The sequence below is a fragment of the Megalobrama amblycephala genome, linkage group LG17, assembly GCF_018812025.1.
Source record: "Megalobrama amblycephala isolate DHTTF-2021 linkage group LG17, ASM1881202v1, whole genome shotgun sequence".
In the NCBI taxonomy this organism is placed as follows: Eukaryota; Metazoa; Chordata; class Actinopteri; order Cypriniformes; family Xenocyprididae; genus Megalobrama; species Megalobrama amblycephala.
Window position 1 is genome coordinate 27,088,802 of NC_063060.1, and position 121,200 is coordinate 27,210,001.

The window sequence follows — 121,200 nt, forward strand, 5'->3', positions numbered from 1 at the left end:
TTTAGCAGATAAGCAGCCTTGATCACTTTTTGTGAAAACTGCCTTTTCAATGTTTGGACTTAAAATCTGATTAGAAAAGACTTGCTTTAAACCATTAAATAACTTAAAGCCTTAAACAGTCTGTAGTTTACAGGCTCACAGCTAGTTATCAGGTAAGATATCATAAACCCTCAGTCCCGCCTTATGTTCTGACATTCCAGAAATACATTTTCACACTCTTTTCCTGCATATTGCTGACCAGAGAACAGCTAATAACATTTGACATTTGAAACATGTAGCAAATAAATGCTTAGAAAATGCTTAGAAGATTTAGTGTCATAGAGCAGAGTTTCCCAACCCTGCTCTTGGAGGCACACCAACAGTACACATTTTGGATGTCTACGTAAAATCTGACCCATTCATTTTAGGCTGTGTCTGAAATTGCCCCCTATATACCCTTAAATAGGACACTATTTGACACAATGCACCACAATAACAAGTGTACAACCGAAGTATACTCAATGGCTAGAGAATGCTCAAAATGCACTGTGTGAGAGTCACACAACAAATTAATTCCGGCGTCTGACCGGAAGATGGCGCCCGCAGCTGAATCATCCATCCATTTTCCCAACCACTGGTCCAATGTGGCTACAGCGTGATATCATACAGGTATAAATTTGATTATTAAATTGTTTAGTTAGGGTTTATACATAGTTTCCATGACAGAGTTTAAGATAAATTTTGAATCATCTTACTTACTGGGGCTGCCAGTTTGCTAAGTTTCAAATGATTATTAAACAGCAAGCACAAACTATGCAAAAGCAGCAGCCCTTCATTCACTTGTTTTCATTTACTCTCTCAAGTGAACTATATTAGTAGACCAATGTAGGAAATAGTGAATGAGGGTATAGGGGGCTATTTTGGCTATTTTGAGTTCTCCTCTAATGAGTTGAATCAGATGTGTTTGATTAGGAAGAGTTAGAAAATGTGTAGTGTTGGTGTGCCTCCAGGAACAGGGTTGGGAAACACTAGCTGTGTCCAAAACCGCTCCCTATCCACTATATATTTTTTACATTTTTAAAAGATTCAGCTAGGAGAACATCTAGCAACTAATTAAGTTAATTGATATCAGGTCTGTAACATGATTAGCTATAAAAGGGATGTCTTAGAGAGGCAAAGTCTCTCAGAAGTAAAGATGGGCAGAGGCTCTCCAATCTGTGAAAGAGTGCGTAAAAAGATTGTGGAATACTTTAAAAACAATGTTCCTCAACGTCAAAGTGCAAAGGTTTTGCAAATCTCATCATCTACAGTGTTTAACATTATCAAAAGATTCAGAGAAACTGGAGAAATCTCTGTGCATAAGGGACAAGGCCGAAGACCTTTACTAGATGCCCGTGGTCTTCAGGTCCTCAGACGACACTTCATCACTCATCGGCATGATTGTGACATTAACATTACTAAATGGGCACAGGAATACTTCCAGAAACCACTTTTGGTGAGCACAATCCGCCGTGCCATCTGCAGATGACAACTAAAGCTCCATCATGCAAAAAGGAAGCCATACGTGAACATGGTCCAGAAGCGCCGTCGTGTCCTGTGGGCCAAGGCATATTTAAAATGGGCTGTTTCAAAGTGGAAAAGTGTTCTATGGTCAGACGAGTCCAAATTTGACATTCTTGTTGGAAATCACGGACGCTGTGTCCTCCGGGCAGCATTTCTGATGGTATGGGGGTACATAAGTGCATACGGTATGGGCAGCTTGCATGTTTTGGAAGGCACTATGAATGCTGAAAGGTATATAAAGGTTTTAGAGCGACATATGCTCCCCACCAGACTCTATTTCAGGGAAGGCCTTGTGTATTTCAGCAGGACAATGCAAAACCACATACTGCAGCTATTACAACAGCATGGCTTCGTCGTAGAAGAGTCCGGGTGCTGAATTGGCCTGCCTGCAGTCCAGATCTTTCACCCATAGAGAAAAATATGTCAAAGATGACCACAAACTCTTCAGCAGCTGGAAACCCAGGCAAGAATGGGACCAAATTCCAACACCAAATCTCCAGAAACTCATAACCTCGATGCCCAGACGTCTTCAAACTGTTTTGAAAAGAAAATTAGATGCTACACCATAGTAAACATGCTGCCGTCCCAACAATTTTGAGACCTGTAGCAGGCATCAAATTTGAAATGAGCTCATTTTGTACATAAAATTGTAAAATTTCTCATTTTAAACATTTGTTATGTTATCAATGTTCTATTGTGAATAAAATATTGGCTCATGTGATTTGAAAGTCTTTTAGTTTTCATTTTATTCACATTAAAAAAAAAAAAACTCCCAACATTTCCAGAATTCAGGTTGTAATAAATTAACTGTTTTTTACCATATTTACAGTTTTTTTTTTTTTTTTACTGTTAAAATCACGATAATTTTTTTTTTACAGTGATTAAAATTGTAGCTTTTGACTACGCTGTGTTTCTTCAGGAAAATAAATATTTTTTCCTAACTACATATATTTTTACTTTTATTCTACACAACAAATGCAAAAAAGAAATCACTTGTGTGGCCTATATAAAAACATATACTAGCCAAAAATACATAGTGGTGCAAATTAAATCTTTGAAGTGATCAGGAGCGATCTAGGAGGAGAAAATAAAAGGTGTGTTGGCACCTTTAAGTAGCAACAATCCAGATTAAAAAATAAATAAAAAAATCCTATGTAAAAATAGAAACTAAGAATGTATGATCCCTTGACACTCAGGAATGTTCATGGATAGATTCTAATGATCCGTCAGTTTCATCCTGCAAATATCAAATGCAATTATTGTCTAAGCGTTTTAATAACAGTGTTATTTTCAGAGCACTGATACAAGATTAAGAACTTAATGTTATCAGAAGCTGTGGATTTGCAGCTTAATGAGGATTCTTGCCCCTTAAATCAATGGCAGATGGTGTGAGCAAGGTGCATTTGAAATGCTTAGAAGTGCTTGATAACTTAGAAGAATCTCAGCTAGGGCGGCACATTATTCTGGTGCTTTGTATGTGAGAATAAGGTGCACAATGCAAAGGGCAGCAATCATACTCCTTTCATCATCAAGTCCCAGTGATATCATCTCAGAAGCCTGAGAGACTTATCACAGAGCCATAAAGTTTCATAAAGCCACAATAAATGATCTCCTTCTTATTTCAGCACCCCTTATTTCCATAAACCATGCTTTTGCTTTCCCCTCTTGCCTTCCTCCCCTGCTATAATGGCAGAAAGGGAGCAGAACATATTCAGAGTTCTGTTTTCATTCAGTGTTATTAGAAATTCAATTCTGTACAAATGACTTTGGAATATCACAGCCGTCGCTTTAGCTGTTCAGTGTGACCCATTTTCGTGCTGCTACTCATGCTCTGGGTGTCGTACCTGCGGATTCAGCTCAATGGTTACAATGGTTTTATTTAAAATGATCCCTGTAATGCTCTTTCCCACTCTCAAGTCCACTCAGTATGGCTCAGTGTCCACTCAGTGGCGAGAATAGTGAATTCACAGTTGCACTGTGGATAAAAACAGTGTTATTTTAGTATTATTTATATACTAATATATTTTCTATTAATTTTGAATTAGTTTTTATTTTCAGTTATCATTTTAATGTTAGTTTGTTTAGTCATTTTATGTGCTTTTGTCTTCTTTTTTGTTTTTGTTTACATTTTTAATTTAACTTTATTTTTTAATCAGTTTTAGTCATTTTAGCACTTAAACATATTTTATTTCAGCTTTATTTCAGTTACAAAAATAGGTTTTAGTTTACAACATCACTGAACACAACATATCTTAAAGAAAATCAACAGAAGCACTATGTGTAAGGACAATAAATAGTAGCTCATTAGCATGGCTTCAAATGATTGAAAAACATTTGTCAATAAATAAAGGCTGATAAAAAAAATATGTATTTGCATTTATGCATCTGTGTATTCAAGACACACTTTATCATAGGTAAAAGTAGCCTATTAATATATTATATTGTATACGTATATGCATTTGCCTTCCTTAATTTGTTTGTGTACAGTATATCTCATAAATAATACTTCACATCAATGATACATTAGCAGTTTAGAAAAACAATCTAATTGTTCATTCTTCACCTAAACATCTTATGAAGTTTTTGACTATGCCACAGTCTATGGTTTGCTCACTGGGCTTCAAAACAATATGTATTGTAAAAAAAAAAAAAAAAGTGCTACATGAATAAAATTAACTTGACTTCACATGTACAGTGGGTACGGAAAATATTCAGACCCCCTTTAATTTTTCACTCTTTGTTATATTGCAGCCATTTGCTAAAATCATTTAAGTTCATTTTCTTTCCTCATTAATGTACACACAGCACCCCATATTGAAAGAAAAACACAGAATTGTTTAAAAAAGAAAAACTGAAATATCACATGGTCCTAAGTATTCAGAGCCTCAGTATTTAGTAGAAGCACCCTTTTGATCTGATACAGCCATGAGTCTTTTTGGGAAAGATGCAACAAGTTTTTCACACCTGGATTTGGGGATCCTCTGCCATTCCTCCTTGCAGATCCTCTCCAGTTCTGTCAGGTTGGGTGGTAAACGTTGGTGGACAGCCATTTTTAGGTCTCTCCAGAGATGCTCAATTGGGTTTAAGTCAGGGCTCTGGCTGGGCCATTCAAGAACAGTCACGGAGTTGTTGTGAAGCCACTCCTTTGTTATTTTAGCTGTGTGCTTAGGGTCATTGTCTTGTTGGAAGGTAAACCTTCGGCCCTGTCTGAGGTCCTGAGCACTCTAGAGAAGGTTTTCGTCCAGGATATCCCTGTACTTGGCCGCATTCATCTTTCCCTCGATTGCAACTAGTCGTCCTGTCCCTGCAGCTGAAAAACACCCCCACAGCATGATGCTGCCACCACCATGCTTCACTGTTGGGACTGTATTGGACAGGTGATGAGCAGTGCCTGGTTTTCTCCACACATACTGCTTAGAATTAAGGCCAAAAAGTTCTATCTTGGTCTCATCAGACCAGAGAATCTTATTTCTCACCATCTTGGCAAACTCCATGCGGGCTTTCATGTGTCTTGCACTGAGGAGAGGCTTCCGTCGGGCCACTCTGCCATAAAGGGCTGCAGTGATGGTTGACTTTGTACAACTTTCTCCCATCTCCCAACTGCATCTCTGGAGCTCAGCCACAGTGATCTTTGGGTTCTTCTTTACCTCTCTCACCAAGGCTCTTCTCCCCCGATAGCTCAGTTTGGCCGGAGGGCCAGCTCTAGCTAGGAAGGGTTCTGGTCATCCCAAACGTCTTCCATTTAAGGATTATGGAGGCCACTGTGCTCTTAGGAACCTTAAGTGCAGCAGAATTTTTTTTGTAACCTTGGCCAGATCTATGCCTTGCCACAATTCTGTCTCTGAGCTCCTTAGGCAGTTCCTTTGACCTCATGATTCTCATTTGCTTTGACATGCACTGTGAGCAATAAGGTCTTATATAGACAGGTGTGTGGCTTTCCTAATCAAGTCCAATCAGTATAATCAAACACAGCTGGACTCAAATGAAGGTGTAGAACCATCTCAAGGATGATCAGAAGAAATGGACAGCACCTGAGTTAAATATATGAGTGTCACAGCAAAGGGTCTAAATACTTAGGACCATGTGATATTTCAGTTCTTCTTTTTTAATAAATCTGCAAAAATGTCAACAATTCTGTGTTTTTCTGTCAATATAGGGAGCTGTGTGTACATTAATGAGGAAAAAAAAATGAACTTAAATGATTTTAGCAAATGGCTGCAATATAACAAAGAGTGAAAAATTTAAGGGGGTCTGAATACTTTCCGTACCCACTGTATGTTAATTTGAAAGCGTGATTTGATTTCAGTGAGCAGTGCATTCAATGTGTGTTTTTTCATGATTCCTTTCAACACCTTGAATTTCAAACATGTGTTAAGCATTTGGAAAGTGCTAAACAGGTCCAGGTAACAGTAGCAATCTAAATCTTAAGCGTGAAATTGATGTGTGTGCTCTCCTGTCTTCACAAACAAGGCTTATTAGTGGTGACGTGCTAAATCTGCTGTCACTCCCCTTTTTAATTTCCTGCCTCACTGCACATCCCACAACAGCAGAAACGGACCCTAATATGCCTATACTGTTCACAAAGTGGCATCAATAGCTGCTTCCGTAAGAAATACAGGAGAGTTGAGAAAATGAGAGACTTCAAAACGGCTTGTTGAAGACTCAATTTCCTGCTTTGGCGGTAATAAGAACTGGGGTTTTATAACTTCTTCTTGCATTTGCATGAATAGTTCTCCAATTAGGGCTCTGCTTTGTCTTAGTTTCCAACATATAAAGTCCCTCAGAATCCCACAGCTATACAGTAAAGAATAAGGCTGAAAATGAGGAGAAACTTCACCTCCACTTCATATCTAACAGGCAGTCTTTCACTTTGCACCTACAGTGACACTGTCAATCAAAGCAGAAGTTACAAAAGTCATTAGGATCACTCCCTACTATGCTGAAAAGGGCAGCCAAACAGCATGTTCAAAGCTTATTATCTCTGACCTATATCACCCTAACACCTTAGTACATACTAGTAAAAAGCACCTCAGCCAAAAATATTTCACATGAACAAATCTCAGCTGGTCTGCTAAAAACCAGTGTGGTATTAAGAGATAATTACTCACCAGTTTTACTGGCCATAAAATGGCTTCACTTGTTTATCAACAGGAACAATAATGCCATACAATCGGTGCTACTCAGGGACAATTGTTTTGGAGTGCGGAATGGAAGCCAACAGTATGCGGTATAAAAATAGTAAGTGGTGGTCCATTGTAAGATCACGATGAAACAATGCCTTCAATAAAAATGCATCAGACAATATGTCCTCCATTGTTCTATGGTGTTTCAGAGCAGAGCAGTTGTGCAGCTGGCATTTACTCCACAGGCAGCTGACCTTTGACCCTGGTTTCATTACTCATGTACGCGCCCTCGACCTTGCTCTATGTCCAGGCTCTTTAAAGGACATGCTTCAAAGAGTTTGTCTTATACATACACTTTGATAATCCAAACTCACAAAGGATGAGTACAGTTTGAAAGAGATTCGAGCATGTTGACTGGATTGTCACTTGCCCTAAAGGCAGCTCAAGCTCCAGGTTTCCACCCTTGACTACTGAACTAATGAAAGTTTGTTATATAGTTCAGAGATTAAAAATAAAAGGTAGGTTTGGCGTGATGGAGGGATTCTCATAGAATCGTGATTGAGAATACTTTTTTTGAAAATTCACTGTAGGCAAAGCCTCACCTATGTTAGCCAGCTAAATAACATTATCTATGCTAAATTAATGTAAAATTGATGTACAAAAAATCAATAAACGTGAAATTTTCAGTAGGAGCACAGCTCTAGCCTGAAATGGGAAGTGACACTTCAGTCAAACTGGCTCGAAAGTCCTTCACACTGGACCTGATGTTTCATGATTTTTGTTGGTTTTCTGAGGGAAGGCTAACAGAAATAGAGATTGAGATCTATTAAAAAAGTTCAAGATGGTGAAGGACTAGAGTAGTAACAAAAACAACACTTCAGTTCCTTGTGGATTTTCAGCCAACACCCTGAAGAGTACTGAAAAATGCATGAGGGATAAAAATATATCACACATTGTTCCATCTATGAAAAATTTAGTGGGAGAAAAACAAACATATTATTCCAAGCATAATATACAACTAATAAAAGATTGTTAAGTCCTCTGAACCGACTAGGGATTTAACATGTGTTTTCTTTGCTGATAAAACCAGATTGACTGATGCATTATGGAGGAGCAACATGTGACAGTGGGGGCAATCTCTGCACAAGATCTGTCTTTACAACAAAAAACAAAACCGCTTATCTGACAGGGAGGCAGCTGGGATTTAGACTAACTAGACAGGTGCTGTATGCTTATAGGCTCTGAATACTTAACATGCACATAATAATGAACTGTCATGAAGATATTATCACAGAGATAATTGGTATATATAATATTTACCCAGAAAAAAGAAAGACTGTTGTGTTTACATGGTTATAAATGCAAAACCTTTGGTATATTTAATTATTTTAAATTAAATTAGATCTGATTTTAATATGCAAGTTTGCTATCCAACCTTTAGTTGAACTATGCTATATTTGTATACAGTATGTTATGGGCTTTGAGGTTTGCAAATGAATTTGGTCATGAGAATGCTTAACAATAAGAGTAATAAAATACAGCTGCGAGCAGCAATTATCGGGGTTCAAGTGTTTCAAGGCCTTTAAGTACATGTGTAAAAAGGTATAATGTTTTAATTAGCAAGCCTGTAACTATCTCGATCATAAGTGGAAAAGACCATTTACAGCAAATATAGGCAATTTACCATAGGAAATATGTCATTTTTAAAGCTTTTTAACAGTTATCGAGGTTGAGCCAAAAAACTAGGACTAGTTCGCCAAAGTTGGTTTTTGAAATAATCCAAAGGATTCCAACGATATAAGGCACTTGAGCCTAGGCCTCAACGGTTCAGGAGTTATGAGCCATTTCATATTTTTGACCGCTGTAGAGCCTCTGTCAGGCTGATCGGGGCGAGCCTTGGTGACATTGTAGACGGTGTGAGTACTACCAGCCCTCAAAGTTTCAAGTCTCTACGACTTACGATTTGGTCTGCTTGACCACTTTTAGTGGAGAATGCTGATCCTTGGAAAATGTAACAATTACGATTGGGTTTCAGCGCTATGCATTTGAACCCCTAAAAAAAGTTTAGCGCATTAACATTCTGTTCACTGATATCTGTATCAATATTATATTCTGTTGCCCCAAATAAACTGATGAAACCTAAAGTCCTGGTTTGATATCAACATTCATTCTCTCAGACAGAAGAATAGAGCAGTGAGATAAGCTGTGTGTTTCCTTTGAAGTTTGGGTTATGAGTCTGAACAAGTCTGCAATTTATAAAACAACTTTGAGATGGGTTAAGGCTTTTAAAGAAACTATTGTAAGTACAGTCATTTTCAGTGTAAAATTTCAGTGTTGTCTTGCTCAACTCAAAATGTCTACATAGAAGAACACTTTGGTATGGGGAACACATATTCACCAGTAACTATGACTTTTGCCTCAATAAACTCTTAATTTACTGCTTATTAATAGTGTGTAAGGTAATTGTAGCATTTAAGTTTATGCATGGGGTAGGATTTAGGGATGTAGAATATGGTGCATAACCTGATATTGTTGAGTTCAACATGTTCCTGGGTCAACATTTTTGTTGATCCTGGAACAACATTCAAATCAACCAATCAGATTTGAGGGACAAGTTTACAGATTATGTCAAGTTTAGGCTTAAAATCATGAATTGGTGCTTCTACATCAGTGTTATTCATCTATCATTTCCCTCAGATTTTTGGGATAATTTATGGGTAGGGTTAGGTTTAGGGGTAGGAATAGGGTTAAGACTAAATTTTCAGACTAGAATGTTGTTCCAGGATCAACAAAATATGTTGACCCAGGAACGCATCTAACTCAGCGATATCAAGACGTGCAGAATATGGTCATGCACAATAAGGCATTAATATGTGATTTATAATTACTAATAAACAGCCAATATGCAAGCTCATAAGCAACTAGTTAAAAGTGAGAATTGTTCCCCATACTTGTTAGTGTTACCATTTGTGTTTTCATTTCCTGTGGTTTCCTGTTAGCCTTTGTTTCCATAGCTGCCTTGTTTGTTTCCATGACAACTCATTACTTACACCTGCTCCTTGTTTTCCTCTTGTTAGCCTGTGTATACCCATGTGTTTCAGTCTTTTTGGTCGGTCGTTGTCTTTACATCCTTATTGTAAAGCTGTCACGTTTCTTGTTTCCCCAGCGGATTATTATTGTCTCCCTGTTTGAATTTATTGTTTCCCAGTTTGTATTATTGTTCTCTGCCTTCCCATTTGAATTATCTTTGTTTTATTTAATAAAGGCTGCTTGCACATAGATCCTCGCTTCTCCTCTCCCCTGCACTCCGTGACAAAAGCACTCGCACTGTTGCTACAGTTACCTCCTCAAGCTTACACGATTCTGTTCGCAAGTGCTTATTTTGCACCAGTTAAAAACAACACTCTTGTGATCTGACTTTTGTGGTTATATTGAAGATACTGTTGAAACACATGTAAGTATAAACATCAGCATTATTTTTTTTTTCTAAAATTGTTAATATTTCTAACATAATTTCCTTTAAGTATCCTAATGTTCTGTAAATCACAATAATTACAGTAACTATAATTGTTATTCAACCTCATGCTTGAGACTTATTAGGACCTCAGAGATACAGGACATAACACAGGCTAATGTAATGATGGAAATATGAACATAACAAGCCATGGTGATTAGTTAACATACAGTCTAAAAAATGCTGGGCTGTCTCAACCCAAAGTTTGGTCAAATATGGACAAACCCAACCATGTTTGTCCATTTTTTGACCCAAATTTTGGTTGAAACAACCCAGCATTTTTTGTGTGATTTTCATATTCTTTTTTTTTCTTTTTTTATTACACACCCATTATATTTAGTCTTATGAAGAATCTGAAAAGGTGCAGGGCCAAAAACATAAAAACAAAAATACATTAATAAATAAATAAATAATTGAGGATTTACAGCAGCATCAACCATATTTGTTCTCATTTCAGCATGGCACACTGTGAGGAGGCAATCCACTGTACACAAACAGCTTCAAGCAACATAACCTTTATGCCCCCAATAAAACAAACCAACAGCCATTCAGCCTGCCAGCAGGAAGTAAATGCTTGAATTTGTAGGCTGATGATGGTACTACAGCTGATGCCCATGGAGGCCTGTGCTGAACTGTTTAGAGATTTGTTATGGCATGTATGGATCAATGTGAGTTTTTTCATTAAACACAGAAAACATCAACATTTTCAATAGGTTTCTTGTAAGCAGTGCTTGAAGTGGAAAAAAATGCCGGTATTCTCTTGTGCACCTGCTAGCATATGCAAATTAACATCATAAAAGAAAACTTCCAATAGGGTAGACGTGATTTGTTGAGATGCGAGGTAATTCACGTAGTGCCCCCTGGGTAGTGTGATGTCATTACTAGTGATGGGGAAAACTAAGCTTTTTGAAACTACGAATTAATTGAACCAATTTCTCTGCAAAATGATTCACTTGATTCGAAACACCACACGCTGGTGATACCTGCTGGTCAAAACTGTGGAAATGCAATGAAAACTCAGCCCAAACATGTGTAAAAACACCTTTACAAACCAGCTGCAAATATTTTCTTGAAGGGTTAACGTATTAAATCAGAGATCTCCAGACTCGGTCCTGGAGGATGGCTGTCCTGCAGAGTTTAGCTCCAACCAGCTCCAACACACCTGCTTGAAAGTTTCTTGTATGCCTAGTTGAGACCTTGATTAGCTGGTTTAGGTGTGTTTAATTGGGGTTGGAGCTAAACTTTGCAGGACAGAGTCTGAAGACCTCTGCATTAAATGGAATCTACAAATCATCAAATACCTTTAAATATGCTCTTTTATTAATTTGTCAGGCTTGTTTTGTGTGTGTTGTATGGAGGGCGTGGCTAGTCAGGTCAATAAGAGACAATTAACTGTGCTCTTCTTTTTTTTATACAAATGTTCCCTGCATTAACATAATTTGTTATAACATATACATTGCAAAGCCAATAAAATAATCCATAATGTACACTCCATTTAATGGTACTTAAAGGGTTAGTTCACCCAAAAGTGAAAATTCTGTCATTAATTACTCACCCTCATGTTGTTCCAAACCCGTAAGATTTTTTCATCTTCAAAACACAAATGAAGATCTTGTTTGATGAAATCTGAGCTTTCTGTCCCTCCATAGTCAGCTACACAACTACCACTTTGATGCCTCAAAAGGTTCATAAAGAGATCGTAAAACTGATCCATATAAATTGAGCAGTTTAGTCCAAATTTTCTGAAGAGACACAGTCACTTTATATGGTGAACAGTTTGAATTGAGGCTTTTATTCACATATAAACATTCATCAACTCACATCAGTTATGGTAAACAGAAGCTCAAGCATGTTTGCTTGATGTGCAACAACCAATGAGGTTCATTCTCGTGTGTTACAGATCACGTTTGAGCTTAGGCAATGGGGTTTGTTCTTGCAGGTTCGGTTGAGCTTCTGTTTATGTTCGCTGATCAATGTTTATATGTAAATAAAAGCCTAAATTAAATCTGTTCATCATATAAAGCGATCGAGTCTCTTCAGAAAATTTGGACTAAACCACTCAATTCATATGGATTCATCTTATGGTCTCTTTATGAACTTGTTGAATCGTCAAAGACAAAGTGTCAGTTGCGTAGTTATCTATTGAGAAAGCTCTCAGATTTCATCAAAAAGATCTTAATTTGTGTTCCGAAGATGAGCGAAAGTCTTACGGGTTTGGAACGGCATGAGGGTGAGTAATTAATGACAGAATTTTCAAGTTTTGGGTGAACTAACCCTTTAATACATTCATATTAAGAGGAACATTTAGATGAACTTAAGCTTCATAACCGTAGCTTTGGTTGACATTAACTTCCCATTGTTTTCTTAATGCATGTCTTGTTTAATGCATATTTCAAACCCCTGCAAAAAAAAAAAAAACCCTGTTGATATCTAATCAAGCATTCATAAAATATGCCAAAGTGACAAAGTAGCATGCTATTGTGCATGATGAAAATCACCATGACTTCATTCTAAATGAACTAATTAAGGCATTAATACTGATAACAAGGCCTTCCCTAATCTGACAGCTGCTTACTGGACTCCTCCTGCAGGTAGACATATCATTAAGATTCACTACACAGCCATTCAGCAGACTGATCTCTCACTGCTCATTCTCACTCTACGAAATATCGCCTAGACCTCTGCTGCCTCACGGTTTGAGATCCATCAGAGCGTATGGAGTATTGATACATTCGCATCATAAAATGAGGTCAATTGGCTAAATCTTGCATGTAGAGTGGGTCAAATCCTGCTGTCCTTCATTTTATCCCACATATCTTCACATATCCATGAGCACTTCAAAAGAAATTCCATCCCCTAGTCTTACTCTATAAATACACAGTGTGCCACCAGTGGGGCTTCACGCTTGGTTAGTCCTGCCATCTGTCAGGAAGGAGCAGGCAGTGCAGAGCGCAGGCCAGGCAGACCACGAGGAGCAGTAGGGCCAAGTCACTGGAGAGCTGCATGGCTTGGCCTTGTCCCTCAACCCTGCTTTTGGGTATAAGGACAGAGATGCTGTGTTTAGACCATCACTGATAACTGGACTTGGTTGTTAGCCTGTGAGGTCTTTGGTCCCTTAAAACCAGCCTGCTATTAATGTGGGGGACAGATGAGAGTGGTGTAATAATGGGCTGCCAAGGAATACTGGGATAATGGGTCCACCATGGGCCATGGTATTTATGTAACTATGTAGGGCAGTTTCACTTTCCTTTACTTTGAAACTTTGAGATACTGCAGGTGGATTGCCAGATAAAATAATGCAAATGAGATCTCATTAATGTCTCAGCTGTTTCCGCTAGTCAGCAATGAGATCAGAAGGATCATTCACCCAAAAATGAAAATTCTGTTAATTAACCACTCACTCTTATTTCGTTCCAAAGACTTTCGTTCATCTTCGGAACACCTCCATAGACAGCTACACAGCTACCACTTTGAGTTCAAAAAGTTCATAAAGAAATCGTAAAACTAATAAATATGAATTGAGTTGTTTAGTCCAAATAATCTGAAGAGATACGATTGCTTTATATGATGAACAGATTTAATTCATGCTTTTATTCACTTATAAACATTGATAGCGAACATAAAAAGAAGCTCAACCGAACCTGCTTGACGCACAAGAACAAACCTCTTGTGGAAGCTCAAACGTGCTGCGTAACACAAAAATGAACCTCACTGGTTCTTGAACGTCAAGCAAACATGCTTGAGCTTCCATTTACTCAATTCATATGGATTAGTTTTACGATCTCTTTATGAACTTTTTGAAGTGTCAGAGTGGTAGTTGCATAGCTGTCTATGGAGGGACAGAAAGGTCTCAGATTTCATCAAAAAGATCTTCACTTGTATTACGGAGATGAACAAAAGTCTTACGGGTTTGGAACAACATGAGGGTAAGTAATTAATGACAGAATTTTTGGGTGAACAATCCCTTTAAAAGGAGTAGCTTTTGCTTAAAGGAATAGTTATTTGCACACTCTAATGTTGAGGAATGTCTGGGTCCAGACAAGAACCAACACATTTTATATAGAACATTTCTATAGAAGACATTTTTTGTTCTACATAAGTCATAGGTTTGAAATGACTTAAGGGTCAGTAAATGGCTCACTTTTGGGTCTCCAACTTTATAAAACTGTGCACCCATTTTTGTTTTCTTTATTTTACAAAAGCATTTTGTAATGTTTTATTGCTATTGTGAATGTATACAAATAAAAAGTTTTGAATGATGTCTTACTCTTATCTGTATGACCAAAAATGACAGAGTATTTTACTGCAAGTTCATTCCGCTGTTATCAGGAAACAATGTGCCGGTGCCTCCGCAGACCAGAATAGTGTGTTATTGTGCTCTACACAAGATGTATATTGGCAAAAAATATATGCAACAGCCAAGCAGTATGAAGAAATGTAATTGTAACTATTTCCAGAGCAGTACATCCAATGAACTCTTATTCTGCGTGATGGGACAGGCAGTATACAGAAGACAGGATGAGTTGAAAAGGGGCAATTCAGGGCCACCCATGTATGCAAAACAAAAATTAAAGCATAATCTCATTTTTTAACCATGAACAAAATATATGAAAAATCTAGTTTAATTTTTCCATTTGTTAAAGGTGCCATAGAACGTTCTTTCACAAGATGTAATATAAGTCTAAGGTATCCCCTGAATGTGTCTGTGAAGTTTCAGCTCAAATTACCCCATAGATTTTTTTTTTAATTGATTTTTTTAACTGCCTATTTTGGGGCATCATTAACTATGCACCGATTCAGGCTGCGGCCCCTTTAAATCTCTCGCTCCCTGCCCCCCGAGCTCTCGACTATAAGTGCAGTTATACAGTGCATAAACAAAGTTCACACAGCTAATATAACCCTCAAATGGATCTTTACAAGATGTTCGTCATGCATACTGCATGCATGGAACGGATCGTGCGAGTATAGTATTTATTTGGATGTTTACATTTGATTCTGAATGAGTTTGATGGTGCTCCGTGGCTAACGGCTAATGCTACACTGTTGGAGAGATTTATAAAGAATGAAGTTGTGTTTATGAATTATACAGTCTGCAAGTGTTTAATAATGAAAACAGCGACGGCTCTTGTCTCAGCGAATATAGTAATAAATGATGGTAACTTTAACCACATTTAACAGTACATTAGCAACATGCTAAAGAAACATTTAGAAAGACAATTTACAAATATCACTAAAAATATCATGTAATCATGGATCATGTCACTTATTATCGCTCCATCTGCCATTTTTCGCTATTGTCCTTGCTTGCTTACCTAGTCTGATGATTCAGCTGTGCACAGATCCAGACGTTAATACTGGCTGCCCTTGTGTAATGCCTTGAACATGAGCTGGCATATGCAAATATTGGGGGGCGTACATATTAATGATCCCGACTGTTGCGTAACAGTCGGTGTTATGTTGAGATTCACCTGTTTTCCGTAGGTCTTTTAAACAAATTAGATTTACGTAAGGAGGAGGAAGCAATGGAGTTTGAAACTCAATGTATGTCTTTTCCATGTACTGAACTCTTGTTATTCAACTATGCCAAGGTAAATTCAATTTTTGATTCTAGGGCACCTTTAAACAAGATGAAAAAAAAAAAAAAATCGAACGGTTTCTCATTTCTCTTTTTCTTTTTAAGTAGAATTACCAGAAGGTACACAGACCACCTTCTGTTGGTAAATTTAGAAGATAGTCAAACTGTAACAGTTTGTGTGATTAGTAGACAATTTATGTCTTTGATTTAAATTGCTTGCTTCACTTATGTCATTAGATTTACGCCATTATATTTTCATGATATATATATATACGTATATATATATATATATATATATATATATATATATATATATATATACATACATGAATTTTGTTAAAGTTAAGGAGGAGCAAGTTCAGATAATCAACCACACTTACCTCGGTCCCACAACAGTTTTAAAGCATTCCTACTCCACCCCATCTCCTCACTCCTAACTATTCCTATCCCAGCTTGGGTGGGGGGTTGGCACTCTGGGTTTGGGCCAATTCCGAACTCTATGCCCTCCCCTTGGACAGCACGCCAAACATGCATAACCTTATAATCTATAATAATATGATTATATGTAATTGTGAACTCGTGAATCAATGTTTTATGTTGCATTTCTTTATAAAGAAACACACCAGTTGGCTGGTAACTATATTTTATTTACCCACAAAGCCGCCTGGAATTTGGAATCGGCATGTTTCTGCCAGAAAGTCTGCAATCAAAAGTAAAAATAAATAACATTAACTCCATCATGTCAAGGCTGAATTATCTGAGCTACTGTATGCATTCTGCATTCATGTATACTCATACATTAAGTCTTATTTGTTTCTCTTAAAGAATTTTCAGAGAAATATCTGAGACAAAGTTGATACTTCCATGAAGCATAAAATAAATAAATAAATATTACAGGGAATAAAAAAGCTGATTGAAATCAAATGTTTAAATTTTAACAGACACTAAATACCAAATGAAACATTTATCACATATTCAATTTAGAAAGAATTTCTCCATGAACAGCCCAACATCTCAACGACTGACTCCACCCCAAATTAACTCTGTTCGTAAATATGCAAATGTCACGGCTTATTTTGGTCTCGCCTGCTTAATTACTTCTCCTGTGAATATTGAGTAAGATCATAGCCACGGCAAATTTACTGATAACTCAGGCATTAGGAGCAGGCAGAGCAAGAGTGGCCTAAAACAGCTTAATGAAGTGCTCTTGCCAAAGGGCCCCATCGCACTCTGTTTATCTCCCCCCGACCTCATCGCTCACACTTCTGTTATCAGGAGTGTTTACACTGGCGCTCAGCTCACAGGCTGATTAATTAACCACCGCCTCTGCCCCGCCATACAAGTCACATTGGGAAGAGTTTCACAGTGTGAAAGTGCAGTCCAACTCCTCCCTCCCTTTAAATAGCAAATTGATGGATGCAGTCTGTCCTTTTGCTGACTCCATTTCTTAAGTCACCAGCACTTTTTTTCCATGCTATAATGCAAGACAATCTTTCCTGATGACATCTAAATTGCAAGCATGGTTGAATAAACAGTGCCACATGTCAGCGTTACCCTTGCCCGCATGAAAGAGGAACGTCACTTTTGCAGATCATTCCCATCAATATTCTACTGTTTTTCTATCTTTTATATAGAGTTATCAGAACATTTTTAGCATAACGTTTCTTTTTTATCAGATTTGCTATGAATAATGTGTAGCATTTGCTATATTTTGAGCCCATCCGCTGCTGAATGGCAAGGTGTTATATAAGCCAGTAAAATCTATTTTTTGACACACTGACATAATGAGTGATTTATATACACTACCGTTCAAAAGTTTGGGCTCAGTAAGATTTTCTTTTTTTTTAGAAAAGAAATTAATACTTTTAATTAGCAAGGATGTATTAAATAGATCAAATGTGGCATTTATATAAAGACATTTATAATGTTACAAAAAAGCCCCTCAATTTCAAATAAATGATGTTTGTTTTAACTTTCTATTCATCAAAGAATTCTGAAAAAAAACAGGTTTTGATTTTAAGCAGCACAACAGTTTTCAACATTGATTATTTGCCATGCAAATAATCAATGGTGCAACAATGAGCACCAAATCAGCATATTACATTGATTCCTGAAGGATGACTGTGGAAATTTTTTTTTGCATTTTGCATAACAGGAGTAAATTACATTTTAAAATATATTAAAATAGAAAACTGTCATTTTAGATTGCAATAATAGTGCATAATATTACTGCTTTTACTGTACTTTTAAAAAGAAATGCAGCATTGGTGAGCATAGGAGACTTCTATCAAAAACATTTTAAAAAATCTTTTAAGAAGATCAAAAACCCAAAACTTTGAACAGCAATGTGTAAATGTACAAAATCAGACCCTTCTCCTCGAAATTTGATCGCAAGTGGTCACATGAGACATAACTGAGATGTAGGCTATATTACTTTCAGCTGATCATTGTCATCGAATAACCCGAAATGGATTCCATGTGCAAACAGTATGACACAGTCAAACGTTGGGTCAAAATTTAACTGTTTAAAAAAAAACAAAAAAAAAAACATCATATTCTGGTTTGGTATGTTTTGAAGCATGGCAGCTGCATTGAGCTGGTTTAAGCTGGTTCCTTAGTTGGTCATGAGCTAATTTAAGATGGTCAAGTGATGGTCCTAAGCTGGTCCTAAGCAACTAGCTCCAGCTTATAACGCAGCCTGGTCTCATGGAAAGAAATTTTTGCAAGTCGCAAAATACGTACCAATACGTACATATCACTGCAGTTTCCAACAGAAATGTTGAGGCAGTAAAACAGCAAGCACTTTAAATCATTTTCATACACAGCTATGATTACAGGGTCAGATTATGGATTAATAAAGACATCACATCTCCTTGATTAATATTATGTTATGATCTCAAAAAGCTTCTACCAAAGTGCACGATTTGAAAACAAATACATTTTGGACTTTGCATCGCTTAACCAGCTCCATATGTTTCACTTTTCAGATATAACAAGTTTGCTCAGTAGCTCAGCTGATAGGCTATGGAGTTGTACTTAGAATGCAGAAGGCTTGGGTATGAAAGACGAGTCATGGTAAAAGAGCTCAAAGATGGGAGATCAAAAACAAGCTAAAATGGCATGATTACAAATGCTTTTTATGTCACATTTGCTTTTGTAAACACTATCAGGTAGGTTTAGGTGTAGTGTTTGGTACTGTACGTTATTTTTAAATGTCATGGAGAATTAGTGCCACTCACTGGACATTTCAAATCAGAACTGAGGCAATACGTATAAAACCAATGTAATAAAAACCATATTCACGCTCATCTGTTTCGGAAAAAAACTGAACACTCAGTGGACATTTCACATTGAAACTGTCACGAAACGTACATGGCGCTACATGTTTTCGTTTTGCAAAAATGTTCCCACAGGTACGTTTTTCTAATGAGTCTGGGCTGTTTTTTTCAACAGGGTTCCCTACTATGTGGTACAAATGCGAAAAACAGTACGCCAACAGAGTAATATGTCCGAATTCATAGTATTCGAAAAACAGTAGGTGAAAAGTACCTGTATAACCTACAACCTCTGGTGAGATTCTGAAGTGCGCATTCGATGGACACTTAACTATCCCATGAGGCCGCAGGAGAGGATTTGTGAATGGCAGTAAAGTGACACAACTGACGCTGGTAGGTAACATGACAGAGATAACATGGCAGATGTAGTATGTCTGAATTTCATTCATACCCATATTCATACCATACAGAACTTTTTTAACGGTCACAAAGTATATTCAAGTATGTAAATTGGATGCAGAGAAAGACTTTTGCAAGGCATAATTGCATTAATTTTGGGTATCAAGGTAACGAGGGGGGAAAAACAGCTTCAAATGGACATTTGAGGGCAAAACTGCAGCAAAAATTAAATGAAAGATGTTTGGATTGTATGCTGGATTCAAGTCCACTTCTGTGCAACTGACATGTAGCCTACCTTCATATTTCCCACCTCTGACTCGCTCGACTAGTGTCTTTATCATATTAAATGATAACTGTTATACAATGAAGAAGATGTTTCTCCTTTGTAGAAAATATAGAAACAGGAACATGAGTCTCCACAGCAGAATGTTCTTTAAGTCCCACAATCATATATATGCTAATAATGGTGTAATATTAGTGGTACATTTATGCCTTAACATTACATTGTAGGCTCAAGGGGAAGGCTAAGTTGAAAGCATAAACTCCCGATGAATCATCTGTGCAAATGCACACGTTCCAGAATAAAGTCTTGAAAGCAAAAGGTCACCTAAATGTCACCTTATCCAATGTTTTTGACTTCTGCTCAACAAAAAAAGAAAAATCTACAATGCATTAAGATGCTTCAGAATATATTTGGCAAGGCTCACTGTCGTTTGGTGTTGCTTTCAGACTAGTTTGTGATTTTGATATTTTATCTGTATAAAAGCGTTGAATACCAAACACGTCTCACTAACAGCTATTTCCAAAAGCTTTTACATTCAAGTGCACTTTCAGGGCAAGTAAAGTGATATCTGATGTCATGTTCCTCCAGCCAGACTTTTTAATGGAATCATTCCTGTGGAGAAAGACTGCATACAGACTAGCACCTAAGAGCACTAAAATCTAAATAGTATAATCCACTTGTAATGTCCCCTGACATATCCATACATCTCAAGTTCAGAAAAAGTCATATTGAAAGACTTTTAATACTTTTACTTGACCAACCAGAGGTGATACAGGCTACTATGATTTTCATATCAGGTTTTGTTATCATTTGCTCACCCTCATGTCGTTTCAAACCTGTATAACTTTCTTTTTTCTGTGGAACAAAACAAGAAGATATTTTGAAAAACACTGGAGAGCGAAAAAATGTTTTATCTGAAATTGCTCAAAACCTTAATATAATAACATGCAGTATTTCCTTCATTTTTATCGTCCTTTATTTTTATAATTTGTCCACAACAAACTTACCATGGCAAGCAGGGTAGTCCTAATTATCAAAAAGTCCTGAAGCCCAAGACTGCCATCTGGTGGTAGTGATTGATACTGCACAATCTTGCTTTAACACAGCCTTGTATTATGCAATGTGGGGAAATCAATCAGGCCTATTTCTGTTACCACCCATAATCCTGCTGGGTACCTCATTAAGCATCTCCTGGGTGGAAGCACATAATAGAGACATCCTAATTCAACACAGAAGCACCATTGGCTCGTTTTATCATTACACATCACCTTCCACCGCTGCCTCTGAGTGCTTATACACCCCCATCCCTCCCGCCACACTTTCATCTCAATATATCTGACCACCCTACCTGGAACAGAGAGAGAAAATAAAAAAGGAACAGGGGGGGGGCAGCAAGAAGAACCAAAAGGGGGGTGGGGTTTGGACCAAGGAAAAGAAAAAAGAGGGAAACAGATAGATGGAGACAGACATGGCAAATCTTAAGACTGAAGTCTTGTCCTTGGAAGATCATCTTTGATGGCTATCCCCACGGAGGTGTTGGCAGAGGATGAGAAATCACCAGTGAGTTTTTCCTCATGCCTTATTCTTTTGGAAACATTCAGCCTGCTGGCTTCAGGAAACAAGATTGTGGGACTCAAGTTGGTTTGGACCTGCAAAAGCCATTCGTAAGCCTCTGCTGGCATTGAGCTTGTCATCTGTTCATTAGCATCTGACTGAATGCAATACGTAGCCTGTAGTGTTGGGTGATATTTTGAATACTATACTCATATTTGCTATCTATCTATCTATCTATCTATCTATCTATCTATCTATCTATCTATCTATCTATTATTTTTTTCAACTAAACAGCAATTATTGACATGTACATTCTCAATGTTTAATGCAGTAATCCAACTTTAAAGGAACACTCCACTTTTTTTTTGCAAATAGGCTCATTTTCCAACTCCCCTAGAGTTAAACAGTTGAGTTTTACCATTTTCGAATCTATTCAGCCGATCTCCGGGTTTGGCGGTACCACTTTTAGCATAGCTTAGCATAGTTCATTGAATCTGATTAGACCGTTAGCATCTCGCTCAAAAATGGCCAAAGAGTTTCAATATTTTTCTTATTTAAAACTTGACTCTTCTGTAGTTATATCGTGTACTACTGACGGAAAATGAAAAGTTGCGATTTTCTAGGCCAATATGGCTAACTATACTCTCATTCTGGTGTAATAATCAAGAAACTTTGCTGCCGTACCATGGGTGCAGCAGGCGCAATGATATTACGCACCGTAAAATGCATAATATCATTGCACCTGCTGCACCCATGGTATGGCAGCAAAGTTCCTTGATTATTACGCTGGAATGAGAGTATAGTTCCTAGCCATACTGACCTAGAAAATTGCAACTTTTCATTTTCCGTCGGCCTTAGTACACGATGTAACTACATAAGAGTCAAGTTTTAAATAGGAAAAATATTTCCTATATTTCCGCTTTGGTCATTTTTGAGCGAGATGCTAATGGTCTAATCAGATTCAATGGACTATGCTAAGCTATGCTAAAAGTGGTACCACCAGACCCGGAGATCGGCTGAATGGATTCGAAAACGGTAAAACTCAACTGTTTAACTCTAGAGGAGTTGGAAAATTAGCCTATTTTCAAAAAAATGGAGTGTTTCTTTAATGCCAATTTACTAAAGATTTTGAATCTACTTTTCAACCATGTCTGTCTGGTTAAAACGAAGGTCCCTGATTGATTGATTGATTGATTGATTGATTGATTGATTGATTGATTGATTGATTGATTGATTGATTGATTGATTGATTGATTGATTGATTGATTGATTGGATGGACGGACGGACAGATAGATATAGATATTTGACTTTTTGTGAAGCTCATTGCATTTTATCATTTGTTGACCGATGACCCCATTGCTGGTGGTTATGTTATTGTGTTCAAGAGTGTTATTTTCATGAGTGTGATAGAATGCTCTCAAAAGCTGGAACAGAAAAGCTCCAATCATCCCACGCTGATTTAGGGTCACCCGAGACTGCGCCTTTAGAAGAAATGGCTTGTAAGGGAGGAGGCCTGTAATTTTGCTTATTTGACAGCATAGTTGAAAGGGGATTACTAAGAATCCATCAGCATGTCACACAACTGGTATACTCTATGTCATCTCTTAACATGCATCTCCTCCCTATCATATCATTGAGGACAAGAAGTATGGAATATTAGTTATCTGCACCTTATATCACAGCAATGATTCATTTTATGTGTTTTTTTTTTTTTGTTTAGGAGTGTTAAGAGAAGACATCTTTGTAATCCAAGGTCATTTACATAACCGCAAATGTTTAATACGAATTGCATTAGTCCTTGTCTCTCTCAGGATCAGGAGCATTATAAGTCTCTTAAGAGCAAGATTTGCCAGGGGTCATACTGTTCTGTTTGTCATATGTACAATAAAATCAGATGAAAACTATGCCAATTTTCCACAGCAGTTCTGCAACAATTCAAATAACATGGGTCAATGGCTCCCTCTTCTGGCAGAAGTACAAAGTGCATAAACCTTAACGTGTTTATGGTACTAGATTAAAGGGTATCATGCCTAAAGAAAAAATAGGAGCCTGTAATAATCTTGTAGTAGTAAGGAAAAATGGATAAGGGCATATACTATCGGTGAGGAGACTTAAAAATGCATTCAATACTGAATATCACATAAAAAAAAATAAAAATAAAAATAAAAAGTGTACGTGTATATGTATATAGAATTTAACATACTGTTTTGTACTGACCTGCTTGACACCTCCTTCTGTGCCTGGATTTCATGACTGTCTGTGGCCCTCTGCTTTTGTATAAGTAAGAAAAAAATATGTTTTTATATAATTTCCCTTTAACTTGATGTTTAACACTGTGCCTTAATATACCTCATTTAAACATCATGTTTTGATTGCAGATGGAGGAAATGACTCGCGAAACTTGTACACGCTGATATAATCTGCTTCGGCAATTTTCACACCATGGTGCCTTAATAAGATTTGGTCTGTTTTCATAAGATTTCAGGACTCAACATCACATTTAGAGAAAAAAGTATATGTCCCATTTTCACATATGATGAGGAGACAATTTTGTAATAAGATTAAATAGGCTACTACAACTAAATAAGCTACAGCATGTACTATAGCCTAATAGTAGTAACAATGTAACTGATATAGGCTACTAAACAATCACTAATACCAGTATATCATGTCTGGTTGTGAAATTTGTACCCCATTCGACAAAGCATGTCCACACACTCCTTTACATATAGGCTATTTGCATATTTTTAAAGTTGCACGTGTCCTTAGAGATACACTCAGTTGTTTTTTGCTATTTAAAAAAGTAAAGTTTTAGGCTACATATAGGCCTAAAGAAATTAAAAGAACACACACACACACATACACAGATGAATTCAGGTTGATTGGGACACTTTTTGCCATTGAGATGACTTGGAAAAAGTGTCCCAATCAACCTGAATTCACCTATGTGTGTGTGCGTGTTCTTGTATGAGGACACAAATAATATATAATGACATGGGTATTACAACGTAAACTTCCTGTGTCCTCGTAAACCAAATGGCTTAAAAAACATACTAAACGATGTTCTTTTGAAATTCAAAAAATGTAGACAGTTTCCTGTGATGGGTAGGTTTAGGGGTAGGGTTAGTGTACGGGGATAGAATATAGAGTTTGTACAGTATAAAAACCATTACGTCTATGGAGAGTCCCCATAAACTACACATACAAGTATGTGTGCGTGTTTGGTGTGTGTACATATATATATATATATATATATACACATATATATACGCGCACACACATTTTGTAAACATATTGCGTAGTTGTGCTTGGAGTCAGTTGTTTTATTTGTGATAATGCAATGAAACATTTTTTTGCCAGGCTCTCATAAAAAGAAATTATAAACATGCAAAAACAAGAGAGAACCAATGAAATATTAATAACTGATTATGTTGTCAATGTTTTTTTTTTGTTTTTTTTTGCATAGTAAAATAAAACGTATAGCTGTAGTTTGCCTAAGTTTGTCAGTTAAGTTTGTCAGATAAATAGATTAACCAAGTTTAGTGTTTTGTTCTTCTCTCATATTTAAAAATATATTTAAAAATCTTTTATAAATCTACAACAGAATGAGAAAAAAAGTTTGTAGAATATTTTCAAATGAAAGCACATCTAATGTTAGTGAACTACTACTCTGTCACTGTCACTTAATGTACATAAACATGTAAAATTTGTGGGGCCATTTTTGTGTCTTTTCAGTTCACTCATTTAGCCCTGAGGGACTCTAAGAAAAGAGCTCCTCAAGTTGAATCCTTTTGATTTCCCTGCATGTTGAGAGTTGGCCCGTTACCCATCAGCCCGCGGCCAGTCAGGGGGTCCGGTGCCATTTCGCCATTGTTCAGTGGCCAACCGCAGTGTCCATCCCTAGCTTTTTTGCCCGCTAGTCTTCGCTTTGGCTGACTATATTTAGTCGATTATGAATATGCAATAGTGCTGAGAGTAATGTGGCCAGACACGCCACTGTCCGGCCCAATAATGTCAAAGTCATTAGCAGCAGGAAACAGGATCCACATGCGGGGGGATAGGGCCTTCAAAAAAATGTGGCCTGTCCACTCCGCTGCCTGTCTCATATGGATGTAGAACAATGACCAGAGCCAGCGATATGCACTGCTAACTGACCTACATATAAAACATCCACCACATTCACACACGCGCATTGCCGTCTGAGAGAATCATGGGAGAAATGCTACAGATCTGTTGGGATGGATGCAGAATCATGCTCAAGGTCTTGTGGTCCTTCCCTGAGATTATGAATCTATATAACTGTCAACATATAACGCCATAATACAATTAAAATCTCATTTACCCTTTATCATCATGAGAGCCTTTCAGTATGCAGCATGATTTTAAGTGCGTTAGCATGGCAACCGCAAAATATTACAAGTTAGACAAATGAATGGACAGGACAGAAATGTCTCATTAATGCTCAATTATATGCTGAAACTGGACAATAAAAACAGTATGCCACGTTCTAATTAAAGAGATAGTTAACTAAAAATTAAACATTGTGTTAGCATTTACTCACCCTCATGTTATTCCAAAATTGTGCGACTTTCTTTCTTGCATGTGACACACGTAGATATTTCTGCATAATGTCCAAGCTGCTCTTTTCCATTTAATGAATTCAAATGGTTAACATCGCTGTCAACTGATTTTCAGTGTAGCCTATGTGTTATATTTTAGTCTGTTCCTCACACAAAGTTAGGCTATGCAGTGTATCTATCACTGATATACTATTATAGTTTTTGTTAATATTTTGAATTCAGAACATGCCCCTGTATGAGTTGTCCGCTAATTTTTATGTCATATGATATAGTTAAGCAATATCACACGAGTGCTGTTTTTGTGCCGAATAGCACGAGTGCAAATGTGATAGCCTATTGATTTTAAACAACAGTTCAATAAATCAGAAGTTAATATTGTGTTATATTTTAGACATATTGTCTGCTTTTGCTCAATTTTGCCAATGAAAACGTTACCTATAAAGGCCAGAGCAGAACGGTTATGGGTCTCCAAGCAACACACAGCGGTTTCGCTTCGTTTCTGAATGAATCCGTGTTTTCAGCGAATCAATCAGGTGAATCAATGATTCAATAGCCCATTGATAAAGAGCGCCATATTTACTTTATTCCTGAATGAATCAGCTGTTTGAACGAATAGAATGAATGACTCAATGACTCACTCATTAAGACATTTACCGCCACCTACTGGCAGTTTTAGATTCTTTTTTAGACTATCACTTCATTAGGAAAAAAAAACAGACTTCCATATTAATATAATAATCATTAAATTAAAAAAAAAGTTATAGTTTTCCCAAAAATGAAAATTCCATCATTTACTCACCCTCATGCTGAATCAAATAAAATATTTCTTTCTAAAGCTACTTTTTGTAATGTCTTTGATGATCTTCTGAGGGTAATTTCTCAGCCAAATTTGAAGTGCGATTAAATTGCGATTAATTAGATTAATTAATCGCCACACCGTGTAATTAATAAGATTAAAAAATGTAATCGATTGACAGCCCTAATGTATATATATATATATATATATATATATATATATATTTTCATTTTCAATTTAACTTAATTTTAGTTTTTTGTAGTTTTAGTAGCAGTTTTTAGTTGTTTTTATTATTATTATTATTATTTTAATGTTTATATGTTTGTGTTTAGATTTTAGATTTAGTTTTTTTAGTTTCAGTTATTTTAGTACCTAAACTTAAACCAAATAAAAAATGAGAAATGTTGCCTTGACAACTTTTTTATATTTCATTTTATTTCAGTTAATGTTTATTTATTTATTTTTTTAAAAGAGTTTTTTATGGTTTTTGTTTTAGTTAACGATAATAACCCTGATTGTATGACTTCATAAAACTTCCTAAAACAATATAGTGTGGAGTTCAAATGTTCAAATCAACCTCTATTATTATCATATGTAAAGAGCAGTTTGGACAATATGCTAAATAAAGAAGAAAAGTCAAACAGGTTTGGAGCCACACAAGAATGAGTAATGATGAGACTATTTTCAATTTTGCATGATATTAACTTCATAAAACTAAAAGATGAGACTCTGTCTATCTTTATATCAATAGTGTCATCATCAAAGTGAGAGCACACGTTTAGGTCAGATTCTGCTGCTGTGAAGGAGATGCTCCTCATAATCACTCTTTGTGTCTGTAAGAAAAGGGCAGCAGATGATATGAGGGTCAGGTGTCAACCCTTGTCCACCTCGGATGATTCCTACAGGAAATGACTGTATGAGACTGTGTTCCTCCTGCCTGCCACACCCCATCCCATCACCCAACTGGGCTTCATCTGCAGGAGTGGTAATCCAACAATATGCAGAGGTCCTAACAAATGATCTTCCAAAATTTCTATGGATGATTAGTCTTTGTGGTCTGTGATTAACTCATATTCAATGTAGCCTCTGGCTAAACCTTCTGCACAACGTTCACCCAAATAAAAGTTCCATCAGCAGCAGGTTCCTGGAGCAAAATGGTTCTTGGTTTTCCCATTACGTTTCTCAAATATTAAAAAAAAATGTTTAAATGCACTGATAACAGTATAGACAGCATCACAATAGAGTTTGATTTAATATATTATATCATATATTCACTACAGTTCAAAGGTTTTTAAACATTTTTGAAAGAAGTGTCTTATGTTACCAAGGCTGCATTATTTGGGGAAAAGTGCGTAAAAAACAGCAATAGTGTGGAATATTATTATTAAGTATTTTTACTTGTGGCTCTTGAGAGTGGAATGTATGTGAGCATGTTGTTGCATATGTGTGTATTGATGTGTGCTTGTGACCCCACTGATGGGAGAGTGAGGGTGAGATGTTGATCATGCCTGACAGGGTGTGATCATTACCGGGCCAGGCCAGCGAGGTCTCAGCCCTGCCACTGTAATGAGATCAGCGGGAGTCATGGCCGCTGCCACGCTGCATGACCCCGCTCATGCGACAGCAGTGCGCTGAGATGGCTAATTTAACGCTGGTCATCCATGCACCCACCACCCCACACTGAGCTACAGCTTGTGTAGTGTGACCTCAAGCATGTGGAAAGTACATTCATGGGAAACTGACTTTTGAGTGGCTGGAGTCTAACAAGAATAAGAAACACTTTAAAGGGATAGTTCACCCAAAAATGAAAATGTGATGTTTATCTGCTTACCCCCAGCGCATCCAAGATGTAGGTGACTTTGTTTCTTCAGTAGAACACAAATGATGATTTTTAACTCCAACCATTGCCGTCTGTCAGTCAAAACAGAACAGTATTCATATCATTTTTTACCTCTAAAACACCACTATGTCCAACTGCGTTCAGCATTCGCTTAGTGAGGTCTGATTGCGCTCTGACAACGGCAGTAATGTCTAGCGCTTATACTTCAATGAGAGCGAGACATCACTGCCGCTGTCAGAGCGCGATCAGACCTTACTAACGAGTGCTGAACGCGGTTGGACATAGTGGTGTTTTAGAGGTAAAAAAATGATATAAATACTGTTGGGTTTCTCACACAAACCGATCGTTTCGTGTCTTAGGACATCAATGTGTCGTCATGAGCCGCAGGGTTTAATTTGGATTTGTCTATGCAAGTTTTATTTACTCTTATAGTAGAAGTTCCCATCCACTCGCATTATTTGACTGACAGACGGCAACGGTTGTAGTTAAAAATCATCATTTGTGTTCTACTGAAGAAACAAAGTCACCTACATCTTGGATGCGCTGGGGGTAAGCAGATAAACATCAAATTTTCATTTTTGGGTGAACTATCCCTTTAATGGAATTCCTGCAAGTCTCCTGCATCTCTTATGGTCCTTCTCCCGCCTCCTCTACCTGCTACCTCCTCTACCGGTGTGTCTGAGGACCAAGGCAGTCATCATTCGGCCTTGGTCTTCAGTCCTAGCGGCTACTTCTCAGTCCTCCAGGACCCTGGCTGCACCTCAGCCGCTCATCACCGCAGCTCCGCCTTGGCCTCCAGGACCAACAGTGATTATATTTATGCTTCAAAATTCATGATTCAAGATTATCATGATGAACAAAATGTGTAAGATTCATAAACTATGAGAACCAACTTCCGGGTTGGGCAACAAAAATACCTCATCACTGAAGCACTCTAAACTCACGGCATTGGTTGAGCCAATGTTGTTGTTGGGCTGCTGTGTTTATACTGAAATGTGAGAACAAAAATGCATCAACCATTAAATTTCACAAATCACAACATATTTGAAATATTAAAAATTAACTTAAATTTGTACATACAATTAAAACTTTCTAGGACCTATGATGTTTAAAAAAAAATCTTCTCAAATCCAGTAGAAAACTTAAATTGAAAATAATCAGGCATTCACTGCTCCTACAATTCAGTTTTTGTTGGGGGGGAAAGACGTGGACTCAGTATAATTTAAAGTTGGCTGGAAGCTGCTCAATATTTTACTGGCACCAAAGCTTATGTGTGCAGAGCTTAGATAATTCAGCAGGTTTCACAAAGAAAGCCTTTGCGAGTGTCAGGAAGGGGATTTCTCATCCCTCCTGTGAGTGGCTGATATGCAGAGCCTGTGCGTCTGGACCAGACGGCCTATCTCTGGGATTTGTCCTGTCCTTTCAAACCTGAGAAGATCAGCCGTGAGATGGAATGCCAAATGACACAGCGGCGACCGGGGAGGCTCCTACAGCGCCAAACAGATAAAGAGAATTAATCGGAACTGGTCACAGATGTTCCTATTGCCCTTTTTAATTTCCCAATGCACAGCGCTGGATTCACAGTGGCATTGAGCTCCTGGCATATGGATCAAGAAAAACAAAAATAGCTTGCAATATCAATGGTCAAAGTCTAATATATATATAGTATTTGTTATAGGGATTTTTGTATTGTATATTTTAAAAATCATGGTGTTCTATTAATTATAATGTCAAAATAATCTGTATTTTAATCAGCATCAATGTAAACGTCCTCTGTCTGGAGATCTAGATATTCTGCAACTTTCAGCAACTATATTTTTCCTGTGGAAGCTAAATATGACTTGACATTACAGAGGACAATTTCACATTTCATTTCTGTTAGCGTTCACATCTTTCTCTCATGTGTTGACAAGTGGAAGATGTGGATGAGCGGGATTGAGGATGTTTAGGGTGAAAGACGTGTGGGGTTGTTTGCGGTTTGGAGGTGGGAGACTGGGTCAGTATGGGCCTGTGGAGGTGGGAGACATGTTAAAACCCTTGTGCCCCTCACACTCCGCAGCCCCCCCTCATTGAAGGCAGTGAGAAATGGCTGCCAGAATATGTATATATTTATATATAACAAACTGCCAGTACTCCTGAGGCCAAGTAGCCCAAAGCTGTTCTGAGTCCAGAGGCACGAGACCCTGACAGACCTGTGAAGTCGAGGTCTGACCTTGGCCCATTTTCACTCTCGGCACGAGGGAATGACGGAACTCATGGAGCAGGAACACGATGACATTCAGGAATTGAGTTGCAGAGATTCAGCCCTAGACAATCTAGAAATAAATGTATATTTGTTTAAACTTGGGTCTAGGCGATGGAGTCACAGAGTCACAAATCAGTCAAATAAAGATGTTGATTATTTAACAATCTGCTTATGTGTCTCCACAGCACAAAGTGGTTTGGCAATAATATTAATTGTTATCAATCAGAATAAATTATAATTTTAGTAATCTAATTTAATTCATAATTTTTGGGGAATAATAAAACAAAAACTGGTGATTGAGATCCTTTTTAAAAAATCTTTTAAATTATAATTTTTTACTTAAAAATGGTTGTTTTTTCTTAATTCTTGAAATATTTCAGCCTGTGTTTACCTTTTTTCATTCATCTTCGGAACACAAATTACTGCTTTATATGATGAACAGATTGAATTTAGGCTTTTATTCACATATAAACTCTGATCAGAGAACATAAACAGAAGCTCGACCAAACCTGCTTGACGTGTTGTGTACCACACGAGAATGAACCTCATTGGTTCTCGCATGGCAAACAAACATGCTTGAGCTTCTGTTTACCAACTGATGTGTGAGTTGATGAATGTTTATATGTGAATAAAAGCCTAAATTCAATCTGTTCACCATAAAGCGATCGTGTCTTTTCAGAAAATTTGGACTAAACCACTCAATTTATTATTTTACGATCTCTTTATGAACTTTTGAAGTGTCAAAGTGTCAGTTGCGTAGCTGTCTATAGAGGGACAGAAAGCTCTCAGATTTCATCAGAAAGATCTTCATTTATTTTCTGAAAATGATGAACGTCTTACGGGTTTGGAACGACATGAGGGTGAGTAATTAATCACAGATTTTTAATTTTTGGAATAGCTATCCATTTAAGCAGCACAACTTTCTAAAATTGATAATAGTAAGAATTTTTTTTTTTTTTTTTTTGAGCAGCAAAATCAATATATTAGAATGATTTCTGAAGGATGATGTGACACTGATGCTGAAAATTCACAGGAATTAATTACATTTTAAAATATATTCAAATATAAAAAAAATTTGAAATTGTAATAATTTCACATTTTGATCAAATAAATGCAGCCTTTGTGAGCATGAGACTTTTTTTTTCAAAAATGTAAAAAAAAATCTTAACCAAAAATTGAATGGTAGTGTATATTTACAGACAAAATACATCGGCATTTACTTAAAACACTGCAGTATTTTATTGTAAGCAAAACACATGCAACAAAGTAAAATGGGATAATTTGTTAAGGGCTAAATTTAAAATCTCAGGCTATGAATTGATGCGATATTGGACAAGAAGTGTGCAAAATCTAATTCGTGGATTGAGTCGACTAATGCCAATTGTGCCCTTTATACAGTAGACGCGATACACTGTGTATCCACATTTCCTTTACTGTACTAAAATGGTCCCTAAACATGAACTGGAGAACAAGAAAAGCCTTAAACCCTGTAAAACCTTTATAAAAATAATAACAAAACAGAGAATCTCACAAAATACATACTGATGTGTATCAATACCGTTCAGTGAGCAATACAACATTTATTGATGATAATCATGTCAATTTTGAGACAAAGTTTGTGGGAATTGTGGCGGAAACCCAAACACAATAGTCTGGACTTCAATGCTTCATATGGTACATAATCGTGAAGTCTAATAATGCATTTATAGCAGGTGCGGTCAAGTCTATTTCACAAAATATATATACATTTTCACAATGGCAACCATCAGCAAACTAGAGTTTATGTTCTTTTGTGTCATAAAAGTATGTCATTCAAATAATAGATGACGTATGTTTGTATTTTCATACGGATTAGCATGATTATCTTCAAACTATTACAAAAAAAAAAAAAAATGGTGTTTCAGAAATTCTTGATATTGAGAGCTAAACAAAAGCTAAAAACAAGAAACATCAAAAAAAAAAAAAAAAAGAATAATCAAAGCCATTATTGAAGGCAAAGGCAATGAAATATCGGTCACATATTTCTGTTTCTTATACATACATAAGCTACTTTCAGTTTTTACATTTTTGGTTTTGATAGTGAACAGCGATGAACATTCCCAAACATTTCCCCCCAAAATCCATTAAAAAGGTGGAGCATCTTCCTTTTTGGCAATGTTTTTGGTAGAACACGTGTTAGAGAGCACAAATCAACGGGGGGTAATATGGTATTAGAAACTGGTGTCATATTAGCGATACATACACAACAGAGCAGAGATGATCGACTGGTTTCTCCTTAGGTCAGGGTTTGGAACTTGTTCAGAAGCCACTGAACTGATTTCTGGGTTCGGGGGCAAACAGACTGAACGGTTGTATGGCACTTTACCTGCATCAACACAGCTAAGAGTGACTGTCGAAATGTCCAAATCTTATTAACTTAATGACTTCCCCATTTAAATGGATTCTGATTCAATGTACTGCAAAACAAACTTCATTACCCGGAGCCCTGACAGACAGGGATATATTTTCAACAAAAAATTAGTTAACTATTGGATTTTTCAAGATAATTTTTTTCAATTAGGCAGAAGCGCTACATCGGTCATGATTTCACAATGGAAACAGTGGCTTCAGCAATTCAAATTGACCAAAAGAAATTAGAAGACATGAGCAATCTGGTAGCGCTTGTATGTTGCATATCTGAATTTCTGACTTGCAAATGCTATAGAAAACTGAGAAAAGCTCATTATGTTTAAACAGCTATGAGCATGATATTTCATATTCTTTTACATTGTTTACACAATGGATTTTGGTTACCAGCAACACTCGGCTGTAATGTTAAATGTACATTGCTTGTTTCTGAAACTGTACACTCACAGTTGGCTCTCACACTCATATTCTTATGGCGTGGCCTTTTGATGAAACCCTTAAGGTTTTTGCTAGTCAACAGAACATAATAAGGAATAATCAGTTTAAATAGGGAACATACTAAAACTAATACAACTAATTCAAAACAATAAAGAGCATTAGTGCTTGTTTTTCCGTGATTTGGGGTAGTAAAAGACACCGGTTTGTATAAACCAAACAAATATATTGCTCTTTATGTCAAATTCCTTCACTTAAGGGAGAAAGGGAATAAGGGAGCGTTTGAAAGCAATCTGAAGTGAAAGCGGGGAGGAAATGTCATTATAGACCATAATGACTTGATGCTTCCGCCATTTCCGGAATCAGTTATATTTTCATCGACTCGCAGACGGTGTCCTCAAAAACAAACAGAGTGAGGAAATGACTCCAAATGAAATCTACGACAACAGAGTTGTTTGGACTGCTCTCAACGATAAAAGTAAGCATTTACCTTTATCTAATGGATGGCTTTTGATGGTTTTATGGGGAAAACATGATAATCAGCTTTCAAATGGTCAATGGAGTGACCTCCACACATCCTATTTCACGTTTTATACAAAGATGTACAAGAAAAAATCAGTTTTTATAGGGCAAAAATTGAAAAGGAAATACCTTAATATAGGTGAATTGATATTGGAGGGTCTTTTTAAAAATAAAAAAGGAAAAACAACAAACAAACAAAAAGAAATAGTCAATATATCACTATGAACGAACAAAAGAGGGAATAATTATTGATCGTACCGACAAGGAGAGCTTCCTCTCAACACTATATCAAGTGGAATCTGTTATTTTTTTTTAGAAAACAAAGACTGTTGTTTTCTCATTTTTCTTTCTTTTTTTTTTTTTTCTTTTTGCTGAGAGGTAGAATGAAGCATTTAAATTGAAACACAATGACTGGTTGTTCCATCATTAACAATAGCCTCATAAGACTGAAACAGTCACAGGTAAGTTAGTCGCCCTGTGCCACCTAAAAGACACTGTGAAAACTGTACAAACACATTTTTTTTTTTTTAAATTTTCAAATTCATAATTGTTTTCTAAAATCTTGTAAAGTATCCCAAATGTTCCACGGTGGTATGGCATGATTGTGTATGACCATGTGGGACGTTAATCCAAATCTGCGGAGGGTGGATCGCTGGATCTTTAGCGAGAGCAGTCTGAAGATCCCAAGCGCTTTGAGGATGGATGGTGCTGATCAGTTGGAGGTGTCAGAATGGACGCTCCCGGGTCCTTCCGTGGGCGAGGTCACTGAGGAGGGTGTCGGGGCGTCTTGCCAGCCGCCGTTCGCCTTTCATGAGGAGAAAGCAAAAGACAAAACTATGAAGTGTATATTTGAAAACACAACGCTCATCCGAATGAAAAGACAAATGCGACCGGCTCCAAACCCTATAGTGAAATGGAAATGAGAGCGACTATAATGAATTCCCTCACTATAAACACACTTTTGCAGGAAGTGAGTCACAAAGTGAGGCAGTAAAAAGGAACGACATTATGCTGAATATTACGAGACATAGCGAGTCATTTCCAGAACATGATTTTCAAAAGACAGATGATGGAGGAATCAATTATTGCAAATTATCACATTGGCTAAAGGAATGAAAGTATAATGGGCACCTAAAATGGAGGCCATTTCATGTCCGGGAGACAGGTTGCCTAAAGAGCATTTGGGGCATTAATAGCAATTTCCATGCCATCAGAAAAAGGACTAGAAATGGGCTTTGGCAGCCTCTTATTTTCCCAGCCTGTTATTTTAGATAGAGGCAGTCTGTAATCAAAAAAGAAAGAGCAGAGCGAGGAGAGAAAAAAACTTTTCAAATCTTCAGCTTTGGTGACACCCCATGTCTATTTCAAAGGCGTAATTACAGCGCATGGGCGAGAGGAAAGCTCCCCCACATAAATGCTTTATGTCTCAGGCCGTCATTATTCACAACCGAAAAAAGGCGAATAACTTATCTGGGTGGAGAAGGAAAAATATCATGTTATTTAAGACAGTGAATTCTGTCTTAAATAAGATTGAGACACTTTTTCTGGCTACATTATCACAGAGTTATGATGCAAATGTTCTGGCTGCTGCTTTCTACTCTTTTTTTTTTTATTTATGGTTACAGGTGTTCATGTATAAAATATCGTTGATTTAATTATTGATACGAACATGAAATCAATTAAGTTGAGATTTATAAATCTGGAATAGTAATGACAGCAATAAACGTCACTGAAAAGCATCAATGTAATAAAAATGTTCATTTAATATGGGACAACATATTGAGAAATCAAATTTTCTTTGATCTTTTGACAGACATTGGTCATTGTACTATAAAAATATTTTTGCCTTGCCTTCCTTGTGATCCTATAACATTAAGAAAGCTTGGATGAACTTTATTTTTAACAAAATTCCAGTCAGATTGCGTCAGTAAGACTCATTTTACTGCAGATTTGTTTTTAAACAAGATACAGTTCAACCCAGGCTTTTCAGAGTGACTAAAAGATGATGCAGTGCCAACTACATTGGATCTGACAGTAATGTCACAACACATAAGAGAGTAACAGTGTTTTTACCATGTATCATTATTGCTTCTTCTGATACAGATCATTTGATGGTACATTCATTCATAATTCCGTTTACGCAAAACACACTTTGTCAATTATAACTGAGGTAAATCCAAGTACTTAAACATTATTTGCCACAACGAAGACTTATAAAGCATATTTAATATGCATAAATGTTTTACATTTTTGCCAAATGATTCAACTATGTAACAAGACATTTTTAACTCTCTGGAGTCGGGAAACGCGCCGGCGCGTTTTGCAGGATTTTTTTTCACATTGCAGCAAAACAGGCTTAAAATCAGTGGCGGCTGGTGCAAAAAATTTTTGGTGGGGCGCAAACATTTTTTTGTTTTAGAAATGCAGGAATGAATAGGCTAATTGTTAAATAATCATTTAACAAGTGATATAATAATGTATCATTACCGCTTATCTAAAACATGGAAAATTCATTATTTAAAGCATGCCATAGGGCTGGGATCTAAAAAAAAAATTCTGTATTTAATTAAAAAAAAAAAAATTACATCCTGCCCAATATTGTCCTAGAAACAATGTTCATATTGAAGGCTATAAAAACAAACATGAATGTAACTGTGTAGTACATGCTATATTATGTGCAAAAAAGGGATCAAATCACATTAGGCCTAGGCTATATTCTAAAATTGTAACTTTACAATCTAAAAACAAAATGTTTTTTAAAGCAGAAGTTAAATACACTAAACAGTCTATTTAAATACCCTACAACAGTCACTTTACACAGTTACTGCTATCGTACAAATACACTTAGTTGTATTTTCAAAATTCTACATATGGCATAATTATGTTCGCCAACAAAAACGAATTTTCAACTACAAATATTTTTAGCAAAATGTGTTTTACTCATATTGAACTCCGTCTGTTTGGCGCGCATGCGCGCAGCGGCGCTCGTCCACGAAAGGTTGTGCTTGCTGAAGGCTCGTCCACGACTGACTGCAAAATGGAAATATTTTCTCGACTTTCTAACATTTGCAGATGGAGAATATATCTGTGAAGTGTAAATAATGCACTGAGGAAATTACTGGATGTCACTTCAGCATAAAAAAAAATATTAATAGAAGTATGTTTGTGTCCACCAATCGCAGCACAAGTTAAGGTTACGTATGATGACGAAAGCACGTTAGTGCGAGCCCTCCCGGAACCCAAAGAGAATGCATTGAATCGCGCCACTACTGGCCAAGCCCTCATTTGAGCAGTTTGGGGGCGACAAAAAAATCGCCCATTGCAGATAAGAATTGAGGACGCTGATTGGCTAAATTTTATGTCACATCTTGAATATATTTATATATTGAATAGGTATTTGACTAAATTCTACAAAGACCCGCCTCCTTTGGGCGATTTCTCGATTGCCCCTCAGCTGAAATTGAGTGGTGCACACAGAGAGGACATATGGTGATTGTGAAAAAAAATATTTTCCACAGATGATTTTCTAATATATTACATCATACAAATATACATTTAAATAATTTATATGATTATTATTTTGCGTGTGTGGTTCAGGGAGGGCGGCGCCCTAGCGCCCTCTATTGGCCAGCCGCCACTGCTTAAAATACTCTGTCATGTTTTGTCATAGAGACATAAGTAATATATCAATTGAAACTATAGAATATCTTCTTTTATCTTCACCTGAAGTTTTCAAAACAATTCCACGCGTATAATGGCGGGGGGCGTTGAAAATCATTTTAATATGTAAAACTGTTACCCAATCATAGCAGTGGGCATTTACTTCCAAGTCTTGAATGCAGCTTGCCTATCTAAACAGGGTGTGGATAGAAAAAAGTATATTACTTGTAATTTAGAATGTTTTTGATAACATTATAAGTGACTTCAGAGAACATTATAACATTAAAAAAAATTACTACCTTAAGATTGAGTAATTACGGACAATTACACAGACTCGTAAGACATTGCATTCAAAATCTAGGTGAATTCAAACAATTTTCAGGTAAAATTTGTTTTTTGTTTTTGATTTTGTTTAGTTCTGAAATATTTACATTCAAAATCTATGTGAATAAAAGAAGTTTTCAGATACAATGTCTTTCATTTGGAAATATTTACATGTAAATTGTAAGTGAATAAAAGAAATGTGTTTTCAGATTGTATTTCATTCAGAAATATTTGCATTTAAAATCTATGTGAACAAAAGAAAAATCAGATAAAATGTGTTTCCAGATCTTATTTAATTCAGAAATATGTACATTCAAAATGTGAATAAATAAAATGTTTTTTACAGATTTGATTTAAATCAGAAATATTTAAGTCAAATCAACATTCAAAAACTTTTTGAATAAAAGAAATTCAGTTCAGATAAAATATCTTTTCAGATTTTATTTAATTCACAAATATTTTATTCTAATGGCTTCCAAAATGTATTTTTATCGTCATAAGCCATCCTGACAAAAAACATGCTCTCCGTCAGCCATAGATGGCACAAAACCGCTGGGTCACTTCAACAGGACACATTCGGCTTTGCTTCAAGCCGGCTATTTAGAGAGACCGTGTTAGTGTGTTTGTCTTTTTTTCCCCTTTTTTCCCCTCCTCACACTTTGCTGGCTCCCTGTCAGTGCTGTTAAGGTGGCAGATGTGTGATATGACCAATGCACTTGGATTGCTGTCCCAAATCTCTACTCAGCCCTCCCTTGAGACTGTCTGATCAATTTCCTCTGCTGGCGACACGGCTTGTCGCTGTGGATTTTACATGCTGGCCTCTGCCGTTTGTGTTCTCGTTCTCTCTCTCCCTCTCTCTTAAACACTCCTCCCCCAGTACAAAACTGATGGTTGGAGCTGCTCGTCTCCTCTGGTTAACACAATTCTTTTAATGTGCACTCAGAGCTGTGTCGGAGGACACAATCGAAAGCTTTCAATAGTTTGATGGTCAGAAAAGCACCTGCATCTGGACTTCTTTGATGTTGTTGGTGTTTATGTGGCTGAAGCAGCCATGGTAACGCTGACACTGATCATTTACGATTTACGGTCGTCTTGGTGACTGTTGCCAGTGTGCATACTGGCACCACTAATCTAATCACTAATATTATATTCAATAATGATTGTGAGAGTATATATATATATATATATATATATATATATATATATATATATATATATATATATATATATATATATATATATATATATTATTTATTTATTTATTAGGGGAGCCCTTTCTTGAACATTACTATAATATTAAAGGTTACAATTAACAACAGAGCCCAAACTATTAAATTCAGTTGCTATTTATTTTTAGATATAAATTGCACATAAGGCAGGTTTTGCATTAACTTCTAAATCTAATTAAATAATTTTTTCTATTATTTTTCTACTCGAACTCATTTTTTTTTATATGATCATTTACACAGTTACACCAATTTATTTAAACATATATTAAATAATTAAGACATTACTATTAGGTAAAGTAAATATAATGAACATATAAGCTAATATTGTGCATATATTTAGTGAAATGCTCCCCTCTAGTTCGAATTCATTTCTCTAGTGAACTAACATGCTGTGGACACTAAATGACTTGCCTGAGGTAAATGTAATGCCATACGTGAGATATTATTCTCAAGCTGTTTACTGATGTTTTTCCGTGGTTGAAACACTGAAAGATTACACGTAAACACATCTATGCATAGATCTTATTCTGTTCTTTTTCCTGTTGTGGCGGTTAGCAAACAGTGTTGCATTACCGTGCACACCTCCTTCTGGATTGGAATGTGGATCGCCTGTGACTGACTGTATTCGTCGTCTGACTGCATGCACCGAACCGTGACGTCCGTACCATGACCATTCGTGATGAATACATGTACCAGTACACCCATAATATATATATATATATATATATACTGTATAAAATCATTGTCATCTGTTACATCTGTTACAATGGCAGACACTGTAAACAAACTGTGTGGTTCTGAAAATGGGACTGATTTACTGCAAAATAACTGCAACAAAAAGATAAATGAACTCAATTAACTCCTAATTACTGCTTATTAATAGTTATATTATATATATTATACATGGTAATAATAAGAAATGTTTCTTGATAGGCAAATCGGCCTATCAGAATGATTTCTGAAGGATCATGTGACACTGAGGACTGCAGTAATGCTGCTGAAAATTCAGCTTTGCCATCACAGAAATAAATTACATTTTAAAATATATTAAAACAGGAAACAGTTATTTTAAAATGTAATAATATTTCCTAATATTACTGTTTTACTGTATATTTGATCAAATAAACAACGCTTCAATGAGCATAAGACACTTCTTTAAAAAAACATTTTAACTTGAAAATCAAGCTAAAGGCACTAGTTTTGAGAATCAGGTACAAAAAAAGAAGTGATGATCAAATTGAAGAGGCTAAGTATGGACTTACATTGATGCCCTGTGGACTGTATATTTGACTGGCAGCGAGGCTTTCACTGTATCCGCCTGTCTGACTGATAACATGGCGAAGAGTATCCACCTGCAGACAGAAGAACACAACACAAACAAAAGACAGGGTCAGACAATACCCATTCAAAACAAAGACATTTGTGTTGAGAAAAGGTCACCTTGATATCAAAAGGATATTGGCAACTGAAAAGGTCATCAAATGTTGAATGAAATGTTTGTGCTGCAGATATCAAACAAAGACACAATTTGTTTCTGAATTGATAAGAAAATACAGTGTTTACAGTGATAATAAAATAATGTGAATGTGTGAATTTAGAGAATTTGATTTTATGATGAAAAATTCAAACCACAAATATAATTAATATATAGTAAAAATAGGGTTGTTGATTTAACACAGATAATTACATTACATTTTATACAGTTGATTGGTGACGAACATGAAGCAGGGCAACAACTCACTGTGTGATGTAGCCTATAGAATGCAGTTATGTGCCCTTAAAAATCAAGATATCAGGGCAAAAATGCCTATGTATGATTTTTTTGTCTCATATTTTTATCATATGATATAGTTAAGCAATATCACACGAGTGCTGTTCTTGTCTCGAAAAGCATGAGTGCAAATGTGATATTGATTTTATACAAGTTCAATAAATAAGAGGTTAATATTGTGTTATATTTTAGACACAATATTGTCCGTTTTGTTTTTGTGTTTGTTTTTGCGAGAAACACACAGCAGTGTTTCGTTTCTGAATGAATCCACGTTTTGAACAAATCAATCGGATGAACCAATGATTCAATAGCCTATTCATGAAGATAGCCATTTACTTCGTTCCTGAATGAATCAGTCGTTTGAACAAATCAAATGAATGAATGACTCAATGATTTACTCATTTAGACATTTACTGCAATCTACTGGCAGTTTTAGTTTCTTATTCATTTCATTAAAAAATAATAATAATAATTTCATATTTTGGGGGTAGTTTGCCCAAAAAATGAAAATTCGGAGTATTTACATTTACGCATCCTCACGTCGTTTCAAACCTGTTTGACTTTCTTTCTTTTGCGGAACATAAAAAAAAATCGTTTGGTCTGTAAATATAGCTAAATATCAATTCAATGAAGTATCAGAAAAAAAAAAACCTAAAAAAAGCCTAAAAAAAAAATCATACATTGTAGCCTAAATGTTTATGTATATTTCTTTCTAAAGCTATTTTTGTAATGTCTATTTGATTCTTCCCATTTAACATAATAATGACGTTATCTTTTGGGAGTAATTTCTCAGCCAAATTTTAATCACTTGACAGCCCTAAATAAAAAACTATATTATATATATATATATATATATATATATATATATATATATATATATATATACATATATATATATATATATATATATATACACACACATATATGTATAATTATATTAAAAAAATAAATAAAAAAAAAACTAAATAACCTCATGTAATATCTCTCATGTAATTCTTGCACCACATGAACTAATTTCAGAAGATTTCCTCTGGGATTCCAGCACTGAATATTCATGAAGCACCCCCAGCCTCTGGAGAAGTTGCTTCGTTATGGGAGGAAAACATTATGAACATCAAAAGGGGACAAACCGAAGCACTTTGTGTTTGGATGCTAGCGTGCCGGGCAAGGTCAGGCAGCCACGGTGGCGGACGTGACAGCATGACAGATACGCAAACCCGCTGACAAGAGCTGTATTGTTTCCAAGACTGTCTTTGATGGTCTATTCATTTGGAAGTTGACAATGGCCACGAAGCAGTGTACAACTGCTGGAGGCAAACTGTAACCCCAGTCCGTCCTCAAGGTCAGGTGGCCCGTCATGTCAGCAACGGCTGAGCAGAAATCTACACGCGTCGGACGCTAAGATAAGCGGGTTGGAGCTGAGAGATGAACTTTGTTGTGACAAGGATATATAACAAGATGATGACTATTTTATCAGTTATGACAGAGACATACCATTCGGTACTAACGGAGAAGGTTCCCTTGAAAATATGGGATAACACAAGAACAAATGATTAGATTTCAGGAACAGCATGTGCTTGCTTGCAAAGGGAGTTTGGCAAAAAGCAAAGCTTAATTAACAAAAGAGGCAGAAGCACTTTTCTGAGATTCCTTTGTTAGAAATTCAATATATATAACAAAAGAATTGGAGTACTAATGGATCTAGGCCCACTGGGCAAACCGCAGCCGTGATGTGATTTTCTGAGCTGGTTAATCAGGACCACCATTACGACAGCACAATGTGAGATTGGGTGTAATTGAATAAAATTAGTTACGGTCATCTGCCCTCTCTCTCAGCGGTACTCCCTACCTGTGACTGAACGTTGGCCCCCACTTGGGCCCCCTGGTATGAGTCCCCATTCAGAGACTGCACACTCATGAACAAGTCCCCAGAGTTCATGTTAAAAGAGCCGGCAGAACCTAAGAGGAAGAGAGGCCGAGAGAGAGAAAGAAAGACAGGGATAGATAAAGACAAGAAACAGTCATGCAACAGTAAGACTGAAGGAGGGTTAGTAGTGCAGAACTGTTACTTTAAGTGAGGGTTATATGCTGAAAACCACACAGGCTTTGTTCCAAATGCCAGATCCAAGCTCAGAGAAAGAGAGAGATTCTGGTTAATATAAATAGATTTAAATTTCATTCAATATCTAAAAGTATGTAATATTTCTGTTAGCAACATGCTAATTAACTCTATTAGAATCAATTTAGGGTTGGGCAATATGGCCAAAAATATTATCACAATATTTTTTCCATATCATTCAATAAAAGTATTTAATCACAGTATTCATTTCAAACCATTAATGGGGAAGGAAATGCATTTCACGTGTTTGTCAGACCTTGAGAATGAATGTGAACATTATTTATTTGTTTATAAAATACACAAATTAAGCTACCTATTAATTTAGGGACACATGAAATGTGTTTTATATATTTTTATATATTATTTCCGAAATTCTGTTTATCCAATTTTATTTATTTATTTTTTTGTCCTGGATTCTGTTTTATGATTTAACACAAATTTATGTTAAAAACAGTGTCTAATGAAATGAATTCATAAAACCTTAATTTAATTAATATTTTAGAAGTTAATCAAAATATTACAATTAATTTACAACAAAACATTGATTTTTTTCTTCTTCTTTTTTTCAAAGTGCTGCACAACAGAAATTGTATCTTGCATAAAATAAAACATGGACAGAAAAAAAATCTTGGTGGGGTGATATTCGTTAAAATGACAAAAATATATTATTATTATTATTTTGAGAAGTATATTTTAATGTACAATAACAATATATTACTGTCACAAATTGTTCAAGAACTTTTATTTTGGTGGATTTTTGTGCAAACCTTTGAATTTCAGTGTGTATTTGACTAGCTTTTCTCAAATGAAACAAAGTGAAATTCTCATGAGGTGAAATCTTACAGTAGCTCTCATATGCACTGTAAAAAATTATTTTCATGATTTGTTATCACAACTTTTTTTTCTTAGATAATAAATGTGGTTCAGACAACATAATATTTTGAGTTTTGAGAATCTCCTTCTTTGTATTAACTCAATTAATTAATTAAGTAATTCATTAAGTTGTATTAACTTGTATTTATTTCAATTAACTCAAAATTTTAAGGCAACCAGGTAACTTACTTTTTTACATTAAACCAACAATAGTTTTTTAAAGTGTGGAGTGATGGTAGACACTGAAAACACAGTGTGCATCTCATGTGCTTGAGTATGTGTAGTAGATGAAACTGTGCCACTCATTCACACAAAGACACACATAATATGCAGACTTTTACTCAAAAGATTATCATCAATAATATTGTGGATTTTTTTTTTTCATAAATAAAGATACTGATTTATCATCCAGCCCTAAATCAATTGTCCAGTCCAGTCTCTAAGCACTATATATTTTTTTAATGCTAGAGAACATAATAAATCAGCCCTTTTCATAATAAATCAGGTTCCTTTTCAATTGGGATGCTGTCCATATAGAAAGCAGACAGCAAGGCAGCTTACTAGGTTTTGGAACAGTCCTGCTGAACCTGCCAAAGGTTGTTTATTGTTCTCAGCCTGGTCATGCTGGTCTTTAGTTGGTTGGCCAGTACCCAAATCCCTTTAAAACCATCAAAACCGGCCTACATGACCATCTTGGCAAGGTTGGGTGACTAGCTAACCTCCTTAGGCTAGTTTAAGCTGTTTTGTTTCAACAGGGAGAGTTCTAATGTAGCATTGCTCTGCGATTTTATTGCGGGTGAAATCCCATCACTTCAATTGTAATTCACCAATCTGGGATTTCACATGGTGGTGGGTACATTATGACAACAGACATTTCAAAGAAATTTTGCTAATGTGTACCTTAGCCCTGAAAAAAAAAAAAAACTCTAATACCTATTAAAGTGTTTCAAGAACAACAATGGTTGAAGAAGGACCAAAACAGATTTTTATTAATACTACAGGGACATCTAAGACGGACAGTACAGTTACACGGCCACAGCCAAGTCATTCAGGATGTGCTAATTGAGTCACACAAGGAATCAAAGAATGCTATTTGTCTTTTAATGGAGGAGAACTCCCTAGATGTTTAAGAGAGAGCAGGGCTTAACTTAATTTCCGCTTTAAAAGCCGCAGAGCACTAATCAAATGTACATGGACCTCTAATCACTTCAAGGCTATATGACAAAAGGCTTGACCATCTCTTCATAATGACATCCAGGAGGTCAACCAGACAACAGTGGCCGGCTGGTACCTTAGGTGCGTTCATTCCAGATAAAGCAAAATATCATTTTAGCCAAATAACTGTTAGGTCAAACTAGCAAAATTGAAGAAAAGCAGAGAAATCAATCAGTAAAAGGTGAAAAGCAAGAGTCTTGTATGAGCTGTGCAGCAGCTCTGATGTAGAAAAAGAAGAGGAGGATTTGGATCTCCTACAGAGAGGCATTATGGGAACGCTACAGTAAAGGAAGAGTATTAAAGGTAGTCAATTGTGGAATATTCAAAACATTACCATGGTGAACGTATTTTTGCCAGTTGGTGAAATTAAAGTTGGCGTTTCTGTGCCATATTCTAAAAACGTATTGAAGACCAATGAAAAACAAACACATCTGTTGTTTATGTGTTGATTCACTGCAATACTCACCAGCTGAATTTGGTGTGGAAGGCGAGTTGGCTTGGCTACCATGGGTGGAGACGTTGGTTGCGTTAGCGGCGGTTCTGGCAGCGTACATGTTGGCTTCTTCTTGGAATTTTCCAATATTTTTCTTGTATCTGATTCTCTTATTTCCAAACCAGTTGGATACCTGAAAAAACAAGAATTAATGATTAAATCAGAAAGAACATGAATTATGAAACAACTTTAATGTTATTTGAGAGCTCTTTAGTTTCTTTTCACAACACATTTCTAAGCAGAATTCATATGTATTCTGTTCACTGTATGAGGTGAAGGCTGGTGAGTCTCACCTGTGAGACTGTAATGGAGCATTTCTTTGCCAGCTCCTCCTTGGCCTCCTCGCTGGGGTACGGGTTGCTTAGGTGGGAGTAGAAGTATTCGTTGAGGATCTCTGTGGCCTGCTTATTGAAGTTTCTCCTTTTTCGTCTAATGGAAAATGACAGAACAGAAAGAAAGAAAGAGAGAAAGCGAGAAGGAGAAAGAGAGAATGAGAAAGGGAAAGAGCAAAGCCAGCTTGATTCAGAAGCTACAGTGTTTAGAAAGTCCTTCACATTTGAACCTGCTGTGTGAGATACTCATCAAATGTATTTATGATATCTCATAAAATGTACACCCACAAAAACACACATACATGTACACTCATACAGACCTGGCGTCGAGGAAGCGGGAGCGCAGGATCATGACCGCCTCGCAGGTGCTCTGTTTGAGCTGCATCTGGATGGAGCTGAACTTGCGATGGATGATGCTCACCATGCGCTCGATCTCTTTGGGGGAGATGGGCCGAGTGCGAGACTGCTCCCTCAGCAGGTTCATCACATGGGTGGTGAATTCATTACACGCCTGAACATGCACAGAGGGGTGGCACAAGGATCAGTCTCTGTGCATGTAAACATAACTACAGGAGCTGCTCTCCTGGACAGTATGTGCATTTTTTTTTTATGGTGTGCTAAACATTTTGTTTTTGAAACATTTGAATTTACAGAGGTCAGATCTAGGAGAAGTTCAGACTCAGCATGTGTTCTCTCACCTGCTCATACTTTTCCAATTCTGTGTGGTAGATCTGACGGATCTGGGACAGCTTGGCCCGGTAGTCTGAGTGTTCGGCCGAGTTATCAGACCCGGCGCCACCGGCTGCAGCAGCAGCAGCGGCGGCTGCAGCGGAGCCGCCTCCTTTCTCTGGTCCGGACACGCCCTCAGCTAGCAGCATGTTGTCCAATCGCATGAGTTGAGCATCTGGTGGCTCCTCCTCCTGAGCTCCACGGATACTGAGTACTGTTAAGAAGTAAGGAGAGAATAAAAACTAAAAGGCTCAACTGCTAAAAACTGTCTTTAGTCATCAAAGCCACTGGAAATCCTGAAAGCCTCTTACTTGAAAGTTTTCTGACATAGTGTTTCTGACCATGCAGTGGTAATTTCTGATTAACTTAGTTAAGATTTCCAATTTCACAATACAGTTTTTCTCAATTGCCAAGACGCATTTTTTAAAACCTTAACACATTTTCTCACATTAAACATAACCAAATCTTCAAACTACATTCAAAAAACCCCCGACTCTTTAGGCCAAAATCAAACAATCGGCTCAAAGCCATATTCAAAATCAAACAATGCTTTCAGATCATACACACAGCCAGTCAATATATAAAGACTACAGATCAGTCATTAGATACATTAAAAAAAGGAGAACACAGCATCCAGAACATGGCATCCAAATGCAAAAGCCCAAAAGGTAAAAGTAAATAAATAAACTCTGAATGAAAAGCGTTTCAATACACTCAAAAAAAGTTGTGCAACTGCAAAAGCAAAAGTCAATGAGAGGTTAATTCTGCCTCAGCATCACATCTTCACGTTGGGTCCAGCCTGAGGACTTTGTCCACATCACAGGCAATGTTGTCTCTAGCCAGGCAAAGAGAAAAACTCTCTGGTGTGCTGGATCCTGCCTTAACAACACTTCACACCTTGCTCTTTCTCATCTTCATCCTCATCCTCCCTGTCCACCACCTCTCAGGCCTTGTTTACACCTGGTATTAAGATGCGTTTTGGTCAATCGGATCACAAGTGGATGAGGGAGACACATATCCATGCAGTACACCTGGTATATTAATCCATCTCTTTTGTCCACTTTCAACCACTTCTGTCCTGATTTCTTTAAGGGGAGGGTCTATAGGTGGGTAATTTTTTTCTGGATTTTTCAATCTAATGGACAAAATAAGCTCATGCAATTTACAAATGAATATGCACAGAGACGACGTGAAAATATACGGAGAGCATCAGCTTTCCTTTGCCGAATACTGAAAGTGCATGTTAGAAAGGTGAAAGAACATTGTGCTCGGTACGTTTTTCGTCTTCAAACCAAAGGTTAAATCCCGTCTGGATAGCGCGCTTTCCATAATGTTTACGCATTAGGCCAGTAGGTGGAGAGTAGGCGATCTTTTGCAGCTGTTCGATCGCATTCGACAACATGAGCGTTAACTACCTCTGGAAGTGGTCGAAAGTGGACAAGCTCAAAATGTTTTACACCGCGTTTACACTTGTACTTAGTGTCATCCACTTGAGATCCAATTGACTAAAAAGAATCTTAATACCAAGGAGGAAAAAGGCCTTACATGTACTCTTCCTCCTCTCCCTCTCAAATTGTTTCCATCCAATCTTCCATATCAACATTCAGTGCACCTGTGCCACCTGTGCACTCTGAACTGGCTTATATTTCATACAGTTCATTTGATCACATCATTAGAAACAAGTGTGAACAATTTTGAGCCATTGTGTGTGATGACAACTGTGTTGTGCATCACAGTGCAAAATGTGTTTTAGTGAGTAAGGATGTGTTTAGAGTTTTGCAAAAAGAGTGGAAATGGTGTCTAACCGCTTGAAAGTTTTACAGAAAGAGTGATTTATTCGACAAATAGGTTTAGGCCTGTGAGAATTTGGTTCAGAGAACGGGGTTTAGTGTCTTAGCAATTGTGAAAAAGTATAATGGAGTGACCTCCATAATGGTCAAGTTAAAGTAAATGTCTGCAATAAAATCAACATAATAACATCTCACTGTCTCCTTATGAGCCTTTATAGAGCTTGAGAAATGATATACGGCCTTCATTTTAATTGCTCTCTTCTTTGTGATAAAAATGTGGAACTATACACTGATCTTGGCAGGGTATGAGATAATAAAACCATCATTTCATTGATTTGCACGATAATTTAGAATAAATTATTACATCAGAGCTCATTTTTTGTTCTTGATCTTGTGATATTTACCCACTGTGGAGTAAAGGCATTAAATTATTATTATTAAAAGCATTATACCAAATTATTACCAAGATTATTACTCAGCACACTGCTGTATTTTTCTTTATTTTCATAGAACTGTCAGGTTCTCTGGAAATATTTCCTTTTTCCAACAGAAGTTAATATAGATTAAGTTAATTTACCATGAATCTCTACTCTTTGAATCTATCTGATTTTAGGACTGCACATGTATCACTGTTTATACTGGCTGTGTTACAGAGGTACCGTGCATGAACATCTACATTACTGCAACATTTAACTCCAGTGCTGGTCAAATTATTCCAAAGACCTTGATCCCCTGATTTAAATGTAAAATATAGTAAAAAAAAAAAAAAATTGAGTTGGTAAAATATGTTAAAAGAGAACAACACTGTTATTAGTAACAGAAAGTATTATCAAATTAGCAAGAAAAAAAAAAAAAAAAACATGCAAAGAGTGGAAGATTCTGTGTGGGTCTGGTTATTACTAAACTAAGAAAAGAAGATTATATAAGGACTCTCAGAGGAGTTTCGGCTGTGTTTGTGCGGTGCTAATAGAACATGTTAAACTGTTGTATCTTTGTGTGCCACTAGATGTCTCTCCTTCTGTTCTGTTCAGGGACGGCAGACCGACACCAGACAGAACCTGCACCAGCCATTGATTCAACAAAGAGCAATTTGAGACAGCACACAAATCCTGATTTACAAATAATTCCACATATAACCATCCGCACATTTCTATAGAAGACCAGATTGACAATAAATATCCACAGCGGTAACAAAATAATAATAATAACAATAAAAATAAAAACAAATGTATGCAAATAAAACCAATATTCCTCATATAAAGCAACAGTTCTGTCTTGGTTACAGTAACAGTGGAGGCCAAGTGGTGTCCAAACCTTATATCAATATAGCTTATTTTGACAAAGTAACAGCATTTTTCTTAAATTCAAATTTATATATACATATGTAAACTACTGATCAAAAGTTATGGGTCAAATAGATATTTAAAAAAAAATGATGAAAAGAAATGATGCCTTAACTTGATAAGAAATGACAGTAAAGACAGTTATTTTAGACAGTTATAAGACAGGTATATTACAGTTTTCAACATTGATATTTTGATAGTTTTTGTTTTTTAATTATATTAATATTTCACAATATTACTGTTTTTACCGTATTAGCTTTTGTAAAAAAGAAAAGGAATATTCACAAGTTCACACTTGCATATAATCTCATAATTGCATATAATATTTGCGTATTTGGAATTTTGCCCGAACCCAGAGCACTCCCTCCCCATCCCTGGCTGGGATATGAATAATCAAGAGTGAGGAGTTTGGGTGGAGGAGGGATGCTAAAAAAATTGTTGCGGAACAGATAATTTAGCTCATAAGCCTGCTTTCGCGCTGATTGGGTAGATTATCTGAACGTGCTCCTCCCGAACTTTGTTAATAAAACATAATTTCTGTGACCCAATCAGAAGAGGCTGCAACCCACCAGTTAAGAGCTGCTGATAGAACGAAACACATATGGCTTACTACATATGTAAACCTGCAAAAACAACCAATGTCTGTTGGCACTATAGCAGTAGAGGCAATGCAAACGATCCTGTGACATCATTTTGAACATGACAGTGGAGGGTGAGGCAACCAGCATGTTGCAATCTGTTTCCACAACCCGTACCCAATCAACCCAGCCTCTTCCAATCAGCCCACTCCCTCTGCAAATGTCAGGGGCTGTCAGAGGGCTTCAGAGGTCAAGAGTTCAGGGCACAGGTTGAGCGACACCGGCGAGGTCAGCTTTCTCCAGAGAATGCTAGCAGTACAGCAAACATCCTGCTTCTTTAGCGTGTCCTTCAGCGGCATTTGTACAGTATGTCAGTCTGTGTGTTTCGTAAAGTGATTATTTTCTTGAACTCTTTGCTTCAACTCTTCGACGATGTCTTGGGCCTGTTTTCAACCAATCTTGCTCTGCTTTTCACAAAACCCTGACTGTCCAATTTCAGGCTCGTCTCAACTGTCTGCCCACCCAACTATTTCACAGCGAATAAAAAAACACAAGTGTATATCAATAGCTCAAAACCAGAGAGAAAGAGCAAGTCTTTTATGCCTTTATAATAGAAAGAGACAGCAACAGTGGAACGTGACTGGTGTACGGCATCGACTAAAGAAACCCAGGCCCAGAAGTGCGCAACGTTCATCTGGAGAGGAAATCTAATGAGGCAAATAATGATTTATTCATTCCAACCATATCCTCCAGTGCACAATTAAATGCATGAAATATATTAAATAAATACAATGAATGCGGATAATCATACAATTCACTTTGCTGTTGCTTAATTACCCCAAACCGACGCAATGCACTTTATTTATTTTGATTCAGTAATGGCATGGCAATCGATTAGGCCGTAATGCTGCCGGCCCTGTGTGTGTGTGTGTATGTGTACGTGTGTGTGTGTGGTTGTGTGTGGGGTCCGTGCCCAATGCGCTGCTGTGAACTGAGCTGAACTCAACCACCCGCAGACAAACATTAACAGTTTTCTGAGGAGCAGATCATTCTCTCTTTCTGTCTTTCCTTGGTTTCTTCCTTCTATTTCTGCCTATAGGGGAATATGGGGTAAGACTTCCACAATAGTTTATATTTCTGAGGGCCCATAGGGCAATCAATCAATCAATCAATCAATCAATCAATCAATCAAATTATTGCTACTATATCAATGTAAATGTCTGTGCCCAAATAAAAATATAAATATAAAAAAAGATATTATTTAATCCTCAAAAATCAACACAAATGTTCATTTTCTGATGACATGCCAAAATTAATAAGAGCATAGCCGTTTAATTAATGTGTTCAGATGGAATTTTGAGAAGAAAATGAAAGGTAGGGGGGACTTGTTACCCCATCTTACCCTATTTTCCGCTTTCTTGTTTTCTCTCGTAATTTTTGGCATGTGCTATTTAGCATCATGAACGGCAGCAGTTTTTAGAAGCCTCTAATGGACGATTTTCACTTTTGGAGGCTTTTCAGATGTGACTTCTCCTCAGACAAGTCTTAATTTCACCCTCCCAGCAGTCGTTTTCCTGTTTCCCTTTTCACAGCTGATTTGCCAATCTAGAACCCACACACCTGATAGAAAGACCTAATTTCACTCTTTTCACTTCTACAACAAGGCCAAGCGGGTCTGGTATTCCCTGTGATAATCCTGAGAAAACTCACATCTTCCTCATGTTTGTGAAACTGTAATCTTTTTAAAATGTATGCTCGATCACAAGGTTGAACAGTCTTGTAATCCTCCTTTGGAGCAATAAAAAGTGTTTCGTTTAGGCGAAACGAGGCGTTAACGCAGTCAGGGGCTTCGAGCTAGGTTTAGTCAGGGGGTTTATCTTTTCAATGTCTAAACCAAGGCTGGTATCAACTTCAGGGAATTAAGTTGGGAGTCAAAGAGTGGAATGGATTACTGTTGAGACAGGAGGATTTGGCCTGATTTTGTATCAGAAAGACAGACATATGGCACACAGCAGACTCGTGGCTCTTTAGTTCTCTGTAAAACCTCCTTGGAGAAGAACGTGTGAACAATTTTACTGAAATGTTCAGCATTGCTAAAAGTTGTACTAACATCTAAAAAAGCAAATAAGTTATATTAATATATTTTAAATATTTTCCTGGATAAAGACAACTGTTAGGCTAAGGTGACAAAGATGACTGTTAGGCTAAGTTGACAGTGTCAATTTTTAATGTTCCCATTTTTTCATTATGTGTTCACATCAACCTGCACAATCACACAAAACCTAATATGCAAGATATTGCATTCTTGTTTATTATATAACTGCATACAGTTCTTGAAATTTCATCTTTATTTTCAAATAAGACAATAAAAGCCATTGAGCAGATGAAAATTAAAATTGATTGACTAAGTTCATTGAAGCCATTATAACATGACTGACAGAAAGTACAAAAAAACTGGGATTACTCCCCTTTTTAAAATCATTATTCACAATACCTTTGAAAATGTCAATAATATGTAATGTAATGTACTGACTGCTACACTAGAAATGGTTTTAATTAAAGTGTTCCTATTATTATTATGCTATTTTAAAGGTTCCTTTTGTTTTGGCGGTTTCCTATAATAGGTTTACATGCATTTAAGGTCAAAAAATACTTTAATTTTCTCATAATATACATTGCAGCATCATCTCTTTTCTCACAGCATCTGAAATGGCTCGATAAAGAATTCAGTCTCTCTAAACCCCTACTTTCTGAGTGCTTACTGTGCTCTGATTGGTCTGATGGCCCAGTCTGATGTGATTGGTCTATTGCTTACAGCGCATGTCAGAAACTAAACGTCCATTATACTACATTTAGACATTAGACGCACTGGTCAACCGGCCATCAATCGGAATCGGCCGTTTTTTGCTTCAAACACATTATTGGCAACCACGATCTGTGTATACACCATATCTTAATTACAGCTCCAGATATTCGTCAGCACTTGTTTACACAGTGATACAAACAGTAACAATTGAGTCATTTTTACCATATCAATTCAAGCCCGAGTTCTCATCCATTGGAAGTGCATCAAAGTAAATTTGCTTTTGCAGCGCAGAAAACAGCGTCAACAACACAAACCAAACTCTTCCAGGCCTCAGCTAAAAATACAGTGTTTGAGGGCTGGTCAAAGTAGACGTTGTTCGGGGGCAGCCAATGAAGACTACAGGGTGGCATTATGCAAATTTATTACAAATCTACATATGTTCGCACTGGTAGACTGGAATTACTGACAACTTGTTTCAGGCAGTTCAGATTCAGTTCTTTCTTTTGGGAGACAATAACTTTGACCTTTGTAACTTTGCAAACCTTTTACATTCAAAAACAGCTACCTCTGAAAAAACAAACTGATAATATCCGAAAAAGCATAATAGGGGCACTTTAAAGAAATCTGGTCACTAATATGTATTGTGAAATATGAAAATATGAATATATTTAAAAATATATTCCTGTACATTTTCAACAGCCATTATTCCAGTCTTCAGTGTTACATGATCCCATTCTAATATGCTGATTTGATGCTAACATTTCTTCTTATTATTATCAATGTTGAAAATCATGATAGATTTTTTTTTCCAGGATTCTTTGATGTATTGAAAGAGAACAGCATTTATTTTTTAAAATAGGAATCTTTTACTATCACTTTTGATCAATTTAATGCATCTTTGCCAAGTGTTAATTTCTTTTTTTCTTTTTTTTTAATTGAACAGTAGTGTACATTTATAATTTTACTTAGCAAATTAATTTACTTCCTTCTACTACAAGATATAACCACACACACAGTCAGTAAGGCAAAGATTATTTGTTTCTGAGGGAGAATTACAGCGATGTGGCTAGCGTGAATATATAAAGCCAGAGATGAAGTAATCGTCCCTCTCTGGCATGTTTTAATTGAACGGTGACAGGAGACAAATCCCACCTCTCTCTGTACTCATCTATAATTAATCTGTGGATGGAGGAGGCCCTATCAATGACATTACATTGTGTTAATAGCACCGGAACGAATGTACACACACACAAGATACATAATATACTGATGACAGAGGAACATTCTGATGCATTGAAGCTATGGTCTTATTGTGAAAGCCTCTTACAAACCACTTCATTTTGTCATTTGGCGTTTACACTAACACAACCACGATCCCATAAAAAAAACTAGACAGAGACCCGACCACAAAGTCAGCCAGTCAAAACAAAAAAGAAAGGAAAAACAAAAAATCCAAACAAGCCGCCCCGATGCTGCCGTGTTTTCATACTGCCCAGCCCCCTCCCTGGCCTCAACTCCCTGTGAGCGTCTTAAATGAAAGCATGTTTAATTAATGATGTTGAAGTATTCTGTCACAATTAGGAAGATGTATGGTCAAACAAGGCACTTGTGATGGCCCTGACAAGGATGATGAAAGTTTGCCTTCCTGGACTGGCACTGGCAGCCAGCACTGGGCCCTGGAGCCTCTCCAGATGCAGTCAATACGGTAACCTGAGACCTGAGATCTCCAAGCAGACTCATGCAGTCAGCCAACAAGCATCTAATGCACCTCACTACATCACACTTTAGTGGTGCTTCACACATGCCTTGTTAGAATATTCAGTAAAAATAATAAAGGTAAACCTTCTAAAAAAATCTCTGATTTTCTTGCATTTGAACAATTTACTATCAATTTCAAGCAAGTGTTATGACATATCCTGACAAGAAAAATGCAAATTTTTGCCTAAATACTTTAGCTACTAATACGGATGCACAGAAATATATTGTTTTGTTTTGTTTTGAAATAATGCTGTACTAAAACTAAAACATTTTAACTGGCATATCAGCCTAACTAGACTAAAAATGTAACAAAAACAAATATTGTCTGATATCAAAAGTTTGCAAACACAGTTATTATTGTCACTGTAAATCTATAATAATTGACATGGAATTTAGTATAGGGCAACATAAAAATGGTTAGATATTACTGCCATTTTATGTTATATTTTATTTTATTTATATTGGTAGTGGCTAACACCAAATTTACTGTATATACAACAGAGCTCGACAATAAGGACTGCCCGATGGCCAGGGGCCAGGGTGAATGACGCTTGGGACAGCTGACCGGTATGTCACTTGCCCGATCGGGTCAGTGCTGCATCGTCATGGAAGTTTATCATTTACAAGTGTTATAAGCCTTGCCAATTTAAATATTCAAGCGCAAGAAGACGCGCAGAGACCTCAGACAGCACAAAAATACTGAATTGAGTTCTCTTTCTCATCTTTTTGTGCTTAAACAAACAAATTAACACAAAATTATGTTAAAATGTCTAGACAAACATTATTGGATAAGTGTCGTATAGCATAGCTGATAACGTAGCCATCTTAAGTGAATGTAAACAGTTGAGAATACGCATGTGTAACACTATCCGGGCATTAGGGCTTAAAGTGAGCGCAGCCTAATGCTGCGTTCACACCGAACGCGTCTGGGGCGTCTGAGGCGTCTGATTTACATGTTAAGTCAATGTAAACGCGCGTCTAGGTGTCCTGCGGCGCGAATCAAACGTCTAGCGCGGTGCGAATCGGCCATTGACGCGCGAATGGCGCGGCGCGAATTGAGCGTTCACGCAGCTGACGCGCGAATTGAGCGTCTGATGCCCAAACGCCCGAGTTGAAAAATCTGAACTTTGGCGTAAATTCGGGGACTCTGCTTTGGTAGTAACGTGTTTATGATGTGATCAGTGGTGGAGACCAGAACAAAGATGTCGCTGTGTGTGGCCACCCTGAGCTCTATGATGTGTCATTATATTTTTATCGAGACAGGAATAAAAAGGACCTTGCCTGGAAGAGAATAAGCGAAGAAATCGGACAATCTGGTTAGTTGTAAAACTTTTTGCATGATTTTAGCCGTTGATACTAGCCCACCTTCTAGCTAGCAAAAGTCGGCCGGCATAACCGAGTTAAATTGCCGCTACAGGTTTACAACTGACGAGATTATATGTGTTTATTCAGAGGATCTGTGCAGAAAGAGATGAAAGCCCCTCCCATGACGCGAATTCGCGTCTGAACACACTTTGTTTAGACGCGCGAATTGAGCGAATTTTACACGCGTCTGAAGCGTCTGACTTCAAAATGTTCAAGCGTCCAATTACACGCGTCTGTCGCGAATTTGATGCCCCAGACGCGTTCGGTGTGAACGCAGCATAATATTCAAGCTGCTGTCTGTGTTTTTAATGTTAATCAAGTAAGGACAAAAAAGAATCACTCACAGCTCTTGACTTAATAACTTTAGTAACTTTAATAAGGATTCATCTATATTTAATGTATACAGTGAAGACTAAGATTGTTTTACATTTGATTACTGTACCTGAAAACTACTATTAGACCTTCCAGAAAAACCTTAACCTTTATTTCATTTGTATGTTTGTTCTATTGTATTTATTTATGCTATTGCTCATAATTTGATCATTTGTTCTTATTTTATTACTGAATGTTTACTTGTCTTTAATAATATTTGAAATTTATAATAATTAGTAGTTTTAGCTGTGGTCAAAATCGAATTGTAGAAATTTCACTGCTATCTGAAATTTGGTGTCATAACCTTATTTATAGGTTGAATGGGTCAAACGCAACAAAAAACAATAATTATACTTTTTTTGTAGTGAGGCCAGTGAAAATTTGGACCACTGGCCCGATAGGAAAATTCCAGTAGGAAAAAGTCCATAGCGTTGAACTATTGTCATCATGTTTAAAAAAATAAATAAAAAAATAAAAATTATATATATATATATATATATATATATATATATATATATATATATATATATATATATATATATATATAGGCCTATTTACATCAAGTTACCAACATTTATTTTACATACAATAACTGTTGCTTTGGTATTTTGGTAGAAACTAAACCATGGTAAAACAAACACTTTGCATCATGACCGCATTACCACCTCCAGTGTGTATAATTTCTCTAATAATTCAATGGCCCTTGTCAATTATTCCTTAATAGTGTGCAAAGCAAAGAGCATCAAAGCTTTATATATCTCATGGGCCATCAATTAAATTTTTCTCTATTCCTGACTTTCTCTCTCTTGTCGGTGTCATGGTGGGCCTGTCACCAACTCGTCCGTGAGACCAAAAGAGGGACAGCAACATGCTAATGTAACATTGCCGTCATTCATTACACAGCCTGAATACAGTGAGAGAGACAGAGAGACTATCTGTGGTACAGGCAGCATAATAATAACATCCACAGTCATCCAGCACAGCTCTGTTCTTCACTCTTTGTTTGTGCTGTAGGGATTCTGACTATGTTTTGCTAATCTTTTGCATTCTGTGTTACTGCCACATGCTGAAAATCTCATCCCACAACATAATTAAAAGATGTTTCACTGTTCCTGTATGCAACATTTACTTACGTTTTGGTTTCGAGTTACAACAAAGAGTCATTCATTTAATCCAGTTCAGAGTCCACATTGACGTCTTATAGGCAGACTCTCCAAAATAATGACAGAAAGGCTCTGAAGGAATCAGAGGGTGACAGAATGAATGCTGAAAATGCAGAGGAGGCGGGGAAAGAACTGAAATGGAATGGTAAAGTACGGTGTCAATTAAAAAAATGAACTGGAGTACATTGCCGTGATGACAGCTGGTGGGAGCGGAGATGACAGGCGTTACATTACGCAGCTTTGGTGGCTCCCGTTGTTCCCTCTCTTGCCCCCCTTCCCCCTTCCCTGCGGTCGATGGTCAGCGAGACGAGTTGGGAGGAGAGCAGATAGCTGGGACACCACTGGCCCCCAAGCTACAGCTAATAACCATGATTAGCATTAGCAAGCCTCCACCAGGCAGTCTGGTGCACACCACAAGACAATTTAGAGCTATGCACTTCTACTTAAAGACCTTCATTAAAAGAATTTGTTATTCAAAACAGGCGACGCAAAGTGTCCTCGGGCTATCGAAGTCCTTTCTTTTAAGGTGCCTCGGAAACGTACCTCGCTAGATCTAATCAGACTTCCGCTTGGTGCATTAAGCTAGCTGAGTTTTTATAGCCTTTGGGCTAAATTAGATATCTTTCGCTTGGGTATGTTGCCAGTACAGATCACAGGGACAAGAATACATGAGAATGGCTCATTTAGTTCACGGTGTATGACATATAAACCATAATATAACATCTGAACTTACTAAAAACACAAAGTTCACACAAGCTTTTCGCTGTTTGTCAATAAAACTCCACTTTTACACTTTGTATTGGCTTCTAACAGACACGTATTGAGTTTCCAGAGTTGCTCTATAATGTCTGTCTCTTAAAGAGCTGGAGATGGGAAATGATCCCTTTGAAAGACAGCGACAGTGATCAAAGTCAGAATTAATTATGCACGCTTGTCTCTCTCCCCCTCCTCCTCTCCCAGTGAATTTTGCTAATCTAATCGTGCTGGAGCGGAATGGTTTCCTCTCTGTCATCCCTTGCATGCGTGTGGTGCCTGTTTACTAAAGGGAGAGGTGCGTATGACTTAATCTCTGCTCCTTGGGGAATCCGCCAGCTCTCTGTATATTGCTTCCTTTATGAGGATTGCATGTTAGAGAGGAATTTCTCTGTAACAATCAACCACCAAGGAAATCAAGTCATCTTTCTCCTCGAATAAATACCTGCAGAGTTATACTTGAAGGCTGACACACACACAAAGCAGCAAAGATAGCTTTGAAGGGATTGTTCACAAAAAAAAAAAAATGAAAGTAATTTACTCCATCTTATTTTGTTTTAGAGTAGTATGACTTTCTTCTGTAGAACACAAAAGGAGATGATTTGAAGAATGGTAATGCTGCTCTTTTCCTTACAATGAAAGTGGATGTGGACCAGAGGCTATAAAGCTCCAAAAAGTCAAAATTGCAGTAGTTCATGTGTCGTGTCCACTCTTTTTCATGTTTTGTAAACTTATCAGACAGCTTTATGAGAGGAACTAGATAGTGGAATATTGACATTGCAATATTTTGTTTTTCTGCGATTTGCTTTATATTGTGAAATAAAATCCAGGAATTTTCTTGAATAGCTTTGTTTGTAAACATTGGAGTGCTTTTGTAGGGGAGTGTACTTGCACAGACAATAAAAATAATTTAAAAAGCTGAAAAATTATGTTTTATTTGGAATACTTTTTTTTGAGTGCAAACCATGCTTTTATGGTTTTGAGAAAATTTTATTTTTTTTACAAAAACCAACTCCCACCTTTTTAAGGTGACAGGGTTTTAAAAATGGCAGCGGCTATTTGTGCTACGTGCAAATAGCAATAAGATGCTAAGTCAATATAGCATATTTTCTTAGTGATAGATGCTATTTACACTAAATGAAAATAGCAGCATTTTGCTATTTACACTACACTGTAAAAAAAAAATCCCAGTAAAATTTACGGTAAAAAACCGGCAGCTGTGGTTGCCAGAACTTTACCGTAAAAAATACGGTAGCAACGTAAAAAAAATCTGTTAAATTTACGGTAAAATAACGTATTTCATTAACTGATATAATGTTAATTTCCCAACCTAATGAAGTACTACTAATATCTGTTTTGTACCTTTATAATACACTGACAGTCACCAAACACTGGTGATGAGAGTCACATGATTAATCAAAGTTCATCACTAGCAGCTTTTCCACAAGCTGAGAAGGACAATACTAATATATAGAAGGTGCACACAGTGTCATTCACACACACACACTAAACACCATCATGGTAACACACATGACATTTTAAAAATGCAATAAACATTAATTTAACAACATTAGATGTAACATAAAACCCTAATGTACATAACTGATTAGAAAAAAATGAGAAAATGCAAAAATAAATAAATGCAAGATTGGCAAAAGGCAGATTCGAACCCGTGTCGATCGCCTTTAAAAGCCAGGTCTGCGAGCCTTACTCGCTACTGCTGCGCCACTGAAGACGTTGAATCCTGTGCGTCTTTTTTTAAAACTTGAGTGACCCAACCAGACATTGGTGGGCGGAGCTAGTGTAAATAGCATTTGCCAAAAAGGGATGCTATTTGCACTTAGTGTAAATAGACAATTCGTTTAAAAATCTCTTTACACTTGAGTCTTCATAGGCCATAGTTTCACTGTTTTTGACCCATTCAATATGACAATAAACAATAATAATTATTATTTATTACAATATTATTAAATAAAAACTTAATTTAAAAAAAAAGAAATAATTTAATACTACTGTATAGCAAAAAAAATAATTTAATACAAAAATATAAAAATACCTTCAGTACAAATATTAATTTTCAAACATGAAACCATTTAGCATTTATTTTCCGGCAAATAAAAGTAGGTAAGTGAACACAGTGCTGCACTTCACCTGGAAATCGGCAGCACATATGTTTATTTCATTAAATTGTAGCCTTTGAGATTTGATATTTGCACTAAGCTATACTGTGATTTCGACTGTTTCAATATATCGTGCAGCCCTAAGAGAAACTGACATCTTACCCTGAAAATGTAAATTGGCTTAAAAACTTTGCATGACAGTCATGGTCACCATTCATTTTTATTGTGTAGAAAAGAGTTTTTCATGAAAGAAAGAAAGTCTTTTAGGTTTCTAAAAACATAATTGAATAATGACAGATGATTCATTTTGGGATGGGTTGTTCTTTTATTTAAATCTAAACATTCCCAAAAAAAGCAGCTTATGTAATGTAGCTGGACTGTGCATTACTGTACTCTGATGTTCATCTGTGGAGGTGGGGTTAAGAGCAGAGGTGAACGTGTGAGAGCAGTAACCTCGCTCTGTTATGGCCCTAAAAAGGGTCTCTATATAAGCAACAGCATGTAAAGGGAGCCCCCACATGCTCACCGAGGTCCCCGTGGTGTGTATTTGCACGCGTGGCACATTTCATAAGGCTTCGCTCTTTGACTGGTGATGAGTTTATGCGAAAGTAATTAACAGTAATTAATCCTTAATTACCATAATTAGCCAAGTCGCAGTAAATTAAACCACATCTGGAGGCAGATGAAAGGGGCTCGGCAACCGAAGCGGTCTGTTTTCTATTTTTTTTTACTTTTTTTTTTTTTTTTTTTTTTAGAGGACCGGGGGCAAAACCGAAGCCATCTGACAGCATTTGGTGGCGGCTACCTGTTTGATCAAGACTTCTGTGTTTTTTGCTCTCGATCCCATGAGAATGACTGAGTGAGTGAAGCTAAGGGGGATGGAGCATGATGGGAAGGGGGAGGAATGAGGGATTCATTTCAAACTACAATAACCTCTCATCTCTAGGGGAGCATCTCCCTTAAGCTACGACACAAGGACGTGCAACATATGGCCACTCGCAGACACACAGACAATTGCCTGTGGTGTCTGGCTTCTCTGGAACATGGATGTCTGCATCTCACATATGACACCGGGTTCTCAGAGATAGCAGCCGTCCTCATCAGATAAATCCATCTCTGTGCGATCCCGAGTCATTTCAATCCCTCTATGGATAAATGCAAACATATGAGCGTTTTATCAAATACAGCCCTATTCACATGGGACTAGTTTTCCCTGAAGAGCTCAAATAAATTTCTGTTTCACAGACATACTTCATGGTTTTTATCCAGTCCAAATCAACACAGCTGTTTTTCTTTTCTTTACAGAGCTAAAATTACTGTAATTTACCCACTGGTTTTCAAATAAGGCATCCTCTGAGAAATCTGATCTCGTCCTGTCTGTGATTGTGGTGTATTATTTTTTCATAACAATTCTACTCATTGATTTTGACGCTTGTCGAATACTGTAACTAAACCTATTTTCTTGTTGCAGGAATATGCAGAACAAAAAACAGGAGATGCTATCATAGGATGGACCCCTACAGACCCTCATGACTATGTGTCAGGGTGAATAAGTCTCTTAAAATATCAGGTAATTTGACCTTTGTTTGACAAGACAAGGTTAGTAAAATGTAAGGTTGTAAAATGTCATCTGGTGTGACTCCCCCAAAAATGTAATATTAATGAAATGATGAAGTACAAAAATACTTTAAAAGCAATATTTAAAAAAATGATCTGTGTACAATCATATGTAGTAAGTGTAAGAAAAACATGTTATTACATTTAACTAGTGTTGTTAACTAAAAATATTAAAAAACATTAAATCATTAATTCAAAAAAAACTAAAATAAAATAAAAATACATTTTAAAAGTTGCATTGAAGCACTAAAATTGCTAAAACTGAAATGTTAAAAAAACAAAAACTAATAAAAATGACAAAAAGCACAAAATAAATTAATTACAAATTTAATGTATTAAAACTAGCATAAAAATAAAATATAAAAGTAAAAGTTCATTAAAAATATGAAAAAAATACTATAATAGTATAATATTAAAATAACACTGCTGTTTACTTGATGGTTGCACCACATGACAGAGTCATTCAATTTGAACTTTTCTTGAAAAATGTTTTTCAAAACCATTTAAATTAAGAACACACAGATTTGTCAATGTCCCATACAAGTCTTGTTTATTTCAGTGGGTTTTGTGATGGATGCATGCAGAGCACACGACCTTCTGTAATGCTCACATACTCCCATCTTAATAAAAACTGGAGATCCCAATCCTGTCAAATCAATATACAAAATCATAGACATCCTACCTTAATAATTATAACTCAAACATCATTTAGAAAGCTAATCTCATCCCAATAGTGCTTAAGTGATGCACCAATAAACTAAACACTTAAACAGAGAAATGAAAGTGCTGTGGGCTGTGGATGCTTGGCATGTGTGTGTCACTCTCTAATCAGTTATTTACACAGAGTGTGAGCAGATTAAAGTGGGATTAGGCTATTTGCCACACCCGCAGGCAGCCTATGCATCCATGTGCCTTCCCAGCCGCCCACTAAACCACAAAGCTTTACATTGCATCCATATCCAACAGCTCAGACTCTGGCACGACATCCGGCAGATAAGCACTTATCTGCAGAACATAATATGTCAACACTGCACCAACATCCAATGTTCAAATCATACCAATGTTCCACATCCAATCACAACTCCCCAATAGTCAGTGTTTCTGATGTGCACAATACAGACGCATAAAAGAGTCCTTTTGACTTGTGAGCTAAATTATGTACCACTTTATTTTACAGTCCTGTTCCCAATTTACATACTATGTACTTATTATAGTAATTACAATAACTGGGTAATAACTACACAAAAGAAAAATGGTTCTAAACAGTACCAGATTAGGATTCTTCTGCTTGTAACAATAGCAGTACCCTTTTTGGTGCTAAATAGAACCCTTTTTATAAGGTTCCATAAAGAACCATGCTTTGAAAGTGCTATAGGACCTCAATAGTGTGATAAACGTGATTGGAAGAAAACCAATTACAATTTGAAAGTTACACTTTGTAGACATTTTAAGAAAGAAATCATTTACCTGTTGAGAGTGTATTGACAGTCTATGTAATTGAATGGCTAAGCTCCAGAAAACCAGTAATGATGTGGCTTTGACAGTTACAGATTAACCCTGAACCTACCCCTAAACTAACCTTAACCCATGTTACCTTATATTACCTAGTACTTTCTTAGGTAAGTACACTGTAAGTGCACATACTGTAAAATAAAGTGCAACCCTAAATTCAGAGTCTTCTGAAGCCATACGAAAGATCTGAAAATAAGGTTGGGAACCATTTTAATGTTCAAAAGTTGGGGGGCGGTGATATTTTTGAATGTTTTTAAAAGACATTTTTTTAAAACCGAGGGTGCATTTATTTGATCAAAAATACTGTGAAAACAGTAATATTGTGAAATATTGTTACAATTCAAAATAACTCTTTTCTATTTTTTTTAATTATTTTTTTTTAACTGCCTATTTTGGGGCATCATTAAATATGAGCCGATTTAGGCTGCGGCCCCTTTAAATGCTCACGCTCCCCGCCTACGGAGCTCGTGCTTGCCTTTACCAGCATAAACAAAGTTCACACAGCTAATATAACCCTCAAAATTGTTTTTTACAAAGTGTTCGTCATGCAGCATGTCTAATCGCATAAGTATGGTATTTATTTGGATGTTTACATTTGATTCTGAATGAGTTTGAGGCTATGCTCCGTGGCTAAAGCTAATATTACACACTGTTGGAGAGATTTATAAAGAATGAAGTTGTGTTTATGAATTATACAGACTGCAAGTGTTTAAAAATGAAAATAACGACAGTCTTGTCTCTGTGAATACAGTAAGAAACGATGGTAACTTTAACCACATTTAACAGTACATTAGCAACGTTCTAACGAAACATTTAGAAAGACAATTTACAAATATCACTAAAAATATCATGTTATCATGGATCATGTCAGTTATTATCGCTCCATCTGCCATTTTTCGCTATTGTCCTTGCTTGCTTACCTAGTCTGATGATTCAGCTGTGCACATCCAGACATTCTGCCCTTGTCTAATGTCTTGAACATGAGCTGGTATATGCAAATATTGGGGGCGTACACCCCGACTGTTACGTAACAGTCTGTGTTATGTCGAGATTCGCCTGTTCTTCAGAGGTCTTTTAAACAAATTAGATTTATATAAGAAGGAGGAAACAACGGTGTTTGAGACTCACTGTATGTCATTTCCATGTACTGAACCCCTTTTATTTAACTATGCCAAGATAAATTCAATTTTTAATTCTAGGGCACCTTTAAGGAACCAGAATCAAGAAAAATTTTAATTGGAACTAGAGTCATTCAATTCAAATTCTTTATTGTTTTTTTTTGTTTTTTGTTTTTTTAGAGTAATTCAATATGTTGTTTGGAAAAATTTAAATGCGTGTGTGTGTGTGCATATAACAGCTTTGAAATGACATTAGTGTAATTAAATAAAGTAAATACTTTTTGGATGAACTCGTCTTTTAATTATCAAGAGAATCTTGTAAACTGCATTCTGTGAGCCCATCGTAGTGAACTATTCGAAAACAAATGGTCTGCATGTCTCTGCAGGATTGGCCCACAGATCGTTTACTGTTGAGGTGTAAATTAGAACACTGGTAGAAGGCGAGAAAAGTCTATTAGCACACGCTTGGACCCGAATCTGGCGAAGAAACTGGATCTTAAATGACCCCAAGGTACATAGCGGTAACGGAGGGCAGGTTCAAGGCACGGTTGCACATGTAAACCTGTTACTTCAATAACACGTTGCTAACGTGATCTCACTCCAAGTGCAAGCCGGAGAGGAGATCTCACACTGTGTACCGGACTTGACACGTCTTATGTAAACAAGAAAAATGAGAGGGCTTGCCAACACTGACACAAGCACCATCTCTAATTGGACTATAGCCTATAAGCTATTTTTCTTGGTTAACAGTTTCCTCGTACACTATAAATGTCTTGTGGAAACAAGTGTTTCAGTGTTTTTGAATATGACTACTTAAAAAGTAGTAACAGGTATCTGCAGAAGAAAATGTTAAGTTACTTTGCAAACAAAAGTATATTTGGCCATACACTTTCTATCCCGGCACACATTTTGTTATTGTGATGTGTCTGTCTCCCGTTGAAATTTTCCACTTGCAAGCTGTGGTGTGTTGGCTTTGCTGAGGCTGCTTTGTGCAGTAAGCAAGAGTAAAACAACATGAGACATCAAACTTCCATCCACAAGACACCAGGCCGCTAGAGACCAGTGTTTTATGTGTGGTAAGCAGCAGGCTCTGGAGAATAGAGGTCTGTGCTCAGAGATGGGACTGTTTGTTTCAGTTACTGCCAGTCATCATTTCACTTACTCCAACATAACTAAAGCCTTGCTTAAGAAAACTTGTCAATACCAAGTTAAGCATCAAGTTGAGAAAAAAAAAAATGTACTTAAGATTATGTGAATAAAGTTTGTTAAACTCAACATAAAATCAAAATGGATTATTCTTATTTTTCTTTTTATGGAATACTGCAGTGTTATTAATGATTTATCTGTGCACATCATTATTTTTATTTTTAATTCACATGCCAATTCATGTCTGAACAACATTAGACCCCATTGATTTTTATTGTGTGGTCAACAATCTCATTAAACTCCACCCAAAACTGAAAATTCTTTTATCATTACTCGCCTTCGTGCAGTCCCAGATGTATATGACTTTCTTTCATCTAATAAACACAAACAAAGATTTTTTAGAAAAATTTACCATCTCTGTGAGTACATATAAAACATGTATACGTGACCTCCAAAGTTAGCGCTTCAAAAAATACACAAAGTGAGCACGACCATTAAAGGGTTAGCTCACCCAAAAAAGAAAAGAAAATTCTGTCATTAATTCCACACCCGTAAGACCTTCATTCATCTTCAGAACACAAATTAAGATATTTTTGATAAAATCCGATGGCTCAGTGAGGCTGCCATTGACAGCAAGATAACTGACACATTCAAATGCCCTGAAAAGGTACTAAAGACATATTTAAAACAGTTTATGTGACTACAGTGGATCAACCTTAATGTTATGAAGTGACGAGAATACTTTTTGTGCGTCGAAAAAAAAACAAAATAACAACTTTATTAACAATATCTAGTGATGGGCTATTTCAAAACACTGCTTCATGGTTATTTTGTTTTTTTGGCGCACAAAAACATTAAGGTTGAACCACTGTAGTCACATGAACTGTTTTAAATATTTTTGAGTACCTTTCTGGGCATTCTGAGTGTAAATTAACTTGCTGTCAATGCAGGCCTCACTGAGCCATCAGATTTTATCAAAAATAATTTGTGTTCCGAAGATGAACAAAGGTCTTACAGGTGTGGAACGACATAAGGGTGATGACTTAAAGCTGCAGTCCGCAACTTTTTTTAGCCGCCTTTCCACTGCACACGACAAACGACAGCCGTTGGACCGGAAGTCATTCATTTCCAATGGAGAGTAGTACGGGGGCTGCGTGGAGTTCCGATCATATGCGAATGCGGAAATTCCGGATCCGATTTGAGCTTCGGGTGCGTTGAAATATTTGAACTTCTGCGGCTAGACCGTATGTGACCGGCCGACCGGATATGATGTATTCTAATCAAAACGATGAGCGCAAAGTTAGAATTACCAATAGTTTAACACTTTAACGTTATGTAAACACTATTTCTTTAAAAAAGTGGTTATTAATAATTAAATAAAATTAATTATTAAAATTAATTAAAAAAATATATTTTATGATTATTAAACCAATTTTTACGTTGATTAGCTCTATAAAATATACTAGTATGTTTTTATTTTAGATGTATTGAGGGTAATTTGCTTTATGGATATATTCATGTATATATATCACATGCATTAACGTTACATTCATTAAAATAGTTCAGTTTACCATGGTGGTTGCTGAATTGGAATAAGCCGAGGGTTACGGTTGCTTCACTACCAATTTCAAAGTTCCGTGCGACTGCCGCTAGGGGGCGAAATGCGACAATCGGATGCGAATGTCGTGTGCAGTGGAAAGGCGGCTTTTGTGTTAAAAATTTACAAAAATTATATAATGAGAATATACAACATGAATCCATTTTCTAAACCGTGTTTTTGTCTTATCCTGAACTATTATGGTACGCTTATAATAAGTGTTTATATTCGGACTATTTCTCACCAGACTGGTAGGACTCGCCGCAGAGTATCACAGTAACTGCGTGACTCGCCATAGACATACACGAGAAAAGTAGCTCCGGCTAGAATGTTCCTCCGCAAGACGCGTGCAGTTCTGTTTATTAACCGCTAGAGGGCCAAAAATCGCGGACAGCAGCTTTAATGACAGAATTATGACAGAAAAAAAAAATCGGTGTCTGTTCGAGGTCAGGTGAACCCAAAAACACAAGGCTTCCTTAAGACTAGTTATTAGTTGACTATATTGCTTGACTAGGCTTATAGGCAACACACAGAATAAGTGATTTTAAAATGAAATTAAATGAAATCAGTTGCCACACCCAAAACTACATTAGTAAAAACAATCTTTCCTCAGAAATAGACAGCACTTCTTAATTTCCCAAACCGCATATCACTGAGGAGAAAACAGATGAACTCTAGAAAAAACATGTGATCCAATTTTTCACATATTCAAAGATAATTGTCACAACATGGGATTTTCTGTTCTGATTGTTTTGGGTTGGAGATTAGCGGCGCAGCTAATCTTGCTAATTAGTGCTAACAGCGTTACTCACTTGACTCCCCAGTGAGACGGGGACTCCTGCAGACTCGACGAGTTAAGAAACGAATGCGGCTGAACATGCAAATGAGCTCAACGTGGACCGGTCTTCGAGGAAAAGCCAGCCCGGACAAAACCAACGCGCCCCAAGGTTCACAACACTTCAATCACTCAATCTTACTGGCTTATGTGGGTCGCATAACAGATGCACATGTGGGTCAAAGGGAACCCCCATTGTCAATCAAGAGACAAAAGTAGAAAGAGGAGGTCATTTGTATATGAACTCATTAGAGAAAGTAGCGGGGGGTCATTTTTACATCTCCTTCTGTCCTTGAGGCGATATGTATGAAAAATGAGAGGCAAGTCTCGGAAGGCAGCAGCCACGCTTGACCCGAAAAAGACACTGCGGTCTGACGCTACAGCTAAATGGATAGGTGATGATAGAGCTACAATGCAGGGTGCTTCACATGTTATACAAACACAAAACAAAAAGGAGAGAGAATCCTGTTTCGTCTGAAAACGCCTCAATGCGAAAACCAGTGAAGTGCATAACTGTCAAGGGGAATCGGAGTCTCGGCTCAGGGGCCGGTCGATTGCGCTAAGAACGCATAAAGCATCCTCATTCTCTCTCTCTCTCTCCTTCGCTCTCTCCATTTGTCATTCTCCTTCCTCACCCGGCTGGCTCGGAAGCTTTTTCCCCAACCCATCCCTCACCGAAATGCCCACCGCAAATAAGCTATGCATGAGTCAACACAAAAGGAAATTGAGCAAACGCTAGGCGTGTTTGCGCGGCATCTGCTTTGAGGGATTGCAGTGTGACTAAATAGGCAGCTTTCTGTCGGTCAGCCCATCCACACCTGCCTCCCCAGCTGGACTGCCGAGCTCTCCTCTGCACACAGCCCATTCCAAATAACTCCCAGCTGCTGACTGTATTTTTAGCCTCGGCTTTTATTTTCACACCTGCGGGGAGTGTTTTCGCAGTCGACTTTGGGCTTTCCCCCCTCTGGCTGCAGGCAGGTACAGTAAATGGAAACACATGTTGTTTACTCATCAACTTTCATCAGGCTGTTTGCGTGAAGAGCAGGCCTGTATCTGGTGAGGACCTGGTTTTGAAGCGCTACGTGACAATCCATCCTTTGGACGTGTAGCTCTAAAGACGTCGCACTTGCATATTGAAGGCTTGTTGTGAAAGCTAGTTATCTTTAGTTTATGTTGCACTGGCCTATATGATGGGATTTATACTGACACCTAGTGGTGTGGAAGAAGCGTCATGCAAAAGCAATAGTTTTAAATCCTAGAGAAGTAATTGATTTATTCCATGAGCGATAAAAAGCATGTTACCGAGATAAAGTGACTAGTATTCAGTTGGTCATGTGATCTAAAAATGGAGGCCCCCATGAGGCGACCTGCTCCATGTAAAATAAATCAGCTTTTACTAAGGTAGTGATATGACTGGATACTAAATTTTTTTATTGTTTATTATTGGATTTTTTTTTTTATATATTATTTATTTTATTTTTGATTTATACAATTGAGAAAAATGTCAAAGATAGATAAACACAATTTAGCTAAAGGCTTATTTCCACTGTGGTCCCCTCTGATTTAAAGATGGGAACGCAGGCAAAAGCAGCCAACAACAGCTAACAAATACTTCCAAAAAAACATAATTAGTTTCAAATAAAAATAATATCAATTACAAAATAGCAATCTTTTTATTTCTTTCTTCTTGTATAATCTATAAAGAAACTGGTATACTATTCCAAGGAATTGTACTTAAAAACATGCATCTCCCCATGAAACTCCTAAAGGTTTGTATTGCAATGTAAATGTCTCACATAAATACATGATTTTATACATTTTAAGAAAAAATGACTTGAGTGCATCTTTAATGCATGCAAAACCTGAGCCATCTCCGGTACACGGCAAACAGCGAACTTGACAAAATGATTTAAGCGTGCCACAGTGGCACTTGGTATGATCTGGGCCAGCGCCGACATTAGCATGATAATGAATGCCGATTTCGACACTTGGAAATATAGAAATAGGATTTTTGTAAGAGCGCTGCAGGCGAGAAGCTGAAATATGCTGTGGGAGTGGGAGGTTTCGCTTCATCTTCTCCATCCTCACGTACAGCTGGTTAAGGGTAGAGATGGTGGGATTACATTATGAGTCTGACCTAGTTGGGAGTTGCCTCCAGAGACTCAGATACTTGCCTCAGTGACTGGGACTGGCTGTAATTTCTCCCTGCTGGTGAAGTAGAGAGAGAAAGAGCGAGATGGGCAGACAGGCCTTCGCTCAGAGTCTCAGTGTTGACTCTGGGGCTCTCCGGGACATTGCTGTGTGGGGGCGGTGGTTACAAAGCATGACTGTGCTTTGGCTCAGGGGCTTTATGAGCTCCATCTCTCTCACACTCTCAGCTTTGTGAACCTGCGCTTCTTAATTTAAGTCTGTCTATGTTAAACTCACATGGGCTTCTACCAAGGTTGGGCTTTGACCTTCTCTAAACAGTGGATGTGGAGTAAAAATAAGCACATGAGAGGGCTCTTTGAAGCACTTTGGACCTGTTTATGTGACTACGTACTGTAACTATAAACGAATGAAAAAAAAAGTTTGACAAGAAAATGAAAAATTACATACAGTGTGGCCCTGAACTCTGAGACCACTAATGCTTTGCATTTAATTGAATACTTTTTCAATTTTCAAAACTTTTTCAAAATCAAGTATTTTCCAAGTACAATGTGTAAACAATTAAAAAGTGTTAGTATTTAGTATTATAATTACACTATTTACCTTGAATATTGACATAAATAGTGAAAAAGTTTTTTTTTCTAAATTCTATTACAAAATGTTTATGATAATAATAAAGCAATAAGCCGCAAGAAGCTGTGGTTTAGAACAGCTAAATTATATAACTATATACCTGGCAAGGTTTTGTTTCACAAAATAATAATAATAATAATAATAATAATAATAATAATAATATTAATAATTTATTGATAAATAATCATTCTCCCGCCCTGAAATATAGTTCTTCAGCAAACAATTAGCAAAATGGTTGTCAAGCAACTAGGGGTGTGCCCGAAGCCTAAATCCGTATTTGGAAAGGCACGGAAAAAAACTGCAGTCTACGGAGCCTCGAAAGGGACATGTTTAGTCGTTTGCTAGCAGGATTCTGTTACTTTGTAGTACAACAGATTTCACTTACCACGTAAAGAGAGTAAGGAGAAATGGCTGATAGGATAATGGTGAATGGTTTGCAGTTCCTGAGCATCACTGACAAATATCTAATCTTGTGAAATGTGTAAGTACTGACGCTCCCTAGTATACACAGAGCACATGTGATTGCGAATCTCGAAAGTGAAAGTAAAAGTGCGCACGTTTTCAAAAGCGATTTCAATACTCCACATATTAACAGAAGCTTCCTGATGCTGGCAAATGATTTACATTAAAATTACCCAACTACATAATTGCGAGAGAAAGCATATATATAGAAAGAAATATATTTTTTTCCTCCCATGTCATGTGTATTCCCTTTAGGGGCTCCGTAGTACACGTCATTTCCTTTTCGAATATGGTATTTGGCTTCGGGCACATCACTACAAGCAACACAAAAGCGAAGCAACACACATATTCAGCGGTGCGGTGATACTGATTGTATTGGTGTGTGTTTATAGGGTATTTTACAATAGCTTCAAGCATGGCTCAGCCAATCATAACTAAGGATCGGAACTACCCATTTTATAATAAAGCAATAAGCCCAAAGAAGCTGTGGTTTACAGTCAATTTATAACAGCCTTAGCTGTTATAAATTCAATGTAAACCACAGCTTAACTGGGCTTATTGCTTTTATAAAACGATTACCACACAATACAAATATTAAAGCCAAAAAATATGTATTAATGCAACTTTCAAGAAGTAAAATCATTAAAAGGCTTCCTTCCGCTGGAAAAATAGTCCCTGACCGTGAACAGCAACAGAAGTACCATTTATTATGTCGCAAAGACTTTTATATTGAAACTTGTGAACACGGACCAAGACGCAATTGCTTTGACTAGCGCTGTCAGTGTCAGCAGGGCACGGGAAACCCCTTAAATGTTAAAAGGACAAGATCGCAGCAGACGTTCAAACAGATTTTTTATTATGAACATATGGACTGACCTGAAGGAAAATGCTAAATTTGAATGCAGGTAAGACACTCGGTCACTCGATATCTCTCTCACAATACTCTTCTACACAATACAGTATGCTTCTGTGAACAAAATCAACAGAGAACAAACATATGTTTATGTTTATGACAGATGAAGCAACATACACATTTCAGTGGCGCAGCGATACTTGTGTAATGCGGTCAGCTGTATGTTTTCAGGAATTTTACAACAGCTTCGAACGCGGCTCAACCAATCAGAATCAAGGGCTGGAACTTTTATTATATATATAAAATTATTGATATTGTTAATGCTAGTAATAATAATAATAATAATATTAATGAACATCCAAGAAAATCAAAATCATAGTTCAAAGGTTTAAATTATCATTTGAATCAGATTTTAAATATGGGCTTTTGGAACAAACTGTACATGGCAAAAGTAGCAGTTTGTAATACTTTTGTTGCACCATCTTAAAATGTCATTTAATATCTGTTAAAAACAAAACTAATTCATGCTGAGTCTCAAATCGATATCTACGGCAGATGCTGACAAACAGACGCTGAATAATGCCAAGCAAAATTAAATGTGAGATGGCACTGGAAAATGTAAAAAAAAGTCCCTTTATGTTCAGTTTCAGTAGATTCTAAAAGTACACATTTTGAATTAGTATGCGAGTGAAAAAAACTGAATAAAAGAATAAACCAAGGAATAGGTCAAAATAGATATAGCTTTTTCCTGCAGGTGTGTGCTTCTTTCTCTCTCCATCTCCTGTGTCAGAGCCAGCTAGCCTTTATCAGAGGGGTTGAGGGGAAATGTGCTCTAGCCAGATTAGCCTCTGCTCAGTGCCAAGGTTATAAACAGCCTGTTATCGGCCTCCCAAACAGAGTAATCCGCACTGTATCAGCACCCAAACATATGGGGCCACACAAAGACAGATAGGCCCTGATGGACACCTCATTTTAATTGCGATGAAAACAGTGTTTGAACATCTTTCAGGAGACCAGGGAGTATATATTTCCCATCGTCTCTGCCTCCTTGTGTCTGAGATGTACATACATCGTGTTTAAAGACGAGGGTTTTTGTGTCGTCTCTGAAGGTCATTATTCATTTTCCTTGTTTAACTTCTATCACATTTATTCAGCTTAATTGATCTTTGTTCAGTGCTCAATCTGGTCCCAAGGCTTTCATCTGTGTGCACAGCTCCAATATTCAATAGCAATGTTATCTGAGACACTTCTTACTTCATTTTAAGCAGCGATGTGATTAATATTCATTGGGCGGCAGTTAATTCAGTTCAGAAACATAAAAGAGGACTACACTTCATGTGAGATAAAACACCTTTTTAAATAATACAGCGCTAATTGAAAAAAAAAAGAAAAAAAAGAACCTACATTCCTGCGAATTTGGAAACAGAGGTGATATTAGGTCTGTCTCAAATGGTATAGATTATTTCGAGTGAGTTTGGCCAACGGTTTATAATAGCTTTCTCAGCCATTACAGAGGACAGCCAGATTGAGCAGTAATGGCCTTGGTAGCCATGGAAACATTATCACGGTAGTAAAATGCTACATGACATCAAGAGCACAGTGAATCGATGAAAATAAACAGCATTATGTCTGATCCGCCATGAAATCCCAGTGTTTAGAACGCAAATTTATGAATGAATTACCTGACCGTCAGGTTTAGCGAGACTCTCGCTTGACAGAAGTGCAGTGCTGCTGACGCCCCCGGTACGCCCCGTGCCTGGGAAACTCATCCACGGGAGAAAGCAATAAATTCCTCAATTTTTATATACTGCCCACAGATTTAAAAGTCTTGTTCAATAAAGTTTAAAATGTCACAGAGGGGCAATAACCAAGATCATATAAAAGCTTGGGGCTAGGAAAGCTATGCAAAAATGGCCCTCGGAAAGCTATGCAAAAATGAGTCCTTTTCCTTGAATGCAATAAAGTTTTATACGTTTCAATCGGCCATAAAAATGGTTTTGCAAGTTGTCAACGAGGGAATAATTGGTACATTTTATTAATATTAGCACATCGTCCAACAGGCTCTTTTTTGCCACGTTGATCTGTCTACAGTTTGTATTGAGGAAGGACTCAGATTCAATTCAGATTCAGATTGATTGAATGTGAACCGAATGTGAAATGAATGTAGATCCAATTATATTGCAGTTCTGTGGACTAATAGTACTGAAAAAAAAACTCATGTCAAGAAATTGTACAGGATTATCTTAAAGCATGACAGTCTGAAGTTCAGACACTCTCAAATTCATTTTTCTTTTGATCTTAAACGTACTGTTTTAAATAAAATAGGAATAAAATACAAAATAAATGTAGCCTTGGTGAACAATCGACTTTTCAAAAAGCTTACCGACCTCAAACTTTTGAAAGGTAGTATATGAATTTCTTTACAAAACTAAACTGTTTTAAAAAGTATCCATTTTATTTCTTTGTTTGTATTTTCTAGTTTTTAATGTTAAAAACTAAGTACTATGACTTTACTATTACTCTAGCATTTGAAAAATAGCAATAAGGAATAATAGTAACAGTAGATGTGTCTTTACTTTTGATTCTACTACTGCCAATGAGGGACTAAAATCAGCCATCTGCTCACCTCTGCTAACACGCAGACCTCCATCCCTGAGTATAATCTAGTAAATGTCAGTGCGCTTCTTTTTTAACATCATTTCTTAAGCAGGTGATGAACCGCGACCATAGACGTCCCTCTGTTTACGTAAATGTCAGTGTATCAAGCGTTTGCAGGGCTGAGTCGGAGTGCTAGTCTGGACAGACATCTCGGAGCATCCTAGGCCCTCATTAGATCAGTGGCTGCTGTCAGGACGCCCGCTCGCCTGCCGATGTGCTTCTGCTCTGGCTGGCTGGCACACAAACACTCCTGGTGTCTGTGCATCTTCAGCCACACGTGAAAAGGGAATGGCATTGAGGGGTTAAAGCCGGCTCTTCTCCTTGTGCGCGTGCTCAAACGGTCTGTTCCAGCAGGCTGCTTTAAGCCATTACCTCTCGCCACATTGCCGTGCCAGCTCATATGCTGGATGGCCTCGCTCTCCCATGAGCACCCCGCTCCAGACCGTTACACAACCCAACAACCACCCCACGCACGCACACACACCTCTTCCAACACCCCCCAGGTCTATATATCACATTTAACACTCTGACAGTAACAGTCTATAATGTTTCAATTCTACAAAATCACTCTGCCAACTCCAGGATAGCTGAGCGCAGACTGAGGAAAATAAATAACCCCCTCGGCCAGCCACAGTCCATTTCGGAGAGGGAAGAAAGAAAAGAAAGGGAGGTGGGGAAAGGGGCAATTTTAGCCCTCATAGACTTTTCCATTTCCTGTATGAATGATTACAGCATGCTGGCAAAATGAAATGGGGTAATTAATTTGTCACTCAGTTTGTTTCGGCAAGATTTGGCACCAAAAGTCAAGCAGGTTCTTGAGCGCAGGAAGGATTCGAAAGTGAGTAACTGGATAAATACACATTGAAAGGTTGAATAAATCAATAAACGCTCGCTGAATGACTGAGGAGGTGAAAACAGACTGTTGCTTTAGCTATTGTTACGATTACACAAAAGTTTCCATTTATATATATAAAAAAAACCCACAAGGACTTTTGATACCCTTTCAAAACGTCAACAATTGGATTCTTTGACAGAAAAAGATTGTTTAACCTCTAGTCTTTTTAAATAACTCATAGATTTGTGTATTCGAACCTGGTGTCACGCTGTTGCGCTTTTTTGTTTTTGCCGTCTCATTTTAACGTCACCAACCTGGAAGATTTACCTCACCTTGATTCAATCATTCTGGCTGTACACAAGCTTCCTGTGTTTCACATCCAAACCCAAAGATTTGTTTTGCTCCACAGGAGTATTAACATAGACATATTGTCAACTGCTCCTGCTCTTAGGAGCCATTCATTTAAATTCGCCCATTTGAAACACTTCAGTTTGTCACCATTATTCATCCCCAGCACACCACCAAGTCAACAGCAACAATGGCCCTATTTTTCAAGCTAATGGTAGGGCTTGCCTGCCATTAGCTAAAAAGGCATCTGCTTTTGAATAAGCCTCTCCAAATGTGACTTCTGTTTAAGAACGAATTTGAATAATTAATTACACGATAAACCAGGCAGGAGCAACAGTAACAGAGCTACTGGGCTCAGACGGTGAGTTTGAACTCTTTTTTCATCCCCGAGGCCAAAGGGATTTCTCATTTGAGAGCTAATCTTCAAGGATAGCAATCTCAGCCGAATTTAATGAAACAGAAGTAAAAGATAACGTCACATTCGATCACGTCAACTCCCGAGTGCTTCCTGCGCTGTGCTTTTGAGGTGGCACTCATCCATAATGGGCAGAATTGTGTGATTTCACCGTAAAGAAATGAATTTGCCTGGAGTGCCGGTTCTCCACCTTAGTCTAGGGGGATATTTGCTGCCTCCTGACCTGAGGTCATAACCTGCACTCCAGCTGTCAAATCAAAGACCGGCCAACTCACAATTATGAGGGCTACACTCCAATGAAGAATCAAATTCTCAATGAGAAATCCAATAACTGGCCTACAGTCATCTTTACCTACATATGCACAAAAATAATTATACAATTACACAATGCTTCCTTAATACAAATTAGTCGACTAATCATCCAGCCAACCCACTGACCAGTTGTGCACATCCCTATTCTGTTTGGAGCCATTCAGTAATTGTATTTCAGCATTCCCGCCACATATTAATGCATAAAACAATTTCCCCACCATAACACATTCATATCTCTCGCCCCATCTAATACAGCCCTGCCAGCACTTGGAATATCGGCCAGACCCAAGTTTGTTTAAACAGAAGCTAATATCCATTTATACCTTGAGCGTGTATTTATTTAATAAATCATTCAGCTCTTCGGAGGCTAACAACCTGCCAGTACCAGACTTTAGGTCATCCTGCAAGCTTTTATTTGTTTACCCCCTTCTCTTTATTCTTGCAGAGGGCCGTATCTGCGGGTGCCGGCGCTCCATTATACATGAGCCATCCTTGTTCCATTCCTTTGCAGGGCCACACTGTCTTTATTATTTAATTAAGTCGCAGAGTCGTTACATTAATAATTGAGTGCGAGGGGACCCAGTGCAGCCCGCGGCTGTAGCGGATGGGCCTTTCCTGGTGTGGAGTGTATTAAAAAATGTGTGTATTTATGTCCTCGGGGAGTCTGTCCTGGCTGCATAAAATTGAATTGGTTATATCTAATATATCCACCCCCGAAGGGAAGGGGGGAGATCGAGTGAGAGAAACGAGAGAGAGAGAGAGAGAGAGAGAGAGAGAGAAAGAGGATGAGAATGAACGTTGGAGAGAAGGAAGGAGGGAGGGCTGGATGAGTAGATGAGGTGCTTGAATCCAGCCATTGGGGAATAGAAAGCTTGGCTTGGCTCTTGGATTTGGCAAGATGCACAGGGCCTTGACGTTAATGTCCCTGAATCAAATCAATGGATGTCCAAATCCTGAGTGTGTGGTGTGTATCGCCTTAAGGCTGAGAAGGAGAGAAAGACAGGGCAGAAAGACAGACAAGACAGACAGAGAGAGAGAAACAAGAGAGCAAGACAGATTAAGCGCATTCGTTCACCGGGCCTCTTTGTTCTTCCGGGATGTGTGGATACGAGGACGGCTTTGTGCGAATCAATAAGACCAAGAGGTGGATCGGGTCTTAAAAAGGATTAGCGGCAAAACAAAGATCACATAAACGTGTTAAAGACTCCCCGGTAGAAGCGCGTTGAGGAGCACAATGCTGACATATACGATAATGTGAGTCTGGATTTGAATATACCAATAGCGCGGCTCAAACAAGCGACGCTTGAAAGGAAACCGTCTCTCGTTCGGTCTTATGAAGGGTTTTACGTCAAAGTCCATTCATTCTGCGCTGCACCTTTAAGCAGCCTAGCCTGCGGGCTTCCAGACGTATGAGCTTTTAACGCTACCATTAAGGCCAAGGCCTAAATTATTGATCCGCTGCCTCCATCAGCATAACAGTCACGTCCCCGGTATCACAACCTAACCAGGCCGTGCCGGGCCATTCTGCAGCCACAGTCTCTGATCTCTGGAATAATTAGTGGGGGTCGGACGGAGAAGTCTTGTGGTGTGGTGGGGGTTGGGTGTTTAATATCCCCCCCACCGGCCTGAGATATCTTTCCAATCAAATCTGCCGGCAGTGCCTAAAGATGGCAGGTCTCATCCAGGCCCAAATACAGCAGATAAGGTGGCGGTAAAGAAATAATAAAAGAATAATGTGAAAGGAGAGAAAGAGGAGAGGAGAGCGCCGAGCAGGGGCATAAATAAAGATGTGGTGCAGCGGTGTAATGAATTCTGAAGGCCGGGATCAATAATATCAGCACTCTGACTCTACCTTATACATACACAAAGAAGAGTGAGAGCGAGAGAAGGGCTGCTCACATACAGTCAAAGAGATAAGACTCCTCTGGATGACAGAAAAGCTACGAAAGAGAAAGTCTGAAATCGCTACTGAAAAGGAGAGTTTGGGCAGAACGGTCGACTATTAAACAACCGTCTTGTCAATTAGGGATGTCAACTAATGATTTGAACAAGTGAAATGCTGAAATTAAAAAGGGGTCGTTTTAGAGGCACAACTTTTTTTTTTTTTGTTTGTTTGTTTTTTGCTTGTGTGTGTTCAACCAACATGCTGTGTTTTAGCGCGGAATATTCCAGGAACCTAACAAAGTTGAAAAAAGTTTAATGCGCCATATTGAATTTATAACAGAATACAGATAAGCCGATTCTTATTTGCATTTTGTAGCTGTTTAAAGGATTAGTTCACTTTAAAATGAAAATTACCACATGATTTACTCACCGCGACTCACCACGTAGCGTCAGTTACATTTTTTTCATAAGTTGAATACGGAAGGTGTAGGACGTAGCGTAAGCGTTTTGAACTGCGAGAGGCGTTACACTTTCTTTGTAAGTTGAATACGGCATGCAGTCTGGCGGAAGCTAGATATTTGACTTTATTGTTAAATATGGATATTTTTCTTACACAAATGCATCGCTTCGCTTCATAAGGCCTTTACTTACCCCCCAGAGCCGTGTGGAGTATGTTTATAATGGATGGATGCACTTTCTTGAGCTTCATTCTCATTGGTTTTGTTCACTGCCATTATAAAGCTTGGACGCTTCATGATCTTTATTAATATAACTCCAATTGTGTTCATCAGAAAGAAGAAAGTCAAATACACCTAGGCTGGCTTGAGGGTGAGTAAATCTCTGGATAATTTTCATTTTAAAGTGAACTAATCCTTTAAAATGCAGATATTATGGTCCCACTTTATATTAAGTGGCCTTAACTACTATGTACTTACATTTAAATTAATAATTTGATACAATGCACTTATTTTGTAGATACATGTTTTTACATTGTACATATATTTTAAAAACACCTGCATGTAATTACATCTGTAATTCATTTCTGTAATTACATTTATAATTACACTGTTGACCCATCCCTTACACCTTACCCCTACCCTTAAACCCACCCATACCACCAAAGCTTTCCCTAAGCTTACCCATATCCCACCTCAATAGCAGCAAATGCGTTTTGCAATTCAATATGAACCCAATAAGTACATTGTACTTATTTTTTGATGTAAGTACATAGTAGTTAAGGCCACTTAATATAAAGTGGGACCGATACGATAAATATGTACTACTAAATACACTATGTACTTCTTTATGTACAGTAAAAAGAAATAATTATACATTGAAAAGTAAAAAAAAAAAAAAAAAAGGTTTGTATGTTAAAATAAGACATCATGACATTATATGGAATAGTATGAAAGATGTGAAATATTCCTAAAATCTGCTATAAAAAATTACATTACTTGAATTACAGAAAGTGCATATAAATATATATATTTTACTGATATGGTCATTAAGATTTTTTAAAAAAGAAATTAATATTTTTATTCTGCAAGGATGCATTTAACTGATCACAACAGTGAAGACTTTCTAAAACTGTCTATTCATTAAAGAACCCAGAAAGAAAATATGCAACAGCTGTTACATTGATTAGATACATAACATTGATAATAAGAAGAAATGTTTCTTTAGCACCAAATTATCATATTAGATCACTGAAGCACTTTGCATCATGGGAGTATTACCACCTCGGGTGTTCAGTATTTTCAAATAATTCAATGGCCCAACGTCATATACACACATATCACATATACTGGCAGAAACCAGTATGACTGATATACACTGTCCATACAATTTGGCAACTACCAATAGCAGAAGACAGTGGAGCACACGGTCTGTCTCCTGTGATACTATAACTTTTGCCTAAAGTGTAAGCAAACAGTTCAGTTACTGTGAGTCATTTCACTGCTACATATGATTTGTCTCTGATGCATGCAAAACTGTGTTTATACACACCGGGACATTTGACTGCACATCACATTTTTGACATTATTGATACTGCTTGCAATAGTTATGCAACAGACTAGTCTACAGCCCATAAATTAAGCCTTAAAATTAAAGGGTTATTGAGCTGTTTACACTGTCATATACAATAAAATCACAGCGACAGGAAATAAAAATGAACACAAAAAACCTGCCCACCTTACAAATCACAGAAGGTAGACTCGCGCTCAGGAGTAGAGCGGGCGAATCTATCTACGCACACTGCAACGGTCAAAATATATAACGTCACACTCTTGTGTATGTTTTAAAAAACATAATTCAACATATAAATAACACTTTTTAATAGCCCACTTAAAGTGTTTATTACAAATAAATTACTAAATGCTAAAAATTACTAAATGTAAATGAAAGATTTGCATTGAATTTGCAATCCTGTGAAAACAGGGGGTGCTCCAGCACTTCCCTACTTCCTGTGCCTCTGTTGTTAATTATAGTCTATGTGTTTGCACTTTAACAAACACATCTGATGGTGTCTTCTGGACATAACCCTAAACCTGTGTAATCATAGCTTCTGCATGACCAACCAGTCATTCAGACAACCCACTGACTAGTTAATTTTAAAAATATGAAGTGTTGAAAATAAAATAAGGTGTGTGATTTGATATAGTGACTTTCTCACAGCAGGAACAGACAATACGGCTTAATGTTGAGTATTGAGGAGATGGAGAAAGAGTCAGGCAGCCTGCGACAGTGACACACACACACACACTGCTGATGAAGTGAACCGGTGTGGGGGTGGGGTGCTCTTATCTGCAGCGGTGAGATCAGACAGAGAAAGACCAAACGAGCAGTCAGCACTGATGGTCTCCACTGGAGAGAAAGTGAGGGTTGTCATAATACCAATACTAGAGAAATTTCATTCATGTGGCAATTCCGATATCACGGCCAAAGCTAATTCACCCAAATATGAATATTCAATCATTATTCATTCATCCTCATGTCATTCCAAACCTGTATGACGTTTGTTCTTCTGTCGAACTCAAAATAGAAATATTCTGAAAAATGTTTTTTGTCCATACAATGGAAGTCAATGGGGTCCAGTGTTGTTTTGGTCCACATTGATTTACATTACATGGACAAAAACTTTTGTGTTTCAGAGAAGACAAGTCTTACAGGTCTAAAACAACATGAGGGTGAATGTAATGCTCCCTGACCCAAATTACATTCAAAAGAACTTTCTTTGTATCCAAACAATTCAAGTTTACAATGGCCAAAGATATTCATTTAAACATGAACAAAAAACAACATTTAACTAGTTAAAGGGTTAGTTCACCCAAAAATGAAAATTATGTCATTAATGACTTACCCTCATGTCGTTCCAAACCCGTTAGACCTCCGTTCATCTTCGGAACACAGCTTAAGATATTTTAGATTTAGTCCGAGAGCCTTCTGTCCCTCCATTGAAAGTGTATGTACGGTAGATTGTCCATGTCCAGAAAGGTCATAAAAACATCAAAGTCCATGTCCATGTGACATCAGTGGGTTAGTTAGAAGTTTTTGAAGCATCGAAAATACATTTTGGTCCAAAAATAACAAAAACTACGACTTTATTCAGCATTGTATTCTCTTCTGGAATCCTTTCCATTGAATTGATTCCATTGAACTGATTCCATTGAATCCTTTCATCTGTCGGCGTTGGTAATGCACTTTTACGTTGTTGTTTTTGGCGATTAGGACATCCGCGACATGCACACTTATGCACCATTTTAAAAAATATAGCAATACCAAAATACAAACAATGTAGAATAGCTTGAATACAGCGTGCGTCTCCCTCAGACTGTAAACGAAGCTCGGGCGCACCGGATAACACGTCAGCAGCGTCACTGCGGAGTCGTGAACCCGGATTGACAACAGACCCGGAAGAGAATACAATGCTGAATAAAGTCGTAGTTTTTGTTATTTTTGGACCAAAATGTATTTTCGATGCTTCAAAAACTTCTAACTAACCCACTGATGTCACATGGACTACTTTGATGATGTTTTTATTACCTTTCTGGACATGGACAGTGCACCGTACATACAATTTCAATGGAGGGACAGAAAGCTCTCGGACTAAATCTAAAATATCTTAAACTGTTTTCAAAGATGAACGGAGGTCTTACGGATTTGGAACGACATGAGGAGGTCATTAATGACATAATTTTCATTTTTGGGTGAACTAACCCTTTAACAATGGGCTAGTTCACACTGCCTCAACAAACACCTATAAATACAGAATATTAAAAGTTGTTGGGTTTTGTTTTGTCTTCGCCCTTTTGTTGTACGGTAGTGTGAAATGTTTTCCAACCAAGTAAATCCAACAGTTGAACTTCAGAAAGTGCGATTTTGACTGGACTATGTGAAGCAGCCTTAAGTCTTCTTCAAATAGACTGAATGGATTTTGGTGGACAGTAGATCAGTGACAGGCTTATGTTCAATAATGTGGAAATTAAACAAACTATATATTGACGTCTTAAGCCACTTTTTGTCATGTCTATTCATTGCTTTCATCTGCCACATTAATCTAATGTCTTTGAATTATCTTCATTTGATGACTTGTCTTAACTGGCAATTAATTGAGATTAAGGCTATGTCTACATTAATCCAGATACATTTGAAAAAAGCGTTTTCGTTTCGAAATGCTCTCCATCCACATTAGCGTTTTCAATCATTTTCCAAATTTTGCTCTTCTTTACAGAAACATCTGAAAATGCTTCAATCACCTTACTGCACGTGCGTAAAACGTAATAAAAGCTCACAAGATGATACTGAGAGAGCTGACATAATAAAGTTCTCATGATAATCTTCTGGCATAATCATTTTATTTGCAAAATACCCCACCAGATCAGACTAAAAATCGCATGGTCTAACACGCAATTGTCATCATGTTTTGTGGCAAAAAATGTTGTCATATGAAGATTCTACAAAGGAACATTTATCCTTAGCAACGCTGAAAGTAAATAGCAGGCACAACAATGCAGTATAACCATAGATATTATTGGTACAATATGTATCACATGACTAAAGTTTTCACAGTCGACACTACAACGCGAAAACAGCGTTTTACTCTGCTTGGAAGAGCATTTTCAAAAAGCTCCGTCTTCACTGACAAAAACACAGTATTAGAGATTATATATCATATATGTACACCCATTTGTGTCAAGTATGCACCACACTAGCACAATCTCCAGCCCATGGTACAGTCACGAATGGGAACAATGAGTGTGGAGGGATTTTCAGCTGGCCTCTGGTAATAACAGACCTCATTATGTCCTCATTATGCCGACAAGCCAACGTTATGATGATGTTTCAAGAAATGTTATGAACCACTCCGCCACTCCTATAAAACTCCCTCAGTAGGCCTCTGCTTCGGGTTGCGCTCCCATCTGGCTACGGGAGCAGACATCATGTCCGACGCCTGTCACATGCGCGTCGAAGCCATGTAGCGGAGCGTCACCTGGCCCGTGCAAATTCCTTCCCGTGCCATGGAAACGGGGTGATGCTTTTGCCAGTGGGAGGGGTTACGCTATGCAAATGAGGATGCTGGAGTTGTATCAAGGAGGCCCGGAGGCTGTGATCATTTTCTCCCACCATGCCAGCTCGGCTCCCCGATCGCTCATACAGCACCACAGCCTAATGGCAGCCCATTAACATAATTGCCAACACAACTAGTGTTCCGTGTCTGAGAGTCATTCCCTATCCTTCAGGAGAAAAATACGGAGCAAGAGAGAGAGACAGAGAGAGGGAGAGTACAGAAAGGGGGAATAAATGGATGGAGGGATGGAAGGTGAGTCATACTGCAAACCAGTTAAACCATTATCATATTAAAATTGTCTAATGTCTCATTCAGAGGGTTGAGAGTTCGTTTCGAAACCTTACAGAAGATGCGTCTATATGAGATGCATACGAAGATATGGAGAGAAAAGGATTTAAGAAATGATGAGACAGATAAGAAGTGGAAAAAAAGAAAGCAAGAAAAGAGAGAAGAGGACCTTTAAAGAGCAGCAGAGAGGAAAAGGAAGCTGATTGGAGGTGGGAGGCCGGTATTTAGTCGGGCGAATGTGCCAGACGCGTGCTGGAGCACAAACCAACCTGCCAGGCAAAATGAAATTCCCATTATTTTTAATTAATCCCTAATTAAAATATATTACTCCACAGATTCCGCAAATCTCTCTTAATATGCAAATGCAGCCCACTGAAAGATATTTACATATCATTAATTAAAGTAGTGCATTCTTTCAGTCTAACGAGCTGTGGTCCAAGTCTGCCAAAGAAAACCCCAACCTACACAGCAGAGAAAAAGAAGAGAGAGAGAGAGAGAGAGAGAGAGAGAGTAAGCAACAGTGTGCTGGACGCCAACTGAAACAGGAAACTGGCAATATGGCTGCCACCTCACTAGCAAAATATAGCAACATATTAGGGCTGGGTATTATTAGGGGTGTGCACGAATAGTCGAATATTTGAATAGTCGATCTGTAATTATTATGTAATTATTATTCGAAAAAAAAAAAATCCTAAGCACACAAACTAAAACTCACAGTTGCAGCTAAATGCACCGGGTGGCGCTGTGGAGCGTGTTAACAAGTTGATTGTATTAGATCACAAAATGTCATCGTCTGCCTCTCGAAGTTTGGAATTATATGATCTTACTAAATGATCTTACAAAATGGAATTACTTTTGATCAAATTAAACAATGAAACTGAGTTAACATAATATCACCATTACAATGAGAAATCACATGATGAATGAGGAAAGACAGTGGTCCATCACTGCATTCACGACTGCAGGTAAGCACTGAGATGATACCTTATCTGATAGCAAAATGATCGAGATGTATGCTTCCTTTAAAGGTGCCCTAGAATCAAAAATTGAATTTATCTTGGCATAGTTGAATAACAAGAGTTCAGTACATGGAAATGACATACAGTGAGTCTCAAACACCATTGTTTCATCCTTCTTGTGTAAATCTCATTTGTTTAAAAGAACTCCGAAAAACAGGGGAATCACAACAAAACACTGACAGTTATCTAACAGTCGGGATCATTAATATGTACGCCCCCAATATTTGCATATGCCAGCTCATGTTCAAGGCATTACACAAGGGCAGCCAGTATTAACGTCTGGATCTGTGCACAGCTGAATCATCAGACTAGGTAAGCAAGCAAGAACGATAGTGAAAAATGGCAGATGGAGCGATAATAACTGACATGATCCATGATTACATGATATTTTTAGTGACATTTGTAAATTCTCTTTATAAATGTTTCGTTAGCATGTTGCTAATGTACTGTTAAATGTGGTTAAAGTTACCATCGTTTCTTCTTGTATTCACGGAGACAAGAGAGTCATCGCTATTTTCATTTTTAAACACTTGCAGTCTGTATAATGCATAAACACAACTTCATTCTTTATAAATCTCTCCAACAGTATGTAATGTTAGCTTTAGCCACGGAGCACTATCAAACTCATTCAGAATCAAATGTAAACATCCAAATAAATACTATACTCACATGATCCGACGCATACATGCAGTATGCATGACGAACATCTTATAAAGATCCATTTGAGGGTTATATTTGAGGTTATATTAGCTGTGTGAACTTTGTACATGCACTGTATTATAGTCGAGAGCTCGGCGGGCAGGGAGCGTGCGATTTAAAGGGGCCGCAGCCTGAATCGGTGCATAGTTAATGATGCCCCAAAATAGGCAGTTAAAAAAATTTATTAAAAAAAATCTATGGGGTATTTTGAGCTGAAACTTCACAGATACATTCAGGGGACACCTTAGACTTATATTACATCTTGTAAAAACTGGTTCTAGGGCACCTTTAAGTTTCGTCAAAGGAGACTGTTCTAAGAACAGAAAACACAAAGTGCTAAGAAATTTAGCACACAGTTGTCTTTGTCGACTGAGCGCGTTCTCTTCAGCCGCGGCCTTATTGTTATCAGACTGAGGTGCCAACTTTCACCTGAGCATGTAGATATTATTGTTTTTCTCAACATGAACATGTGAAACAATACAAACACAACAACAATAATATCTTCAGTGGAAGACTCAGGACCAAAAATGTTTGTCTAATCACTGCATTTGGTCCGAATGCAATGATAGGCTGACAGGCAGGTAGGACATCCTATTTATTTGCATACCTCCACACACCCTGCTCACGCAGACATCAGACGTCATGCCACATGACGCCACGTAGATGCCACATTTGACCGCTACAGACCCGTCGATGCATCTGTCATCTTGGAACGGTCAGCACTTTCCATACGTCTCTTCACTCACAGTAAAAATCTATGAGTTTTCAAAGATGCCACAACATTGCACAGCCACAGGTTGTAAAAACCAAAGAGATTTACATTTTTTAACTTTTTGTGTTTACTAACGCATTTGTCTTGTCTTTCATCTGCTTAAGTCAATTGAAGATATATTCATGCATGCATATAATTACGGTTGCAGACACACAGTCAACTTGGTCTATGTTCATAGACAGGCTTTGACCGTTTGACCCAGAGAAACAGGTGCTAATAAGGCAACTATATTTTTTTTCCATACTATGGAAGTCAATGGGACTCATCAACTGTTTGGTTACCCATATTCTTCAAAATATCTTCTTTTGTGTTCAGCAGAAGAAAGAAAAAACAACTTGAGAGTGAATGAATGATTCAACTATCCCTTTAAGAGTGACACTAAAGCCTGAATTATCGGGATCGGTATCGACAGCAAAAATCCTGATCAGAGCATCCCTACTAATGACACAGTCTCTGGGAAATGTAGTGAGCACATGAAAAGTAGGCTACATTAAAACTGTCACAATATTCACTGCTTAATTTTAATCAGTGTGAATATAAAATGAATATTCATTATATATCACCCATCCCTATTGTACATACACCACAGTTTCAGGTAAATCCAATTAAAATCCATATGGAATATCAAATGATGTCTGAATCTATATGGTTTGCTATGAAAACTGTTTTCGAAAACCTGTAGATGACACTTCCCATTAATTTTTTTTTTTTTTTAAAACGTCATGCTCAGGGAGAATCCTTGGTTTATATTGCTCACATGTGCAGCTAAAGTCAACGTACATTCACACAATATAACTTTCATTTGAGAGGGAGCACAATAAATGGAGGCGACTGGGCAGAATTCATTAAGTTGATAACCGCGGGCTCCATTACACAACTCCACAGCACTGTAATGACTTCTGAGGATTGGGGGAATGAGAAACATGGCAAAAAGAGTAACATATAGAAAAAGATTTGACTGAAAAAGAGAAAATGACGAAGAGAGAGGGGGGAATGCTTGGCGGGTTTCTCTTTTGAACCAAAAGTCATGAAAGCTATATATTGATAACATACAGCTGGTTAAGGAGCTCGGCAGCACAAGACAGAATGTTGATTGACCCTCAGATACATAAAATAAGCGGTAATAAGCACTTCAGTTCACTAGCATGACCTCTGCTCACCAAGCAGTCATCTGATACCAACTAATTAAGAGGTTAATTGCTAAAACAGACATAACATGAAGAGGAAGTGCTAGCATTATGCATAGGAAAAATGATCATGACACCTACAAGACTGATTTATAGAGCACTGTCTGTGCTGTCCATGACATATTATGATGCTCATGAACGTACTGTTCAGTATGTCAAATCATATATCCTTCCTGTCTCAATCAAAGGTCTATTATGATCTTAACTTAACACATTCATTTATTATTTAAACAGTGATTAAATGCTTATGTTAAAAGTAAGGTCATAATTAACAGTAGGGAAACTCTGGATTTTGTATTGCCAAGTATTATGGCAAAAGCAAATTGGTAATGATCATAATAACCTGACGTACACTGTAGTCCGCAAGACCACAATCATTTAAAAATATTGTTATATTTATGGAACAAAACCGGCAGCTGCGTTTGCCAGAAATTCACTGTGAAAAATATACTAATAATGTTTCAGGTATTACAAGATGACATATAGAGTACCTCAGGGATGATGTGTTTTTGTAGGCAAAACCCGGAAGCGAGTTAGCATTTTAGGACTTCCGGTTCCATCGCCCCGATGTCTATGGGTTTTTTGAATGGGTTTTTGCTAAATCGCCTGAAATAAGGTCTGTGGTTAACAAAGCCTCTAAATATTTTCACGTTTAGATCTATGACATAAAACACACCAGTTATAACCCGCTTGTGATTTTTTTTAAACCTTTATTGTGTCTTAAAAACGGCGGTTGCTAACAAATTGCTAAAAGGGACTACTTCCTTTGGCGGGGACTTTAGACGTCATCATGACAAACAGGACATTTGGACAGCATTTCTCATGAAAAAGTGGACAAGTATTCATACACAGCACAGATCATAATCAGCGAGCATGTTTATAAATAAAGTTGTTTTTTAAATACAGTTTGAGGAAGCTTGGTGGTGACGACGTTGATCCGCGACCATGGTGTGCTGTAGTCCGTTTATAGCCTACTGTTAGCCTTTTATATCTGACGACTTTATTTAGGCTTCAAAATGTATAAATGTTGTGTTAACTTGTAAAGATTATCTTGATAGACAAAACGTGTAAGTGTCATAACCCTTTGTTAAACAGAGCTTACTTTGCGATTTTCCAAAAGTCTATGGGAAAAATGAATAGGCTTTCGATCGAGGGAACCCGTGCGCCGCTAACTTCCGGGTTGGCCTACAAAAACACGTCATCCCTGAGGTACTCTATTGGTGCCTTATAATTGTATATTTCATTAAGTGATATAATGATGATATACTAATCTACTTGAATCACCATAATAACACAGATAATCACCATAATAATACAGGTTTAAAGTAAGTGGCCTGTCTATAAAACGTGGTCAACATATAATATTACACAAACTACCCTGTATGTACATTACTGATGACAAATCAAGAAACAAAATTATTTATATAAAATCTGGGAATGTCCTTCTGTTTTTCACTGTAAATTATATGGTAATTCATAATTTTATGCAATGTTAAAGGGTTAGTTCACCCAGAAATGAAAATAATGTCATTTATTACTCACCCGTAAGACCTTTGTTAATCTTCGGAACACAAATTAAGATATTTTTGTTGAAATCCGATGCCTCATTGACATTTCCTCTCTCAAGATCCATTAATGTACTAAAAACACATCTAAATCAGTTCATGTGAGTACAGTGGTTCAATATTAATATTATAAAGCAACGAGAATATTTTTGGTGCGCCAAAAAAACAAAATAACGACTTATTTAGTGATGGCCGATTTCAAAACACTGCTTCAGGAAGTTTCGGAGCGTTATGAATCAGCGTGTCGAATCATGATTCGGATCGCGCGTCAAACCGCCATACTGCTGAAATCACGTGACTCTGGCACTCCGAACAGCTGATTTGACACACTGATTCATAACGCTCCGAAGCTTCCTGAAGCAGTGTTTTGAAATCGGCCATCATTATATAAGTCGTTATTTTGGGGGGGGTTTTGGTGCACCAAAAATATTCTCGTCGCTTTATAATATTAATATTGAACCACTGTACTCACATGAACTGATTTAAATATGTTTTTAGTACCTTTATGGATCTTGAGAGAGGAAATGTCATTGCTCCCTATGGAGGCCTCACGGAGCTATCGGATTTCAACAAAAATATCTTGATTTGCGTTCCGAAGATTAACGAAGGTCTTACAGGTGTGGAACGGCATGAGGGTGAGTAAAAAATGACAGAATTTTAATTTTTGGGTGAACTAACCCTTTAAACCATTTACAGTTGTTCACTATATATGGTAGGTGATAACAATTAATAAGTAAAACAAGAAAATACAAAAAATATAGCTGGTTTATGAAAAGACATACCTATCAAGACATTTCCCATCAGTCACTGTGTAATGGGAATGATAAAATACACATAAAGCACTGATTACACACCAAATGTTCATCATTTTGTTGTATTAGCACTAAAATACTTGCTTCCTCCCTGTTTTATTCCAAAAATCACTTCAACACACATCACGTAACAATTAAAACTTTTGAATTTGTAAGTATTATCTTTCCTGAATAACTTAAAGACAGAATACAAGCCTACTACAGTAAACAGCATTCAGCCTCACAAAAAAAGAAAGGATGAAAGATGTTCATTACAGAGATGCATCTATCAATGTATTGGTAGGCTGGCATTCAAAGTCTTCGACTGATCCCTCACCAATCTATCGTGTGGACCTGGCTAATGATAATAATGATTCTTAATGGCAGGCCATTCATTTCATAAATCCTGTCGGGCTTGATTGCTGAAGAAGCTTTAAAAACCATCCTTCATTAATGTTAATGGGCTTTTTTAGTGGAGGCCAGTTGTGGTTAGGTCTACATGGCAGGTTTCCCAGGCTTGTTACATTGATTCCCTCCACACTGAACCCTGATTGGCACAAAGATCCATCGGTTATGACTAAGATCTGCCCCATTGGTTTATTTCAGTCCTCCTTGGACGAAACGGCGATACAGGACAGTTGACAGCTTGTGAAGCAGAGATGCTAACAGCTCTTAAGATTCATCGTTTTGAACGCTTGCTTATTGAAATCACACAATGGATCGTAATAGCTGCTATAAACTAAAAGCTTGTATAAAAATAAATGCTGGTGACATCCCAGAGGAAGCCAAAATTACAAAGAGTAGAAATCTACTCCCACTTTCTGACTGCACGGCAATTACAAAGGAACAAGGCAGATGCATTTTTAGGATCAAATTCAAGAGCCACTAAAGTGAAATGTCATCCTACAGGCCTCAGGATCATCATGAGAATCATAAGAAATGATTGAGAAGCTACACTCAATAAGCATAATATAAAAGTGCCCTATAAAAATCTGCAGGCAGGAACGGATAAGAGCAAAATAGAAAAAAAAAGGAAGTAAAAAAAAAACAAGCACAGAAATAACAAACCCTGAACCAAAAAGATCTCAACGTTTACTTCTAGTAAAACTGTTCACTTGGTGCAGATTGTCATCTAATTTGTTTTTCATTACTCCCTTTAGCAAACTGCAAGTTAACAAAGAAGCAAGAGGTGTCAGATTAATGTCAAATCTGCAATAAAAACACATTGTTTTCATACTTTATTTTCTGCATTAGTGTCTTTCTAGTGGTCTTATGACCGTGGTATTCTGGGACATTAAGCATTATAATTATAACATCTCCTCACTCCCTAATTAACTTAAACATCCATATTTCACAAACAACTAATAATACTCACATTCGTTACAACCCACTAACATAAATAAATGACTTAATTTGGCACGGGAATAACAGTATTTGTTGGAAATGCTCTTGGTATTGTTGTCAGAACATTTTACACACACCGGATACATAAAAACGCATTGCTCCTCTCATACTTTACACTGACACATTTGAATATAAAGAACAATGTGGCAGGCACAAAAATTAAAGACGTTATTAATATTGTATAAGTCGCCATGCTTTCTGCTGAGAGTAATGGGGGGCTAGTGTATGTGTGGTTGGGTGGAGTGGGGGGGTATCTGTGAAGACACACTAAATTTGGACAGTAAGGAGTATCACCCTGTCAGCGCGGTACACCGCACATTTGAAACGGCCCATTTAACGGCAGCACGCGCCTATCCGCTGTGCTCATTTGCATACTTCAGTGAGGCCCTGATGGATGAAGATGGATGAGAGAAAATCAACCTCGCTGAAACAACTGTTATATCAAGGTTAAACTATCCAAAAAGCTCTTAACCTGTGCAGCTTTATCTCCCTGCCGCCTCCACCGATATCAATTCATCAATAGCGCCTTATCGGGAAGGATTTCCGAAAGACGCGCACTATGAGGTGTGGTAATAGGAAATCAAATGAAAGCAAAGTGTATGCAGATATAAGGAGGCACCTGCTTACGATGCTGTCAGGGGATATTACCTAGAAAACATTGGACGGCAGCAAGAGGAGACGCCAGACAGCTGCTTTAACTCTGGGTCTGATGCTGAAAATTCACTTTTTTATTTTCGGCCAGAGACGAGAACAAAAAAGGCCTGGTACTTCCTTATCAAGTAAAGAACATCAACTCAATTCCATCTTTAGTTTTGATAATATACTATTTTATTTGCAAAATCCTTTGAAATAGGGCTGCACCAAATAAATAAATCAAAATAAAACCAAACTCACAATATGGCCTGTTATTGAACATCAAAAACTGCCTTATAATATAATATAATATAATATAATATAATATAATATAATAATTTAACAAGGGATGTAACGATACCCTCATGTTATGATTCGATACATATCACGACACTGAACTCACGATACAATATTACTGCGATACTTCAAGACATATGGTAAAAGGTTAACAAAAAATTAACTGTTGATTAAAATGCTAAATTTAATATTACATTGAGGATGGAATTGAATAGGCTAGGACTTGGTGCTAGTAACCCAATGCACAGGACAATGTTGATAACAGAATAAAAATATTCATGATTCTGAAGCTGAAAATACAGAAAAATATGAATATAACATATGAATGCTTACATTCTGTCATTGATTAGATATATTTAAAATAATGTAGGCCACTTTTACTGGTAACATAAGACATTTGGCATTATCAGGACCCTATAATAAAATATAATATAATATAATATAATATAATATAATATAATATAATATAATATAATATAATATAATATAATATAATATAATATAATATAATATAATATAATATAATATAATATAATGCTGTTTCGGTGTGAGATCTTATGTTTTGTTTTTGTTTTTTATGGTCCAAATCACACAGCCCTACTTTGAATTCGAATTGCATGGCGGGAAAAGACAATAATGTCAGAGTGAGTTCCTGTTTAAAGCAGATATAAATAAAGAAAGGACATCCAACATCTTTCATAGTGACGAACAAAATCTTATCCTCTAAAAAACACAGTCAGTAGGGTAGAGTACACAATGTCACCAGCTGGCCTGACGACACAAGCCTCCGATGAGAGTTCTCCAGTCGATAAGGATTCGATGGCGGAGGTTTGGCTTCAGGTCGAGGTAAACTCTACTGCACATGCCTTGACATCTCACTGTTCCTTTTTCTGGCAGGAGGCTTGAAATGCAATATATCACTAGAACAGCCTTCTTCCTCCCCTGTTCCCAAATGCGCACACACACACACACACACACACACACACGCACGCACGCACGCACACACACCTGCCACCCATGTTTCCGTCTGTGCTTTCAGCAACGGAAGACCTAGACAAGAGCTGCTAAAAGCAGTTATGTAGGACAGCGAAGCACAATGCTGATTATGCAAAAGGCAAAAAAGGAAAATGACAGTCATTAATAGGATTCCAGGAGTTAACTGTCCATAACTAACACTGCCAAAGGCGAGCTGGCAAACAGAGGCAATCAGGAGTGTGTGTGTGTGTATTCAGGGACAGTGAGCATACACTGTACAAACAGTTCTCAGTTTAGAAACGAACTATAATAGCAAACATGCAATTAGCCGAAAGATGTGAGACCTGCGTCCTCAAGGTCAGACGCTATTGAATATTTTGTGTTTAGCGTACAGGAAATAATTACCACCCACATAATTATAGAAGGTGACTGTGTTGCAGTTCGCAAATGTACCGTATTGCCTTCGAATCATTTCATTCTTCATCTAGCGTACTTGCGAGGGGAAGCCCACTGAGCTATTGCAAGACCTTGAATTCCTTGCCACATGAGGGGCTCTTTGTTTCCCCTCGATTAAGCTTGCCTGAGTGTTCAGGGCAGAGTGTGTCACGGTTCCTCAGTGTGTGTGTGTGGTGTTGCCAGGCGGCCGTGGTGAGCGTTGACCCCTGCTTAAGCTCCTGCTCCTCACCCCGCTGTGCTAAAAGCTACCTACGCGATCACTGGCCACCATGTTGGGAAGTGATCCAAATCCACCTCCTCGTACTCCCCCTGCACGCTCTGCTCCTCCACAGCCGGGCCTACATTTGGTCACATCTGCTGTGCCGTCAGCTTAAAGGGTTGGTTCACCCAAAAAAATATCTGTCATCGTTTACTTAGCCTCGTGTTGTTTCAAACCCATAAGACTTTTATTCATCTTCGGAACACAAGTGAAGATATTTTTTATCAAATCAGAGCCGGTTCTGTACTCCCCACTGACAGCTACGCAACTACCACTTTGACGCTGCAAAAAGTTCTTAAAGAGATCAAAAAATGAATCAATATGAATTCAGTGGTTTAGTCCAAAATTTCTGAAGAGACAATGTAATATAATATAACATAATTATCGCTTTATGTGACGGACAGATTAAATTTAGGCTTTTATTAACATGATCAGCAAACATAAACAGAAGCTCAACTATTGCTTGATGCGCAAGACAAATCTCATTGGTTTTTGCAGAAGCTCAAACGTGCCGCATAACACACCAGAATGAACCCTTATTGGTTCTCGCACATCAAGCAGACATGCTTGAGCTTCCATTTACTACAATTGATGTGTGAGTTGATCAATGTTTATATGTGAATAAAAGCCTAAATTAAATCTGTTCAGTGTATAAAGCGGTCGTGTCTCTTCAAACCACTCAATTCACATGGATTAGTTTTACGATCCCTTTATGTACTTTTTGGAGCATCAAAGTGGTAAGCCTAGTTGCATAGCTGTCAATGGATGGACAGAAATCTCTCTGGCTTTATTAAAAATATATTGTGTTCCCGAAAATGAACGAAAGACTTGCAGGTTTGGAACGACATGAGGGTGAGTAATTAATGACAGAATTTTCATTTTTGGGTGAACTAACCCTTTAAGTATGTATTTTACAATGTTAAAAATTCTTTCTCCTATCACTACTTACTGTGCAGACAACAGTAAGCAAGCCAATAGTCTGTTGATTTCTCACGAAAATTGTAAACACTGTGTCGCTATCAAAATGTTTTGAATTGTTTAAGCATCTTGATCAGCCTAACACAGCAACAGTGGCTGAACCAATGGTATGAGTTTGGGGCGGGGCTATCTGTTTGACTCACCAATGACAGACAGGGGCATGTTTGGGAAATCTGTTTGAAACAAATTCTCATTGTTTTCGCAAATTTGTTTGGTGATGCTAGAGGAGTAAAAATTGCTAATCTTCGAAAGTAAGTTCATAATCTCAAGTTATGTCTCATGATCACCAAGGCTGCATTTACTTGATCAGAAATACAGTAACAACAGTAACAGTGTGAAATATTATTACAATTTAAAATAACTGTTTGTTATTTGTTAGCCATTACTCCAGTCTTTAGTGTCACATGATCATTTAGAAACCATTCTAATATGCTGATTTGTTGCTCAAAAAACATTACTTATTATCAATGTTGAAATCAGTTGCACTACTTAATATCTGTGAAACATTTTATGTGAAACAAAGAATAAAAAGTTCAAAAGAACAGCATTTAATTGAAATATAAAAGTATATAAATACATACAGTACACACTTCAGCTTTAACTCAGAATAAACTGAATATGAAGACAAAAAAAAAGTATATACTGTATTTTTTTCATTATCATAATATACACTTTAACTCAAAGTGATCTTAATTTATTAAAACTCATATTAAATATACATTAAAATATAATATACATTAAAAATTAATATTTAAAAAGTACCCAAGTAAACACTGTATATGCCAACCAAAACAAATGATGTACATTTTTACTTATGTTTTCATTATGATAGTGTATCTCACGAAAATGTACATTTAAAAAAAAAGTGTTGGCAAGTCACTGTTCATTATTCACCTACAACATTCTATTTAAATCTATAACCAGACCTAAAACTGTGTTTTTATGCTTTAAAGTGTTGCCAATCAGATACGAACACCACTGAGGACGGTGGCTTAATTCATCATTTCTCTCCTTCACTCTCGCAGAGAGAAAATATGTACACTCATGTATGTGTTCACGGAGGGGGTTACGCAGGCTCATAGCCAGCCCTTTTGTTTCTCACGGCAGCGCCAGCTTCATTAGCATAAATTAGAATATTTCACGGCAAGAGAGCGACTCATAGCTATGCGTTACCTTCACATAACGACACGCGTCCTCCCGCACCCCTCGACTCTATCTCCTCGCCCGCTGTAACATCTAACCCCCTGCTGATTAAAGAGAGTGGAGGGGATCTTTAGCACAGCCACACCATGCCAATAGCATTACATTAATCTACATTAGAAACATTCATTACATGCTAAACCACTCAGGCAACATGCCTCTTCTCCAGCACACTCTGCGTATCATTCCATTAGCTTAAAGTATATGGAATGAATATGAAAATGCACTTCCCTGTTGAGAGATTCCCTCAAGCAAAATACTAAGACATGGCTGAGGCAACACCATAATTGTATGGTGAAATCTAACAAAGGTACTAGATATCAGTGTCATTTTATTACTCTAATACGCACTATATATTAAATGAAAAGGTGCGTAAATGTCGTTTTAGGGCTGTGAATAGAGTCTACAGAATGTGTTGGGTCACATATCTGTGTTTGTGTGTGTGCAGGTCCTCAATCCCTCCACGTTTCCCTGAACACAAGGATACGACAGCGAATAAATGTTGATCAGTGTTGATTCCGTCCAATGAGCGCATGTCGACTGACAGTGTTCCTAAGCTGCGGCGAAAGGCGGCCATTAATCTTGGTCTGGTTTAAGTAGCATATATTAATTTGTGTCATTTTTACTAAGTCGAGACAGGAAGGGGCGCTCGCCAGTCCGTGTTTGACTGCTCACAGCAGCGGGAGAAGGGGGGGGAGCTGATGGCTGGGGGAAGTATAGGGGGGTCTTTTATGTATCGCGCCGCTACTGCCGCCACTGCCGCCACTGCCGTCGTCAAAATCAAACAGCAGGACGCGGGAGAACGGCAATCGCCGGCCTTTGAATTAAACTAAATGAACTCCTGGGGTGTTGGTATGGCAACCGTAGCTGGAAACGGCACCGCCTTTTACACTTAAGGCACGTAAGGAAATGAATGAATTGAAATGTGTTTGTAACGATGAGGATTTTGTGGCAGAGAGAGCCCTAATGCTGTTATATGGATCACGGCCATTGACTGCACTGCTGAGGGGTTGAGTCTGACTCCACAGAGACAATAATAGCATCTGCAGAGCCTTTTACTGTAATTCGCTTTTTTACATTGGGCTACAAACTGCACCACAGACTAATATCAGATAGAAAAAAAAGAGCTCCGTCGCATCTGCAAGCAAATTTCCTCTCTAAAGCAATTTTTAATCCAATAAGTGAGTAGATGTTTTCGCTGTAATGGCTCTGAATATGATATCTGTCAGACAACTATGAACAAAGCTCAGTTTGCAGAATGACTGGCACTGATGCTCCAGATATCCAAACCGGCCAGAGCTGCCATGCTTTTATGAACATTAGATGCATTCGAATCTTTTGAAAGGAAATATTAAATGACCATTACGATCATTGTGTCTTACACTAAAACAAAGAATGACTTACAGTCCATGTTGTTAATCAATTCATGCAAAAATGAAAAACAGCATAACCCTATATTTAAAATGTAATGATATATTCAGTGTTGGGCTGCACGATTAATGGAAATAAAACCAAAATCACAATACGGATTAGTGCGATTAACAAATCGCAAAGGCTGCGATTTAATTCAATAATTACACAAGCTACAAATTTCAGAATGAAGTGTGGACCGGTGATGTTTTTACACAAACAGTTCATGATCCAGTGTTTTCAGGGTCCCAGAGCGGCTCGGTTCACAGTAAATCCTTCTTCACACAAATTCCATCTCTGGATCTGCTCTGAGTTTGGCTTATAAGGTTGAGAACGCAACATGCGCTGACCATCTTCCCAAAATTGTAATAAAAAGCGCTTATAAAAAGGCAACAAAAAGAAAAAGTTTTAAGAGGTCCCTGTGGTAAATAAACTTGAGGTATGTGACATTTCAAAATTAATATATTAAGATAGCCATAAATATTAGCTTGGTCATTTTAGAGTTGTACTAAAATATAATAATAATAATTTATTATTATTATTATTATTATTATTATATTGCTTTTCTTAATTTTTTTTATTTTATAGTGAAAAGGTACAATAGCAATATTTCTTAGTTTTTTGTTTAATATTTTTATGTAATAATAATAATAATTATTATTATTACAACAAAAATAATATTATTGATGTATAATCACAAATTTTGGGAGGCAAATTGTGCAGACCTACAAAAGTGTACAGCATACCTGGACTATCAAAAATATCCCATTTTAAATCGCGATCACAATTTTTATCGGAAAAAAAAGATTTTTTCCCCCCAGATTGTGCAGCCCAACTTCAGTCCAAAATCCAGTGCTAATGAATAATGTCATGGGTAGTGATGACTTAAAGGTGCAGTGTGTAAATTTTAGCGGCATCTACCGGTGAGGTTGCGAATTGCAATATAGAGAAAATACGGTGGCCAACACAGGACAAAGATGTCGTCATCTGAGACAGCAAAGAGTAGCTAGTCAAGCAAACGAGCTCTATAGAGCAGTTTGTCCATTTAGGTCTACTGTAGAAACATGCCAGTGCAAAATGGCGACTTAACATGTAAGGGTGTATGTAGATAGAAATGGCTCATTCTAAAGTATTAAAAACATAATGGTTCGTTTTTGTAAGGATTTTATATACCACTGAAAACATATTATATTGTATTTCTGTCAATAGACCCTCCTAAAATTTACACATTGCACCTTTAAAGGAGGAAGGAATGGGTTTACATGTAAACAAAGGTTTTGATCCCGAAGCAATGTGAAATAATATTACCGTGATATCACCAGCCAATACTCTGTACAGGACGCAAGTACGAAAAGCAACCGTTTCAAACAGAACCACTGTAACCTTAAGCCATGTCAATAATTATTCCATAAAATGAGGGTTTCAGTTCCTTTATTGACCATCCGCAGGAGGAAAACACCTCCCACACAAAAAGCACTTCTTCACTATTCACACGGGCAACCTGTTATCAGAGCTAATTAGAGACTCCCACCTCCGTTATACATTTCTGTAATTAGGCTCTTAAAACATGATTAACATGTCTCAATTACGCCAGTCATCATTTGCATAATTTATAAGGAGCTCTAATTGCGAGTGAGTTTAGACTTGAAGCTGGGTAATAACAGAAACACACAGGAAACATTATGCTGCTACTGAGGCATGTCCGTTCCAACGGCCCTAAGTATGATTAGCAATCACGTTCCAAATAAAACAGGAGGAGGAGAGGCTCTCCCCTCATGTAGCTGTAGCAAACATAATATTTCTCCACAATTCACCACGACGGTCTTAGATATCTCGCCGGCTCTAAAATTACGTAGTGCGCAAAAGAACAGACGAGTTAAGGAATGAAGCCCAAACTTTATTAAGCACAGTGTTGCAAGCACTACTAACGCACGCTTCAATAAAGGTAAAAGAACACTGTGAGTAAATATTACAAGAGTAATATATCAAAATACAGCCCTCACAATATGTACTCTGTTTACCTATGTTTTATTTCATAATGGCAGTATTAATATATGAACGAAAGACATTTATTTGAAGTTGAAAGTTATTTTGTACAAATTTCGCAGCTGAATCTTGTTAAAGGTAAGTGTGAGATACATTTGAGATTCTATCCCTCATTTGACATGAGATAAAAGGAAGGAAATGCTTGTTAACAGTATATCAAATTTCTATATATTGCTTTTAGCCTCATGCACTTGCAAAATGTATATTTTGTATGAAATGGAAATTCTTTTTTCTTCATTCATGCATACATTTCAGTTATAAATAAATAATCAAAATGTCAACTCTCTGGTGATGTATGCCACACTTCACCCACCATTTTGTCCACTTAAACCAACACCTTTCTAACAATTGCCTGCAAACTCGCGCTCAGATCTGCCACCATCCTATCAACAACCGCTGGATTGAACCAAGATCCTGAACTACAGTTTTTTCTTTTTCAATAATCCGATTCACTCAGATGTATGTCTCAATATGGAGAAAAATTCATTGCAACTTAATGCACGATAGATGACAATAGGGCTGGGCGATATATCGCATGCGATTCTCACGCGCATTTCGTCAGTAAAGCCGGTTCCCTGATTACCGCTAAATCGCCATCACCTGCTTTCAAATGGAGCGCCATTTAATAGCCAGAGCCGTAGTTCACTGATAAGCCACGTTCATATCGCAGATGAATCGCCTTCGATAATGAACGCGATATTTGCGTGGCTTATCAGTGAACTACGGCTCTGTCTGTTAAATGGCGCACCATTTGAAAGCAGGTGATGGCGATTTAGCGGTAATCAGGGAACCGGCTTTACTGACGAAATGCGCGTGAGAATCGCATGCGATATATCGCCCAGCCCTAGATGACAATAAAGGTTACTAACATTGGCCAATGAATTAGGATTAATGACATGGCACGCATTTTGTCCAGATCTATTCAAAAATAGTGGTACAGTATACTATAAGGAGAATGTTTTTAATTTCTCAAATAAAATGTCTTTCTTTTTTTTAGGTCATAAATGGGGTGACACAACCCTTGCAAACCCTCATGACTGTGTCAGGGCCAATAAATCTCTTAAAATATCAGATCACTTTTATGACAAGGCATGGTTATTTTCAGGCTATAAAATGTCATGAGGTCCTCAAAAAATGCATGGTATTAATTAAAAATTCATTACAATATTTAAAAACAATTACTTTGATAAAAACTTTTTGAAAAAACAATGATTAAAATATACTATATGGGATACCTTTTTACTTGATGGTTACACCACATGACATTTTTAGAGTTATTAAATTAAAAATTAAATTCTTAAAAGTGGTCTAAAAGTTTTTCAAAATTTTATGAAACCAACATGAATACAAAAAGTACATTTCTAAGAACTTGGTACACATTTTTTCTTTTCTTTCTAGTGTCTGTCATTGACCCTCTATGGTTCAAAGAGTTCACGCTAAGTTTAAGTTTATTTTTCAAAGCTCTGTTCATGATCAGGCAAATGTATGTCCATGTGAAACAGGCCTGATGAAAGCCCCAAGGGTAAAACGGAGCTGAAACCCAATACCAACAAACATCCAAGTTAATGTCCACCTATCCATACACAACCATCTATATGTGCCAGTCACTGAATTCAAATACACACAGTGGCCTTGCATTTCCAAGAGCACGCGGTACACGCAAATACACAGACACTTTAAATAATCTGAAACACTTGCAGCGCTAAAGCAGCCTTGTTTAAAAGCCCCCACCCCACATCACATCCTGTTCCGTGAGCCGCAGTACTTGTTTATACTCGCACGCCGGCCTTTGCCGTGTTAGCTCGGTCAGGCCCTGTGTAAAAATACATGGCGAGGTCAGGAGTTCAGGCCGGCTCTGTCTGCTGCTGGCACACCGTACTGCCCCGCTTGTCAGCTGCTTGCCAGAGGAGGACTCATCACCACGGCATCCTCCTGCACGGCTGTCAACACGCAGACGCCGCCGCGCAACACGTGGTGCGCGCCGGGCAACTCGCAGCCGTGTCAATCTCTCTGCGAGATGGCCATAGGTTACGAAGAATTACAGGAGCCGTGTCATTTCGGGCTCTCTCAACACATCTGCAGATGAAATATATTAGCAGAAAGAAAATGTATTGTTCCTGTCAGAGACACTGTGTCATGTCTGAATGGGAATTACGAGTTGCACTTAAAGCAGCAAGCTGAGGTGGCCGAGGTGACGATGCAGTTTATTCAAAGATTCAAAGTAAATCAAGGTTATTGTGAGCAGAAAAAGTTTATTTGAAAAAAAACAGAGAGCCACTGTTTCAACGAGACAAGCTCTCGGTCGGCTCCATGACCTCCACAGTCTGTTATGAAAGCTAAGACACCACTGTTCCACAGCACGCGATGCCATTTCAACAAAACAGACCTGCTACGGATTTAATAACCTCGCATTTCTGGAATCCACCTGGGACTCTACAGCTGCAGCAACAATGTAAAACCATGAACGAGGCTGACTCTTTATTAAAAAAAAAAAAAAATTAAAAAGGGCCCGACAAAAATGGTGGCTGCTCTCGTTTGGGCGCTCTGCACTCAGCACATTTGCAGTAAATGTCACGGCGGAGGTTTGAGCCATTTTCTCTGTGGCAGCGGTGGATTTTTAGTGGTGTCTGTCTGCGCAGTGTGAAATTACACCCTCACATTAAAAAGAGACAGAAGTGAACCGAGGTACAGCTCACAGCTAATTCCGTAGGAGAGAGTACAGGGTGGGGGGTTAAAGCACAAGGACCTTTCAAATCAACCGTCAGGGCTTGAGTTCATTTATTTTCAGTGTTTTCTAAACCATGCTGCTGATAGCATTTTCAACAGTATATAACGTTGACACCTAAAAACGCTTTCTTTCTATTTTTGGAGTGTTTTCTTAAGTCACAACCAGGCTACTATCAATAGCATCCACTTAAAAGGCATCAAAAATCCTTTTTTCTCTCTTAATTCCCATGCCAAGGCTCAAAAAAACTACAAAAATAGTTTGTGAACAAATGTTTGTGGCTGAATATTTGATGGTTTAAATAATATAAATAACTTCCTGTTCCATTTGACAAGTTTCCTTCCTTTCAGTTCCTTCAACAACTGGAAAGCCCAAACTTTTGTAGGGTTTCAAAATGAAAAACAAAAAGCAGGAATCAGCTAATGTTAATATTCGGATACGCACGCTGATCAAATGCAAGTAGGTTTGATTTTGATGATCCGATGCTCCTAATGAAGTCCTGAGAGAGAAAAGCAACCGCGGCACAAGCTGAAATGAGCCCCCCTTGACAAAAACAACACCGGGGCTGCGTTCAAGTACAAACAAAAACTCAACATGAGGTGTGTTTTGGGGTGGGGGGGGTCGCATCTTACATTGTACTCTGAGATATTAAGAAGATAATATACACAAAACAAACAAACAACTAATTCCCACACAGGAGAGTGGCATCACGACTATAAAAAACTACCAAAAAAAAGCACCATCTTCATGATCTTACAATTCTCATATCTTGTTTGGAGTCTAACCGGGTTTATCACTCTACTCAAAAGCTCTGCAGGTTCCTGGTTGCCAGGAACTGTGGGAAGAGAAGCAGGAGCAAAGAGTCAGGAAGAGGTCCAAGTCACTTTGTTCTTCATCTTGGAAACGAACTTTGAGTGAACCCCGGGTGACGCCAAGCAGTTCAAAAGAGTCAGGCATAACTCTTTCCCTCCTTGGAAAACCTTGCTAAACAAGATGAGAAAAAAAAAAAAAAAAGCGAACATAGTGCCATGAGGCCCCTGTGATCGCTGACACTGTGGCCCTCCGAAGCTCTCTTCATTCGGTCAGAATTTCACTGAGGAGGGGGGAACCTCTCCACTGCAGCGCCTTTCAGACAGTGTGGCAGAGAGCCAGCTTCAGCTTCCTTGTAATGAAATCTTTGTAAATTACACTTTGGGGCTAATTAGTTGGAAGATACAGCGGTGTTTTTTTGTTGTTGTTTTTTTTTTTTTTTTTTACATTTGTTGTCTTTTCTCATTGTAGCAATCTGCCTTCAAAACCTTCACTCAGGGACGATCGCATAATCAAAACAGCATGTTCATTTCAACCTAATGAATAGTGCTTCAGGTGGACTTTTTAAACTGCTCTTAAAAGTGCCTTACTCAACCAGCTACATTTTATGCACACGAAAACTTCAAAACATATCCATTAAAAATGTAGAATCTGCATCTAACCAGACAGCACAGCAAAAAATGGTATGTCACAATAAGTCGAGTTTATAAAACTCAGACGGGTATTATCAAAACCATGAGGCAGAGTATTTTAAAGCTAACAGTCAAAATAGCAATTTAATGAGTAAAATAACATCCTAAAATCATATTTTCTAACCAAAGCCATTGATATTCTCATATACTGTAGGTTATAAACTCAAATAACATGAGAAAAAGCCTCATCAGTAGCACTCAATGCAGCAATGATACAATGCAATGTAAAATGCTGTGTTAAGTAATAAACTTCAGCTCAGCTGCACAAATTATAACCCTAGCACACAAAATAATAATAATAATAGCTATCTATTTGAGGAATCTGGATGCTGTATAAATCACAAGATATTTGAATAGCATGAATTTTTCAGTTATTATTGTAATATCAGAACTTTGACATGATGCAGTCTTGACTCTAACTGTGAATTCTCCTCTAAATATCTAATAATGCACATTCTCACAAGACACGCAATACATCACTGTATTAAAGAGCTCTGTAGCAAAAAAAAAATCTATATTTCAATATTCAGCTTAATGTGATAACTAGATTTAAACAATGGGTAGCACTTGCAAGTTTTCGCTTTCTGTTCTCTATGTGAGACAGGAAGACCCACCTGTTTTTTCTTTTATTTCACACAGGACATTGAATAGAGCCGGCTTCATTCTGTGACAATTCAGTGCATGTTTCCTAAAAACACAAACAGAAAATAAATACCAAGCCGTCACTATGCATGACCTGTCAAAACTGTCAAAACACAGACATTAGGCTTAAAAGGAATGTCTGCTATGTGTGATGGAAATTTTGAGTATTTTATAAATGGTATTTGATAGAAGACAGCTGGAAATGGCTCTAAATTGTGCAGCACTTTTGGAAGTGATAAAATGTGTTAAATGAGCAAAAAAAAAACTGTCAAAATATTTCACATGCATCATAGACAGCAGCATTAAGTGGACTGCAAAGTGAAATTGCTATCAAATACTTAATTAAGGTGACTGGCTGCTTTCCTTTAAAGTAAATAGAACGACAAAAATGTCATTATTAAACATTAAACCACAAATATATATTACATATCAGTGTAAGAGTATTTCAATATGCATGGTAATTATTAAAAAGGCTTTAAAGTCAATTTCAAGTTGTTCAAATTTGATTTAAAATGTAGTGTTTTAAAAACACTTGTGTTGACAGTTACTAAGGCTAACAGGGTCAAGTGAATGAATTTGTCTTCAGTCACATAAATTTGTCTCCATCTTGTTACCTTATTGATTTTAATTAGGCTACTATAAATTGATGTTGTATTTTATTAAAAAAAAAAAAAAAAAAACATGAATATGGAAAGTAGCACATTTAACAACGTTCCTTCAATGTACAAACAAGTAGGCTACAGAAACACTGTAGAAGCCACATTGTCATTGTAGAGTTATGGACTTTCTGACAAATGCGTACGATTGAAAAATTTTTGGAATGCATTATCAGTGACATTTATTTCCTTGCTTAATTCTTAGATACCTGCAGTCCAATAAATAAATAAACTAGAACTGAATCCACCCGCAACATGTAGTAAGTCTATATGGCACTGAATCATTGCGCTTTCTCATTTGTAACCTGCGAGATTCAGAGCAATTGGAAATCGAAACGATGCGTCTGGGAAGAAGAAGAAGACAGCTCAGATTCTGCACAGAGGCGCTCGGAAGTGGCTGCAACATATTAGTAATGCTAAATTAAAAAAAAAAAAAAATGCGCGTGGATAAAAGTTTGAAAGAAGACGCAAAAAGAAAGTCGGTGCGCTTCGGGTGGCGCGTAAAAATATAAAGCGGCTGACTTGTTAAATACTGTCGACGTGTTTCAGTAGCTACTATGAAGTTAATAATAAAAAGACAGCATGCATACACACTTAGATATATACCTGGCCTGTGCCTCGTCCAGACTTTGGTCGGTTATGGTCATGATTTGTTGTAATATGTCTCCAATGTCCTGTTTTCTTCCCTCGCCGTCCGCTCCTCCCGTGCCATCCTGCATATGCTGCGCCAGGCCGGGGTGTCCGGCCATGCCCACCCCGTGAGAGGAGTGCATCAACCGGGGCTGATCATCCATCCTCGCCGCTGTTCTCTAGACTCTGGTGACTTTTTCAATTCTTGTCTAGGAGAAGGAAAATTCCTTCAGAAACTCTCGCCGTCACTCCCCCTTTGCGTTCTGGATGTCTGGAGCGCGCTTACAACATGGAGAGAGGGAGAGTGGGGAGAAAAGGCAAAGCTCCCTCTCACAGCTGGTTTGGGTGAAATCTGATCTGGAGAGCTGCTTTAGGATCAAGCCACTCCTGCTCTTGCCACCAAAGCTGAGACAACAGAGCCCAACTTTGTCTAAGGGCTGCTGTAATCCTGTGTAATCTGCGACTCTGCCGCGTAACTCCTTGTTTCCTTTGACAGCTTTACGACTGAAACAGCTTTGAGACGTGCTTTGAAGGCGTTAAACGTGGGGAGAGAAGTGCTTTTGTTTCGCACAGGTCTGCTGGCAACACTGACACATAACGGGAGGCTCCGCCTACCAACACTGGCACGCAGCGATGGGGCACCGCCCATCGCTCGTGATTGGGCGAGAGAGCGCTGTTGGCCCCGCCTCTGTTCTTCCACGGTACGTCAATCATATTCCTGAGGAAGGTGGGTCGGCGTAATAAGCTTTAAGATGTGGCGTTAGCGCTTGGACTGGACAGGGTGGTAACACGGTGATGGATAGGGGTTGAACGTGAAAATAAATAATGGTGTTTGGCGTAAAGCCTCCGTGTCCGCTCGGGACTTCGATGTTATCTCATTCTGTAAATGAATGTGGTCATTTAAGATCTGTTTTCATTTGAAGAAACCGGTGACATTTATGAACAAAATTTATTTTTGCGTTTGGAGGGTCTAAACAGACTTGTTGATGTGTTTTACACAAAGTTGTCAAATATAAATCAAACACTGCTGGTGTAAATAGTCACATGACCAGAGGTGTTTGTACAGAATCTATTAATGTATCATACATAGTTTCCTGTCATAAATACATGTAAACATGTAGTGTGAGATGGAGGAAGATGCCCACCTTAAGAACAATGGCATTTACTTTTAAATTGTAATACAGATGTAAGTTTAGCATGTGCAGAATGATGATGATGATGATGCATCAGCCAATGTGTTATTAAGGGAAATAAATAGAAACATTTACAAATGTAGTCAAAAAATTTACTATTTTTCAGAAGACATATTACAGTGAAAGCAATACATTTATTCTTTGATCATCATTCCCATTTAACCATGCATGCCTAACAGTAAAAAAAAGAAACAAATAAATAAACCTTGCTGGGAATTTCATAAGTTAAATTTGTTTGACTGGGATTTTTGTAAAGCATTTGAATACTTACTTTAAAGGAAAGCTGCCTGTCACCTTAAGTCGAACAACAAAAATGTCATGAATAAATATCAAACCACAAATATAAATTATATATCAGTGTAAGAGTAATAATCATGGTAATTATTAAAAAGGCTTTAAAGTCAATTTCAAGTTGTTCAAATATGATTTCAAATGTAAAGTGTTTTTCAAAGTGTTTTAAAAAACACCTGTGTTGACAGTTACTAAGGCTAATAGGGTCAAGTGAATGAAGTCATTTGAAGTGACAGTCTATATCAGGCGATATGGTGTCTCTTATTAAAGAGAAGCGATTTGCAACAAGATATCTCATTTTTCTAAATATACATTTTGTCTACGTAAATGACTATAAACACATATATGCAATATCCATATTAAAAAATATATTTCTGTCATGACAACTCTCTAAGTGTTTGGCATCGTAATGGATATGACAATGTTTATATGTTTGGTCTTAACGGAATAGATCTGTTACGCTGTTGCTGTTATTGCTGCTGCTGTTGGTTATTACTGCTGCGGCAGAGCAAGTAGCCTACCGGGACTTGCTACTGCCAATACATACACGACACACTGCTGTGAGCAATTAATACATGCTGCTGCTGTACAATATAGCATTTGCCCATATTTGCCCAAATATGAATTGCCCATAGTAGATCTATACAGGTGGAGCTGGGGAAGGTGGAGGGTTCCTGAAAGTGCGCTGCAACTGCTACAGCAAATGCTGACCAAGTATTTGAAGCTCATTGGCTACTGAAAGAGCAGGAACCAAAGCTGTGCACTATAGAGAATGATGTGATTGCGAGCAGATTGAGTTAAGGACCTATCAGCCTGTGCCATCTAGAGTTTAATGACAGAACTTTGTGTGAACTTTGTGTGTCTGTCTGTCTGTCTGTCTGTCTTATATATATATTAGTTTTGGGACGCATGAACTTTAATGACATCCCATTCTTAATCCGTAGGGTTTAATATGGAGTTGGTCCACCCTTTGCAGCTATATCAGCTTCAACTCTTCTAGGAAGGCTTTCCACAAGGTTTAGGAGTGTGTTTATAGGAATTTTTTGACAATTCTTCGAGAAGCACATTTGTGAGGTCAGGCACTGATGTTGGCGAGTAGGCCTGGAGTCTCTGCTCTAATTCATCCCAAAGGTGTTCTATCGGGTTGAGGTCAGGACTCTGTGCAGGCCAGTCAAGTTCCTCCACACCAAACTCGCTCATCCATGTCTTTATGGACCTTGCTTTGTGCACTGGTGCGCAGTCATGTTGGAACAGGAAGGGACCATCCCCAAACTGTTCCCACAAAGTTGGGAGCATGAAATTGTCCAAAATATCTTGGTATGCTGAAGCATTAAGAGTTCCTTTCACTGGAACTAAGAGGCCAAGCCCAACCCCTGAAAAACAACCCCACACCATAATCCCCCTCCACCAAACTTTACACTTGGCACAATGCAGTCAGGCAAGTACCGTTTCTCCTGGCAACCGCCAAACCCAGACTCGTCCATCGGATAGCCAGACAGAGAAGCATGATTCGTCACTCCAGAGAACACGTCTCCACTGCTCTAGAGTCCAGTGGCGGCGTGCTTTCCACTGCATCTGACGCTTTGCATTGCACTTGGTGATGTAAGGCTTGGATGCAGCTGCTCGGCCATGGAAACCCATTCTATGAAGCTCTCTACGCACTGTTCTTGAGCTAACCTTAAGGCCGCACAAAGTTTGGAGGTCTGGATTATAATCACTTATAATCAATGTTATATATATATATATATATCGTCATATTGTCCAGCCCTAAAACTTGTATAGTTTTTGTCAGTGTTTATTTAAAAACACCCAATAATGCAGAATATAAGATTGTAAATATTTAATTGATCAGTTGTCAACACAATATATAACAATACAATATATATACAATATGATTTTACCTCAAAATCCAACATTTTGACACAAAATGATAACTGCAAATCCATGTTTCTCTGCCTGGAGTCCAGTTGTTTCTTTAAATATATACCTCAGGTTTTGTGTCAAAGCTATTTGTTCAGTCAATCACAAAGCTCTTTTCCGTTTTGGATGTGTTTTGTGTGTTTTTCACGGCATTCATGCTGAAAACCAATGCTGCCGCTCAGTCTTTTGCCACTCAGTGTACGTGACCGCAGCCATAACGGTCGACGATGACGTCGTGTGCATATTCTCTATACTTTTGGCAATATAGTGTATATATACACAGTCAAACCAAAAATTTTTCAGACACCTTGAACATTTCATTCATTAATACAGTTTATTCACTATAGTTTAAAAAAAATGGTAATAAAATACGACAAGATCTCATAGTTAAACTGTGTCAAATAAGTAATCTTAATTATGTCAGATAACACTTAATCAAAACATGGTCAGGTCAAAGTGTCTGAATAATTTTTGGTTCCAGATTTTTATCAATTTTACTAGTAGTCCACTGTATGAAGAATTTTTGGGTATAATATGTCACAGTTTACTTTATTTTGCTATCCTCACTTACATAAGTGAACTATTGTTTCCTGCACCCACAGGTAAAAATATATCAAAAATATCAAAAATGTCTGAATAATTATATATAAACACATATTTCCACATTCATTTCCACCTTCATGCTACTGAAAGACACTATGGTCACTCAATGTGTCTTGGAAAAAATGATCAGACAGGCAGTTTGCTCAGCCATGTGGTCTATTTAACGGTATTAAATTTACTGGCTATTGACATGAAGCTCAGAATGTGGCAGAAATGTCACGCTCTGGCTGCAGGTGCTGGGAAAAGGACCAATAAAGAGAGTGTTAAAGAGGCCATTTCTGATGCCTGAGTACCCATCACTGGAGCAAATATTCCAGAAGCACCACTCCAACTATTCATGTGATGTCTCATCCCTGTGCTCAACATATGAGGTGTGTCACCTTCCATTATGTTCCTTATGAGAAACGACACCACTTTAACCTGTCCTACTAAGGAGGCAACTGCTGACATATACTGGTCGTATAGGTAATATCTCAACTTTTTTATTGGAAACAATGTCATCAATTTCAGAGTGCAAAATGATATGTGAGGGATAATGTATGAATCCTTCAAAGCATTTGACTATATATTCAGAGCTCATGTATTAATTTCAGCCTAGTTTTGATCGGTTTATTAAACAACAAAAAAAAATGGTTTATTAAACAAAAAACTAGCTCGTGACGACACATTGATGTCCTAAGACAAGAAACGATCGGTTTGTGCAAGAAACCGAACAGTATTTATATCATTTTTTACCTCTAATACACCACTATGTCCAACGGCATTCATCACTCGATTCGTTTGGTCTGATCGCACTCTGACAACGGCAGTGATGTCTCACTCTCATTGAAGTATATGCGCGAGACATCACTGCCGCTGTCAGAGCGCGATCAGACCAAACGAATCGAGTGATGAATGCAGTTGGACATAGTGGTGTATTAGAGGTAAAAAATGATATAAATACTGTTCGGTTTCTCACACAAACCGATCGTTTCGTGTCTTAAAACATCAATGTGTCGTCACGAGCCGTAGGGTTTAATTTGGATTTGTCTGCCGTGTTTTATTTACTCTTATAGTCCAAGTTCCCGCTGACTTGCATTATACTACTGACAGACGGCAGCGGCTGCAGTTAAAAATCATCATTTGTGTTCTACTGAAGAAACAAAGACACCTACATCTTGGATGCGCTGGGGGTAAGCAGATAAACATCAAATTTTCATTTTTGGGTGAACTATCCCTTTAAGACAAGTCATTTCACTCGGCGGCCATCTTTGAAACGCCTCTCGGGCATGCAATTGCAGTTCCTATCTCTTTGAATGGGAAAACATCAAATTCTCTAAAGCTGTTTGCCAAGCTTTGGATTAAATTTCTTTTTTGAAAATCACCACTGAAATCCGTCTCAAAAATTTTGTTTCTAAACGCCTGAATCATGACAAAAAACTGTATTTTTCAGGCTGGATCAAGCTAATGCGTATGCGCAGTCCTAAGTGCGCATCTCTATAAGAAGCGCGTGTCTGACTGCTTCTATAGGAACCGGAGCTTCTAACGACCACTGCAGTGACGCAATTATTTACCAATCGGCGATTGGCTCTTATTAGAAGGTGGGACTTATTTCGTCATTTTGCATGTTGCACTTTCTCCCATTCAAAACAATACTAGTGACGCATCTTGTGTTATTCTATAGTTTTTACAAAACTGTATGATTTTTAGAAAAAAAAAAAAAAAAGCATGAAGGTCCACCCCTAAACTTAACCATCAATGGGGCGTAAGCAGATTGTAAGAAAACGTATAAATAACATTGTGCAAATTTATAAGAAAGTGTCATCTGTTCTTCCAATCAAAACATAAAATAGTTGCGAATTGCAATGAGATTGTATTGGAACAACTTGATGTTTCACTGTGAATGATGGCAAAATGTGATCACTCTGGGTAAAAGACATTTTTCACATTGTGGTAGAAGTTAAATCGATCCGTCAGATTTCTCATTAGTTGAAGAAGAGGAGGAACTAGTTAATGGTAAAAGGAATAGGCCCTGCTGCTGTGATAGTATCTGAAGACTGCTGGGCTGGAACAGATGTATAGGCTAAGTGACCTTCCTCTGTAAAACCAGAACTCACTGATTGTCTGACCTCTTCACAGCTATAGCCTACAGCCAGAACAGACTCGACACCAGCATGTACCATAGCCACACAGCTCAATGTCAAACATCTTCGAACGAATCAGTAAATAATACAGTGTTTTTGCACCAAGTATTGACTCACAAACAGTTGGCTGCTTGTATACTTTTCCAGAAATGTTAGAAACATCGCAAAAATGTAACTGCTGCATAAACACTATGACCATCTCTTATTAATGAAGAAAAATGCAACATCAGGCATGAATATAGCCTTTTGATATAGTTTGCCATATTTGAACATTTTCCGGTCATTCTAGCAGTGTCAGAAATTGCCCGCACATTAAAAAACTGATGCCCAGTCTGAATTTACAATGAGCTTCACGCAGCAAATAACACACTTACAGATATTTGACATTCTCTTGTAGACGCTTGAACTCTTGTGGTTTGAATTTAGAGTAGTTCGGTTTTCCCTACCGATCAGCACTTCTGTATTCCCAGCGGTGAGAGGAGCACATTGTGCTGCTGCTGCTGCTGAACACTTTTCTAGCTCACTCGTTTCATTCATATTTATGCCAGCTCATCTAAATTGTCCTCTCTAATAACGTGTGATCTGCATACTCTCACTTATATCAAGCACATTCATCTTTTTCAAAGCTTCGGAAACATTTAAACAGTGAAACTGAATGGTTTTGCAGTGTGAGGCTGAATAGTTGGGTCAATCAAAAATAAAGAGCGTCCACGATAAACAAAAGGAAAATTATTTTAAAAATCCAATGTAAAACACATGTGCCAAGTTCTTAGAAATGTAGGCCTATTCTTTGTATTCATGTTGGTTTCATTTTGTTTTGAAAAACTGATGACTCTAAAAATGTCATGTTTTGTAACCATTACCCCTCTGGTGTTGCTCAGTCATTTTAGACAGAAAAAAAAATGTTTTGAATTTTTAAAAATCACTACTTCATCAGAATGGTATGAAACTCTGTGACTGTTGTGGCAGTCACTATGTGACCACAAAAACAAAGATTGTGGACTTGATTTTAAAAAGCTAAATGGTCATAAAATCAGTCACACTTGTGTTGTTCACAGTCAGAAATGACTGCCATAGGAAATGAATGGGAAATACAGAGAATTTGAAGAAAAAAAAAAAAAAAAAAAAGAGTAATTTTTGGGGGGTACAATCTACAAATCAGCCATAATGCATAAAAAAGCACACAGCAGTGAAGGAGTGACACTCTAAATTTAAAATATCAATAATGAAAAATAGACACACTAAACATATGAACTGGTGTGACTAACACATGGCAAGTTTTTGCAAATAAAATCAATAATTTAGCCACTATGCAGTAAAAAAAAAAAAAAAAAAAAAAAAAGGACAGCAAGGAGGGGGCTACACTCTGATACATCAAGAGTACAAAACAGACGCACACACTCAAACACACACACACACACACAAACTGAACTGGTGTGGCTTTAACGATTGTGGCAAAATTGAGCCAGAAGACTCAAATAAGAGGTTGAAATCAGATCAGACCTAGAAGCTCTGATAAAGAATTTCTTTTCAATTTGTTACATTTTCATTGAATTTTGATTTTATATACAGTAACAAAATGTCTTTCTCTGTGTTCAGGTTTGACTGTAGTAAAATGAATAGAAAAACTGACACTTCACATCAACATTTCAAACCAAAAATATCTAAACCTTGACATTTGAATAAGATATATATGCAAATTCACAATTTGCAAGTTTTATGTCTAAAACAACTATAGAATTTACAAGACTCTTTATATCTGCCTTCAAAAACTGGATTTTTAAAGGCCTTGCCTCTATTTTAACATGAAATATAGCTTTAATTGAAAAATAATAATAAAAAAAGATTTTTTTTTATTTTTTCAATGGGAAAGATTTATCATAATTATTGCATAAATATTAATTAGTAACATAAAATTCTCTCAAAATACAAAATAAAAAGATATTAATTTGAACAAAAATATATTACATTGATTTTACTGAAAATAACAAAAGGTGTTCGGTCACTTTTGACCACCAACAATACAAGTGTGACTCCCAAATGAACAATACCAGAGGTATCGGAAAAAATAATACATTTCCTTGCATCCAGGGCCATAAGCAGAGTTTCATAAGTAATAAGGTCACAAAGTAGTTTGCTAGGTAATGACCTCTAAACTCTTAGCAAATTAAATATTGGCATTTGTTTTTATTTATTTATTTATATTTATTTATTTTTTGCTTCTCTTTCACCATTGGTGATCTTTGATGCCAGAGGACAGATGAGATGATGGAGAGACTGAGGGTTATGTTGTCACACAATTAGCATGTTACAAAATATGAAAGTGTTTTTTATTGCGTGCAACAAAGTGAAGGATTTTCATTAGCTTTGGTTTTCATTAAAAAAAAAACTAACTAAAAAACCCTTTGGGATTTAATCTATCAATCTTTTTTTTTTTACTCTTAAGTAAGACATTAGATTCTCATTACCTCTGTCATGCCACTGTGTAACAAAGGCTGAGTAAAGCACTTCATGACACATCTATTGATCACTGTTGCACGGTGAGTGCAGACCAGGTTGAGAAGACATTGCAGCGCTACAAGCTTCAAGTACAACTCTCAGGGGGAGGCTGTGATGAAATATTCAGTTGTTTGGGGCGTCGTATCCCCCAAGCATGTATAAAAGGCAGTGTGAAATAGAGAGACTTGGACACAGCTTGAGTCTGCATCAAGTGCAAACCTGAAAACCTCTCCATCTCGCAGACTTCAGACGGAGCTAGAGGAATTAAACTTTCATTGAGCTTTAAATGGGTTACAGGCCAACGGTTGATTCAGCATTTTGCGCTTTCCTAAAGCTTTGGGGATAAGAAGAAATCTACCTGTTCACTTAGCATCGCACCTCTGAGGAAAAGCGTTTTTTTTTTTTTTTTTCAGCCATTACCTTCAACGTTATAAATACAGCAAAACAACAACTCCATGATCTGAGTGATTTCAGACCCCATCAAAAAGCAGAAACAATGTTACCCTGCTATTTCATATGCAAAAGACTGTTTTCCATAGTAAAATGCTGAAACGTTGGTTACTGGTAACTTTAACTCATCTAAATGTCCCTTGACTGAGTGTTTATCCCAATCATCCCTCCACAAGGCTGTCAGTTTCCTAGGCCATTGTGAGGACACACACCACGCAGTTCCTCCTGACCACAGTAAAAAGGGAGCGGGACCTGTCATAAAGCATTCTCATTTACGGCTGCAGGGTGGATGCCTGAAGGAATACAGAGAGAGAGAGAGAGAGAGTGAGAGAGAGAGAGAACACTACTGTAAATGTCAAGAGATGCTACTGGAAGGCCACTCAGCACCTCCCAGCCTCCCATGCGAAAAGGCCACTTAGAGCAGTGGGCAGATAGCAGGCTGAGTTTATGTGCTGACCCAGCGCTCCAAATCAAACTTACAAATAGCAGGGGCTGGGCAGGCTGGGCCGGGGGAGGCTGGGGAATGAGAAAGACATTGAAGGAGAGAGAAACTGAGAAAAGAAGTAAATAGGACTAACAGCGACCTACATGTTTAGCACTGACAATACATCACCACCTTAGCTTTCAGTAAATGTATAGGGTTGGGAACCGAGCACCTAAATAAGAACTAAATAAAAATAAAAATAAAAAAAAGGTGTGTTCACACTTGGCAGATTTGATTAAAACAAACTCTGGTGAGATTGCTCTGTTAGTGTGGTTCATTTGAATAAGTGTGAACGCTGCCATCTGAAGTGGTGCGCACCAAACAAGTGGACTGAGACCCCAGAAATGGTGGGTGTATGAACACAACATGGACCATAGACATTAAAAAAAAAAGCATGGGATGATGACCGTCATATATATTTGTATATATGTCATAAAGGCCTTTTTTTTTTAGCCCTTTAGGTTCGGTGTTAAAAATGACAGTGTGAATGCTAAGCGGACAAAATGTATCATCTTAGTTTTTGATCTGAATCAAAGAGATTAGAACCGAACTACAAGTGTGAACACACCCTAAAATACCGGACCTGAATGAATTTTATGTTTATGGTCATCGCGCACATGCAGTCTTTCACCGATACACAAATGCTAAATCTAAAGCACAAAACAAACAGCACAATCACTGAAGTCCGAACTAACGATTTCTGAACAAACGAGTCATATGAGCCAGTACTTTTTAGTGAATCTAAACCACAGAACACAACTAGTGTTGTTCGACTCATCCAAACGATCAAATTAAGCTTCCTATCCACTGTCTCTGGCATTTGCATACAATTGTCGCATTTCGCCCCCTAGTGGCAGACACACTGAAAGTTCAAATTGGCCATTTCTAAAAGCTAAATTCACCATGGTAAAAAGAATGAATAATCAATGTGTGAATAAATCCACAAACAATAAATGACCACCAAAACCTTTGTATCATAGTAGGTTTTCTATATGTAAATAATTGTGTAATAATTATAAAATAATTATTTCTGACAATTATTTATTACCACCCATTTTACAGAAATAGAAATAAAGTGTAAAAATACTGGTAATTCTCATCTCATGCTTAAAGTTTTGATAGGAATACATCAAATCCGGTCTAGCTGCAAAATATATATTCAACATACCCAATGTTCAAATCAAATTAAAACATTTCGCATACTATATAGTCAGAAGTCCACACGGTTCTGATGCTAGTCTCCATTGGAAATGAATGACTTCTAGTCTGTCGTTTTTTCATTTTTTGGAGACAGTGAAGAGGTGGCTGTGGCTTTACAAACTGCTTCTTTTAGAGAGTGAATGAATGTAGTGCAACCAGTCCAATTCAGCTTACAGCTGCATATGACCAAGTTTAAATAAAGATTAACATTATGAGTTTTATGGTATTTTATTAAATAAAAAGTAGTATTTTATAAAAAAAATAAATTAATTAAATATGTTTACCGCATTTTTTATATTATTTAATATATATATAGTTAAAGCCAATTATTGCACTGCTTTGTATTTACTGTAAAAGCCTGTCTATAACACACCTTTTGTAATTATTTGTTTCAGTTTTATTTATTACCGAAATTATGTCATTTACTCTTTTATTTTTATTTTTTTTACAAATATTTATTCTTTAAAAGTACTCAAAACAAAAATCTGTTCAATTCTTTATGGTTTCCATCCCTATAAGTATGTCTTTGTTAAGTTCACTTCGACAAGACTTCTTTTTCTTCTTTACTCTTTAAAAAGTGTTAGGAAGGAATTCAGTGCTGTTCATAGCATTTTTCAGGCTTATTTGCATTAATGAAATGGCTGTTCCTTGTCACAGTGTGTTGTCTTTTATTCCCCCACCCTTTCTTTATGCCATCTCTAAAATCCCTGTGCGACTCCTCGCGGGAGTGCTGTGGGAAAATCCAACTGTCAGTGACGACAAGACAAATGAATCGCGGTGTCAGGCGTGTGTGACTTCAACGATGACAGATTGAGAAGAACTGTCCCTCCGTCGACAGGCATGCTTCAGTTTTGAATTAATAAATCTGAATAAAATATCTCCCCTCTCATCGTAAGGAGCTCTGCCGTATGTTTCCATTCCTAGTGAGCATGTGCGGTGAGTGACCGAGGTGGACGGTGAAGACAGCTAACCGTAATTCCACCTGGCCATCAGATTCCAGTCTGTCTGTGTTTGTTTTTCTCTGGGGAAAAATAAAAAAAATAGGAAGAGGAAGAGGAAGCTCTCCACAACATCCACCAGCAGTGAGATTCAAGTGTCACTGGACTGAAGCAGATGCATTGTGGTTTATGCATTTTCAAATTTTATGTTTTAAAAAAGCACCAAGATAAAACAAACATAAAAAAAAAAACTAAAACATGTCATGACACCTATCGAGAATATGTTCATATTTCAGTCCATATATATTGCTTAAAGGATTAGTTCACTTCAGAATTAAAATTTCCTGATAATTTACTCACCCCCATGTCATCCAAGATGTTTATGTCTTTCTTTCTTCAGTCAAAAAGAAATTAAGGTTTTTCAGGAAAACATTTCAGGATTTTTTTCCATATAGTGGACTTCACTGGGGTAAATGGGTTGAAGGTCCAAATTGCAGTTTCAGTGCAGCTTCAAAGCGTTCTACACGATCCCAACAGAGGAATAAGGGTCTTATCTAGCGAAACAATCGGCCATTTTCAAAAAAAAAAAAAAAATTATATCCTTTTTTTAACCATAAATGCTTGTCTTGCACTGCTGTGCGATGCGCCACGCATTATGTAATCATGTTGGAAAGGTCACGTGTGACGTAGGCAAAAGTTTCTTTTTGACTGAAGAAATAAAGACAAACATCTTGGCATCTTGGTTTAAACATCTTAAACATCATGACATGGGAGTGAGTAAATTATCAGGAAATTTTAATTCTGAAGTGAACTAGTCCTTTAAATATTATAATAAGTTATACTGAACCATTACCATTACAGTTATTTGCATTGTAATATTTTTACAAGCAGATGTCCCCCTCAATTCTCATTACTGAAATGACAAAATATAAATGAAAGAATAGTAATTTTGATTTTAAGGTGAAATGTTACACGGACATCTACACATTCATTTAGGAATACTGTGGAAAAATGTAAAGAGAGGAATTTCACAGATTTTCGATGAGTGTCCAAAACAGTGTTACTGTACATAGCATGATAATATCACATTAAAACAAACAGAAGTCTATATGTCTGTCGCAATGATTCTCCACAAACCAAATTGATTTATTGCAGAGAGCAGCTGCTTTAATCGCCGTAACTAATGACCTTTTAGACTGGCAAACAAAATCCCTTAAAAACCAGGAAAACCAAGCAGTCGTATAGTTAAATAGGTGTAAATGGTGCTGGAACAATAGGGAAAGCATCCCCTGGAATCTGTGGTCCACAAGGAGCAGGATAATGTATGTGAACATCTGGTGTGTGCAGAGGGCTGCCAGGACAAGACAAAGCCACGTGTCCAGGCATGGATGCGCACACACGGTCCCCGGCGACACACACATGGACACCTCACCTGGCCAGCCTCAAAAAAGAGGAATAAAGACTCAGAGGAACAATGGCTCCCGTAATAGAACTGGCTGGTGCTGAAAAGAGCTGAAGATAAAAGAGAAAATGCTGAGAGAAATGAGGGAGGGAAGGAAGGAAGGAAGCAGAAAGAAAGAAAGAAAGAAAAAGAAAAAGAAAGAAAGAAAGAAAGAAAGAAAGAAAGAAAGAAAGAAAGAAAGAAAGAAAGAAAGAAAGAAAGAAAGAAAGAAAGAAAGAAAGAAAGAAAGAAAGAAAGAAAGAAAGAAAGAAAGAAAGAAAGAAAGAACACATCCATGCCTACAGGGCAAAGAGTATATAGCTGGTGATGGAAAGGGAATCTGCATCTAAATGTGACAAATCTTTATGCTCAAAGGCTTAGCAAATGAATATGCATGAGAGAATAAAATTATATGCCTTTAAGCGGGGCACTTATTCTGTGTGTTCACCCTCAGAGGATTTTCAAAGGTACAGCTGAATATGAAGACAATATACTGCAGAATCAAATAGCAAATACGGCCATATAAAAAAGCCCTCGGCCAAGTATAAATGTCATGACACCATTCAATGTCATGCAGACTGGAGCCTCAGAGGGTTCAGGCAATGCAGAGAAAGATTAGATATTTGCAATTGCAATCCATAAAATTCAAGTACAGTTTTACCAACATCTACTATAGATACAATAGTGCACATATATACATTTTTTATTACATGGTTGTCTATACTTGGTTCTGGTTGGTCAATCACAACATTTAGTGTATGCACATTTAGTGTATGTTAGTGTATACACTCAGAAATTGCTAGTAAATTTACAGTACAGTCTCTCATAACACAGTCTCTCTCTTCTCACATAAAATGATTTAAACTCAAATTAATATTTCTTAATGTCCACTTATTTATTAACCGATCACCCTGTCAGAGATTATTTTGGGATTATGACTGGCTGACTGTACAACATTATCCCTTAAATGCTGCATTTAATGGTTTGTATTGTCCTTTTAAATATGTAAAGGTATATGCTATTAAAGGATGAGTCCACTTTCAAATAAAATTTTCCTGATAATTTACACCCCCCTATGTCATCCAAGATGTTCATGTCT

At 37.4% G+C, this 121,200-nt stretch overlaps 1 protein-coding gene across 3 annotated transcripts; it reads right to left on the reverse strand.

Annotated features, from left to right (window-relative positions):
- Window positions 1-32,287: 32,287 nt before the first annotated feature.
- Window positions 32,288-108,121, reverse strand: pbx1a (pre-B-cell leukemia homeobox 1a). 3 transcript variants are annotated; one of them, XM_048162687.1, is made up of 9 exons: window positions 106,936-108,121; window positions 105,646-105,719; window positions 46,805-47,049; window positions 46,427-46,617; window positions 46,068-46,194; window positions 45,748-45,907; window positions 42,924-43,033; window positions 40,566-40,655; window positions 32,288-34,895 (listed from the first exon to the last, which is right to left on the reverse strand). In XM_048162687.1, exons 1-9 carry the CDS (start codon window positions 107,121-107,123, stop codon window positions 34,803-34,805), a joined length of 1,278 nt encoding a protein of 425 aa, XP_048018644.1. In that variant the 5' UTR covers window positions 107,124-108,121; the 3' UTR covers window positions 32,288-34,802. The 3 variants fall into 3 exon arrangements, with proteins under 3 accessions (XP_048018644.1, XP_048018643.1, XP_048018645.1); XM_048162686.1 differs by having other exon boundaries at window positions 46,068-46,203; window positions 106,936-108,114; XM_048162688.1 differs by lacking the exon at window positions 42,924-43,033 and having other exon boundaries at window positions 34,758-34,895; window positions 46,068-46,203; window positions 106,936-108,117.
- Window positions 108,122-121,200: the final 13,079 nt, after the last annotated feature.

Bases quoted from the DNA above. Each gene is read 5' to 3' on its own strand.
- pbx1a (XM_048162686.1), bottom strand. From the start codon at position 107,123: ATGGATGATCAGCCCCGGTTGATGCACTCCTCTCACGGGGTGGGCATG. The intron at 46,204-46,426 runs GTCTGTATGAGT...ATTTTCCATTAG, and splicing joins TCCCGCTTCCTCGACGCCAG to ACGAAAAAGGAGAAACTTCA. The intron at 40,656-42,923 runs GTAGGGAGTACC...TTCTGTCTGCAG, and splicing joins GGGCCAACGTTCAGTCACAG to GTGGATACTCTTCGCCATGT.